The sequence below is a fragment of the Bufo bufo genome, chromosome 1 (assembly GCF_905171765.1).
Source record: "Bufo bufo chromosome 1, aBufBuf1.1, whole genome shotgun sequence".
In the NCBI taxonomy this organism is placed as follows: Eukaryota; Metazoa; Chordata; class Amphibia; order Anura; family Bufonidae; genus Bufo; species Bufo bufo.
In genome coordinates, this window is record NC_053389.1 from 187,857,643 (window position 1) to 188,001,821 (window position 144,179).

General features: G+C 44.4%; 1 protein-coding gene across 1 annotated transcript; it reads left to right on the forward strand.

Annotated features, from left to right (window-relative positions):
* The first annotated feature begins 16,279 nt into the window (after positions 1 to 16,279).
* On the forward strand, positions 16,280 to 102,634 carry LOC121002200 (potassium voltage-gated channel subfamily A member 7-like). The gene is made up of 2 exons (XM_040433546.1): positions 16,280 to 17,298; positions 100,039 to 102,634. Exons 1-2 carry the CDS (start codon positions 16,711 to 16,713, stop codon positions 100,900 to 100,902), a joined length of 1,452 nt encoding a protein of 483 aa, XP_040289480.1. The 5' UTR covers positions 16,280 to 16,710; the 3' UTR covers positions 100,903 to 102,634.
* Positions 102,635 to 144,179: the final 41,545 nt, after the last annotated feature.

A 144,179-nucleotide genomic window follows, 5' to 3' on the forward strand; every position in this document is an offset into this window, starting at 1 on the left:
GGCATTTCATAGGGCTCATCCTGAGAAGGTGGGTCCTGGGTGTCCGGAGTCCACCCGTAGAGGGGGGGTACTGTCACTACCAGAGCTTGGAGGAGTTCTCACTGCTCTGTTTCTCCGCCCCTGTGATGAAGTCTTTACTTTCTGTTTCCTTCCTCCCAGCTGTTCCTCCTGCGTTTGATTTCCCTGCCTTTAAATCACCCCTCCTCCTATTGTAGGGCGTGGATTATATTTCTCATTTCAGTTGTAGCTCTTGCTTGAGTATCTTCACTTGTAGCTATCAGTTCACTGGACCTGTGTTCCGCTGCAGCAAGCACTCCGGATATTGCCAGCTGTCCTTGGATCCGTCTTCTCTGCGGCTGCAGCTCCTTCAGCTAAGTGTGCAGACATTGTTGTGTACCTGGTTATTTTCTGACTGGATCTGAGGTGGCCACGGTTCCCTCCATATACTGAGCAGGGCACCGGTGGCCGTGCCCCTTCCACTATTGTAGGGGTTACAGTGGTCATCAGTCTTAGGTACGCGGGCATGCCTCGTTCCGCCTTTTGGATCCGGGCATGTGCTTTAGCAGCATAGGGAGAGCTTTGAGGGTCTGACAGGGGTCACCCTTTATCCTCCCTAGTTTGGGTCCGGTCAATAGCTCTTTTTACTGTGTATACTCTTGTTGCTCACATACAGCCGTGACAGTATACTCTTGTTGCTCACATACAGCCGTGACATGGATCCGCTTTCTGGCCTGGTTGACCGCATGCAGGGTCTTTCTTTGGAAGTAGCGGATCTCCGTCAATCTATGACTCAGCTTCAAGCATTGGGCTCTGCTCCGGCTCATGGAGTCTGTTGCGAGCCAAAGGTCTCACTTCTGGAAACGTTCTCTGGGGGCAGTGAGAATTTTGTTCGCTTCAGAGAGGCATGCAAACTCCATTTTTGCTTGTGTCCCCACTCCTCTGGTAAGGAGGAGCAGAGGGTGAGGATTGTCATCTCCCTGCTCAGGGGTAATGCTCAGACTTGGGCTTTTTCGCTGCCATCAGGGGATCCCTCCCTTCGATCCGTGGAAAGATTTTTTGTGGCCCTGGGGCAGATATATGATGACCCGGATCGTGTTGCTCTGGCCGAATCTAACTTACGTGTTTTATGCCAGAACAAACTGTCTGCGGAGCTTTATTGTTCTGAATTTCGGAGATGGGCAGCTGATTCAGGTTGGAATGATGCTGCACTCCAGAGTCAGTTCTGTCATGGTCTCTCAGAGAGATTGAAAGATGCGTTTGCTTTCCATGAGAGACCAACGTCCTTAGAGTCTGCCATGTCATTGGCGGTACGCCTTGACAGGCGTCTAAGAGAAAGAAACAAGACCTCTCTGTCCAGCCATTGTCAGTCTAGGGGCAATGGTGCGGACTCATTCAGTGTGCAGGGGCCTCATCCTGTCTCGCTCCCCTCTGAGGAGGAGCCTATGCAGCTAGGTCGACTTGCCCCTGATAAAAGAGGATTTAGTCCTCAGAGTATGGTGTGTTTTTGTTGTGAGGGCATAGGTCATTTGGCAAATGTTTGTCCGTCTAGGAGATTCTTGAACTGTACTAAGAGCGATAATAAGAGAAAAACCTCAAAAGGTAAATCATCAAATTCTGATTCATCTGCTACTTTGGGCAAAGTTGATGTAGGAATTGATGCTTTTCCTCTGACCTGCAGTTCCCGTTTTCTCCTGTCTGCCAGGGTGGCGCTAGAGAGCAAAGTCATTTCTTGTGAGATTTTTGTCGATAGTGGAGCGGCCGTCAATCTTATTGACACTCAATTTGTAGCCATGCATGGTTTTCAGGTTTGCACATTAGAAAAGGATATACCTGTTTTTGCTATTGACTCTGCTCCACTCTCACAGAGATCTCTGAAGGGCATTGTTCACAATATCCGGCTAGCTGTGGGTGACACTCATGTGGAGGATATATCTTGTTTTGTCCTTAACGGATTGCCTTCTCCTCTAGTTTTGGGGTTACCCTGGCTCACTAGACATAACCCCACTATTGATTGGCAAGGAAGGCAAATAAATGAGTGGAGTGACTTTTGTAGAGAGAATTGTCTCACAGCGACTTATGCAGAGGTGTCTACTAAAACTGTGCCATCATTTCTCTCTGATTTCTCGGACGTGTTTTCCGAGAGCGGTGTTCAGGAGCTACCTCCTCACCGGGAGTTTGACTGTCCCATTAACCTCATTCCCGGCGCCAAGCTGCCAAAAGCACGCCTCTACAATCTCTCACAACCGGAAAGAATCGCAATGCGAACTTATATCTCCGAGAGTCTCGATAAGGGGCATATTCGTCCCTCAAAGTCACCTGTGGCCGCGGGTTTTTTTTTTGTTAAAAAAAAAGATGGCTCTCTGAGACCTTGCCTAGATTTTAGGGAGCTGAACCGTATCACGATTCGCGATCCCTATCCCCTTCCTCTGATCCCGGACCTCTTCAACCAAATTGTTGGGGCCAAGGTGTTTTCCAAATTGGATTTGAGAGGCGCGTACAACCTGGTCAGGGTCAGAGAGGGGGATAAATGGAAAACGGCCTTTAATACCCCTAACGGGCATTTCGAGAATCTCGTTATGCCTTTCGGCCTGATGAATGCTCCGGCTGTCTTTCAGCATTTTGTTAATAGTATTTTCTACCATTTAATGGGGAAATTTGTATTGGTGTATCTTGATGATATTTAGATTTTTTCCCCTGATGTTCAGACCCATCAGGATCATCTTTTTCAGGTTCTGCAGATTCTGCGGGAAAATAAATTGTACGCCAAGCTGGAGAAATATCTTTTTATGGTATCGGAGATTCAATTTCTGGGTTTTCTCCTCTCTGCTTCTGGTTTTCGCATGGATCCGGAGAAGGTCCGTGCTGTACTTGAGTGGGAGCTTCCTGAGAATCAGAAGGCATTGATGCGCTTTCTGGGTTTTGCGAACTATTACAGAAAGTTCATTTTGAATTATTCCTCTGTTGTCAAACCCCTTACTGACATGACAAAAAAGGGGGCGGATTTTTCCTCTTGGTCGGAGGAGGCGCTTGCAGCCTTTTCTAAGATTAAAGAGAGTTTTGCGTCTGCTCCCGTCTTGGTGCATCCCGATGTTTCCTTACCTTTTATTGTTGAGGTGGATGCTTCCGAGGTGGGTGTGGGTGCAGTTTTGTCCCAGGGCCCTTCTCCTGCCAAATGGCGACCCTGTGCCTTTTTCTCTAAAAAACTCTCCCCGGCAGAGAGAAACTTTGAAGTGCTATAAGAAATATAGTGCATTCTCTATTTGATTTTAGAGCATTTTTATAGTATTTTATTCTATTTTATATAATATGTTATACACGTGTGAATTATATAACTGTTTGATTTAATAAAATTTTATATTGTATAAGTCCAAATGAAGTGTGCTCACCCATTATTCTAGTACTTATTGTTTATACCTGACCAGAGGGTGGGTGTCCCTCTAATCTGGGTTAGCAGCACCTGTTCCTCTAATTAGTTCGGAGTGAGCCACCATCTTGAAATTCATAGATAAAGACAATGTCACGTGCCGGAGGCCCAAGGCAGACCTCTGAGATGTCATGCAAACAGGACACAGGCAAAACAGACCAAGGACCCACAGAGAACTTTATTACAAGTGTAATAAAAGCACATGAGAGTACAGCAGGTAGGCAATAGTGGTAGCACTACCACAGAACCAAGTGCCACGGCAGACCAGAGGCAAAACCTAGACAGCGGATAGCCAGTGAGGAAGGGGCTACATTCAGTAAGACACTGGACAGAAGATAGACTGACCCAGAGCCCCACAGCTCACAGGTAGATATAGCTGCCAGGCTATGAGCTGAGCGCTGCGATTGGCCAGCTCTACAGCATAGGAGAAGGAGACCGCAGCAGTATCCCCTGGGTGGAGCCTAACTATGAAGATACCGGAGGCTATAACCGGAGAAAGGAGCGGCGCCCGGGGATAACAGTAAGTGCAGGGGGATCCCTGGGCGCCGCTCTACACGTCTGTATAGTCAGTTTAGAGGCTTTATTCTGGTGAAAGGTCCTCTTTAAGTTGCATTACTGAAATAAATGAACTTTGCACGATATTCTAATTTTTCGAGTTTCACCTGTACATCATGGGAGATTTCTGGGGACCTCCGAAGAAGAGAAGTTGATGCTCATCAGGCTGAAAAAAAAAATTACAAAAACTTCTCTAAGGAGTTTGGACTCCACCAATCCACAGTGAAGCAAATTGTGTACAAATTGATACAATTATAGACCATTGACCCTTCTCAGGAGTGGACAACCAGCAAACATCGAGTTTTAGGTCAATTTTATGCAGAAATATAGAAAATTCTAAAATGTTTACAGACTTTCAAGCACCACTTTATGTGTGTGCAAGAGGTGTGTGCAAGACTATAATGGAGGAGATATATCGCAAGGGGCATTTCTGAAATCAGTTTTGCTTCAGTCTGCATTGCCATAATTTTAAGTTTCTCAAGTATTGCATGTGTGATACATCTGGTGTATCTTTAAATACATGTATGTGCCTAGAGTAGAGATGAGTGAATGGAGTTTTACAAATTGTTTTGTTCATTACCTATGAAGGGCTGCCCCTCTGTAGACAAAGCTCCGATCTGCCACTTGATTGACAGGGCCAGGCATGTCACCAAGCAGTAACACTCTCGTATGCGCTGCTGCTCTGAGTAGCACAGAGGCTCTGCTTCCACTTCCAGGTAGCGGCAAATGAACAGTCACTGCTCCGGAAGTGTAGCAGCACATGAGCAGTAGCTGCTTAAGAAGCAGAGGATCTGCACTCGCACCGCTATTCGGAGCAGTGGTGCAGGCAAGAGGTTGTCGGGGTCAATCAAGCGGCAAGGGTTTGTTTCATCAGGTGAGCGGACAGCCCCTCACACATGCAGAACTTTTTGAGATTAAATAAACTGATTTGTAAGAATTATTTTGTTCAATTCTCTCATCTGTAGTCTAGAGATGTTGCTCCAGTTTTTACAGCACCCATGTAATCAAGTGAAATTGCAAACATTTTTTTTATGTAGAATAAAAAAATAAAATAAAAAAAAATATAAACATCATGGGCATCACCGTGTCCGAAAATGACCGTACTATTAAAATATAAAAATATTTTTCCAATACGGCGAATTGCATAATGGAAAAAAAAGTATCTAAATGGCCTATTTGCCATTTTTTCATCACTTCTCTTAAAATTTAATAAATGTGATCAAAAAGACACACACTCCCAGGGCTTTTTTTCTGGCGGAACGCCCCGGAACGGCATTAGAAAGCACAACTTGTCCCACAAAAAAAACAAGCCCTCATGTGGATATGTGAATGGAAAAATAAAAAAGCTATGGCTCCAGGAAAACAGGTAAGAAAAATTAAAAAGCAAAAACGGAAAAAAAACTCTAGTATCCTAACGGTTAAACCTTAGAATAAAGAAGATAAGCATGCATGAATAAATGCACCCCAAATATTAGTTAAACAAATACAAGACTATATTACAATCATCATGAATATGTAAATTATCACAGGCATGGACTAAAAGCAATTAAAAATGTACACAGAGAGTGTGTGAGATAAAACCAACTGACCCCTAGTATGGCCCAGAGAACCACTTGGTACTAAAGTCAAATCATCTCCACCCCACGGACTAATCAAGCCTCCGGGCTTGTTCCATCCCTCCACATAGGCTGCGGCCTGCATGCCGGCATTGCCTATCTTTCTGTGCCCTTAGTTTTCATGCCCTTCCCAGCTCCTTAATGGGATTCAAACTCTAAGTAACGGTAAACCCTATAATGAACAGTGGTGGACTGCTCAATGTTTCATGGGCAAGATCTGCATACATAGTAACATTTGTCCATCCAGTTCGGCCTGTCATTCTGCAAGTTGATCCAGAGGAAGGCAAAAAAAAAAAAACCTGTGAGGTAGAAGCCAATTTTCCCCACTTTAGGGGAATAAAAAATTCCTTCCCGACTCCAATCAGGCAATCAGAATAACTCCCTGGATCAACAACTACTCTCTAGTAGCTATAGCCTGTAATATTATTACACTCCAGAAATACGTCCAGGCCCCTCTTGAATTCCTTTATTGTACTCACCATCACCACCTCCTCAGGCAGAGAGTTCCATAGTCTCACTGCTCTTACCGTAAAGAATCCTTTTCTATGTTTGTGTACAAACCTTCTTTCCTCCAGACGCAGAGGATGTCCCCTCGTCACAGTCACAGTCCTGGGGATAAATAGATGATGGGAGAGATCTCTGTACTGACCCCTGATATATTTATACATAGTAATTAGATTTCCCCTCAGTCGTTTTTTTTTCTAAAGTGAATAACCCTAATTTTGATAATCTTTCAGGGTACTGTAGTTGCCCCATTCCAGTTATTACTTTAGTTACTTTAGTTGCCCTCCTCTGGACCCTCTCCAGCTCTGCTATGTATGCCTTGTTTACAGGAGCCCAGAACTGTACTCTATGTGTGGTCTGACTAGCGATTTGTAAAGTGGTAGGACTATGTTCTTATCACGGGCATCTATGCCTTTTCTGATGCAACCCATTATCTTATTGGCCTTGGCAGCAGCTGCCTGACACTGGTTTTTGCAGCTTAGTTTGCTGTTTATTAAAATTCCTAGATCCTTTTCCATGTCAGTGTTACCGAGTGTTTTACCATTTAGTATGTACGGGTGACTTGCATTATTCCTTCCCATGTGCATAACTTTACATTTGTCAGTGTTAAACCTCATCTGCCACTTATCTGCCCAAGCCTCCAATCTATCCAGATCCCTCTGTAGTAGTATACTGTCCTCTTCAGTGTTAATTACTTTACACAGTTTAGTGTCATCTGCAAAAATTGATACTTTACTATGCAAGCCTTCTACAAGATCATTAATAAATATATTGAAGAGAATAGGGCCCAATACTGACCCCTGAGGTACCCCACTAGTGACAGTGTCCCAATACAATTAAAGGGAGTCTGTCACCTGTTTTTCACCAATATAACTAAGAGCACTGCCCCATAGAAGATTGCATACACATCCCAAGCATACCTGTGTGCACTTTGTGCCTTTATTCCATGTCTAGGAAAAGCACTTTTAGGCCTCATGCACACGACCGTTGTGTGCATCCGTGGCCGTTGTACCGTTTTCCTGTTTTTTTTTCGCGGACCCATTGACTTTCAATGGGTCCGTGGAAAAATCGGAAAATGCACCGTTTTGCAGCCGCATCCGTGATCCGTGTTTCCTGTCCGTCAAAAAAATAGGACCTGTCCTATTTTTTTGACGGACAACGGTTCACGGACCCATTCAAGTCAATGGGTCCGTGAAAGAACACGGATGCACACAAGATTGGCATCTGCGTCCGTGATCCGTGGCCGTAGGTTACTTTCATACAGACGGATCGCAGATCCGTCTGCATAAAAGCTTTTTCAGAGATGAGTTTTCACTTAGTGAAAACTCATATCCGACAGTATATTCTAACACAGAGGCGTTCCCATAGTGATGGGGACGCTTCTAGTTATAATATACTACGAACTGTGTACATGACTGCCCCCTGCTGCCTGGCAGCACCCGATCTATTACAGGGGGCTGTCATCCGCACAATTAACCCCTCAGGTGCTGCACCTGAGGGGTTAATTGTGCATATCATAGCCCCCTATAAGAGATCAGGGGCTGCCAGGCAGCAGGGGGCAGACCCCCCTCCCTCCCCAGTTTGAATATCATTGGTGGCCAGTGTGCGGCCCCCCCCTATTGTAATATCATTGGTGGCCAGTGTGCGGCCTCCCCCGCCCCCCCCCCTATTGTAATATCATTGGTGGCCAGTGTGCGGCCTCCCCGGGCCACCCCCCCTCTATTGTAATATCATTGGTGGCCAGTGTGCGGCCCTCCCCCGGCCCCCCCCTCTATTGTATTAATATCATTAGTGGCCAGTGTGCGGCCCCCCTTCCCCCCCCCCCCCCCGATCATTGGTGGCAGCGGAAATTCCGATCGGAGTCCCAGTTTAATCGCTCTCGGGCTCCGATCGGTAACCATGGCAACCAGGACACTACTGCAGGCCTGGTTGCCATGGTTACTTAGCAATATTACAATATTAGAAGCATCATACTTACCTGCTGGCTGCTGCGCTGTCTGTGTCCGGCCGGGAGATCCTCCTACTGGTAAGTGACAGGTCTGTGCGGCGCATTGCTTAATGATCTGTCACTTACCAGTAGGAGGAGCTCCCGGCCGGACACAGACAGCGCAGCAGCCAGCAGGTAAGTATGATGCTTCTAATATTGTAATATTGCTAAGTAACCATGGCAACCAGGCCTGCAGTAGCGTCCTGGTTGCCATGGTTACCGATCGGAGCCCCAGAGCGATTAAACTGGGACTCTGATCGGAATCTCTGCTGCCACCAATGATCGGGCAGGGGAAGGGGGGGGAGGGGAGGCCGCAAACTGGCCACCAATGAAATTACAATAGAGGGGGGGAGGGGGGCCGACGGAGGCCGCACACTGGCCACCAATGATATTACAATAGAGGGGGGGCCGGGGGGACCGCACACTGGCCACCAATGATATTACAATAGAGGGAGGGGGGGCCGCACACTGGCCACCAATGATATTACAATAGAGGGGGGGCCGGGGGGGGGGGGGCGCACACTGGCCACCAATGATATTACAATAGAGGGAGGGATGGGGGGGCGCACACTGGCCACCAATGATATTACAATAGAGGGGGGGCCGGGGGGGGCGCACACTGGCCACCAATGATATTCAAACTGGGGAGGGAGGGGGGTCTGCCCCCTGCTGCCTGGCAGCCCCTGATCTCTTACAGGGGGCTATGATACGCACAATTAACCCCTTCAGGTGCGGCACCTGAAGGGTTAATTGTGCTGATCACAGCCCCCTGTAAAAGATCGGGTGCTGCCAGGCAGCAGGGGGCAGTCATGTACACAGTTCGTAGTATATTCTAACTAGAAGCGTCCCCATCACTATGGGAACGCCTCTGTGTTAGAATATACTGTCGGATCTGAGTTTCACGATGTAACTCAAATCCGATGGTATATTCTAACATAGAGGTGTTCCCATGGTGATGGGGACGCTTCAAGTTAAAATATACCATCGGATTGGAGAAAACTCCGATCCTATGGTATATTAACTCCTGACTTTACATTGAAAGTCAATGGGGGACGGATCCGTTTGAAATTGCACCATATTGTGTCAACGTCAAACGGATCCGTCCCCATTGACTTGCATTGTAATTCATGTCCGTGGATCCTCCAAAAATCAAGGAAGACGAAAAAACGGTCACGGATCACGTAAAAAACGGTTAGGTCATGTGATATTTTTATAGAGCTGTTTGTTACGGACGTGGCGATACCTAATATGTATACTTTTTTTTATTTTTTTCCCTTTAGCACAATGATAGCAGTTTGGAAGCAAAAAATAATCATATTTTAGTGTCTCATAATCTGAGAGCCATAGCTTTTTTATGTTTTCACCGATTCTCTCAGTTAGGGTCTCATTTTTTGCGGAATGAGGTGACGGTCTGATTGGTACTATTTTGGGGGGCATACGCCTTTTTTCACTTTAGCACAATAATAGCAGTTTTGACACACAAAAAAATGATGTTTTAGTGTATCCATGTTCTGAGAGCTATAGTTTTTTTTATTTTTTGGGCGACTGTCTTAGGAAGGGGCTCATTTTTTGCGGGATGAGGTGACGGTTTTATTGATACCATTTTGGGGGGCATATGCCTTTTTGATCACTTGGTGTTACACTTTTGTGGAACACTTTATTATTTTTATTAATTTATTAATTTATTAAAAACACTTTTTTTTTTACTTTTTTTTACTTTACTTTATTTATGACATTCACTTTTGGGGGTCTGATCCCCTCTGCAATGCATTACAATACATCTGTATTGTAATGCATTGCCTGTTAGTGTATGACACTGAGTCATACACTAACAGGTTGCCTAGGAGACCCAGCCTGAGGCTGGATCTACTCGGCACCCGTAGAAGGCAGTTCCCGATGCCGTGCAAGGCATTGGGCATCCTCTGCACGGCATCGGGCTGCCTTGTGTCGCATCGGGTCCCTGCCACAGCAGCACGGGGATTTGATGCTCTCCCTCACCCGACACAAACCTCTTCTATGTCGCATAGAAGGGGTTAATCCACCGGCATCCACGGACTGCCGGGCCCCTGCAGTGATCGCGCGCGCACCGCTCCAGTGCCCGCGCGATCACTATGACGTACTTTTACGTCAAATTGCGGGAACTCAGTGGTTCCCATGACGTATCAGTATGTCAAAGGTCGGGAAGGGGTTAAGGGCTCATGCACACGACCGTATGGCTTTTTCAGTGTTTTGCGGTCCGTTTTTTACGGATCCGTTGTTCCATTTTTTGTTTCAGTTGTGTTTCCGTTTCCTTTCCGTTTTTCCGTATGCCATATACAGTATACAGTAATTACATAGAAAAAATTGGGCTGGGTATAAAATTTTCAATAGATGGTTCAACAAAAACGGAACGGAAACGGAAGACATACGGATGCATTTCCGTATGTGTTCATTTTTTTTTTGCGGACCCATTGACTTGAATAGGGCCAAGCACTGTGATTTGCGGACAAGAATAGGACATGTTCTATCTTTTCACGGTACAGAAATACGCAAATACTGAAATGGAATGCACACGGAGACACTTCAGTTTTTTTTGCTGAACCATTGAAATGAATGGTTCAGTATATGTACCGCATACTGAACTAAAAAAACGGCCAGTATACTGAACGCAAAATACTGTCGTGTGCATGAGCCCTAAGTATTTCCACAGAAGGTCCATAAAATGTGTTTTTTTAACCAAGCTAAGGGTGCATCAGGATATGATTTGAACTATGATAGATAGATAGATAGATAGATAGATAGATACAGTACTGTGCAAACTTTTTAGGCAGGTGAGGAAAAAATGCTGTAAAGTAATAATGCTTTTAAAATAGAAGTGTTAGTGGTGTGTTTATTTTTTTCAATTAGGCTACTTTCACACTTGCGGCAGGACGGATCCGACAGGCTGTTCACCATGTCGGATCCGTCCTTCCGCTATTTTGCCGTGCCGCTGGACCCCCGCTCCGTCCCTATTGACTATAATGTCCGACTTTTTAGTCCGGCGGCTTTCGCTGTGCACCGCCGTGCTGCGCCGGAGCTCCGCCCCCGTCCCTATTATAGTCAATGGGGACGGAGCGGCGGTCCGGCGGCACGGCGAAATATCGGAAGGACGGATCCGACATGGTGAACAGCCTGTCGGATCCGTCCTGCCGCAAGTGTGAGAGTACCCTTAACAAAATACAAAGTTAATGAAGGTAAAAGAAACCTAAATCAAATCACTGTTTTGCGTGACCACCTTTACCTTCAAACAGCATCAATTCTTCTATGTATACTTGCACAAAGTCAGGGATTTTATAGGATTAGATCAGGTGTATAATTAACCTCTTTAGGACACAGGGTGTACAGGTACGCCCTTATGTCCTGGTACTTAAGAACACAGGGCGTTCCTGTACGCCCTGTGTATTTCTGATCACCGCCGCGCGGCGGGCGGTGATCGGAAGCCGGTGCCTGCTCAAATCATTGAGCAGGCACCTTGGCTAAATGCCCGGGGGGGTCCCGTGACCACCCATGTCGGCGATCGCCGCAAACCGCAGGTCAATTCAGACCTGCGGTTTGCGGCTTTTACCTGGTGCGGCGGCGGGCGGTGCCATCGGGTCCCCATGCGGCTGTAGGGGGGACCTGATGGCATGGAAGGCAGCGCAATGCTTTCCTTAGGCATCTGCACTGCCTTCCGGTGACGAGCCTGTGAGATCCAGCCCCCTGGATCTCACAGGCCGAAGGTGTATGAGTAATACACACAGTATTACTCATACAGCCAATGCATTCCAATACAGAAGTATTGGAATGCATTGTAAAGGATTAGACCCCCCAAAAGTTCAAGTCCCAAAGTGGGACACAAAAATTAAGTGAAAAAAAAGTTTAAAAAATAAAGTTTTCCCCCTAAAAAATTAAAAGTTTCAAGTAAAAATAAACAAAAACTTCATTTTCCCCAAATAAAGTTAAAAAAAATTGGTAAAAAATAGGGGAGAAAAAAAAGTATACATATTAGGTATCTCCGCGTCCGTATCGACCGGCTCTATAAACATATCACATGACCTAACCCATCAGATGAACACTGTAAAAAATAAAAACTGTGCTAAATAAACCATGGATGCCTTTGTTGAATATAAAAATATTGCAGACTATGGGTATAAGATTTCTGGAGATGGGATAACGATCCAGGGATTTATTGTGATTACCATATTTGGAGTAAGGAAGGATTGTTTCTTCCTTAATAAGTGACAATTGGTATCCAGCTCATAGAGGTTTTTTTTTGCCTTTCTCTGGATCAGCACTGTAGGATAATAGCTTGGTCTTGATGGACCTGTATCTTTTTCCATCCTTACCAACTATGTAACTAGCAAACAACCGCCTTTCACCACGAGCAATGACACCAACCCCATATTGGCCCTCTGATGTTACTGCAGTGTAGTACTGCGGATATGTGTCAGAAGCATTATCTTTTGTTCTGCCAGACGGCATTATGTACTTTTAGATCTGGTGGATTTATACATTGAAAAAGAAATTGAGTATACTAGACGCTTAGATTGATCAGCCCCATTATAATGTATCTGTGAAGGAATTCTCTGTTAATACCTTGCATTGCTCAGTTTAATCACTGCACAATTGCTCAAGTGAGCTGCATTAGACTAGGATTTGTGGAGGGAACATGATGTAACAGCTCATTACTGGGCATTGTACTCAGTAGTAGACGAACAGACATTGAACATAGGTATATCTGCAGAACTATGAGCCAGCACATTCCCCACAGTAACAAAATAAGCAGGAGCATCAGCTACTCATTTGGTTTAAAGGCGCTAATCAATTCACATGACCATGGCCCCACGTCTGAGTTCTTCCCACTAGTCATGTGACTCCACTTGTGCTGTTGTGCTCCTTCAGTGTTGACATCACCTTGACATGTCAGCTTAGTGACTAGAAAGTACCAGGGATGATATGGGCAAATGATTTCTATTTTTTTTAAAAAAAAATCTGCTTTAAAGCATAATGTAGCTTCTAATATATAAAAAAACACAGAGAGCAAAATTTAAGAGTAACTTTACAAAATAAAAAATAATCCGTGGTTGTAGCCCAGAAATGATCTCTGTCACTTAAACAGCACCTGTCAGACAGATAATCATATTAAAACAAGCATGCTGTCTGGTAGGGTTGATCATTCTGATTAAAATGATACCGGTCTTGTGAAAATCGGTTGCAGCATTCTAGAGAAACTCCAGAGAACTTCATGCAAATGAGGACTTTAGTGCACCAAGGGGCGTGGCCAGCAGTGGAAATCTAAGGACCTGTGGTGCACTAGGCCCTGTCCCTCAGTGCATTAGAGCCATTATTTGCATAAAGAATAAAAGTCTAGATTTTCACAAGACAGGTATTATTATTAATCAGTGGGATCAACCCTATACCTAGAAGTTTGCTTGGTTTAATGGGGTTGATCCTTTTTAGTTTTTGAAAAAGCTGGGTGACAACCAGTAGCACATGAAACTCCGACAAGGACTATCAGTCACACTGCTTTCTCATGGTCTTCAATGGCAAATAAAATTACTTATGCAGAGATATAGGATAATAAGCTATACTGCATAACTAGGCAGATTTGTAATTAAGAGATCTGGGAAAGCTGGGTGATAACAGACCCCCAACAGCAAAATACAAACAAAGATTTAAGTATTTAAGTATTAAAATTGAAGTAGGATTTGCGTGTACGTATTTGCTTATTATTTTTTATTACACTAATAAAATGTAATTTCAGTTTGGGTGAACCTACAGTATATGTACAGTATATTCTGGACCATTAGAAAGGAATCTGAAAGAGGGATTGGTTTTAAAGAATTTTAGCCTCCATTTTATTATATGCAGTAAATAAAGTTTTAAATAGAAAATCTGCTTTTTTATTTATTCATAATGGCTACAAACAGAAGCAAACAGTTAGTAATCTTGCGGGACTGCAAATTATTGAATTTCCTTCCAATTCCCATCATGTTTGTCAGCAGAATACAGACCTATATAAAATATACTTTATATATTACAAAAATACATGTACAATATACTGTACAATAGGCCTGCACGATATATCGCCAAAGCAATCGTATCGCGATAATCGACGATTGCGATATGGCGATTTGGCATTCCCAAAAATGCTGCGATTACCTATACACAGAAGGAGGAGGGGCTGGGGGCCGGCATCTGTATTAGGAATGACAGCGGGGACCGGTGAAGTCCCTGTATTCTAATGCACCGGCCCCGCTCACTGTTGTATAATATTATCTAACATGTAGGCATTGTTAAAATATAATAATCCTGCATAATCCAGCTGTATTACTTACAGCTAAATTCCTTAGAAGAGAGGAGAGAGGAGGCAGACCGGGAGGGAGGGCGGGCGGCGCGTCACTCACTACGTCATGCACCGGCACCCCCCACTTTATGAATGAAGCAGGCGGCGTGGGTGTGTGACGTAGTGACGTAGTGAGTGACGCGTCGCCCGCCCGTCCTCCCGGCCTGCCTCCTCCCTCCCTCCTCTCTTCTACGAAATTAGCTGTAAGTAATACAGCTGGATTATACAGGATTATTATATTTAAACAATGCCCCTTCACACTGCAGGGACACTATTATGGGGGGGGATCTGTGGATGGCACATAGCATAAAATGCTATATATGTGTCATCCACAGATCCCCCCGATACCAGTGTCATCCACAGATGCCCCCATCACAGTGCCATCCACAGAGCCCCCATAACAGTGCCATCCAGAGACCCCCCATAACAGTGTCATCCACAGATCCCCTATAACAGTGTGTCATCCATAGATCCTCCATAATAGTGTCATCCACAGATCCCCCATAACAGTGCCATCCAGAGATCCCCATAACAGTGCCATCCAGAGATCCCCATAACAGTGCCATCCAGAGATCCCCCATAACAGTGCCATCCAGAGATCCCCCATAACAGTGTGTCATCCACAGATCCCCACATCCCCCATAACAGTGTCATCCAGAGATCCCCATAACAGTGCCATCCACAGATCCCCTCCATAACAGTGCCATCCACAGATCCCCTCCATAACAGTGCCATCCACAGATCCCCTCCATAACAATGTCATCCACAGATCCCCCATAACAGTGTCATCCACAGATCCCCTCCATAACAGTGTCGTCCACAGATCCCCTCCATAACAGTGTCATCCACAGATCCCCCATAACAGTTTCATCCACAGATCCCCCATAACAGTGTCATCCACAGATCCTCCATAACAGTGCAAATAGACCTCTAGCACAATTCCCTTAAAATATCGCATCACATATCGTTATCGCAATTTTTAGGGCCCTAATCGCCACCGCACAAAATTCCCATATCGTGCAGCCCTATTGTACAACCTGTGTTCTCTCTACAGAGCTTATATCTACTGATAAAGAAATCATAGGGAATCAAGCCTGTATTTACTGCTTTATTAAAAAAAAATTCACATTGGCTAAAAGTTTATTGAAAGTGATCAATATCATGCAAGTATGCATTATGGTATATTGGAAACTGGTCTGGAAAAGTAGGTGGTCCTCTCAAAGAGGTGGAATTTGGAGAGATTTCACAAACCAAAGATGGAGCAGCACTCAAGGAGTCTCACAACAGTATGTTTTGATGATAAATCAAAATGCTTGGGTATCCTAATAGGGTGCACATCTCTATGATAGTTGCTTGAACCCCTCATATAGACAAAAAATAAGGATAAATAGACAGTGCTGTTCCTAATCATGTATTCTGTAATGTTAGTCAAGATAAGATGAGTATACACATTTGTTTTCCAAAAACATTAAAAGAACATTGCCCATTTAGGTCAGGTAGTTGCAATACAAGATGTGCATTTACTTTACAGTAGATCTTTGCTTGCAGACTCAGACTGATCTAGATTCATAAACCTGAAGTATGTTAAGTTAATACCAAAGTGCTCAACTTTTTGCCTTAGAATATGACTATTAAAAAACTGTGGGTTGTTCTAAGGTGATTAGCTAGCAAGGTCTTATTTTTAGAGGCTGAATGGTGGTGGACTTTTGGCTAGGCTGACCTACAACTTTCAGTGGGTTCCTGGACATTAGCAGGGGAAGGGGAGCTGGGAGGGAGGAGCTGCAGATGTGTATTTTTATTTTGCATGGAACTGTTCACATATGCAGTAGAGAGAACCCGATACCTTCAGCTCTGTGAATCTGTTTACAGCACAGAGTGAAGTGCAGCTATTGGTATGAAGCTCTGGAAAGAAGTATACAGACAGCAAGAGCAAATGTGACATAATGTTAATCCCCTGAGCCAGGCAGGCAGGATCACTAAACAGAGAGATCAGGCTTGTGTGGGAAGGCTGGTGCGTCTCCTCGTTTAATGGAAGAAAACTCCATGAAAAAAACTTTGGAATTTCAAGAACAGTCATACGGGCATAATATGTAATCTTATCCCTCCAAGCTCAGAAAAGAGAACATTTTTGAAAATAAAATACACCATGTGAAGAAGGGAAAAGAAAATGTGAAAACTAAAGAAAAGAAGGATAACAAGCAAATCCCCCAAAAAACTAAAAAGGCTATGGATATAATAACTTTACTGGGACTACCTTAAGGACACTGATAAGCTCTCAGTTATGGAGAACGGAGATGAAGTGATTGGGAGCTCAAACCTCATGGTGATCTCCGAAGAGAAGAAGTATGAACGTTGCCGCCAGAAAGACTGTTGTGAACGAGTGGTTATCAATGTGTCCGGGTTGCGGTTTGAGACTCAGATAAGGACACTGAGTCGGTTCCCTGACACTTTGTTGGGAGACCCAAGGAGACGAATGCGATTCTTCGATCCACTGAGGAATGAGTATTTTTTTGACCGGAATAGGCCATGTTTTGACTCGATACTATACTTTTATCAGTCAGGGGGTCGACTACGACGGCCTACTAATGTACCCTTAGATGTCTTCATGGAGGAGTTAGTATTTTACCAGCTTGGAGATGATGTGATCAGGAAATTTAGGGAAGATGAAGGGTTTCCTAAAGATGAAGAGAGACTTCTTCCTGAATGTGAGTTTCTGAAACAAGTTTGGCTCCTCTTTGAACACCCAGATAGTTCATCTGCTGCTCGTATCATTGCCATTATCTCTGTCATGGTCATCCTGATTTCTATAGTCATCTTCTGCTTAGAAACGCTACCTGAATTCCGGGATGAAAGGGATCTGTCCTTACCGGTAAGAGTTTTTTTTAAATATCTTATCTAATGCACAAGAATTCAGTTATGTATGTGAGACTATTGGTGCATCTATCAAAATTTTGACACTGAACACTGGCTATACTCTGCAAAAGTGCCATTGCTTAAAGCTGAGGACACCTTGAACTATTTGGAGTCCTCCCAAATGTCATGGCAGTCATGTTAACTTTAAAGTGTTCTTTTTCACATCAACTATCCATCTTAGGTGTATGTCTAACTATTGCTTGGGGCTGCCAGTATTAATAAAATGCAGAAAGTATAATGAAAATTACCTACAATATATTCATTAGCTTCAAGTCCTTTACATTTGCTCACACTGTTGTTGTCATGGTCTCCTAGGAGAAGAGATTATCAAAGCTTCCAGCGTAATCTTGATCATAGTAGTTCCAGTGGTTTGTCACTTTATTAGACAGAACATAATGTAAAGGGTTCAAATCAAAGGAAAGATCTTAACTGTCAGTGTCAAAAGGCTATGGAAATGTATTTGCTATAATCTAATGGGGTCTTCTGGACTGGATCCAGTTCCATGAATGTGATTTTGTTCATAAATGGCCACTTGAATATTTCATATTTTTGTTAACAATCCTGTATAAAAGTGCTGCTGCAGGTCATTGACATCATGGTCTCAGTACCTTCTTGTCTCTACCTACAGAGATGCTAGTTGTGAAGAGGCATAGGAATACATGATATTTTTTAACAATCAAATAATTTTGCTATGTGAACAGTCTGTTACAATTATTGCTAATGATCATCCTTAGTTTCACACAGCTTTTTTGTAAAAACACCAGTTTTTGTGTGAGTTTTTTATGCCTGCTGGGTCCACTTCTGTTTCCTGATGGATCCACTTCTGGTTTTGGCCGTAAAAATGGCAACAAAAACTGCAGTGACTTTTTTAAAAAAAAAATTCTATATGTGTGTGTTTTCCATTAGTCACAAATGCAGTTTCTGATACAATTTTAGTGCATTTTTTGATGTGTTGTTTAGCCAACATCACAAGTGAATAAACAAAAGAGGACAAATAGCTTAAAAAATCAATCAAAACTGCATGTTTGTAAATCCAGCCTTACATCTAGTGGCAGCGTAACACTGTGCAGCATGCCTGGCAAACTTGACTTAGTCATAGACACACTCAAAATGCTCTTCAGTATATAAAGCTGACCATAGATGAAAGATCAGTTATGTGCAGTTCTCCCATTAACATGTCTGCTGGACCTTCGGGTTCGGGTGTGGAGTCAGGAAAGATGAGTGGCTTTCTGGTATAGTTCTGGTGTCCAACACTTTGTCTACCTATATCAGACATTATGGGAAAGTCTGACAACCTCCATAGTCTATAGATTGTCTGCAGATCCCAATGATTTTTTTTTTTATGGGTAGCTGATGCCTGAATTCAGAAATATTAACAATAATTGATTTGTGCGCCAGTAATAAACATTTGTGAACATTAATGGATTGAACATATGCCAATCTGAATGGTCCAATTGTTGTACGGTCATATGACCATGCTTTCTCGCCTTGGTAATTTGCTAGTTACAATTTAGCAAAGATTATGTGAATGGTCCAAATGTTGTACGGTCATATGACCATCCTTGCTCGCCTTGGTAATTTGCTAGTTACAATTTAGGAAAGATTACTATACATGCATTGATGGGGAAATGTGTCCCCATTGTGAGTGGCATTCCATTAGAGGACCAATAATCAGGGTACTTGCTATTGAGATGAAAATCAGCAATTAAAATGTTTGCCTACATAGATAATCATTCCTACGGTTGCAGTTATTATTCAGTTATATAGCTGTTCATGTACTTTCCCACCGGATAGCTGTAACTACTGAGAAATATTGAAAGCAGATGCTCATTGGTCAAAACCATATAGAAGTAACAGACATATTGTAATGTAGTAACCATTGTAATGTCTATGGTGCAGACAATGAGGGTTTTATCAACTTGAGGAGGTATGTAAGATGAAGCCACATAAACCTTATATTTCAGGCCAAGGCAAGTAAAATTTCAGTTGATGCTCGAGTCTAGGGTGTTGGAGGTGAGGTTGCTGCAGACTCACCAGTTGCCTTGTGTCGCCAATACCTGTACATGTAGCAGTTTGTGACAAGCGTTTTACAGTGAAATGCTGCAGCTTTACAATGCATGCTTTTGCCATGTCTAGGATCCTGGACTCCTGGCGTTGGCTTACAAATACTAATGCAAACTACTAACCAAATCTGCAGTGTATGAATAAGACCTAAAGACTTATAACATTTCAAAGGAAGATTCATTAAAAAGATTGATATCGGTGTCCTCCATTCCCCACACATCTCACACTGGTAGTTGGTGTTGCCACTCAATGACTTTGGTTGACTCCTTGAATAATCTGAATGGGAATCTCCATTTCTCTGATCAGTTTAGGTAAGGTCTTCATGACCAGACACACTTTTCCGTTTTTTAGTACATGTTATTTTAATGGATAGACCCTTTTCATTTGCTAAGCTGTCAATGTGATTTTGTGCCATTTTTTTTTGTAAGCTTTGCAGGTTTCTTATTATCTTTTATCATGTTATACACATAATTGCCCACTTTTTTAAGGCTTACAGTATTAAATAAAATAAAAAACTAAAATTAAAAACATAGTTATTTTTTTGTAATTACATACTTTTAGGGTACTTTCACACTAGCGTTTTTCTTTTCCGGTATCGAGTTCCATCACAGGGGCTCAATACCAGAAAAAAACTGATCAGTTTTATCCTAATCCATTCTGAATTGAGAGCAATCCGTTCAGGATGCATCAGTTCAGTCCCTATTACGTTTTTTGGCTGGAGAAAATACCGCAGCATGCTGCAGTTTTCTCTCCGGCCACAAATCCTGAACACTTGCCGGAATGCCGGCATTAATTTCTATTGAAATGTATTAGTGCCGGATCCAGCATTAAGTGTTCCGGCAAAACGGATCCGGATTTCCGGTCTGCGCATGTGCAGAGCTTTAAAAATGCAAAAAATCTATAATTACCGGATCCCTTTTTCCGGATAACACCGGAGAGACGGATCCGGTATTTAAATGCATTTGTCAAATGGATCCACATCCAGATCCGTCTGACAAATGCCATCCATTTGCTTCAGGATTGCCAGATCCGGTAGGCACTTCCAGCGACGGAACTGCCTGCTGGAATCCTCTGCCGCAAGTGTGAAAGTACCCTTACCCTAAAATAGACTTTTTAAGTTCTTCACTCTTTTATTTTTCTGGTCTAATCCTCAAAGGTCAGAGACAGTATAATAAAGAGAGAAATGGTCCTAAATTCCTCCTCAACATTGTACAATTCTTATTTGTAGTTACAGGAAACATTTGGTGGAGGTTATTGCTGGGGATAGAAAAGTTATTAAGGGTTCACTACATTTTTCTCCTTGCAGGGTGGATTTGTAGTCAATGTGGTATTAGGCTATTTAGGGCTCAAGCATGCGAACCTGTGCCGGCCGGCCGTGTCCGAGGTGCGCAATGCACGGGCACCGACCGTGCGCCTACCATCTGCAGATGCAGTCCCATTCAACTTGAATGGGTACGCTATCCGTCTGCATGGCAAAAAATAGAGCATGTTCTATTTTTTTGCAGTGCGGAGGAATGGACCGAATTGCCAAAGAAGCACTCCATAGTGTTTCCGTGCCCTCTGCACTGTATCTTTCGGATTGCGGACACATTCAAGTGGATGGATCCACATCCGTAAAAAGGTGCGCACGCGGCCGATGCCCGTATATTGCTGACCCGCTGTTTGCGGGCCCCAAAATCAGAACGGTCAGCACACGCTCGTGTTCATGAGCCCTCAGATTGTGTTTGTTTAGAACTGTAGAGTTAGGGTGAGTTCACATCACCGTTATGGATTCCGTTATTATAACGGAAAATAATGGAATCCATAAGACGGAAGTCAAAACGGAAGCCTTTAAGAGGCATTTCATTTTGATCCTTCATAATATAAGTCTCTGGGCAATCATAATGAATCCGTCTGGTTTCCACTATGTTGGAGTCTAGTCCTGGATAACGAAAACCAGGACGGATCCGCTATGCTGCCCATAGACTTGTATTATGACGGAATGCAAAACGGAAGCCTTTAAAAAGCATTCCGTTTTACTTTCCGTCATAGTAGAAGTCTATTGGCAATCATAACGGATCTGTCTGGTTTATGTTATGCAGAACAGAAAAAAGTCCAGGACTTTGTTTACCGTCTTGCATAACGGAAACCAGACGGATCCATTATGATTCTACTATGATGGATCAAAACAGAATGCCTCTTAAAGGCTTCCGTTTTGACTTCCGTCTTATAGATTCCGTTATTTTCCGTTATAACCATGTTATAACAGAAAACAATAACGGAATCCATAATGCATAGTGGAAACCAGACGGATCCCTAAATTAGATAACAATAAAACTACATTTTAATAGTAATCAAAGCAGAAATCCAGCTCGTTCCAAAGGGTTTACAACTGTACTTAGACCCCTCAGCAGCTTCTGACTACCGGCAGCCTGTTTTACGTGACCACTGCTGCTGCCTCTGTTCCATACATAGTGCTCATTGAATGCTGTGTGTGAGAACGGAGAAGACAGAAGCAATTAAATTCATAGGAAAACATTTTTTGGCAGCATGCCCTCGAGACAGCCTTTTGACATACGTCTGGTCCACAGGCGGAACATTTTTCAAGAGCATTTTACACTGACTGTAAACTGTGTACATGGTGTGAACAATGCCTTCATTTTTTTATGAAATACTATTTTATAAAAATGCTTGAATTAACCTTATTGATAATGGTCCAAAAAGAATTGTTCTTTTTTTGCATTTTATACAAATGTCGCATTGAATTTGAGAAATGCGCTGCTACACATACATGCTCATTGATGTGTTCTGATCACTGTATAGTCATTGGAAGACAATTAAATGTATACAGACAATGTCTTGAATGACTGGTAGTGAGGCCTATGCTCCAAAAGTTTCTACCTGCTTTCACACCGTCAGTATTTGATCAGTGATTTCCATCAGTGATTGGGAGCCAAAACCACGAGTTGAGGTCACACAGAGATAAGGTATAATGGAATATTTTGCACATGTGTTTTTGACCTGCACCTGGTTTTAGCTCACAATCACAAGGGAAATCACTGATCAAACACTGACCAAATACTGACTGTGAAAGCGGCCTAATTAATAAATTCTATCTATATAGACTGAACTAGCAGAAGGACCCGGCTTCGCATGGGTATATTTCATTTAATGTTTGTGTGTGTCGTTAAAAGATATCGACAGTATCCACTATAACAGTGACATCTACAGTCCCCCGCCCCTTTAACAGTGACCTCCACAGCAGCCTGCCCCCTTAACAGTAACATCCACAGTGCCTTCCCCTTTAACAGTGACCTCCACAGCGGCCACCCCCTTTATTAGTGACCTCCCCGCCTTAACAGTGACCTCCACAGAGCTCCGTTCACTTAAAATGTGACATCCACAACAGCCAGCCCCCTTAACAGTGACCTCTACAGCACCCCGCCCCTTAACACTGACCTCCATAGCGAACCGTCCCCTTAACTGTGACCTCCACAGCAGCCTGCCCCTAGCGTGGCCAGAGGTCCAGTTTTAGGCCGGACAGTCCAGCTTTCAGACTCCCTGTCCTCTGTCGGGCACAGGGCCTGGATGGACATAGGGATGTTCTTTTGAACAGCTCAGTCTCAAACAGCTGCACTGTGCTGTCTGAGCGTGATCTGCAGGGAGAAAGTCAATCTCCCTCCCACCCCTGCAGCTGACAGACGTAGATTTTTACCTTCAATATTTCAATCCCCGTCGGCTGCAGTGGGAGGGTGTGTGGCCTAACCGGATTGAGAGGGGCGTGGCTTAGTGGGACCTGGGGGCGTGGTCCCTTAACAGTGTCATCCACATCACCCTGTCCCTTTAAAGCTGACCTACAGCAGTGAAGAAAAATGGCTGGGTTGTTATGGAAACCTGGTGTAAAACTGTGTGTATGTGGAGACTAAGGTCCTGCGAGCTTCTATTGGCTGATAAGGATCATGTGACCATGTGTATGGCAGTTGGGATATGAGGAGAAAGACCTGCAGGCTTATATTGGCTGATAACAGTCATGTGACCAGGCTTCTATTGGCTAATGAATTTTTTATGAATATCTCAGGAACGGTACGTGCTAGAGAGCTGAGACCCGGTCTAAAACCTTTCCAGACACCTGATGTACCTGTGTGCCAAAGTTTGTGATTGTTAATGCGATGGTGCGGATTATTTTAGCGGACATACACACATACACTCAGCTTTTTATATTAGATTTCATTCTTTGTTTGCTCTTAGGTGGATAATGGATACATGAACTTATTTATGTGTATGTGTTATATTTGTATACATGCATATACTTTAGATTTATTTAAAGAACAATTTATTTAATTGTTTATTATGCCCTTATTAGTTTTCTCCTTTGATTGTTTCCATAATACACTGTACTACTTACTGTATGCATTACAGTGTATTATGCTGTCAGTTAAAATCGACAGGCAACCTATTAGACCGTGTCTCTGGCACAAAGTAATAGGCATACGCAAAGAGCAGGCCAGAGGGCCTTCACTGGACCCCTGGGTGCCCTGTGAAGACATCAGCACCCCACAGTGTCAGTCACAGTGGTGCTGATGGCTGACAGAGGGAGCCCCTCCACTTAGATGCCACAGTCGCTTATGACAAATTTGTTGCAGAGATTTCCGTGACTGTTCTCTTCTTCTGAATGGCATCATCCACATGCTGCAGAAACAACACAATTCAGATGTATGGATTTTTAGTTGCAGAGATTAATGTAATCAATCTGCTGCTTGTGAACAAGCCCCTAGGGCTCTACTCCTCTATCTCTCGCACCTGATCTCTATTCCAGAAGGCAGTACCATATTGCTTATTGCCCGGACATTGAGTATGCTATCATATGGTATCTGTTATCCAACTATCAGCATAGGAAGTGTTCAGTTACCTAAGTCTGTTGTAAGTGATCACAGATTTACTGGTTTGGAGCCAGGAGATGCTATATTTACCCACTTTATGATATCACAAGACAGATTTTTTACAGTACAAGACAAGTGTGATGACAGCAATTACATGTAAGGATTTATAGAAATTCTGCCCAATACGCATCATACTTTTATGTTATTAGGTACTTGAAGGGAAACATCGGGACATAGGACATTATCGTATCCTGGGGCTGTGGTGCTGGACAGAACAAAGATCAAAGGGTTAAATGTTACCCTAATTACCACATCAGGAATTCCATTGGATACATGTAACATGATAATAAAGAGTTTCTCCAGGAATATACAAATATAGCTCCAATAACAGAGCAGTAGATGTACTCACAATTCCTAATATATACTCTGCTAGAATCCAGTCCCAGAGTACTGATCTTGCGGGGGTTACAGCAGCAAAGGACAGGTCTTGCTTAGAACAACGATTCCAGCATCCATTCATATAAAAGCAAAATGTTATTCACCAAGTTAAAATTCATGTCCATACTACTAATGTGTTTCAACCCACAAACAATGGATCTTAGTCATAGCATGTCCTAGCAGTCATAATGCTATAACTAAGACCTGTTTGTGGGTCAAAACGCGCTAAGTAGTAACATAATGTATGCACATGGATCTTACCTTGGCTGAATAAAAATTAGGTCAGCAGTCCATGCCTGCCGCTGCCCTACCACGGCACTCACTATGCTGCCTGGCATCATCTGCAAGTTGCTGTCTCCAATGCTCCAATCTATGTTCCCTTAGGCGGTGCGCACACTCACCTTTGTCCTCTTAAAGGGCCAGTGTGCGCATCTGTAACTCTTTCCCTAGCTAGAGGCTAAGGGTTCCTGTGCATATAAGGCACTCTCTTCAGGCTGAGGGTGCCAAAGTATAAGGTTGCCTGTGACCAGCAAAGGTGTTTGGAAGACTTAGGCTACTTTCACAGTAGCGGCACGGACCTTCGGCAGGCTGTTCGGTCGGGTGAACAGCCTGTCGGATCCGTCCTGCCGCTAATGAACGTGTGCCCCTGGACTGCCGCTCCGTCCCCATTGACTATTATTGGGGCGGGGTGGAGTTCCGGCGGAGGCACGGCAGCGCACGGTGGGAGGCTGCCGGAATAAATGTCGGACATGTCGTAGTTTTATTCCGGCAGCCTCTCGCCGTGCGCTACCATGCCTCCGCCGGAACTTCACTCCCGCCCCCATTATAGTCAATGGGTATGGGGCGGCAGTCCAGGGGCACATGTTCACTAGCGGCAGGACGTATCCGACAGGCTGTTCACCCGACGGAACAGCCTGCCTGAGGTTCGTGCCGCTAGTTTGAAAGTAGCCTTAGTGCTTCTATTGCGATATCCAGTGTGTGTTCATGTCTGTGTTCCAGCTGTGTAGCCATCCTACCTGTGTACTCCTGGCCTCACAATTCAGCCTCCAGTTCTAGTACATGTTTTAGTTTCCCTAGTCTGTCTACCCTGTCAGTGCTACAGTCTTGGTTCCTGCCTGCCTTGCTCCTGGATTTACCACTACCCCACCTGCAAGCTCTCTGAGTGTCTCCAGTTTGATGTTGCCATTATCTCAGTTCCTGTATTAAAGACTGCTTCTGTGATTATGTTGAGGTTTCCCTGGGTCGCAACCAGCCAGCAGATTTTCCTAAAGTCAGGTTTTGCCAAAAATTACATAATTAGTGTAAGTGACTCTTCAGTCTGTACCTGCGGTTTTGGTGCTTGCATCAGAGTCCCTGACCCCAGTGAGTCAGCTGCCAACTATACTGGGACTATCCGAAGAGGTGTCAGTCTGCTTGTTCCCCTGCAGCAAAGTCCAGATCCCTGTACAGGGGTAAAAGGGTGAATACCAAGGGAGCACTGGAATAACGCTCTTAGGGTTTAGCCCAAAGCCAAATCAATTGTACTACCCTCTGACCCCTTGCCAGAACTTAGGTTTCTAGTTCTCTAGTTAACCAGTGAAGGTATGCTATTCTGTCTGTCTACTGAGCTTCTGCCTGTTTACCAACTCTGCTGCCTACCCTGACCTCATATAAGTTTCTCGCATATGCAAAAACTCAGCCTGCACTGACCTTGGATTAGTTTCGCAGATATGCATGAACTCTGCCTGCCCTGACCTAGGACTGTTTCCTGAATTTGAGTGATGCCTAATCCTTGGTGCTTTGCATCGGTCTTTGACCACTGTGGGTCAGCTGACAACTACACTAGGACTACTCCAGGAGGTAGAGGCCTGGTGAGTTCCATATCTGTTTACAGGAGTTAAAGGGTGAATACCATGGGACCGCCAGGACCATGCCCTTAGGTTTAGCTAAAAGCCAAACCAGTTAGTTGGCACAGTGGGTCCACGTCCACTGTCTGCAACAGCGTGCTAGCAGAGGTAACGATTGTTTATCGTTATGGACTATGGACTTTGCTGCTTGTGGAGAGTTTATATTGCTTCACCGCCTACCATATCTATATAAAGGATTGGCTGTCCGTTTGAAGATCTGTGCTACTGATTGTAAGAGTTTTGCATGTGTGTGGTCAATTTGGGAAGATTGCAAAGTGTTTAGAGAGAGACTTTGGGAGTACTACTACCATCACTGTTGCTGTCTATACACAGCTATAAGTAAAAGCAAGCTCTGTGTTATACCTCAAAATACCTGTGTTATACCTCTGCTATCTGTACTACAACTCCCATCATCATCAGCAAAGGGACTGTTCTTCATTACCACTAAGTTGTTTCTGGTCATTGTCTCAATCTGCTGTCCCCTACATTTATCCTTATGCCTTGCACCCTGCCAATCGTTCATCATCATGTTTTCCAAACTTAACACCAAGGGCCAGAAAGTGTTCATCTTCAATTCACTGCATCACCCAAGAAGTTCCAAAGTAAGGGCAGCCACCATGAACTATATTACCACCATCATATCCACTACCACTCCTCCTATCCTCGTCTCCCCTCAGGGTTGCTGCACCCTGACTGAGTGGTGCAAAATAATGCAGGTTAGTATATACCTCCCTACAACACCAATAGCATCTACAATGTGTGGCCTAATATGGTACCCTTAATTGTCATTGCACTGTATAGGTTATGCTGTTGTTTTCCACATTAACATTGCTATGAGTTTGGTGGCGCTGTTGTCTTGTACCACGGGGATACTGGGTTGAAGTCAGACCATGGCAGCATCTGTATGAAGACTTTGTCCCACAGTCTAAAAACCTACTGAAAGGTTGATTGTCTTCTTAAGAAATTGGAAATAGTTTGTATCTGAGATGGAGAAATTAGATTGTGAGTCCCAATAGGGTCATTGACTGATGTGAGAGAAGATAATCTGTACATCATTGAGAAAATCTTTACACGGGACAGCAGAGCAGCAGATTGCCCGCTCGTCAGCGATCTCCTCCATAGTATGGGGAGGAGCGTTTGTGTTAAAGGGGCTATTAATTATTGGTATTTATGTAAATCTCCCTAATTAATATTCATAAATAGGCGTGAGTCGTCTTATGATAGCTCCGCCTATTTATGCCTTACTTAACAACAAATCGCTACTGATTGCCCTACGCTACTCACTACTAGCTGCATGCGCCTTACTAACTCGCTACCGCTAACAAGTACACCCTACACAAAGGGTATAAATAACACCGTATTTATTAATTCTTACAGAACACAATACATGTAATACACTTATAATACAGTACAACAATACACTACAACTATTGCTGAGGCCACTTACATATACAAAGGAATATAAATGTCTATAACTATATATTTCTATATCAAGGGTATAGACTTATATAGTTACAGCGGCCCACAGCAATATGAATACACACACTATTACAACACACTAATACGGTTCTGTCTATACTAACGCAGCCCCAAGTCCTCCCCAAAATCTAACTACAATTGCACTAATACACATACATACACTTTACCAGCAACCCACCCAATCCTGACAATATACTATCCCTACGGGGAATGACAAGAGGTTATTACGGGCAAGGAGGGATGTCCTAGGGGAACACAGGGGATAGAAAAGGGGGGACTCAGGGCAGGAGAAGGTAAGGGTAACCAAGGGATCAGGGGGTGAAGGTAACCAAAGGGATAAGGGGTGTATCAAGGGTCCGGGGGGGGGGGGGGTATGTTGCAAGGGTAAACAGGAAGGGTTCGTTGGTGGTAGAGGGAATATTGTATGGGGGGAAATAGGGTATAGTATGGGAGGAAATAGGGTAGAATAGTATGGGGGGATATATAGATAGAGCAGGAGGATATAGCAGGGGGATATAGCAGGGGGGTATATCAGGGGGGTATATAGATATACCAAGAGCAGGGGAAGTATATAGATGGAGCAAGGGGGGTATATACCAAGAGCAGGGGGGTATATACCAAGAGCAGGGGGGATATATATAGATAGACTTAGGGTAGCAAGGGGGTATATACCAAGAGCAGGGGGGTATATACCAAGAGCAGGGGGGATATATATATATATATATATATATATGATACTTAGGGTACAATGCTCGTTGTCCAGGGGGGCTCGTTTGTCCAGGGATGATCCTCTCCGGCTGGGGCTCCGTTCCAGAAGTGCCTCAGCGTAGCGCCGCCTGACTATTTAAGTTTGGCGGCGCTCGCTCCCGAGGCAGCACGTCCGGACGTGATATGACGTCACCGTGCCGGCCCGCGCATCCCTTTGATCCTCCGCCTGTAGTGCATCTGCATACCATGCGGCGCGATAATTATCGCGCCGGAGGTGTGCAGATAACAGAGGGAGGGACGTTTGTTTCCCTCTCTCTGTTATGTTAACTATCCCCAACGGCTGGGGATAGTTAAATACCAAAAGGCATCGGATCTCTATTGATCCCATGCCTTTTGAGGTCACCAGATGCTGGACATAATTGTCCAGCCATCTGGAGACCTTCTCATCCCCTGCAGGGATGCATGAGGAGGGGGGGGGGGGCAAGTCTTGTTCCTATACTATATGTGTATGGATGCTTGGGGCACATCCATACACATATATATATATATATATATATATATATATATATATACACATAGTTATATTTATAAGTATATGCACATTCATGGATGTTTGGGGCACATCCATAAATATGCATACACACATACACAAGGGACAATAAGCCCATCCATATATACATATATATATATACATAGAGATGTATGCCTGTCAAGGAGGCCTACATACATCTCCATGTATATCCACTGGTCCCACCTGGACGGGCCCACAGCCAAGGTCCAATATACATGTATATATAGCTAAAATCAAAGTTAGGGCGAGCACTCAGCACTTGGACCAAATTGATAACAAATAAAATATGTTATAAAATTTTATTAAATCACAATATATCACACGTGTTTAATAAAACCATACAGACTAAAATCTGAAAATAAAATGCATAATAAATACCACATAAAGGGATGGTTAAGTAACAGTCTCTTGTATAGCAAAATCACTGGTATAAGTCTAACCAACCAAAGAGTTGTTAGTAATGGTGCGCTTCACTTTCCTGTGCGCACATTGAAATAGTTCATGCGTTTGCTAGCTCGTATATGCTGTTCCAATGTTCATAAGACAATTAGGCAAATGAGTCAGACACTTCCTGATCCTATACGGACACGTACCTCGGTGTCCCAAAGTGCCAGTTGTACAGTCAAATTGCCGTGCACATTTAGATAGTATGCCTCATCGCATACAATTTACAGGCATAGTGTTCCTACCTTCCACTAAGAATCTTATGGGCGCCTCTATGGACGTATGTGGTGGATAGGCAGCGTGGAGCAGTTCCAGCGTCTGGCTTGTAGCTGCTGAAATTCGCTGTTCCCAGATCTCGCGGGATTTCGGAAGTAGTGTGTATCCTGGATACTACAGCGCGCTGCTTGGCAGATTCTGTACTCGGCGTCCTGGTAATTTAGATTCTTCCGGTTATGATGATGTTTGCATGGCCATGCATAAGGTGCGGAGATATTTCTATTACAGGTGTGCGGATACTTATATTTATAAGTATATGCACATTCATGGATGTTTGGGGCACATCCATAAATATGCATACACACATACACAAGGGAAAATAAGCCCATCCATATATACATATATATATATATATATATATATATATATATATATATACATAGAGATGTATGCCTGTCAAGGAGGCCTACATACATCTCCATGTATATCCACTGGTCCCACCTGGACGGGCCCACAGCCAAGGTCCAATATACATGTATATATGTCAGGGCATATATACATATATATTTAAATATAACACTTCCTTCAACAGTTTGCTAATGCCATCACTCGTCCTCATACTGACTGGTTGTTTGCTGGAAGCGGATTTTGTTTACACAGCATGATCTGCTGCCGGCAAACAACGATTTTTGTGTGTGCACAAACGACCGGATGACCTGATGAACAAGCATTTAGCTCGACCATCATGTAATCGGCGGTACATTTACACCACCAGATAACCACTAAGGAGCAGTCCTATGAACGATTATCTTTGGGATTCTTGGCCCGAGTAAAGAGCCTTCAATGGGGCTTTGCTGCGTTTAGGCCATGTGATTGATGAACGTGACATCACACAGCCTAGGCAAAGCTGCGAGAAGGCTGCGGTGCTACTATGAGCGTCGGTGCCTTCTCAAATAGCTGATTGGTGGGGGTTCCGGGTGTCTGACCCCCACCAATCAGATACTGATGACCTATCCAGAGGATAGGTCATCAGTTAAAAACTCACAGAAAGCCTCTTTAAGAATTACATGATACATGCATTAAAAGTCGCCCATTTACTGCTCAGCTGGTGAACTGCAGGAGATCTCAGGGATGTATTACTACAAATAATATGCAAGACATCCTCCCTATTTTACTTACCACTCTACATGTATTTTACGCTCTTCATAGGACCTTTCTCTACTAATCTGCTCCTACCACAAAACCAAAATCATAGTTTTTCCATTAGCCCACATTGGGCTAATATTAAAAATCAGTTGTAAATATATACATGCAACTTATTAACATACCATTTATTGAAGCTGTGCTGTTTTCAATATTGGTTAAGCCATTGTCACGCCCTGCCCTGTGGCTGTGGGTGTTCTGAGGAGATCTGTCAGAATTGCTGCACGTGACTCGATCTGACAGTTTGTTTTGTTGTGGGTTTGAGCAGAATCCCACCTTCTCCCAGGTGTGGTTCTTTAGGTAATTGGTGAGGCTATTTATTCCTCCCTCTCTCTATAGCCTTTGTTGGTTATAGTTCTGCCTTGTGCGAGCTGTGGAAGTTTGGTGGATCGTCTGATCAAGCACTTCTCTAGATAAGTCCTTTTCCCTTTTTCCTTCTGTGTCTGTTTTGACTGGGCCTCTAGGGAGACGCTGGCTCCTTTAGTTTTAGAAGGAGCTGGGTGTCTCTTTCCCTCTTCCCTACAGCTAAGGGTTTGGTTCAGTGTGTTATAGTCTTAGGTACGTGGGCATGTGCATATCTACCATCGAGATATGCACATGGGCATAGCAGCTTAGGGATTGCTAGGAGGTGACCTCTTTGTTCTCTAGCATTTGGGGCCTAGTCAGTTGTTTTGTTTGCTTTGCCGTGTTCTGTTTCCTTCTATTATCTTAGCTACTGTGACATTATAACCCGCCTAACCATCATTTTTCCCTTGCTGTTTGCAAAATAGAAGCTATTGATGCTGTGGTTGATTGCATGCAGGGATTGTCTTTGGAGGTAGCTGACCTCTGCAATTCGGTTGCTCGATGTCAGAGTACTTTGGCATCTGGTGCCGCCGGAGGAAACCAGGTCTGCTTGGAACCTAAGGTCGCTCTCCCTGAGTGATAACTTTGTTTGATTCAGGGAGTCCTGTAAATAGTATTTTCGTCTGCGTCCGATTTAATCTGGAGACGAAAGCCAAAGAGTAGGGATTATTATTTCTCTGCTAAAAGGTGACGCTCAGTCTTGGGCTTTATCTCTGCCAACCGGTTCACAGTCCCTCCGGTCGGTGGATGAATTTTTCAGACCCCATGGCCTGATTTATGATGACCAAGACCGGGTCTCTATGGCTGAATCTAAGTTGCGCAACTTTTGCCAGGGAGAACGTACTGCTGAGTTGTATTGTGCTGAATTTAAAAGATGGGCGACTGATTCGGAGTGGAATGATCCTGTACTCCGTAGTCAGTTCTGTCAGGGGCAATCTGAGAGATTAAAAGATGCCCTTGCAGTTCATGAAAATCCTGATTCTTTGGAGGCGGCTATGTCTTACGCCGTACGGATTGATAGACATCTTAGGGAGAGATGCAAGGTTCCCCTCGGGCAGGTGCTGTCTGGTGGAGAATCAGTTCCTCCTGTCCCTCGGGGTACTATGACACTTGAATCAGGGACTGGAGAGGAACCTATGCAATTGGGTCAGGTTACTTTTTGCTCTTGTAATAGGAATTTTAGGAAGCTGAATAGACTGTGTTACTTCTGTGGTAAAGAAGGTCATTTCGTTAATGTGTGCCCTTTTATTAAACCTCGAAGTGGTTATGAAAAACAAATAGGGGATTCCTTCAAAGGAAAAAAAGCTCACTTACTCTTGGTAGTGTCAATGGGGAGTCAAAGCAGGCATATTCGTATTCTACCTGCAGTACCCGATTCCTCCTGCCTGCCATGGTGGCGCTAGACTCTGGAAATTTTGAGTTTAAGGTATTTGTTGACAGTGGCGCAGGGGTTAATCCTATTGATTTTCAATTTCTTCAGAGTCATGGTTTTAAAACTAGCGCATTAAGCAAAGAGATACCAGTGTTTGCTATAGATTCCGCCCCCTCTCGCCAAGATGTCTAACTCATATTGTTCAGGATATTCATTTGAGGGTGGGTGATTCTCATGCTGAGCTCATTTATTGTTTTGTTATGAAAGGTTTGCCTGCTCCGATGGTTCTGGGTTTACCATGGTTGATAAAACATAACCCTACCATTGACTGGCAAACAAGACAAATTAGTAATTGGAGTGAATTTTGCATGAACAGCTGTCTTAGTGCCTCTATTTCGGGGATGTCGACTAAGGTGTTGCCTCAGTTTCTTTCCGATTTTTCAGACGTATTCTCGGAGGGTGGAGCTCAGGAGTTGCCCACTCACCGAGAGTATGATTGTCCGGGCAATCTTATCCCTGGAGCAAAATTGCCAAAATCTCAGTTATATAATCTTTCTCAACCCGAAAGAGTAGCTATGTGGGAGTATATTGCCGAGAGTTTGGCAAAAGGACATATTAGACCATTTAAGTCTCCTATGGCCGCTGGCTTCTTTTTCGTAAAGAAGAAGGACGGATCCCTTAGACCGTGCCTAGATTTCCGGGAACTGAATCTCATTACTGTCCGTGATTCTTATCCCCTTCCCTTGATTCCGGATCTATTTGATCAGATTGTCGGTGCCAGGGTGAATTTAATTGAATTTAAGAGGAGCTTATAATCTGATCAGAATCAGGGAAGGAGATGAATGGAAAACAGCCTTCAATAACCCAGAGGGTCACTTCGAGAACCTAGTCATGCCCTTTGGTTTAACTAATGCTCCAGCAGTCTTTCAGCGCTTTATCAGTGACATTTTTCATCATTTGGTGGGGAGGTTCGTTGTTATTTACCTCGATGACATACTAATTTACTCACCTGATATGAAGACTCATCAGGATCATTTGAGACAAGTGTTATTGATCCTTCGGGAGAATAATGTGTGTTTGCTGTTCAGGAGCTGCCATTTTTGGGGTACTTGCTTTCTGCCTCCGGTTTTCGTATGGATCCCGAAAAGGTCCGTGCGGTACTGGAATGGGACCAGCCGTAGAATCAGAAAGCCATGATGCGGTTTTTAGGATTTACTAATTACTACAGAAAATTCACCCTAAATTATTCCACCATTGTCGAACCGCTGACAGATATGAGTAGGAAGGGTGCTGACTTCTCTGTCTGGTCGGATGAGGCATTGCAGGCTTTTTCTGCTATTAAGAAATGTTTTGCTTCTGCTCCCATTCTGATGCAACCTGATGTGTCTCAAACCTTCATTGTGGAGGTTGACGTGTCAGAAGTGGGAGCATCCTACTCCGATTTTGGCTGATGGGGTGGTGGATTCCGCTCTTTACCCCGAGCTGGAGATGGAAGTGTTGGGGGCTCAAGAGGAGGCACCTGATTCTTGTCCTCCAGGCAAGTTTTGTTCCTTCAGAACTGCGATACAAGGTGTTCAAGGAACATCATGATACTGTCCTTGCGGGAGATCCTGGAAGTAGATCCACTGTAGATCTTATTTCCCGGAGATTCTGGTGGCCAGGGTTGCGTAAAAGTGTTAAAGGTTATGTAGCAGCTTGTGAGACCTGTGCACGCGCAGAATCTCTTCTTCCTTTGTCCATCCCATCTCGTCCTTGGACGCATTTTTCAATGGACTTCATTACTGATTTGGCGAGTTCCTCTGGGAAAACTGTGATTTTGGTGGTAGTGGACAACTTCAGCAAGATGGCTCACTTCGTACCTTTATCAGGTTTGCCCAATGCAAAAACTCCTGCTCAGGTTTTTATTGATAATATTGTGAAACTACATGGCATTTCCTCTGATGTGGTGTCTGATAGGGGGACGCAATTTGTTTCCAGGTTTTGGAGGGCGTTTTGTTCTCGTCTGAGTATTCAGTTGTCTTTCTCTTTGTCTTTTCATGCTCAGTCGAATGGTCAAACTGAGCGCATTAACCAAAACCTGGAGATCTATTTGAGGTGTTTTGTCGCTGAGAATCAGGATGAGTGGTCCTCGTTCTTGTCTTTAGCTGAGTTTGCCTTGAATAACCGTAGGCAGGAGTCAACGGATAAGTCACCATTTTTTGGCGCATATGGTTTTCACCCTCAGTTTGGTACTTTTTCTGGGACCGAATCTTCTGGGATACCGGAAGAGGAGATATTCTCTTCTTCTTTGTCATCTATCTGGCGGAAGATTCAAGTTAATTTGAAAAAAATGGGTGAAAGATATAAACGGATGGCTGACAAGAGACGTATGACTGGTCGGGACCTGTGTGTGGGTGATTTGGTGTGGTTGTCCACTAAGAACATTAAGCTGAAGGTACCCTCTTGGAAATTGGGTCCAAGATTTATTGGCCCTTACAAAATCTCGGCCATTGTCAATCCGGTGGCGTTTCGTCTGTAAATTCCGCAGGCCTGGAAGATCCATAATGTGTTTCACAGGTCTTTGTTGAAGAAATATGTGGAACCTGTGGAACCATCTCCTTTGCCTCATCCTCATGTTTTGGTTGATGGTAATCTGGAGTTTCAAATCTCTAGAATTCTCAACTCACGTGTTCTTTGGGGTTCCCTTCAGTACTTGGTGCATTGGAGGGGATACAGTCCCGAGGAAAGAATGTGGGTTCTGGCTGCTGCTGTTAATGGTAGCCGACTTGTGAATGCCTTTCACAGGGCATACCCGGATAAAGTTGGTCCTGGGTGTCCGGAGGTCACCTGTAGAGGGGGGGGGGGGGGGATACTGTCACGCCCTGTGGGTGTTCTGAGGAGATCTGTCAAAATTGCTGCATGTGACTCGATCTGACAGTTTGTTCAGGTGTGGTTCCTTAGGTAATTGGTGAGGCTATTTATTCCTCCCTCTCCCTATATCCTTTGCGGGTTAAAGTTCTGCCTTGTGCGAGCTCTGGAAGTTTGGTGGATCGTCTGATCAAGCACTTCTCTAGATAAGTCCTTTTCCCTTTTTCCTTCTGTGTCTGTTTTGACTGGGCCTCTAGGGAGACGCTGGCTCCTTCAGTTTTAGAAGGAGCTGGGTGTCTCTTTCCCTCTTCCCTACAGCTGAGAGTTTGGTTCAGTGTGTTATAGTCTTAGGTACGTGGGTATGTGCATATCTACCATCGAGATATGCACATGGGCATAGCAGCTTGGGGAAAGTGTTTAGGGATTGCTAGGAAGTGACCCCTTTGTTCCCTAGCATTTGGGGCCTAGTCAGTTATTTTGTTTGATTTGCCGTGTTCTGTTTCCTTCTATTATCTTACCTACTGTGACAGCCATACCCCCCATCAGGTAAGCTGTCGCTTCCATCCGCATGTTCTGTCCATACGATGGTTGTATATGAAGGGGCATGTGACCAGACATGTTATTTAATCTCCTACTTTCAAACACATTGGGGGATATTTCCTAAGCATGTTGCACCAGAATCATGGTGTAAAATGTGCCAAAAAGAATGGCGTTTTGATTCGCGCCAAATACACTCACCTAAAGAATTATTAGGAACACCATACTAATACGGTGTTGGACCCCCTTTTGCCTTCAGTACTGCCTTAGTTCTACGTGGCATTGATTCAACAAGGTGCTGATAGCATTCTTTAGAAATGTTGGCCCATATTGATAGGATAGCATCTTGCAGTTGATGGAGATTTGAGGGATGCACATCCAGGGCACGAAGCTCCCGTTCCACCACATCCCAAAGATGCTCTATTGGGTTGAGATCTGGTGACTGTGGGGGCCATTTTAGTACAGTGAACTCATTGTCATGTTCAAGAAACCAATTTGAAATGATTCGAGCTTTGTGACATGGTGCATTATCCTGCTGGAAGTAGCCATCAGAGGATGGATACATGTTCTCATTCTGTTTATGCCAAATTCGGACTCTACCATTTGAATGTCTCAACAGAAATTGAGACTCATCAGACCAGGCAACATTTTTCCAGTCTTCAACAGTCCAATTTTGGTGAGCTCGTGCAAATTGTAGCCTCTTTTTCCTATTTGTAGTGGAGATGAGTGGTACCCGGTGGGGTCTTCTGCTGTTGTAGCCCATCCGCCTCAAGGTTGTGCGTGTTGTGGCTTCACAAATGCTTTGCTGCATACCTCGGTTGTAACGAGTAGTTATTTCAGTCAACGTTGCTCTTCTATCAGCTTGAATCAGTCGGCTCATTCTCCTCTGACCTCTAGCATCCACAAGGCATTTTTGCCCACAGGACTGCCGCATACTGGATGTTTTTCCCTTTTCACACCATTCTTTGTAAACCCTAGAAATGGTTGTGCGTGAAAATCCCGGTAAGTGAGCAGATTGTGAAATACTCAGACCGGCCCTCCTGACACCAACAACCATGCCATGCTCAAAATTGCTTAAATCACCTTTCTTTCCCATTCTGACATTCAGTTTGGAGTTCAGGAGATTGTCTTGACCAGGACCACCCCCCTAAATGCATTGAAGCAACTGCCATGTGATTGGTTGACTAGATAATTGCATTAATGAGAAATAGAACAGGTGTTCCTAATAATTCTTTAGGTGAGTGTATATCAACTGTTTTCTCCAGTTTTCACCATAAAGAATGCATCACGGCAGAAATGAGTTCTAAATGTCAAAGTGGGCGGGACTATTAAACTGGCGCATATTACACCTCATTTATCATCCTCTTATCTGCAAAAATGGCTCAAATTGTTGCGGTGGTGTTTTGTGTAAAAAGTCACATTTATGGCAGAAAGATGCGACTTTTTGTCAAAAAGTTGCATTTATGAGAAGAAAACTAACTCGTGGGAACAAGTGATAGGTAAGTATTAAAATAGGATGAGAGACATTAGTTAAACAGCAGATTTTGTCAGTAAATTGTCAATCAACAAAAACAAAACAATGGCAAAAATGTCCCGGGTCTGAGACAAAAGTTGCAATTTACCACTGTAAATGTCCAAATATATTTCAAAAGTCGCAAATATGTTTCAAATGTCGCAAGTGTGGTCTTGACAGGGGTGGCTGAAATGGTGCATTTTAGTTTAAAGAAAAAGTCGCATTTTAGTGCCATTGGTCTTAAAATGTCGCAAATAGAGAGAAATAGGCGGATAATCAGATTTATATTTTAAAAAGTCACATTTTAAAAGTGGTGTGCGCCTTTTGATATATGAGGTGAAACAAATCGCCACTTTTGATTTGTAATGTTAGTATTTTTTTGGCGCAAATTACATCATTATTGATATATCTCCCCCATGGTACTTGTGCTAGATTCTGGGCATCCAGGACCTGCGCAGGTGCAGTGGCTTTAGATGGCAGAGGGTAAATGATGTGTATGGTCCCATTTCTCTCTATACTATGAACAGAACTGCCATGCAGACAATGTGACAACAGTTCTGTGGACTATTTCCAATGGCAACCTGCAGAATTATAAATTCAGCTCTGGACTATAATACAGGCTTAGTGAAAGATAAGTAATACAATTTAACATGAGGCAGCGGCAGGCCTTCCCGTCATCAGCTTATTTTAAGGGGTCCTTCTAGTAAATTAGGTCCAATGATTACATCCCTTTTAAATGTTTTGCCAAAATGATGCCTCCTGTGCTCCCCTCATAGCCAGTGCGCCCCTGGGAGTTTTATCAAAATACAGGGGGTCATTTATTAAGACCGGCATTTTAGACTACGGTCTTAATAACTCCTGCACTGGTGGTGGATCTGCCGAAGTTATGTAGAGGTGCCAGCCTCTACATAACTTTGGCGCATCTACCACCAGTCTAAATCTAAGGCCTCATGCACACGACCGTTGTTTTGGTCCGCATCCGAGCCGCCGTTTTTGCGGCTCGGATGCGGACCCATTCACTTCAATGGGGCCGCAAAAGATGCGGACAGCACTTCGTGTGCTGTCCGCATCTGTTGCACCGTTCTGTGGTCCCGCAAAAAAAATATAGCATGTCCTATTCTTGTCCGTTTTGCGGACAAGAATAGGCATGTCTACAATGGGCCGCCCCTTCTGTTCCGCAAATTGCGGAAGGCACACGGGCGGCTTCCGTTTTTTGCGGATCCTCGGTTTGCGGACCGCAAAAAACAGCACGGTCATGTGCATGTAATGTTAAACAGGCATAGAAAATGATAAATAAGACAGGCCAGGCGGCACACCCCCTTTTTGAGTAGGGAAAAGTCACAGATTGCGGCGCAAATATAATTTGAAAACTGGCATATATCTGGTAAATGACACCCTCAATGTCTACGATACCATATGTATGAGCTTACATTTTAGCATGAGTATTACAGTCTTGTTTGATTGCTGTACTTTCATGTTTCAGTCATATAGATGTATAGTAGAAGTACTTGCTTATGCTTTATTCACATTGAGTATATTACATATGGATAAAAGTAAAGTCAAAATGGGTTTGTGTAATGGATTCAATAAATTAATGTGGTGGTGGTTCCCGGAGAGTTGTGACTAGTACTAATGGAACATAAATGCTCAAATTTTCTTCTATGGTTCCCATAGCATCTTTTGTGACTTGTTGGTAATAAAAAAAAACAATACACTTGCTTGTTCATCTTGTCATACTATCGCTGGAGGCAGGCTACTTTTTTGTGGGCCGTCCTGTATAAATGAATAGATAAGACAAACTTACTTATTTCACTGCCTCTACTAAACCTTTCCAAAGATCTTACCCAGTGTGGGGATTTGCTCTGGTAGGCAGGTTAGCGGACGCAGTATAGAGGCGAAGGACCAGGTTGTAAATCACTCTTCAGTGTTTATTCACACTTATAACATAACACAACAGTCACTTTTCAGACTTTGTTCTTGTTCACACACATAAAAACAAAATAAAGTTCTCATGGTATCCTGGGTGTCAGTTCACTCCCGGCTGAATGCTCAGCCTCAGAAAGTCCACTTGCAGGCTTTAAGGCGGCCTGCTCACCTGACACACGGTTTTCAGACCTCAGCACAGAGATCTCCAGAGCTCCACTGTCAGAGGGAGGAAGTCCACACCACCTGACAGTGCTGGCTGTTTTTTATAAGCCTGCCAAGACCCGGCCGGGAACATGGGGAGTAGTCACCTACCCAGCACTTTGACTACTCCCAGTAAGAGCCGTCCCGGATCAGCTATAAAGCTATACTAAATAGCTAGGTGTCAAACAGCAACTGCTGCTGACACATGAAAACTGGCTCTTACTCCACCGAGGCCAAGAACCTTGGTGACACTTACCTTCTGTCAATGACAGACCCTTGCGCCTGTCTACATACCTCCCCCCTATTTTCAACCCTGAGGAGGTGAACACTTGCCAGACAGTGTACCCGGGACAGGGCATCCGCGTATCCCTGCAAGCGGCCTGCCCGGTGTTCCGCTGAGAACCTTCTGGTGACCTGAGCATTCCTCTCTTTGGCCTTGCTCATTTACTTGAGAGGGGAGTGGTCGGTCACCAGACGGAACTTTCTCCCCAACGGATAATAGCAGAGAAATTCGAGTGCCCATTTGATAGCCAGGCACTCTCTCCCCACTATACTGTACCTAGTCTCGGCTGGGGTGAGTTTGCGGCTCAGGAAAACAACGGGATGCTCCTCCCTATTGATTTCCTGAGAGAATACAGCTCCGAGGCCTACTTCAGAGGCATCGGTCTGTACCACAAACTCCCTCTTGAAGTCGGGCGTCACCAAAACTGGTGAGCCGCCGCACAGGTCCGACTTCAACGCAGAAAAAGCCAGCTGACCATCACGGACTTCCTTCCCTTCAAGAGCCCTGTCAACGGAGCCGCTAAAGTGGCAAAATGAGGAACGAACCTCATATAATAGCCCACCATTCCCAGGAACTACTTTACTTGCCTAGTGGTGACAGGTTGGGGCCAATACCGAATCGCCTCTATTTTATTTACTTGGGGTTTGATAACTCCACGTCCAATGACATAACCCAGGTACTTAGTCTCCTCTAACCCTATTGCGCATTTCTTTGGGTTAGCGGTCAGTCCAGCCTACCTAAGGGAGTCCACTACAACCTGCACTTTGGGTAGATGACTTTCCCAGTCGGTACTGTGGATGATGATATCGCCCAGGTAAGCCAACGCGTACCGACGATGTGGACAAAGTACAATGTCCATGATTCGTTGGAACGTGGCGGGGGCACCATACAGACCAAAGGGTAACAGTTTGTACTGATACAGACCCTCAGGGGTGACAAAGGCAGTTTTCTCTTTGGCAGCCTCCGTTAAGGGCACCTGCCAGTAGCCCTTCGTGAGGTCCAAAACAGAAAAATATCAGGCTTGTCTTAACCTCTCGATAAGCTCATAAGCTCATCTACCCGGGGCACGGGATACGCATCGGACTTGGAGATTTCGTTTAGTTTGCAAAAATCATTACAGAGCCGTAACGTCCCATTCGGCTTGGGTATTAAGTCTATCGGACTGGCCCATTCACTTTTGGACTCCTCAATGACATCTAGTTACAGAATTAGCTGCACTTCCTCAGAGATGGCTTGTCGCCGAGCCTCGGGTACCCAGTATGGTTTTACCCAGACTTTTGCCTGAGGCTCAGTGACAATGTCATGCTAGATTATGGAAATGCATCCAGGGAGGTCCGAGAACACATCCATGTTCCAACTAATGAACTCCCTGGCTTCCTGAGCCTGTTTAGAGGAGAGGCTGTCAGCAATTTTTACTGTGGTAACTGCTTCTCTTGCATCAGACGGAGGGACCTGAACCTCTTCTCCTAGAAAACCTGGCCACGGGCTGTCTTCAGTAAAGGACTCCTTATTTTTCCATGGTTTTAGTAAATTCACATGGTACACCTGCTCCGACTTTCGCTGCCCTGGCTTGTGCACCTTGTAATTTACCTCTCCAACTTTCTCGAGTACCTCGTAGGGCCCTTGCCACCTAGCTAGGAACTTACTGTCTATGGTTGGTACCAGAACCAAAACCCGATCACCCGGGTTAAAGTTCTGGACCCGAGCCTGCCGATTATAGACCCTACTCTGGGCTCGCTGCGCTGCCTCCATATGTTCCCTGACCAGAGGCAACACTGTCTCCATCCGTCCTTGCATCTGGGTGACGTACTGAATAATACTTTTGTGCGGTGTGGGTTGTTGTTCCTATGCTTTTTTGGCTATGTTCAACAGATCGCGAGGGTGTCTGCCATATAGCACTTCAAAGGGTGAGAACCCAGTAGAGGCCTGGGACATCTCTCGCACTGCGAACATGAGATAGGCCAGAATAAGGTCCCAGTCCCTCCCATCCTTAGACACCACTCTTTTTAGCATGTTTTTTAATGTTTGATTAAATCTTTCTACCAGGCCATCTGTTTGCGGATGATACACGGACGTCCGTAGCTATTTTATGTGGAGCAACTTACAGAGTTCCCTCATGACCTTGGACATAAAAGGGGTCCCTTGGTCAGTCAGAACCTCTTTAGGTAGTCCCACTCGGGAAAACATCTCCATTAACTTCTTAGCTATGAGTTTGGCTGATGTATGTCGCAGTAGCACCGCCTTCGGGTACCGAGTGGCATAGTCGAAGAAGACCAAGATGTGTTGGTGCCCTCTAGCGGACTTCGGTACTGGGCCCACGAGATCCATAGCGATTTGCTTGAACGGCACCTCGATAATCGGGAGAGGTATCAGGGGACTCCGGAAATGTGGCTGAGGGCTATTTATCTGACAGGTTGGGCAAGATTTACAAAACTCTTCTACCTCTCTGAACACACTGGGCCAATAAAACTGCTGTAGTATCCGGTCCTGCGTTTTCTGCTATCCCAAGTGACCCCTAAGAACAGGTTGGTGGGCAAGCTCCAATATGAGCTTGTGATACGCCTTGGGCACCACCAGCTGTTCAACATGCTCACCCTGTAGTTGGTTTACCCGATACAGCATTTCCTGGTGAACGACAGAACGGGGAAACATTGAGTCGGCTCCAGGTTTTGTGGTTCACCATCAATTATTACAATATTCTTTCGTGCCCGGGGTAAGGTTGGGTCCCGGTGTTATCCGTTTCCGAAATTTTCACCGGAGACATTGAGGTCTGCCAATTCAGGACCCGACGGCAAGTCCTCAACATCTCCTACCAACACACTCAGCGGGGTTGTCTCCCCCTCTTCCACCGAAGTGGCGATCACCCCTACCGCGTGCCCTTCGACCTCGGGTTCCCACATAGCAGTGGGACTCAGCACGTCATGTTGCAGGCATTTTTGCAACAGGTGTAATGGGGTATAATACTGGGGCCTCGCGGGCTCAGCTGGGTTAAACTCCCATTGATGCACCCGCTGGTCCTGGACTAATGCATTCACCCCCAGTCTCACCAGGATCTCACCCTTCACTATCGGGTAATCAGCCACCTGATCATCCGGTAAGTCGGAAAAAAAACACCTGCTGGGATCCGGATGCCAGGAACGGAGTGACGACATCCGCCTATTGATCTCCGGGTAGCTTCTCCCTCATGGCCACCTTTTCGTACACCGTCAGATAGGTCTCGACGTCGTCCGAGGGGGTCATCTTAGGGATCACGGCACGGACCACTTTCCGGGCATCGTGGACGTTCTGGGATGCTCCTGCCGCTTGTAAAGCCATTGCATGCTGCTGCTTATTAGCCTCCCGCTGCTGCAAGTTAGCCTCCACGAGGGCTTTCACGACAGCTTCCATTTTGTCAAGGGACACGGGTTGTAATCTCGCTGGTTTGATGTAAGACATACAACCGTGCCTGGAAAAACAAAAAAATTTCGGCCTTCAGGCCAGCCTCACTGCGCAGGCCCGCATCCTCCACCAATTGTGGGGATTTGCTCAGGTAGGCAGGTTAGCGGACGCAGTATAGAGACAAAGGACCAGGTTGTAAATCATTCTTCAATGTTTATTCACACTTATAACATAACACAACAGTCACTTTTCAGGTTCGGTGCTTGTTCACACACAGAAAAACAAAATAAAGGTAACCTGGTATCCTGGGTGTCAGTTCACACCCGGCTGGATGTTCAGCCTCAGAAAGTCCACTTACAGGCTTTAAGGCGGCCTGCTCGCCTGACACACAGTCTTCAGACCTCAGCACAGAGATCTCCAGAGCTCCTCTGTCAGAGGGAGGTAGTCCACACCACCTGACATTGCTGGCTGTCTTTTATAAGCCTGCCAAGACCCGGCCTGGAACGTGGGGAGTGGTCACCCATCCAGCATTTTGACTACTCCCAGTAAGAGCCGTCCCGGATTAGCTATACAGCTATACTAAATAGCTAGGTGTCAAACAGCAACTGCTGCTGACATATGAAAACTGGCTCTTACTCCACCGAGGCCAGGAACCTCGGTGACACATACCTTTCGTTAACGACGGACCCTTGCGCCTTCCTACACCAGATAAACCACGGGTGGTCGGACAGAGTGTCTTTGGTGCACATTTACAGGGTACATTTATATAGGAGGACTAGCACAGCAGAAAATCTAAATACAGCGCTGATCATATTTCACATAACCCTCGAACTGGCTCTGAAGACAAAATCAGATACTTCATACCGCAAAGGAATTGGATCCAAGCTGCATCAGTGATGAGGACTTTTCCAAGTGAAAATTACTCTACCAGTAATGAAAATGAGGACTAGATATAAAGTACAGACGCAGGGATGAGCTCTCCATAGAATGTAGGAGCTGATGCAGAGCCATCTTCTTGTCATCTAGTATTTAGAGAGAAGAGATGGTTAAGGTGACGGGGGCAATGGCCCACAGGGCTGAACTTCTTATTCCAGATAAAGGTCACCATGGAGCTATTGTTAGAGGCTCCTTAAGCATTGCATGTGATCCGTTCTGGCCAGGAAGGCTCCTAATCATGTCGCGAAGACACCAAAATCTACTATCTGGAGTTATAACTTCAAGCTCCTGGGCTTTAATGCAAAATCTGTGTTCAGCACCCCCTCTTCCTTCCATATGTCAATTATAAAAGTGATGTCTTCTGTGACAGAGGGACCTTGAATGGAAGCTGCATCACATGGAGAGAGCTGTATAATATGACCAGAGATAGCTAAATACAACACTTGGCTATCTCCAGCAGTCCCAAATAGAATTAATGGAGTGGCAGGGCATATGCTTGACTTGCCACTCTAAGGACCTGTGGATAGTGGGTAACTTTAAAACTTGTTACAACCCATTTAATCTCCACTCTAAGGGTTTAGACACAGCAAAGCCATCTGAGTGTACCCTGTATAGCAACACGCGTAATTTGTAGTGATCTGTATTGTGCATGCCATGTGCCAATGGGCAGATGTAACCAGAATGCAGTTATCTCTCAGGTAGATAAAAAATGATTACAGGTGTGTTCTGGTTAGACACTGGGTCTTTCAACAAGAGGACGTAAAACTGCTCCCCCCTCTGCCCTATAAAAATAAGACTCCAAGAGGCTACTTTGGGGTATTGTACCTCTTGGCAAGAGATCGTTATCTACTAGACAAGTCACTATTACACACTCAAAGATATTTTGCCCACTTGACAGACTTTGAAAGGGGGCTGAAAGAAGCAGGATTGCCATTTCCAGGCACTGCCCACCATCTAGCAGTGGTTGTGTGAGGGCACGCCTACACAGTGAACAGGCTCCAGATGGCCCAGACAGATCACCAGTAGAGAGGATTGTTTGATCGCCCACAAGCACAAGAAGCTTCCACAGTTTTGTTGTCCACCATCCAGACACAGGTGGCACCTTCATTACACATCCCTGTCCCTGCCTGGAGCATTTCCAGGTGCTTAGCACAAGGTAATTTGGTATCATAGCACCCATTACGTGTCCTGCCATTGACAGCCATCCACCATCGTCTTTGTTTACAGTGGTGTCGTGAATATGAAACCTGAACTGCTATGGACTGGAAAAGTAAAAGTATAGTCATTAGAGACAAATCCAGGTTATGTTTGGAATGCAACAATAGTCAAGTTCCAGTATGGAGGCCTCGGGGTGAGTGCCTTTGCTGTGGAGCAGCACACTGCCCCAACTGCTGGTGTGATGATCTATGGAGATATCGCATACGACAGTCGGTCACCCCTAGTAGAGATACGAGGACACTAACAGCTGTGTTGCCTCTCATGGCAGGGCTTCTAACTGGCATTTCTAGCAGGATGATGCTCACCCACACACAGCAAGGGTTTCCCAGGAATGTCTCCAGATTGCAACACTTCCTTGGCCAGATTTATCTCCAATTGAGCATTTATGGGAGCAGTTGGGAAACCAAATTCAACAACCTTCAAGTGTGCAGGATCTACAGACCCAGCTGTAACATCTGTGGGTAAATGTACCGCAGGATACCATATGGAACCTGTATGCCTCAATGCCCCACTGTATCTCATCTTGTATACAGGCTAGAGTAGGTCCACAAGGGCCCTAGAGCCTCCCTTCAGTTGTACAGTTTTCTCCAATAAACGTATCCTTTTCCTTTAATACTGTAATCACTTACATATATCATCATTACATTCACGCATATAAAGTTTCACTCGATTCCAACAACTCTTATCTGAAGTCCCATAGTGAACAATGGTAACATCTTTAAGGCTGTATTACACTGGCCGATGGTCGGCCAGATCATCGCTAACAAGCGTTGTAGGAATGCTCGTTAGCGATGGTCTGGCTGGCTATTACCGATGAAAGAGCAAACGGGCAACCGTGATTTTTAAGCATGCTTAAAAATTATTGTTTGCCTGCAGCAGATCGTGCTGTCTAGTCACGATCTGCTGCCAGCAAACAAAGATTTACAGTATGAGGACGAGCGATAGCGTTTGTGATCACTCCTCCCTATACTGTGGAGGAGATCACTGCATGTAATAGCAGTGGTGTCCTCCACTGACGACAACACTTCCTTCCCGACAATCATCTGCAAAATATTATAAATACAGCCCTTAGACTGAGAAGAAAAATGAATGCAAGATGTTTCATAGTTAGAGGGGTGGTATAGGTATTAGTAAAAGAAAGGCTTCTTTCTATCAAAAGCAGAAACAGACCTGTCCATGGATTGTTTCTCATACGGAATGGGACTAAGCTGCAATACCACACACAACCTGTGAACAGGTGTGGCACTGCTTTTGGAAAAAAGCAGTCCTGTTATTCTAACTCCTTTTAACTACAACATTTTAACTTTCACTTTTACTATTTTATTTACTGGCAACAGCCTTATCAAAAGACAATTGAAAGGGAACCTTTCCCTCACTTCTAGTTCAAAAAGTTTCTGGAAACCATGTCAATAATCGGACTAATTTATCAATGCTGCCTAACACAAAAATTGACAAAGTTGTCAATAGCAACCACAGTGCAGCTAACATTTTTACTTGGAAGTATAAATTGGTACTTTGTTTTAGACATACCTTTCTAAATAGGCCAAGTGTCGCCTGCTGGGACCTCCAATGATGCACTGTAATCTGATGGGAAACATGGCAGTATGTGTTCAGTTTCCCTCCTGTACTACCAAAGGGAAAATTTAAGAGAACCTGCTATGTCCATTGACAGGTCTGTTTTAGAAATTGCTTGCATTTTCCATGCATTATTGATTCGGGAGCATGTTTTTAAAAACATAACTTTATGTTGTGCCATTCCTCTAGTATTCTTTCTAGTAGTTTATCAATAAATTGCCAGCAGTCAAGGCCTATCTGGGTTCTAACAATTAGGGGTGTGTCATTGCACAGGCTGACTCTATCCAATCAGCGCTACCAGTCTCAGTCTGTGCAGGTACACACCCCCAACTGGTAATACCCAGCTGCACCTTCACTGCAAACTGTTAGCAGTTCACTCATAACATCTAACAGGAATAATAAAGGAATGGCACAGTATAGAGTCATAAGAATAGATGCTCCGGAATTGTTCTTACATGAGGAATTGCAAGAAGTTACTAAAACAGGCATGTCTGGAGTGGTGACAGGTCCTCTTTAAGCACTACACAGTACAAATCAATGGTTTGTCTGAATAATACAAGTGACACTATTTCAGTGACGTACATAGAGAAGTAAGGGCCCCATAGCAAGGATCAAACCAGGGCCCCCACACAGAACAGAAAGGTTTCTGCCTAAACCCCTTTCAGTGACCCTTGGGCCATTTTTCCACTGCCTCATTTGCTAAAAGTTGTTCTTTTAGAGGGTAGAGTCCTGACCAAGTTTTCACCTCCAGTAGAAGAGGGGATGATTCCAACTAGGACTGGGCCCCTTCTTGCCCTGGGCCCCATAGCAGTCGCATGGTCTGCCGCTATGGTAGTTACGCCCCTGCACTCTTTGTAACTACTGTGTGCTCTGGCCAAAAGATGAGGATCCTGAAGAGAGACGAACAATTTAAAACAATTTAATAAATGCGGTGCTGTGATTGGTCGCTATAGATAATGTCACCAGTTTTGATAAATGAAGCCCAATATGTCTCCCTTGATTGGACAATCATAAATAATATGAGTGGTGCATAGAATAGAAAAGAGAGGGGACAAAAACATAATGACTGAGAAATAAGGACAGTGCCTGGATAACCTGATGGCAAAATATATTACAGCTTATTATTATTACTTCATATTCATTGCAACAGCATAAATGTGAGAAGCGTCGTTGTGTCGATGGTAGCCCGGGGCGCAGGCATTCGTTGTCAATCTTCTTTGATGTACTGTGGAAAAATGTGACGTGTGCATTCTGCGAGTGAGTCATGTGTCCTGATGGAAGAAGCAGTTCAAGGAAGAGATGGAAAACCGTGTCTAAAAACTCTATCTCTTGACCTTTCTGACAGATGGGAATGCAATCTTTCATTATAAAGTCCAGTTAAGCTGTTTTATAGGAAAATAACTCCATTCTTCAAAGGAACGGTCCACGTAACAATGTGTTATTCTGAGTGCAGGGACTGAGGGCTTAGGGCAGTACTCAGAGATTTAAAAGGCATTTGTCAGCAGATTTGTACCTATGAAACTGGCTGTTTCAATATATGTAAATAAGTTGTAATATGTGTAAATGAGCCTTTAAGAGCAACAGGGACGCTCCCAGTGACTCTACACTTTCTGTAACTCGCACACTCTCCCAAAGTGTCGAACCCACTTTGATAGACAGGCCCAGGCAGTGAAATCATTATCATACATGGTTCTGGCAATCAAAGTGCAGAGAGCGGAAGTTGCAGAGACAGCAGAGCCTCTAGGTGTAACAGCAACACCCACTGCTGTATCAGCTTTACCTAAATTGTCCCAGGAATTACAAATTTGGAAAGGTGTAGATTGGTTTCACAATCACAATATAAATGAATGTCAGGTATTCAACAAATACATTTTGATCAAAATCAAAGGTCACCGTTATGTGGTGGATGGGCTAAAAATGATTTTGCTTAATTTATTTAGTGAATATAGCATTAGTTTCTACTGTTTATGTTCTGATCATGTATTTTGTAGATGCAGAGTGCTGTTGCACTGTATTTGATTTAGTATTTTCACCCATGGTGAAAATGCGTGTACCTGCGCATTGGGATAGGCTGACTAGCTTTGTTTTTTGTCTTTTCAGTCTGCATTTGGAGGTGTGGCTGTCTCGTTTAGTCCTGTACTCCTCACTTATTAATTTTTCTCACAGGCTGATTTTAATTAGCGTAGCTTAAGGCCTCATGCATACAACCCTTTTTTTTTTACTTCAATGGGTATGCAGTCCACAAACCACCCAAACCATACCATCCTAATCAACATCATTTCTTTTCCCTTGGCATGTGCACCAAACGTTTGGCCTTTTTTGTTTCGGTAACTGTTGTGATGGAACACCTTTTTGTACTCAGACTCAAGCCCCAGGGATGACTAGCTAGGGTGCAGACTCCTGAGTATTGAGGTGGCAGCCATCCATATGCATCTGCACTACATACTACATGCACATTATGGTGAAAAATATCTACTGACTGTACGGTATAACACTCCAGTTAAGTAAGTTGCCCCCAGTACCTCCCCTTTCCGCATATTATAGGCCATCCAGCCATTAAATCTGTTTATGACACCATTAGTGAAATTAGGGACACAACTTATAAGACAATGAACATAATGGGGGTGAAGAGGAAATCCCAAACTCTACCCAACGATTTAATCCTGATTAAACAACTTTCAAGTGGGACTAGACCACTTTTCCTGACCCACTCATAATATCTACAATATCTTATATGGACCATAAGAGGAAGAATAAGTGTGGGCTATTTGCTAATTCTGCAATCTCCCTCATGACTCTGCAAATATCACATGTTGAAAGAATCAAGTATAATATCAATGTAAATATCTTTGTCCTCACCAATGTTGGAAGCACTCAGTGGTGACCATCAAATCTGGGATGTAGACTTTTCCTTATGTGCCTCTTAACATACACCCAATCACCAAATTTGAGGAACTAGGAACTAGCCTTTGAGTCCGTATCTGGAAGGGAATCACACTCATGTTTATGTACTATAGTCAACTAATTTGGGCTAATAAGGGCTCCTACGTAGGCAAAATACAAATATTAGGGTTGTTGGGGAAAATAAAAACCTGTCCTAGTAGTCTGGCCAAGGGATATTTCAGAAGGTGTCAAAGAGGTGTTCTTCCTAAATGTGATCCTTACAAATAAATTCTATCTTTCCACCACTTTAGGAATGTTGGGGAGTGTCAAAAGACTTGCTCTACACCCAGTAATTACTAAAGCCACTTCTCCAGTGAAATAAGTTCCCCTATTGCCTTCAACAGTTTCTAGGACCAGACCCCAAATCTACTTACTACCTTTTACTACAGGCCAGGCATTTCCTTAAAAAAGATCAACATAGACTGCCCCACCTTTGGAAACTGAATGCCCATCTGCAGTCTCTGAAATGGGTAAGATGGCCTGGGCATAGGCCTTCCTGGAACTCTCACGGTTCTCCCAACATTATTACAGGCACACTCCATGTAGCCTTAGACAAACCTGGTGACGGTGTTGCAGAACCCTGGGGTTCCCACCACATTCATCATCAACAGGCAGAGTGCACTTGAAAAGGCACAATTTTACCTACCCCCCCAGAGCTGGTCTTCACTCATTGCTTTTACTTTGGAGGTCTTTGGGCCCTAGGCTGGCCAAATCACATAAACCTTAAGTTGGCTTCAGGTAATGGCAGGAGGTCTGCAGTTCTAGCAGCTTAATCTATCAACCTGTTGTCTCTTTCCTCTTTCCTCTGGCTAGCATCAGGGCATTGAACAAGTCTCACACACTCAACATTCTTAATGGGTTACTTAAACCATCTCATTTTAAATTAACCACATACCATTTGATAATTTTGTTTGCAGACCTTTATAAATACACAATTGTCTGAATAGCATATCAAAAACATTTTTAAAACAAACCCATTGAAATCAATGTTACCCAATCTTATTGTTCTCACTTGGCAATATGTTACCTAATACTTCCAAATAAACACAATGTAACATCTGGGTACACAACAAACCCACATATATACGCACGTGTTGAAATAAAAAAAAAACAATGTTTCACTTTTTTTTCCAACTCTGGTGGGATATAAAGTTATAAGTGGAATTAGGAAATATAGTTTGTTGTTCACTTAATTTGGTTAGGTAACATTCATAAGGAACTTAAACATGGCAAATAGAAAACTACTCATACACTGAGACATTATGAAATATAGTGTGTGGATGGGGCACCCAGGCGTAATGTTTAGATGTATTTTTCCATACCATTGTGCTTTGGACATATTAAAATTGATGGCGAAAAAGGGGGCGTTGTACAACTAATAAAATTGACTCTACAGGCGTTGCCTGACAGAGAATCCTTGAACCAGTAAAGAGTTTGGCTGTTTGATTCTTAGGTCGACCACATCCCCTGGCACATGGAGAGAACTTATTAACCAATTTGAATCCCACAGACAAGCGAGGTGTAGTCCCCTAGTTTAGGACTTGTACTAAATTGCAGTGACACTAAGAAGTATAGGACATGTTCTATCTTTTGCAGAAAAGAGAAAAAGCAGACAACCCCTTTAAAGGAGAACTCCAGTCAGAAGGCAAAATTGGCTATCGTTGGTCTACCTGTACATTGGAAAGGTTTTGCAGTCTGTGTCATCTCTTTCATAGCATGGTTTTATCAGTATGATATCATTTGGTTGGTATTTCTACAGTACAAATCTTTCAAGACAACAAAATAAGTCAGTTTCCTTTCCCCCACTACATTTTTATAAAATTTATCATGAGAGTAATATTTAAAGACAGTTTTGCTTGAGTCTATATTGGCATAATTTTCACCAAATTTATCAAATGTTGCACGTTGATAAATTTGTCTCATCTAAACCTAACACTTTTATCTAGAAACGCTATTCCAGTTCTCTCACTCCATCCTCCTACTGGAGTGAGATTGGGACTTTTTTTGCAACTTTTTAAAAAAGTCTCAGTGTTAAATCTGGGGTTCAACTCATTAACATATCTAACCATGCCCACTTTCCCACCCATGGTTCACAACTGGAGTGAGTGGTAAAAAATTCAAAATGTCCCATTTTTGTGCAAGTGAACTCAAAAAGTCATGGTCCAACTGAGGTTCAGCCATAGTAGAACTATTTTTCAAACTGCAAATGCAAAGAACTCACACATTTTTACAAAATATTTACGAAAATTGCAACTGATATACCGTTACTAAAAAAATAAGATATATGTCTACATGTCAAACCCCCAGCATAAACTAAATCATACAAGAGGTGGACCCTTCCTCCTAGGGCACATGCAAAACTGTTTCTGTAATGAGACCAACACTTGCCAACATTCTCCCCTAACCATTTACTTCATAAGAATGACTCACTGACTTTTGGGGTCCTCAGGGCCTCCAGTAGGATGATTTGGGAGAACTGAGCAGTGCATATCAACCCGCAGGATAACAGGCTGAACTGGATGGGCAGATGTATTTTTTCAGCCTTATAAACTATGTTACTACGTTTTCCCTTCATCAAGGATTACAGAATTTTATTATACCACTACATTTGTTTTTCAATAGGTACATTAAACAGTATTTTATTTAATAAAAATTCCAGGACATAATTTAATAGATGGAATTGAGCAGAGAAGATGAGGAACATCTTTGTGTGATTGGTCAATAATAAATTACAAGAGTAAAAAGGAGACAACAACATGTCCAGGAAGAAATCTTTAAAACCTGGGATTATCTCTGGAGATTAGGCACTGTTGGTGACTGCAATACATGAACTTTGTAGAACATGTACTTTTCTAATGTGTTCAATCAGAATCTAGGTCATGATTTCAATATCTCACTACTTGAGAGCAATGGTGAAAGGACATTACACACAAGTAAGTCGTCTGCAAATATAATAACCTTTTTATCTTCATCAGTTAGACAAGAATCCATTCTTCCCCCAACATAGAGGTTGTATGGTTTAGAAAACAAATTTTCACATTCAGTATTAGAAAATTCTGTGCTAACAGAATATGCAGTATCCTCATCTGTTAGCTGGTGTGGGGAGCAGCTACAAAACGCATCTCTTGCTCTGGAGGTCCTAGCAATTCCATACATTCCTTGGACAGTCCACTGATTTTAATGGGCAAAGTGCAATGCTTCAATCTTCCTATGATGGTGCTGCAGGTAAACAGAACAGTTTTGCCTGCAGATTATATCTGATCAGCCTATTTTCTGGGAATTCATTAAAACCACAAATACAGATATAAACATATACAAGCAAATAAAAAACATCTTAAAAACATCTAAAAATTATGTTCTATTATATGCAAATGGGGGCATTAACATTACAACTAGAGGCTACGTTATCTTTGTAACTGCTGTGCCCTTTGCACCTTGACATGGCCAGGTGTGATGACATTTTCACTGCCAGGCCCTGTCAAAATAGACAGGGAGCGTCAGTTGTAGAGAGAGTGGAGCCTCTAGGTGTAATAGTAACGTCCCTGTTGCTCCTAGAGGTTCATCTACATATAATAAAACATCATTTTTCTCAGCAATGCGGGTACATATGAACATGGGACCAACACAGATGCTTTCAGCGGCCAAGCGCACATGCAACAGGTCAGCCAGTGTCATAGGTTAAAAACTGCTGACAGATGCCCTTTAACCCCTTAAGGACTTAGGGCGTACCGGTACGCCCTATTTCCCGAGTCCTTAACCCCTTAAGGACCTAGGACGTACCGGTACGCCCTATTTCCCGAGTCCTTAAGGACCCAGGACGTACCGGTACGTCCTGACTTAAAATCTGTATTCCGGCGCCCCAGGGGTTAATTGGAACGGGATTTCGGCTGAAATCATTCAGCCGGCATCCCGTAACAATGCAGGGGGGGGTCATTTGACCCCCCCGTATCGGCGATCGCAGCAAACCGCAGGTCAATTCAGACCTGCGGTTTGCTGCGCTTTTTGCAGTTTCTGATCGCCGCGGTCCCTGACCGCGGGGATCAGAAACTTTAGAGTGGCTAAAATCATTATTTTTCACCCCCCCCTGCACCCCTGCACGATTTTATGCCGGAGGGTGGTGCGGGGGGGGTGTCGCAGGCGGTGGGGGCGTTGCGGGAGGCGGGCGGTGCGGCAGGCGGGATCGCGATCCCCCGCCCGCCTCCCCATGAACGATCGTTGGCTTCTAGTGGGTATACCAGGGTGCCAGCACATTGCTGGCACCCTGGTATAAACGGCTGACATCTGTGAAGATGTCAGCCGTTTAACCCTTTCCATACCGCGGTCCGTACGGACCGCTGTATGGAAAAAGTTAACTGTCATCGGTCAGGGAGCTCCCTCCCTCTCCATCGGGGGGCTGCTGTGGCTTTGCAGCCCCCCGATGGAGAGGGAGAGAGCCCCCAGAGAGCCCCCCTCAGCCCCGTCCTTACCCTTCCCCGTCTGCGAAGTTCTGAGCAGACGGGGAGGGTTCCCATGGCAACAGGACGCCTGCTCAGGCGTCCTGCTGTCCATGGTGCTGAACAGATCTGTGCTAAAAGCACAGATCTGTTCAGTGTAAGTAAAATACAGTACAGAACAATATATATTGTTCTGTACTGTATTATACAGACACCAGACCCACTGGATCTTCAAGAACCAAGTGGGTCTGGGTCACAAAAATGTAAAAAAAAGTGAAAAAAGTTAAGATAAAAAAAAAAACATTTTTCACTGAATAAAAATTAAAAAAATAAAATAAACTACACATATTAGGTATCGCCGCGTCCGTAACGACCTGATCTATAAAATGGTCATGTTACTTTCCCCGCACGGTGAACGCCATAAAAATAAAAAAATAAAAACTATGAGAAAATTGAAATTTTGCCCACCTTACTTCCCAAAAAAGGTAATAAAAGTGATCAAAAAAGTCGCATGTACGCCAAAATAGTACCAATCAAACCGTCATCTCATCCCGCAAAAAATGAGACCCTACTCAAGATAATCGCCCAAAAGCTGAAAAAACTATGGCTCTTAGACTATGGAGACACTAAAACATGATTTTTTTTTTTCAAAAATGAACTCATTCTGTAAAACTTACATAAATAAAAAAAAAGTATACATATTAGGTATCGCCGCGTCCGTATCGACCGGCTCTATAAAAATATCACATGACCTAACCCCTCAGATGACCACCGTAAAAAAATAAAAATAAAAACAGTGTAAAAAAAGCCATTTTTTGCCATCTTACGTCACAAAAAGTGTAATAGCAAGCGATCAAAAAATCATATGCACCCCAAAATAGTGCCAATCAAACCGTCATCTCATCCCGCAAAAAATGAGACCCTACTCAAGATAATCGCCCAAAAACTGAAAAAACTATGGCTCTTAGAATATGGAGACACTAAAACATTTTTTTGGTTTTAAAAATGAAGTTAATGTATAAAACTTACATAAATAAAAAAAAATGTATACATATTAGGTATCGCCGCGTCCGCGACAACCTGCTCTATAAAAATACCACATAATCTAACCTGTCAGATGAATGTTGTAAATAACAAAAAAAAAAAACGTGCCAAAAAAGCTATTTCTTGTTACCTTGCTGCACAAAAAGTGTAATATAGAGCAACCAAAAATCATATGTACCCTAAACTAGTACCAACAAAACTGCCACCCTATCCCGTAGTTTCTAAAATGGGGTCACTTTTTTGGAGTTTCTACTCTAGGGGTGCATCAGGGGGGCTTCAAATGGGACATGGTGTAAAAAAAAACAGTCCAGCAAAACCTTCCTTCCAAAAACCGTATGGAATTCCTTTCCTTCTGCGCCCTGCCGTGTGCCCGTACAGCGGTTTACGACCACATATGGGGTGTTTCTGTAAACTACAGAATTAGGGCCATAAATATTGAGTTTTGTTTGGCTGTTAACCCTTGCTTTGTAACTGGAAAAAAAATATTAAAATGGAAAATCTGCCAAAAATGTGAAATTTTGAAATTGTGTCTCTATTTTCCATTAAATCTTGTGCAACACCTAAAGGGTTAACAAAGTTTGTAAAATCAGTTTTGAATAGCTTGAGGGGTGTAGTTTCTTAGATGGGGTCACTTTTATGGAGTTTCTACTCTAGGGGTGCATCAGGGGGGCTTCAAATGGGACATGGTGTCAAAAAACCAGTCCAGCAAAATCTGGCTTCCAAAAACCAAACCGCGCACCTTTCACTCTACGCCCTACTGTGTGCCCGTACAGTAGTTTACGGCCACATATGGGGTGTTTCTGTAAACGGCAGAGTCAGGGCAATAAAGATACAATCTTGTTTGGCTGTTAACCCTTGCTTTGTTAGTGGAAAAAATGGGTTAAAATTGAAAATTAGGCAAAAAAATGAAATTCTCAAATTTCATCCCCATTTGCCAATAACTCTTGTGCAACACCTAAAGGGTTAACGACGTATGTAAAATCAGTTTTGAATACCTTGAGGGGTGTAGTTTCTTAGATGGGGTCACTTTTAGGGAGTTTCTCCTCTTGGGGTGCATCAGGGGGCTTCAAATGGGACATGGTGTCAAAAAACCAGTCCATAAAAATCAGCCTTCCAAAAACCATATGGTGCACCTTTCACTCTACGCCCCGCTGTGTGGCCGTACAGTAGTTTACGGCCACATATTGGGTGTTTCTGTAAACGGCAGAGTCAGGGCAATAAAGATACAGTCTTGTTTGGCTGTTAACCCTTGGTTTGTTAGTGGAAAAAATGGGTTAAAATGAAAAATTTGACAAAAATATGAAATTCTCAAATTTCCTCCCCATTTGCCAATAACTCTTGTGCAACACCTAAAGGGTTAACAATGTATGCAAAATCAGTTTTGAATACCTTGAGGGGTGTAGTTTCTTAGATGGGGTCATTTTTGGGTGGTTTCTATTATGTAAGCCTCGCAAAGTGACTTCAGACCTGAACTGGTCGCTAAAAATTGAGTTTTTGTAAATTTCTGAAAAATTTCAAGATTTGCTTCTAAACTTCTAAGCCTTATAACATCCCCAAAAAATAAAATATTATTCCCAAAACAATTCAAACATGAAGTAGACATATGGGGAATGTAAAGTCATCACAATTTTTTGGGGTATTACTATGTATTACAGAAGTAGAGAAACTGAAACTTTGAAATTTGCTAATTTTTTTCAAATTTTTGGTAAATTAGGTATTTTTTTGTGCAAAAAAAATAATTTTTTTGACTTCATTTTACCAGTGTCATGAAGTACAATATGTGACGAAAAAACAATCTCAGAATGGCCTGGATAAGTCAAAGCGTTTTAAAGTTATGAGCACTTAAAGTGACACTGGTCAGATTTGCAAAAAATGGCCTGGTCCTTAAGGTGAAAATGAGCCCGGTCCTTAAGGGGTTAAGGACTCAGGGCGTACCGGTACGTCCTAAGTTTAAATCGCGATTGCGGCGCAAATCATTCAGCGGGCATCCTGTCACAACGCCAGGGGGGGGGGTCCCGTGATCCCCCCCGTGTCGGCGTTCGCCGCAAACCGCAGGTCAATTCAGACCTGCGGTTTGCGGCTTTTACCTGGTGCGACGGTTGCTGGCGGCGGTGCCATTGGGTCCCCATGCGGCTGTAGGGGGGACCTGATGGCATGGAAGGCAGCGCGATGTCTAAGGAAGGCATTGCGCTGCCTTCCGGTGACAAGCCTGTGAGATCCAGTATTACTCATACAGCCAATGCATTCCAATACAGAAGTATTGGAATGCATTGTAAAAGGGATTAGACCCCCAAAAGTTGAAGTCCCAAAGTGGGACAAAAAATAAAGTAAAAAAAAAGTTGGAAAAATAAAGTTTTCCCCAAAAAAATTAAAAGTTTCAAGTAAAAATAAACAAAAACGTCATTTTCCCCAAATAAAGTAAAAAAAAAATTGGTGAAAAAAGTTAAAAAAAAAAAAGTATACATATTAGGTATCGCTGCGTCCGTATCGACCGGCTCTATAAACATATCACATGACCCCTCAGATGAACACCGTAAAAAATAAAAAATAAAAACTGTGCTAGATAAACCATTTTTTTTGTCACCTTATATCACAAAAAGTACAACAGCAAGCGTTCAAAAAGGCGTTTGCCCACCAAAATAGTACCAATCTAACCGTCACCTCATCCTGCAAAAAATGAGCCCCTACCTGAGACAATCGCCTAAAAAATAAAAAAAACTATGACAGAATATGGAGACACTAAAACATCATTTTTTTTGTTTCAAAAATTATATTATTGTGTAAAACTTACGTAAATAAAAAAAAAGTATACATATTAGGTATTGCCGGGTCTGTATCGACCGGCGCTATAAAAATATCACATGACCTAACCCCTCAGATGAACACCGTAAAAAATAAAAAATTAAAACTGTGCTAAATAAACAATTTTTTGTCACCTTACATCACAGAAAGTGTAATAGCAAGCGATCAAAAAGTCATACGCACCCCAAAATAGTGCCAATAAAACCGTCATCTCATCCAACAAAAATCATACCCTACCCAAAGTAATCGCCCAAAAACTGAAAAAGTTATGGCTCTCAGACTATGGAAACACTAAAACATGATTTTTTTTTGCTTCAAAAATGAAATCATTGTGTAAAACTTACATAAATAAAAAAAAAAGTATACATATTAGGTATCGCAGCGTCCGTAATAACTTGCTCTATAAAAATATTACATGACCTAACCTTTCAGGTGAATACCGTAAAAAAAAAAAAAAACGATGTAAAAAAAGCTAATTTTTGTCATCTTACATCACAAAAAGTGTAATAGCAAGCGATCCAAAAGTCACATGCACCCCAAAATAGTGCCAATAAAACCTTCATCTCATCCCGCAAAAATCATATTCTACCCAAGGTAATCGCCCAAAAACTGAAAAAAATTATGGCTCTCAGACTATGGAAACACTAAAACATGATTTTTTTTGTTTAAAAAAGAAATCATTGTGTAAAACTTACATAAATAAAAAAAAAGTATACATATTAGGTATCGCCGCATCCGTGCAACCTGGTCTATAAAAATATCACATGATCTAACCTGTCAGATGAATGTTGCAAATAACAAAAAATAAAAACGGTGCCAAAACAGCTATTTCTTGCTACCTTGCCTCACAAAAAGTGTAATATAGAGCAACCAAAAATCATATGTACCCTAAACTAGTACCAACAAAACTGCCACCCTATCCCGTAGTTTCTAAAATGGGGTCACTTTTTTGGAGTTTCTACTCTAGGGGTGCATCAGGGGGGGCTTCAAATGGGACATGGTGTCAAAAAAACCAGTCCAGCAAAATCTGCCTTCCAAAAACCGTATGGCATTCCTTTCCTTCTGCGCCCTGCCGTGTGCCGGTACAGCTGTTTACGACCACATATGGGGTGTTTCTGTAAACTACAGAATCAGGGCCATAAATATTGAGTTTTGTTTGGCTGTTAACCCTTGCTTTGTAACTGGAAAAAAATTATTAAAATGGAAAATCGGCCAAAAAAGTGAAATTTTTAAATTGTATCTCTATTTTCCATTAATTCTTGTGGAATACCTAAAGGGTTAACAAAGTTTGTAAAATCAGTTTTGAATATCTTGAGGGGGGTAGTTTATAGAATGGGGTCATTTTTGGGTGGTTTCTATTATGTAAGCCTCGCAAAGTGACTTCAGACCTGAACTGGTCCTTAAAAATTGGGTTTTTGAACATTTCTGAAAAATTTCAAGATTTGCTTCTAAATTTCTAAGCCTTGTAACATCCCCAAAAAATAAAATATCATTCCCAAAATGATCCAAACATGAAGTAGACATATGGGGAATGTAAAGTAATAACTATTTTTGGAGGTATTACTATGTATTATGGAAGTAGAGAAATTGAAACTTGGAAATTTGCAACTTTTTTACAAATTTTTGGTAAATTTGGTATTTCATTAGAACATGAAGGGCTTTTGCGGTTATAGCTCTTGGGGAATGAAAACATAAATTTTTCCGTTATGCAATCTACATGATCATTGCTGTAGGTATCAGTGTCGGACTGGGGTGCCCAGGGCCCACTAGTAAAATTCATGTTGGGGGCTCACTGTACAGCTACATGCAAATACTACCTGCTGTCACAGTGGCTAGCAAGATGCTCAAGATGAATTGATTATGGAGGTCACTAGTGATGGACGAACATCGGCCGGGACGATTTGCGAACGCGATCAAATGTTCGCGAACAGCGCGTTCACAGCCGGCCCCATTCACTTTAATGGCAGGCGAACCTGAAAAACCTTCAGGTCATATTTACAGCCAGAAAACACTTACTAGAAGTGCACAAATAGTCCCACGACATGGACAGTGATATACCAGAGGGGGATCATTGGCAAAAATTCCCACAAAAAATATGTATTTTAATCAGGGGCCCATTTTTTTGCGTCTTAAAGGGAAACTCTCAAAAATGTGCCCTGCTGGAGCCTAGAAAATTTCCTATCGGTTTGATGTATTAGTCCATTAAAAAAATGCATACATTAACTTAAAAAAAATTTCTACCATGGAACTGTATGGTGAACGGACGCCACTGTACGGCATCAGTTTGAGGCATCTGATAGCGCATACATTTTTGATATGCATTAAATGAATGGCAAAAATAGGATGTGAACCCAGCCCTAGTGTCAGAATAAGCACCAGAGGGGAGGCCACCATGTACTGACAGAGCGCTACCTGGTCCTCAGAGATGAGGACTGTGTTTCCTAAGGATCATTTTCTACTGGGAAATACAGGGCACAGTATAATACACTAGAATCTATATAATATAAAGATATTAGCCCTACCCCCGAATAATAATACAATTAGGTGGTCATTTATTATATAGAAATACGTCTATGTTAGGCAGATTTCTGACACAGATTGTGGTGCAAAGGTCCTTAGCACTGCAGTCTGCATATTTTTCCCGCTCATACCAGGTCTAAAAAAGGTTGGCATGGGCAGGGAAAGGCATACAGTTATTGGATACCACTGCCATACATTGACCGGATAACACCTCTGTACAGTGACCGGATAATGCCGCTAAACCGGGACCAGATAAAAGGGTATAAGACGGCACAGTACAGGGAATAGAAACATAGAAACATAGAATGTGTCGGCAGATAAGAACCATTTGGCCCATCTAGTCTGCCCATTATACTGAATACTATGAATAGCCCCTGGCCCTATCTTATATAAGGGATGGCATTATGCCTATCCCATGCATGCTTAAACTCCTTCACTGTATTTGCAGCTACCACTTCTGCAGGAAGGCTATTCCATGCATCCACTACTCTCTCAGTAAAGTAATACTTCCTGATATTACTTTTAAACCTTTGCCCCTCTAATTTAAAACTATGTCCTCTTGTAGCAGTTTTTCTTCTTTTAAATATTCTCTCCTCTTTTACCTTGTTGATTCCCCTTATGTATTTAAAAGTTTCTATCATATCCCCTCTGTCTCGTCTTTCTTCCAAGCTATACATGTTAAGGTCCTTTAATATTTCCTGGTAAATTTTATCCTGCAATCCATGTACCAGTTTAGTAGCTCTTCTCTGAACTCTCTCCAAAGTATCAATATCCTTCTGGAGATATGGTCTCCAGTACTGAGCACAATACTCCAAATGAGGTCTCACTAGTGCTCTGTAGAGCGGCATGAGCACCTCCCTCTTTCTACTGGTAATGCCTCTCCCTATACACCCAAGCATTCTGCTAGCATTTCCTGCTGCTCTATGACATTGTCTGCCTACCTTTAAGTCTTCTGAAATAATGATCCCTAAATCCCTTTCCTCAGATACTGAGGTTAGGACTGTATCACTGATTTTATATTCTGCTCTTGGGTTTTTACGCCCCAGGTGCATTATCTTGCACTTATCAACATTAAATTTTAGTTGCCAGATTTTTGACCATTCCTCTAGTTTTCCTAAATCCTTTACCATTTGGTGTATCCCTCCAGGAACATCAACCCTGTTACAAATCTTGGTGTCATTAGCAAAAATACACACCTTACCATCGAGGCCTTCTGCAATTTCACTGATAAAGATATTAAACAATATGGGTTCCAGAACAGATCCCTGAGGTACCCCATTGGTAACAAGACATTGGTCTGAATATACTCCATTGACTACAACCCTCTGTTGCCTGTCCCTCAGCCACTGCCTAATCCATTCAACAATATGGGAGTCCAAGCCCAAAGACTGCAATTTATTGATAAACCTTCTATGTGGGACAGTATCAAAAGCCTTAATAAAGTCTAGATAAGCGATGTCTACTGCACCTCCTCCATCTATTATTTTAGTCACCCAATCAAAAAAAATCAATAAGATTAGTTTGACATGATCTCCCTGAAGTAAACCCATGCTGTTTTTCATCTTTCAATCCATGGGATTTTAGATGTTCCACAATCCTCTCCTTAAGTATGGTTTCCATTAATTTCCCCACTATTGATATCAGGATTACTGGCCTATAGTTGCCCGATTCATCCCTACTACCTTTCTTGTGAATGGGCACAACATTTGCTAATTTCCAATCTTCTGGGACGACTCCTGTTGCCAGTGATTGGCTAAATAAATCTGTTAATGGTTTTGCTAGTTCACCGCTGAGCTCTTTTAATAGCTTTGGGTGTATCCCATCAGGCCCCTGTGACTTATTTGTATTAATTTTAGACAGCTGACTTAGAACCTCTTCCTCTGTAAAGACACATGCATCAAAAGATTCATTAGTCTTCTTTCCTAACTGAGGTCCCTTTCCTTCATTTTCCTTTGTAAAAACTGAACAGAAGTATTCATTGAGGCAGTCAGCTAGTTCTTTATCTTCTTCCATATACCTTCCTTCTTTTGTTTTTAATTTGGTAATTCCTTGTTTTAGTTTCCTTTTTTCATTTATGTATCTGAAGAATGTCTTATCGCCTTTTTCCCCTGACTGAGCTAATTTCTCTTCTGCCTGTGCTTTAGAAGCTCTTATAACTTGTTTGGCCTCTCTCTGCCTAATCTTATAAATTTGCCTGTCATCCTCGTTTTGTTTTTTTTATAATTCCTAAATGCTATCTTTTTGTTTTTAATGATTTTGGCCACTTCTGCTGAGTACCACAGTGGTCTCTTCCTTTTTTTGCTTTTACTGACAAGCCTAATGAAATTTTATGTTGCCTTCAATAGTGCCACTTTTACGTAGTCCCATTTCTCCTGGACTCCAATGAAACTGTTCCAATCTGATAGGGACTCGTATACCACTAATCTAATTTTTAGAAAAGTCAGTTTTTCTAAAATCTAAAACTTTTGTTTTTGTGTGGTGTGACTCTACAGTAAGTCTTTCCCCTACAGTAATATCATATACCAAATTCCCCATTGTGAATACTAAATCTAAAATGGCCTCCTTCCGGGTTGGCTCCTCAACTACTTGCTGTAGAGATAATCCCAGTAGGGAATTTAGAATATCTGTACTCCTGGCAGAACTAGCTATTTTGGTTTTCCCATTTTTATCTGGAAGATTGAAGTCTCCCATAATGATAACTTCCCCCTTCAATGTCATTTTAGCTATTTCCTCAACTAGTAGATCATCTAATTCTTTGACTTGGCTAGGTGGTCTATATATCACACCTACACGAGTTATCTTATGATTATCAAGCTGCAAGGTAACCCAAACTGACTCTAAATTGTTCTCGCTAACTTGTATCAAATTCGATTTTATGCTATCTTTCACATACAGGGCCACCCTTCCCCCCTTGTCACGGCTGAGGATGGGGGAAACCCTCAGCCGTGTGCCGGAGGATGATGGTCGCTGCTTGACCAGGACGAACAGGATTAGGGAGCAGGTCACCTCCTAACAGCGTCCCTAACCTGACCCTAACTCCTACCTGCATGGGCCGACCTTGAAGGTAGGAGGACCCATGCGCAGGAACCTCGGATCCCTACTCGCCCTCCGCCGGTCCCTAGGCTAGGAGTCAGAGTAAGACATCCTGTTCCTTCTGGATACGGAGGAACAGGAGTCTAACTGGCCAAGCTGCAAGGAAGGGAGAACAAGTGCAACCTGTGGCAGTGGCAGGTACTTGCCACAAACATCACACTGACCTGCCACAGACAACCAAGCCTGGAACCCATGTGGGTGTACTGCCCACAGACAGCAGGACTCAGCACACAAACATACAACACACGGGAACCCAGGACCACAGGTGCAATAAAACAACATAAAGCAAACACATCTTCAGACACCAAAGGACATATATAAGCTTATGACCAGAAGGTTGGCCCCCACTGGCAGTTGGTAAGTAACCAGGAGGATGTCTACAGCCAGAGGAGTGAGACAAGGGTGTGATTATGTGGCTAGAGATAAAAACAGGCCCCAAAAATTAGGCAATAGGCATTCACCTGACAGCAAAGAAGTTTGGATTCTGTGGCTGGAGGTACATTAGGCGGTCACAGGATAAATAGGTAACTGTCGGCCAGTACAGGCCCCATAAATTAGCCAACAGGCATTCACCTGACAGCAAAGAAGTTTGGATTCTGTGGCTGGAGGTACATTAGGCGGTCACAGGATAAAAATGTAACTTTCGGCCAGTACAGGCCCCAAAAATTAGGCAATAGGCATTTACCTGACAGCACAGACATTTGGATTCTGTGGCTGGAGGTACATTAGGCGGTCACAGGATAAAAATTTAACTGTCGGCCAGTACAGGCCCCAAAAATTAGCCAATAGGCATTCACCTGACAGCACAGAACTTTGGATTCTGTGGCTGGAGGTACATTAGGCGGTCACAGGATAAAAATGTAACTGTCGGTCAGTACAGGCCCCAAAAATTAGGCAATGGGCATTCACCTGACAGCAAAGAACTTTGGATTCTGTGGCTGGAGGTACATTAGGCGGTCACAGGATCAAAATGTAACTGTCGGCCAGTACAGGCCCCAAAAATTAGGCATTCTCCTGACATAAAAGACCTTCTATTCCGCTGTATATACATAAGGCAAGGACCATTCTTTGTTCTGTGTGGTGGCGGATATGTGTGGGATGGCATGAGGAAATTCAATTACACGTGGTCATCACAGGTGTTGAATTCCTCCGAGATCCATGCCTCATTCATTTAAAAAAATATGAGGTAGTCCACATTGTCATGAGCTAGGCGAGTGCGCTTATCTGTCACGATCCCCCCTGCTGCGCTGAACGTCCACATCGCCCGTTAACCCGATGTAGTCGGACACCTGTCGGTCTAGGCGTTCCCTGAGGCTGGATCCGGAGGGCGGCTGTCGATGGGTCGGCTTCAAGAATGATCTCATATCCGAAGTGACCAACACATCTTCAAAAACCCGCACCTGTTTCGCTGTGGGTGGAAATTCCTCCCACAGTGCCCTCAACAGCATTATGCAGCATCTCTCGCAGCAAGGCATGGAAATTCTGCATTCTGACAGCCCTCTGTGATGCTGGTAACAAGTCCGCAATTTTGTGTTTGTACCGGGTGTCTAAGTACGTTGCCACCCAGTACAGGTCCTTGACCTTTATGCTTTTTATACGGGGGTCCCTCTTCAAACACTGGAGCATGAAGGCCTCCATTTGCACTAAATTGGAAGCGGTGGAGTGCCCTGGCTCCTGCTCATCGCCCAGGAGAATGTCGTCCTCGGTCTCCTCGAGGAGCAGGAAGCAGAAGCAGGAGCCGTCGAGGAGCAGGAAGATGAGGAAGTCGCAATGCTGAATGAATTCACAGGAGGGGCTACTCCATCTGAGACAAGTCAGCAGGAGTCTGAATAGGAGTCAGAGGAGGATGGTGGCTGGGGAGAGGAGGAGGAGCAGGAGCAAGAAGAGTAGGCTTTAAACTTTTTGGGGATCCCTGGTGTTGTCCGTGGATGGGGGATCCACGGACAACACCAGGGATCCCCAAAAAGTTTAAAGCCTACTCTTCTTGCTCCTGCTCCTCCTCCTCTTCCTGCTCCTCGACGGCTTGATCAATGACACAACGCAATGCACGCTCCAGAAAGAAGGCGTAAGGTACGATGTCACTGATGGCGTCCTGGCTGCGACTGACCAGTTTGGTGATCTCATCAAATGGCCGCAGAAGTCTGTATGCGTTGCGCATGAGCAGTTACTGGCGCGGTGAAAAGAAACCAAGCTCCCCAGAACTTGTCCTGCCGCAGAGTTCGTACAGGTAGTAGTTAATGGCACGCTTCTGCTGGTGCAGCCTATAAAGCATATAAAAGGTGGAGTTCCAGCGCGTCGGGCAGTCACAAATCAGACGTCTGACGATCAAGATCTTCTAAAATGGCCAGAGATTTTCCTGGCCTGCCGCAAGACATCCTTTACCCCGGGGAATTTGGCAACGAATCGCTGCACGACTAAGTTCAGGACGTGTGACATGCACGGCACGTGTGTCATTTTGCCCTGTTTCAGCGCGCTCAGCAGATTGGCACCGTTGTCTCACACTACTTTACCAACTGTCAAATTGAGCGGGGTTAGGCTACTTTCACACTTGCGGCAGAGAGATCCGGCAGGCAGTTCCGTCGCCGGAACTGCCTGCCGGATCAGGCAAAATGTATGCTAACTGATGGCATTAGTAAGACTGATCAGGATCCTGATCAGTCTTAAAAATGCCTGATCAGTCGAAAAAATGCATTGAAATGCCGGATCCGTCTTTCCGGTGTCATCCGGCAAAAACGGATCCGGCATTTATTTTTTCACCTTTTTTTCAGTCTGCGCATGCGCATACCGGAACGACGGATCCGGCATTCCGGTATTCTGAATGCCGGATCCGGCATTAATACATTCCTATGGGAAAAAATGCCTGATCCGGCGTTCAGGCAAGTCTTCAGTTTTTTTAGCCGGAGATAAAACCGTAGCATGCTACGGTTTTCTCTTTTGCCTGATCAGTCAAAACGACTGAACTGAAGACATCCTGATGCAAACTGAACGGATTACTCTCCATTCAGAATGCATGGGGACATACCTGATCAGTTCTTTTCCGGTATAGAGCCCCTGTGACGGAACTCTATGCCGGAAAAGAACAACGCAAGTGTGAAAGTAGCCTTAGCCACTGATCGGCCTGTAACCGCAGAGCTGAAAGCAGTGCAGGACCGGTGTGGCTCTTGGCTTCCAGGCAGAACAGCTGCAGCACAGCATGGCAACGTCTCACCTGGCACGTCAAATAGGTTCTGGGGAGCTTGGGGGGTGCAGCGGAAGAGGCGGTAGTAGTTGAAAAGGAGGAGTCAGGCAAGGAGGAGACAGAGGATGGAGTAGGAGGAGGAGAAGAGGCCGGCCTGCATGAATCCGTGGTGGTAACAGGCAGGCCTTAATCAGTTGTTAGTTGAAGCAGGTATATCACCCTCAAGAAGTATTTTTGTGGACGCAGGTATATGGAAAACCTCTATCACTATTTTGTGGAAGCTGATATATGGCAGGCCTCAATCAGTTGTTAGTTGAAGCTGGTATATCACCCTCAATATACCAACAAAGGCTGAAACCAGCCACTATATGTACCGCACGGCCACAAAACATGAAACTCCTACAAATGCAAAACACACCAGCGGTAATGATCATACAAATCTTTATTAAACACATATGCATACAAACAAGATGAATAAATGATTAAATAATTAAAACCCAGTAGGGAAATGCAGAAAAGTGTGGATGAAACCCCCCCAGAGCCAGTACGTATATCAATACATTGTTGTTGTATAAAGTTGCCGCTGCCTGTGTGGTGCACCGGAAACTGTGTCAAAGAAGGATGGAACAATCAATGTGCTCAGGTATCAGTCTCCTCAATGAATGCACAAACACACCACAGGTCTGAAAGTACCAACCCTGGGTGGCTTGAAAAGACCAATAAGCATAATTCTGTGCAGAAGACAGCTTGCCCACGGTAACAACCCACAAGCAGCGACACTAGCATACTAAGTACATAACAGATAACCAACCTGGCTGTTCAAATTATGCCCCGATCGGGTCCCCCAGCAATATGGCCCCCAGATGTGTTAAATAAAGTTATTAGGGCGCCCCCCCCCACATCTAATTTTAAAAAAAGTTTAAAAAAAATTGTAAGTGCAGCCAAAATAAAGTAAAGATGTGGAAATATATTTCTGATAAAAATATTGAATAGTATTTATGTATGTATGTGAAATATTACAGTTGAAAATAGGAAAATGTGGCAATTTTTTCAAATTTTCATAAATTTTCACTTTTTTTTAATAAAGATACACATATTTTATCGGTAGAATTTTACCACCTAAGTAAAGTACAATATGTGACGAGAAAACAATGTCAGAAATACTTTGATGTGCAAAACCATTACAAAGTTATTCTAAGCTAAAATGACACATGTCAGATTTCCAAAATTTGGCATGGTCATTAAGGCCCAAACAGGCTTGGTCACTAAGGGGTTAAAGGGCTTCTGTCACCCCCCCAAACAGCAATTTTCAGTATTGGACTTAATATAATTGCTAATGTACGCAGAGTCCATATACAGTCATGTCCATAAATATTGGGACATCAACACAATTCTAACATTTTTGGCTCTATACACCACCACAATGGATTTGAAATGAAACAAACAAGATGTGCTCTAACTGCAGACTGTCAGCTTTAATTTGAGGGTATTTACATCCAAATCAGGTGAACGGTGTAGGAATTACAACAGTTTGCATATGTGCCTCCTACTTGTTAAGGAACCAAAAGTAATGGGACAGAATAATAATCAGAAATCAAACTTTCTTTTTAATACCTGGTTGCAAATCCTTTTCAGTCAATTACAGCCTGTAGTCTGGAACGCATAGACATCACCAGACGCTGGGTTTCATCCCTGGTGATGCTCTGCCAGGCCTCTACTGCAACTGTCTTCAGTTCCTGCTTGTTCTTGGCGCATTTTCCCTTCAGTTTTGTCTTCAGCAAGTGAAATTCATGCTCAATCGGATTCAGGTCAGGCGATTGACTTGGCCATTGCATAGCATTCCACTTCTTTCCGTTAAAAAACTCTTTGGTTGCTTTTGCAGTATGCTATGGGTCATTGTCCATCTGCACTGTGAAGCTACGTCCAATGAGTTCTGAAGCATTTGGCTGAATATGAGCAGATAATATTGCCTGAAACACTTCAGAATTCATCCTGCTGCTTTAGTCAGCAGTCACATCATCAATAAATACAAGAGAACCAGTTCCATTGGCAGCCATACATGGCCACGCCATCACACTACCACCACCATGCTTCACTGATGAGGTGGTATGCTTAGGATCATGGGCAGTTCCTTTCCTTCTCCCTACTCTTCTCTTCCCATCACTCTGGTACAAGTTGATCTTGGTCTCATCTGTCCATAGGATGTTGTTCCAGAACTGTGAAGGCTTTTTTAGATGTCGTTTAGCAAACTCTAATCTTGCCTTCCTGTTTTTGAGGCTCACCAATGGTTTACATCTTGTGGTGAACCCTCTGTATTCACTCTGGTGAAGTCTTCTCTTGATTGTTGACTTTCACGCACATACACCTACCTCCTGGAGAGTGTTCTTGATCTAGCCAACTGTTGTGAGGGGGTTTTCTTCACCAGGGAAAGAATTATTCGGTCATCCACCACAGTTGTTTTCCGTGGTCTTCCGGGTCTTTTGGTGTTGCTGAGCTCACTGATGCATTCCTTTTTTTTAAAGAATGTTCCAAACAGTTGTTTTGGCCACACCTAATGTTTTTGCTATCTCTCTGATGTTTTTTTTTCAGCCTAATGACAGCTCTTTGGATCTCATCTTGAGAGTTGATAGCAACAGATTCCAAATGCAAATAACACACTTGAAATGAACTCTGGACCTTTTATCTGCTCATTGTAATTGGGATAATGACGGAATAACACACACCTGGCCATGGAACAGCTGAGAAGCCTATTGTCCCATTACTTTTGGTTCCTTAACAAGTGGGATGCACATATACAAACTGTTGTAATTCCTACACCGTTCACCTGATTTAGATGTAAATACCCTCAAATTAAAGCTGACAATCTGCAGTTAAAGCACATCTTGTTCGTTTCATTTCAAATCCATTGTGGTGGTGTATAGAGCAAAAAATGTTAGAATTGTGTTGGTGTCCCAATATTTATGGACCTAACTGTATACCCCTGTTACCTCTGGCTGTGCTTTAAATTCTTTAAAAATAGTACTTTTGTGATATGCAAATTTCTTCACTACCAGCAAGTTGGGCGGACTTGCTGGTAGCCGCCGCATCCTCGGTCTAAAAAAAGCCCCCTCCACTTGATTGACAGGGCCAGCGAGCGCTCTCCTCCTTCCGCTGGCCCTGTTTGCAGCTGAAATCCTGCGCCTGCGCCGTACTGGACCTCATTCGGCACAGGCGCTCTGAGAGAAGGACGCTCGCTTGGCTGCTCCTTCCTCAGTGCGCCTGCGCCGATGACATCAGCCCTACACCCGGAAGAGAAGACGCCAGCATCGCTGGTAAGGAGGCGGAGAGTGCGGTGACGTTGCTGGATGCTTGATTCAGGTAAGTATTTGCCTAATAAGCATGCAGCCACTACAACCACCAACGAAATGGGGTGCCATTATTTAACAAAAAGTATATTTAGACACACTATACCACCAATGCTTATAAATAATATACCCTTAATTAATAAATATATATATATATGTATGATATATACACTATATATATATATATATATATATATATGTGTGTATATATATCTCACACAAATATATATACACTCACCTAAAGAATTATTAGGAACACCATACTAATACGGTGTTGGATCCCCTTTTGCCTTCAGAACTGCCTTAATTCTACGTGGCATTGATTCAACAAGGTGCTGATAGCATTCTTTAGAAATGTTGGCCCATATTGATAGGATATCATCTTGCAGTTGATGGAGATTTGAGGGATGCACATCCAGGGCACGAAGCTCCCGTTCCACCACATCCCAAAGATGCTCTATTGGGTTGAGATCTGGTGACTGTGGGGGCCATTTTAGTACAGTGAACTCATTGTCATGTTCAAGAAACAAATTTGAAATGATTCGAGCTTTGTGACATGGTGCATTATCCTGCTGGAAGCAGCCATCAGAGGATGGATACATGTTCTCATTCTGTTTACGCCAAATTCGGACTCTACCATTTGAATGTCTCAACAGAAATCGAGACTCATCAGACCAGGCAACATTTTTCCAGTCTTCAACAGTCCAATTTTGGTGAGCTCGTGCAAATTGTAGCCTCTTTTTCCCATTTGTAGTGGAGATGAGTGGTACCCGGTGGGATCTTCTGCTGTTGTAGCCCATCCGCCTCAAGGTTGTGCGTGTTGTGGCTTCACAAATGCTTTGCTGCATACCTCGGTTGTAACTAGTGGTTATTTCAGTCAACGTTGCTCTTCTATCAGCTTGAATCAGTCGGCCCATTCTCCTCTGACCTCTAGCATCCACAAGGCATTTTTGCCCACAGGACTGCCGCATACTGGATGTTTTTCCCTTTTCACACCATTCTTTGTAAACCCTAGAAATGGTTGTGCGTGAAAATCCCAGTAACTGAGCAGATTGTGAAATACTCAGACCGGCCCGTCTGGCACCAACAACCATGGCACTCTCAAAATTGCTTAAATCACCTTTCTTTCCCATTCTGACATTCAGTTTGGAGTTCAGGAGATTGTCTTGACCAGGACCACACCCCTAAATGCATTGAAGCAACTGCCATGTGATTGGTTGACTAGATAATTGCATTAATGAGAAATAGAACAGCTGTTCCTAATAATTCTTTAGGTGAGTGTATATATGTGTATATATATATATATATATATATATATATATCACACATATATATATATATATATATATATCACATATATTTATTAATTATATATACAGTACAGACCAAAGTTTGGACACACCTTCTCATTCAAAGAGTTTTCTTTATTTTCATGACTATGAAGGCATCAAAACTATGAATTAACACGTGGAATTATATACATAACAAACAAGTGTGAAACAACTGAAAATATGTCATATTCTAGGTTCTTCAAAGTAGCCACCTTTTGCTTTGATTACTGCTTTGCACACTCTTGCCATTCTCTTGATGAGCTTCAAGAGGTAATCCCCTGAAATGGTCTTCAACAGTCTTGAAGGAGTTCCCAGAGATGCTTAGCACTTGTTGGCCCTTTTGCCTTCACTCTGCGGTCCAGCTCACCCCAAACCATCTCGATTGGGTTCAGGTCCGGTGACTGTGGAGGCCAGGTCATCTGGCGCAGCACCCCATCACGCTCCTTCATGGTCAAATAGCCCTTACTTTCAAAGTTTTCTCAATTTTTTCGGCTGACTGACTGACCTTCATTTCTTAAAGTAATGATGACCACTTGTTTTTCTTTACTTAGCTGCTTTTTTCTTGCCATAATACAAATTCTAACAGTCTATTCAGTAGGACTATCAGCTGTGTATCCACCTGACTTCTCCTCAATGCCACTGATGGTCCCAACCCCATTTATAAGGCAAGAAATCCCACTTATTAAACCTGACAGGGAACACCTGTGAAGTGAAAACCATTTCAGGGGACTACCTCTTGAAGCTCATCAAGAGAATGCCAAGAGTGTGCAAAGCAGTAATCAAAGCAAAAGGTGGCTACTTTGAAGAACCTAAAATATGACATATTTTCAGTTGTTTCACACTTTGTTATGTATATAATTCCACATGTGTTAATTCATAGTTTTGATGCCTTTATAGTCATGAAAATAAAGAAAACTCTTTGAATGAGAAGGTGTGTCCAAACTTTTGGTCTGTACTGTATATATTTATTAATTATGGGTATATTATTTATAAGCATTGGTGGTATAGTGTGTCTAAATATACTTTTTGTTAAATAATGGCACCCCATTTCGTTGGTGGTTGTAGTGGCTGCATGCTTATTAGTCAAATACTTACCTGAATCAAGCATCCAGCGACGTCACCGCACTCTCCGCCTCCTAACCAGCGATGCCGACGTCTTCTCTTCCGGGTGTAGGGCTGACGTCATCGGCGCAGGCGCACTGAGGAAGGAGCAGCCAAGCGAGCGTCCTTCTCTCAGAGCGCCTGTGCCGAATGAGGACCGGTCCGACGCAGACGCGGGATTTCAGCTGCAAACAGGGCCAGCGAAGGAGGAGAGCGCTCGCTGGCCCTGTCAATCAAGTGGAGGAGGGGGCGTTTTTTTAAACCGAGGATGCAGCGGCTACCAGCAAGTCCGCCCAACGTGCTGGTAGTGAAGAAATTTGCATATCACAAAAGTACTATTTTTAAAGAATTTAAAGCACAGCCAGAGGTAAGAGGGGTATAGATGGACTCTGCGTACATTAGCAATTATATTAAGTCAAATACTGAAAAATGCTGTTTGGGGGGTGACAGAAGCCCTTTAAAAGGACTTTTGTGTTCCTATTAGCTAGCGTTTAAAGTCCCTAATTTCTTAACTGCCTGTCCCTGCTCCAAAATGCAACCTCTCCCTACACTGGCAAAACACATAATGTAAAATGGCTGCCAGATCGGGTTCTATTATAGGGTTGGGGGTGTGTCCATGTGCTGAAATGTCTCAATTGGCTGTCCTGTTCCACCTGATGGATGTGTCATGGGTGAAAGTTTGACGCAATGCAAAAGAATATGGCGCGTGCGGACATCGCCAAATGTTTGCATGTTTGGCAGATCGCAAACGCGCAAAGTTCGCCACGAACTGACCTCAGCTCAGACCCCAATGTTAATCAGATCTCAGCTCAGGGCCCCAATCAGACCCCCAATGTTAATCAGACCTCAGTTCAGACCCCCAATCAGACCTAAGCTCAGACCCTCAATGTTCATAAGACCCCCAATCAGACCTCAATGTGAAAGAGACCCCCATTCAGACCTCAAATCAGGGCCCCAATATGAATAAGTCCCCTCAATTCAGAACCCCAATGTGAATGGCCCCAATCAGACCACCACTGTGAATGACCCCCAAGCAGACCTCAGATCAGAGCCCCAATGTGAATAACCCCCCAAGCAAACCTCAGATCAGAGCCCAAATGTGAATGACCCTTCAAGCAAACCTCAGATCAGCATCCCAATGTGAATGACCCCCCAAGCAGACCTCAGATCAGACCCCAATGTGAAAAAGCCCCCCATTCAGACCTAAAATCAAAGCCCCAATGTGAATAAGACCCCTCAATTAAGACCCCCAATGTGAATGACACCCAAAGCAGACCTCAGATCAGAGCCCCAATGTAAATGACCCCCCAGCAAACCTCGGATCAGAGCACAAATGTGAATGACCCCTCAAGCAAACCTCAGATCAGAGTCCCAATGTTAATGACCCCCCAAGCAGACCTCAGATCAGAGCCCTAATGTGAATGACCCCCCAAGCAGACCTCAGATCAGAGCCCCAATGTGAATGACCCCCTCCAAGCAAACCTCAGATCAGAGCCCCAATGTGAATGACACCCAAGCAGATCTCAGATCAGAGCCTTAATATGAGTGATCTCCCCAAGCAGACTTCAGATCAGACCCCCATGCTCAGGGCAGACAAAAAAATCTACTTACCTCTCCTGATATCCACGCTCTTCTTGTTCTTCTTTCCATGCGCTGTGTTGTGGCCCAATGCCGCACAGCGTGAGGTCTCAGAGGGTGCCAACATCCTCATGCTGTGCGCAGTCACAGCACAGCGAATGGCCAAGGAAGACCAAGAAGCCATGAGTACAGAGCCAGGGGAGCACTGCATTCACTGCTTCCCGGTCGTCCTGTACTAGTGAGTGCTTCCATAATGGAAGAGCTTATTATTTTTTGCCCCATATAACTCACTGACATTTACCATCCTCCCTTTGGGGGAAAAAAGTGCATGTTATAGGGCAAAAAATATGGTATTTATGCGTTCTAGCAAAGGTATAGTGGATCTTATGTGTATATTTTGCTTTCATAAAAATGTTTAAAATATAGGTATTCTTTTTATCTATATTTAGTATAGGGTGGGGGGTGTGCATAAAATATACTATTTACATATACCGGTATTCCTTTTTTTTTTTTTTTTTATAAAAAAAAAGTAAGAAAAAAATGCCAAAATCTAAATATTTCCAAATTTCCCCAAGATAAATAGCTTAGGGGGTCAACATACAAAGTCACTTTGAAGGAGTTTCTAATGTTCTGAAACTGTACAACATACAGTCAGGTCCATAAATATTGGGACATTGACACAATTCTAACATTTTTGGCTCTATACACCACCGCAATGGATTTGAAATGAAACAAACAAGATGTGCTTTAACTGCAGACTGTCAGCTTTAATTTGAGGGTATTTACATCCAAATCAGGTGAACGGTGTAGGAATTACAACAGTTTGCATATGTGCCTCCCACTTGTTAAGGGACCAAAAGTAATGGGACAATTGGCTTCTCAGCTGTTCCATGGCCAGATGTGTGTTATTCCCTCATTATCTCAATTTCAATGAACAGAATAAAGGTCCAGAGTTCATTTCAAGTGTGCTATTTGCATTTGGAATCTGTTGCTGTCATCTCTTAAGATGAGATCCAAAGAGATGTCACTATCAGTGAAGCAAGCCATCATTAGGCTGAAAAAACATAACAAACCCATCAGAGAGATAGCAAAAACATTAGGCATGGCCAAAACAACTGCTTGGAACATTCTTGAAAAGAAGGAACGCATCGGTAAGCTCAGCAACACCAAAAGACCCGGAAGACCACGGAAAACAACTGTGGTGGATGACCGAAGAATTCTTTCCCTGTTGAAGAAAACACCTTTTACAACAGTTGGCCAGATCAAGAACACTCTCCAGGAGGTAGGTGTATGTGTGTCAAAGTCAACAAACAAGAGAAAACTTCACCAGAGTGAATACAGAGGGTTCACCACAAGATGTAAACCATTGGTGAGCCTCAAAAACAGGAAGGCCAGATTAGAGTTTGCCAAACGACATCTAAAAAAGCCTTCACAGTTCTGGAACAACATCCTATGGACAGATGAGACCAAGATCAACTTGTACCAGAGTGATGGGAAGAGAAGAGTATGGAGAAGGAAAGGAACTGCTCATGATCCTAAGCATACAACCTCATCAGTGAAGCATGGTGGTGGTAGTGTCATGGTGTGGGCATGTATGGCTGCCAATGGAACTGGTTCTCTTGTATTTATTGATGATGTGACTGCTGACAAAAGCAGCAGGATGAACTCTGAAGTGTTTCGGGTTTCGGGCAATATTATCTGCTCATATTCAGCCAAATGCTTCAGAACTCATTGGACGGCGCTTCATAGTGCAGATGGACAATGACCCAAAGCATACTGCAAAAGCAACCAAAGAGTTTTCTAAGGGAAAGAAGTGGAATATTATGCAATGGCCAAGTCAATCACCTGACCTGAATCCGATTGAGCATGCATTTCACTTGCTGAAGTCAAAACTGAAGGGAAAATGCCCCAAGAACAAGCAGGAACTGAAGACAGTTGCAGTAGAGGCCTGGCAGAGCATCACCAGGGATGAAGCCCAGCGTCTGGTGATGTCTATGCGTTCCAGACTTCAGGCTGTAATTGACTGCAAAGGATTTGTAACCAAGTATTAAAAAAGAAAGTTTGATTTCTGATTATTATTCTGTCCCATTACTTTTGGTTCCTTAACAATTATTTATGGACCTGACTGTATGTACTGCAGTATGGTGCCATAGAACCAGTAATAGAAAAATAGGCCGCCAAAATCCAGAATGTGCTCCAGTCCTTTGAAGTCTTGTAGTCGGCCCAACCAGTAGACAAATTGCACAAATCGCGTCCATTTTCACAGTAAAAACATACGGTAATGGTTTTAGAGATGTTTTGTCTTGAAACCCTTTGTAACCGTTAGAAAAAAAATTATACGAAAGGAAAAATATTCATTTTTTCCATAATTTTCAGTTTTAATTTTTTTAAATATATCTGTCATCTAATGGTACAAAATAAAGGTCTAAGGCAGGGATCAGCAACCTTCGGCAGTCCAGGTGTTGTGAAACTACATCTCCCATCATGCACACTTGCTTGGCTGTTCTCTGAACTCCCATAGAAGTGAAAGCAGCATGCTGGGAGTTGTAGTTTGACAACAGCTGGAGTGCCGAAGGTTGCTGATCCCTAGTCTAAGGTATCCCATAAAAAATATGGTCAAATGCACGTAGATTGGAAATTAATTAGTTATTTGCAGTTAGATAGGCCCACTGCTAAAACTGAAAAATTGGCCTTGTAAGGAAAGGGGGTAAACACTCCAGTAATGAATTGGTTAAATATTCCATCCTGTTTTTAATATGAACACAGACTGGATAAGATGTAGAATGCTGCCTACATGTATGTGTTGCAATCTACTGTGTCATGTGCCACTTGTGTAGGGGGTGGGGGACTAGGGGCCTACCTTGCTCAGGGGTCCACCAGCGGAATCATCTGTTCTCCTGTGGGCTAGTCAGAGCCTGCTAGGTACGACTGCACTGCTCTCCCCATCACCTCTTTAGTGATAGGGAGAGCAGTTCAGTTGTCGGCAGTTTTGAGGGCTCAACACAAAGCTGCTAAAACACGGCCATCTCTCTATTCACTTCTGTGGGACTGACGGAAATAGCCGTGCCAGGGCTCAGCTGTTTTTCTGCGGTCCCAAAGAAATGAATGAAGGGCGGCCACACATGCGTTGTCCGCTCTCCTTCACTTTGCTGGCTCCGTTCTAGAGGTAGCTGCATATGTCACCTCCTGTCATGCATTCAGCACACTCATCTCCTGCTGCTGAGTAAGTTTTGATCATCATCTTTTGTTTTTCAAACATCTGCAACACTCTCCTCTGGAAAACTAAGAATAGACTGGCATCTGTCCAACCTATCTTTAAACTCCACTGACTCATTCACCTGTTGTTTTTTTCCTCCAATGCTACCCCTCTGTTGTATCCTAATGTCCTTATGATACATTCATGCAACATACATGGTAGACTGTTAAGGTTATTAAAATGTCCATTTTTTGAAGGCCTGTAAATAACATTCAATAGCATTCAAAAAATAGGACCTGTCCTATTTTGTCAGTTTTCAAGGACCGATAGCTCCCTATACAATTGAAGGGGACCATTTTTAATAGCCATTTTTCAGAAAGGCAATAGTGAAAAAAATAAATAAATGCTGTGCCATTTTTTTCATTTGTCATGTGACTGTACCCTCACCCGTACCTAGAAAGCTCTGGCCAACTTAACTCCTCCTACAATTCATTATTAAAGGGGTTCTCTAGGAATTAAGAAAATAAAACTACCGAAAAGACTCAAATATTACTTTATTATAAATATATTCCCAAATAACTTTCATTAGTTATAATGGCTCATTTTGTCTATGTAGCAATCACGTGAAATAAGATGGCCACCGTCCTATCAGTACACACAAAACCTGTCCTAATCACACAGCAGGACAAGTCACTTCAGAGCACTGAGGTAAAGAGCAGCCTCAGCCTCCTCTCTGTTATACTTGTCAGGGATTATGATCCTGAATACAGTTTAATATGATCTTCAGCTGAATTTCTATAGGAATGGAGTTCATGAGGAGACATGAAGTACAGAAAGGATGTGGCTAACGAGCAGCAGCACTTGTATGCAGTCTCCATTACCACAGCCCCACATTACCACGGTCTGTCCTGTCCGTCCTCTCTGTACTTCATGTCTCTTCATGAACTCCATTCCTACAGATATTCAGCTGAAGATCTTATCATCTGTATTCAGGATGATAATCCCTGACAAGCAGAGCAGAGATGAGGATGAGGCAGCTCTTTACCTCAGTGTTGTGAAGTAACTTATCCTCCTGTGTGATTAGGACAGGTTTTGTGTGTACTAATAGGACGACAGACATTTTGTTTCTCCTAATGATTGCTCCCTAGATAAAATGAGCCATTATAACTAATGAAGTATACTTGGGAATATATTTATAGTAAATTAATATTTAAAGGGGTTGTGTCACTTTAGCAAACAACATTTATTATAAAGATAAAGTTAATAGGAACCACTTACTAATGTATTGTCATTATCCATACTGCGACCTTTGCCGACTTGATTCATTTTTCCATCACATTATACACTGCTCGTTTCCATGGTTACGACCACCCTGCAATCCAGCAGTGGTGGCTGTGCTTACACACTATAGGAAAAAGCACCAGCCTATGTGCCCGGGGTCTCGGCCACCAGAGACGCTGGCACTTTTTCCTATAGTGTGCAGCAAGCACAGTCACCACTGCTGGATTGCAGGGCGGTCATAACGAAAAGAGCAATGTATAATGTGACGGAAAAATGAATGAAGCCAGCAAAGGAAGCAATATGGACAATCACAATACATTAGTAAGTGGCTTTTATTAATTGTGTCTACATTATAAATGCCACTTGCTGACACAACCCCTTTAAATATTGTGACACAGTGAGAAGTTTCGTCTGGGAAAACAGGTATTTTCCTCCCAGCATGTGCTGCTGGGCTGATATTCAGCCAGGTGAGGTCAAATATGACTGCTTGTTTTGTCAATTGCCTAAAGTGTGAATAAAACACTGAACTGTTTGATCCAAAGAACCTGTTGTTGCCTCTATACTGCGTCCGCTAATCCTGTCTACCAGAGCGAGTCCCCACAGTATGTTTATTTTCTTAATTCCCAGAGAACCGATCTTAAAAATAACACACTATATATAATCTCCACTCTACCCATGACTTCTGCTATTCTAATGACCTCACCACACTCTCCTATCAAGTGCGCCTTTCTTTCCCCTAGTCTTCTTTGAAGGTATCTTCCTCTCAGTCTCACCACTAGCATGCCAAACCTTCTTATGCAGCCTAAAAACAAATCTCTTCCAGAAAGTTTTCGGACTTTTTTCCAAAAGTCAATACTTTTATGCCTGTTTTCTATGGCTCTTTGATGGCCAGAAAAAGCACAATATCCTCCTCTATTAGCAATATGATGGAATGAAAAAATTTCTGCCAGTTAAAAACTTTTCTGCCATTAACAAGTATCCTTTTTTTCTACTCTGTTTTTATTTTCTGATTGCAGATTTCTTTATTCTATTTCCTGAAGATGATTATGGGGGCTGACATCTTGCCTGAGCTGCTCTTAACAGCATTTAGAAAGCATTTAAACAATTGCTTTATAGCAGTCATGTGAGCCATAGACAGAATGGGCAGGAGACTTCATTGACTTCTATAGGAGAGTTTTGTAGGCATGCTCTACGGCATGTGCAGAGGTCAGGTAAGAATAGACAAGCTTTGGCAATCCACTACTGTGAATGGTAGATCCTGTCTTATCTATTTAAAGAGGTGATATTTGCCATTCTAATTCTGCATGTAATGATAAGCAGATAACTGCAGTAAAGGGATCTGTACAGACAAATAAGTGGTATCTATTATAAGGCTTAGTGGCCAGTGCGAAAATTGCAGGATTTTATGGATTTTGTTTAAAAATAGATAGTGGCATAGAAAAGTAAATATAACATCACCAAAAATTCAGTTTAACATAACATTGATGAAATAATAAATCATTTTCTGACGACACATTCCATTTAAGTCCTTGGAATCCATCAGATTCATATCTTTTATAGCGCTGATCAGAACAGATCCACCAAACCTCCTGTAATTTGGAAGTCATGGCGGCAGTGTAAACAGAGCCTTACTTGTTCCGTAGTATAGCTGTATTTTATTAGGAGGATCTCTCTATGTAAATGCATCTGTTTATGTACTACTGTACAATAATTCATTGTAATATTTCCAAATTTTAGGAAGTCATTAATGATGAGCTATTGTGTTTATATTTGTGATCGGTTCCTCTTAAACACAGTCATGCTTGTGGAACTTACATCAAATCCTTGGCTTGAGAGGTCCTTCTAACTCTGGGCATATGACACTTACCTAAATGCCAGTTGGGAGTGTTTGAGTTGTGCTGGAAGACAAACTATTTTTATCTATATCTCGATCAAGCAGTGATTTTCTTCTTATACCCCTAACTTCATACCAAAAGGGTCAACATGACTATCACGACACCACTTATATTTCACCGACAACAGTCATATCTACAATTTTCCTTGGGGTAGTTGATATAGAATTTACCTACCTTTATGTAGTCCTATAGGTAGGTATTAGATTAAAATACTAGTGCAAAAACAACAAAAACTAGTAAAACTGAATTTACATATTAAATATATTGGAGCTTTTTGAGGGTTCCCTTGCCAAAAATGTGTCCCTCTCTTTTTACTATGTGTGTTGGGATCGGGTGACAGATCATCATAGTTACACATCTATTCTTGACAGGATTAACAACATTCTGAGGTGTACCGACATCTTGGTGTCACTTAATCCAGGGCATGATGGGACAGTGTGTTGTTGGACTGTGCTCTCAGTTTCATGATTTAAATTTTTGAAACCTTAGATTATCTTGTAAAAAATCATAAAATAGGTATTTCCTGTTGTAAAGCTGCAGGTCTTTTGATGTTCGATAGCATTCTCTAATGACCTTATCTACACTCACATAAAGAATTATTAGGAACACCATACTAATACGGTGTCGGACCCCCTTTTGCCTTCAGAACTGCCTTAATTCTACGTGGCATTGATTCAACAAGGTGCTGATAGCATTCTTTAGAAATGTTGGCCCATATTGATAGGATAGCATCTTGCAGTTGATGGAGATTTGAGGGATGCACATCCAGGGCACGAAGCTCCCGTTCCACCACATCCCAAAGATGCTCTATTGGGTTGAGATCTGGTGACTGTGGGGGCCATTTTAGTACAGTGAACTCATTGTCATGTTCAAGAAACCAATTTGAAATGATTCGAGCTTTGTGACATGGTGCATTATCCTGCTGGAAGTAGCCATCAGAGGATGGATACATGTTCTCATTCTGTTTACGCCAAATTCGGACTCTACCATTTGAATGTCTCAACAGAAATCGAGACTCATCAGACCAGGCAACATTTTTCCAGTCTTCAACAGTCCAATTTTGGTGAGCTTGTGCAAACTGTAGCCTCTTTTTCCTATTTGTAGTGGAGATGAGTGGTACCCGGTGGGGTCTTCTGCTGTTGTAGCCCATCCGCCTCAAGGTTGTGCGTGTTGTGGCTTCACAAATGCTTTGCTTCATACCTCGGTTGTAACGAGTGGTTATTTCAGTCAACGTTGCTCTTCTATCAGCTTGAATCAGTCGGCCCATTCTCCTCTGATTTCTAGCATCCACAAGGCATTTTTGCCCACAGGACTGCCGCATACTGGATGTTTTTCCCTTTTCACACCATTCTTTGTAAAGCCTAGAAATGGTTGTGCGCGAAAATCCCAGTAACTGAGCAGATTGTGAAATACTCAGACTGGCCCGTCTGGCACCAACAACCATGCCACGCTCAAAATTGCTTAAATCACCTTTCTTTCCCATTCTGACATTCAGTTTGGAGTTCAGGAGATTGTCTTGACCAGGGCCACCCCCCTAAATGCATTGAAGCAACTGCCATGTGATTGGTTGACTAGATAATTGCATTAATGAGAAATAGAACAGGTGTTCCTAATAATTCTTTAGGTGAGTGTATATTACTCTTTTATGTTGGCATTTTTGGTACTATGTACTGGTAGTAGTACAAGAGATGAAAAATTAAAATATTTTAAAAAAAGCATGATGAACATCGAAAGCAATGGGGAATTCGGCAATTACTGAATGATAAATGGGGCGACCATAGCTCTTAAAAGGAACATGTCACATGCTATGTAGCTGGGGTTTCGATTTTTTATCAGTGCCCCTATGGAACCAGATTGTTACAAGATTGCCTAAAAAAATAAGTTAGAGTTTACAGGAGATGAGTTTGGGACTCATCTACAGTGGCATCTTGTGCATACAGCACATGTGTTCTATCCACGGCTTTACCTCCAGGATTATCAGCTACAAGAGCATTGCATATATAGAGCCAAAGACTGTATACTGTACTTCGCTTTAATGTCATGCGCAGTGAAGTGAGGTATACTATCCTCGGCTTCATATGTGCAATGCTCTTGTGCCCAATGCCACTAAAGATGAGCCCCCAACTCCGGTTAATTCTAACTTCCTGGGTAATCCTGTAATAGCACAATTTCTAAGAGGCATCATTAGAAAGCTAACCCAATGCTGCATAACAACATCCTGATAGTTTAGCAGCTCCAAAGCACGTGACAGGTTCGCTTTAAAGGCTAAGTACACCTTCGGGGGCATTATTTTATGATTGAATTTTACCCATTAATTGGTCTTTATTAAAAATGTTCAGCTGTTTCTGAGATACAAGGGTTAAAAAATATCAGTCTATTTGTAAGCTGTCACAGTCTGTTTTCCTCATCTGACGGCTCATGTGTAGCTCTTATTTCTGATCTCCTAAACTTGTAAACTCTTATTTAAAGTGTAACTGCCATTGTTTTCTTTTGTTAAATGTACAGGCCAAGTGATAATGAACATTTTTCCAATCCTGAAGTTTTCCTAATCCGTCTTCACAGCTCAGTGAAGACTTTCCTCACTCATTGCACTGCCCTCACTGCCTCCCTTATATATGGCTAAAGCTGGCCATGAATACCATATATATTTATATATTGCCCTGTCTGACATCAGCGCACTGTCAGCAGTAGTGTGCTCGCTAACTAGCCGCCAGGAGATGCAGAAGATCACTACTGGCTCTCCTTCATCTCTCTGCGGCTAATTAATTAGCGAGGGTGCTGGGCATACAGATTCCACAGACACTGTCAGCGCTCACTGCTGATACTGTACTGATGTCAGGGCAGTATATAACTACAGTATATATAATATTTATGGCCAGCTATAACCACATATGAGGGAGACAGCGAGGGCAGCTCAGTCAGTGAGGAATGTCTTCATTGTTCACTACTATTCTGAACAGTGAAGACATTCAGTCTTCAACAATGAAGATGCGCAACTTACTGCCAAAAGTAAAAAAAAATGTCAAGTCAAAAATGCAAAATCAATAAATAAAGTATATAGGGAAAATGTTCATTATGACTTGCCCTACACATTTAACAAAAAAAGAATTGAGCTGAAGTGATTATGAGGTCAGGAGATCAGAGATATGAGCTACACATGAGCCATCAGATGATGGGATTCATAGAAAACAGACTGAGACAGCTTGCAAACAGGCAGGAGTGCACCTAGCCTTTTTGCTGCCTGAGGTCAAAACTGAAACAGTGCCCCCCCATGCCAATTTCTTAACCTAACCCCTATTGCCAAAATGAAAGTGCTCATCGCCCATGGCCCTTCCGCTGCCCCGCTCTTGCCCCTACCTGGTGCTGCCTGAGGCGATCGCCTCACCTGGCCTCATTGGTGGTGCACCCCTGCAAACAGGCAGATTTTTTTAACCCTTGTATCTCAGAAATGGCTAAATATATAAAGACCCTTTGAAAAAATTATTTTTTGCCCAAAATTTGTAAAATGCAAAAATAACAAAATTGCCCCAAAGGGCATAGCCCCATAGCCTTTGAATAAACAACAAAGTGTTGGTAATGTCTCTGTGCAAAAAATCTGTCTAAAAAAGGACACCAATTAGTGCAATTTGGCGCATCTAGGTTTCTACACTTATTTCTGACATGTTCGACAAGGGGGTGGGTCTTAGGGGAAAGGGACGCACCATTTTGCACCACAATTCTAGCCCAAAAATCTGCCTCAAATGTAAGCCAACCAGTAGTTGTTACAGAGAAAAGTGCTTAGGGCTCATGTACACGACCGTATGGCTTTTTCAGTGTTTTACAGTCCGTTTTTTTACGGATCCGTTGTTCCATTTTTTGTTTCCGTTTCCTCTCCGTTTTTCTGTTCCGTTTTTCCGTATGGCATATTCATTATACAGTAATTACATAGCAAAAATTGGGCTGGGCATAACATTTTCAATAGATGGTTCCGCAAAAACGGAACAGATACGAAAGACATACGGATGCATTTCCGTATGTGTTCCGTTTTTTTTTTTGCGGACCCATTGACTTAAGTGGAGCCAAGCACCGTGATTTGCGGACAAGAATAGGACATGTTCTATCATCTTTTAACGGTACGGAAATACTGAAACGGAATGCACACGGAGACACTTCAGTTTTTTTTGGCTGAACCATTGAACTCAATGGTTCAGTATATGTACTGCATACTGAACTCAAAAAACGGCTAGTATACTGAACGCAAAATACTGTCGTGTGCATGAGCCCTTAGACCTGGAATTAAACTGGTGGCACAATGGTTTGGAATGGATGAAGTTTGCACTCAAGTTACATTTCTGCAAAAGTTGTGGTATATTATAATGAATAATGTACTCCTACAATAAAATATGTATAGGATGATGTACAATAAGGATCAAATTGGCCAGATGGCCAGTGATCATAAATGTATCATATGGCCAACAGAATTGGCAAACTCCTTAAAGAGCATCTGTCTGCGGATTTGTACCTATGAAACTGGCTGACCTGTTACATGTGCACTTGGCAGCTGAAGACATCTGTGTTGGTCCCATGTCCATATGTGCCCGCATTGCTGAGAAAACGTGTTTTAATATATGCAAATGAGCCTCTAGGAGCAACAGGGGAGTTGCTGTTACACCTGGAGGCTCTGCTCTCTTTGCAATTGCTGAACACTCTCCACCTTCATTGACAGGACCAGGCGTGATGATGTTTTCACTGCCTGGCCCTGTCTATCAAAGTGGAGAGGGCGTGCCATTTGCAGAGAGAGCAGAGCCTCTAGGTGTAATGGCAACGTCCCGTTGCTCCTACAGGCTAATTTGCATATATTAAAACTTCACTTTTCTCACCAGTGTGGGCACAAATGAACATGGGACCAACACAGATGCCTTTAGCTGCCAAGCGCATGTACAACAAGTCAGCCAGTTTCAAAGGTACAAATCACAGCTAACCAAGCACAGTGCATTACATTGTATAGTGGCGGGTATTGCAGCTCAGACCCATTCACTTAAACGGGAAAGAGCTGCAAATAGGCCATGTGACCGATGAACGTGATGTCACTAGTGTAGAAAGAGGCTGCAATGCCTACTGGGGCCTCACGGTCACTTCAAACAGATGATTGATGGGGGTCCAGGGAGTCAAACATACACCGATCAGATTGATTGCAACCGCCGCACCCTCTGCACTTTTTTTGAAAAGGCCAGGCAGTAAAAAAAATCATAATGCCTGGCCCTGTCGATCAAACTAGAGAGGGCGCAGCAGTTGTAGAGAAAGTGGAGCCTCTAGGAGTAATAGCAATGCCCTAGTTGGCGTATTTGCATATATTAAAACATATTATTTTTCTTAGCAATGCGGGCACTTATAAACATGGGACAGATGCTTTCAGCTGCCATGCAACAGGTCAGCCAGTTTCATAGGGGTAAATATATTTTATGACAAGTCAACTAGCAGTCTGCACCATTTGCTGCACAACATCTTTTAAAACAAAAAGAGAAATGTTTTATGTCAGTCATTGTTGATTGTCATGAAGCATCTTATGAGGAGGCAGACCTTCAACGAGGCTGAAGAGGAGCATGGAGAACCAGGGATGAGAAGCAGCCAAGAAGGAGGAAATAACAACCAGAAATGGTGAGGGATATCCAGATGGTGCAGTAAGGCTGGGTTCACACTTGAGCGTTTTACAGCGCGTTCAAACGCGCTGTAAAACGCTCAACACATGAAAACCAATGCTTCCCTATGGCCCTGGTTCTCACTTGAGCGTTTTACAGCGCTGAAAAACGCGCTGTAAAACGCCCTACGCTCAAACAAGTACTTGAGCTTCTTTGGGGCGTTTTGACGCGCGTTTGTGGCCATAGGACATTGCAGTCAATCACACAAACGCGCGTCAAACGCGCGTTTACTATTGCAAAAAACGCTCGTCAAAAACGCGCGTTAAACGCGCATATCAAAGACGCTCAGGTCTGAACCCAGCCTTAGGGAGTGATATGGCTATATTCTACAAAATCTGCAACAGGGCCCACTATAGTACTTGTCTACTTATATAGGGCAGAGGGACCATTAGTTGCCCTGATGAGCATTTGCTGTAATTGGAACATTGATATATACAGTATACACTCACCTAAAGAATTATTAGGAACACCATACTAATACGGTGTTGGACCCCCTTTTGCCTTCAGAACTGCCTTAATTCTACGTGGCATTGATTCAACAAGGTGCTGATAGCATTCTTTAGAAATGTTGGCCCATATTGATAGGATAGCATCTTGCAGTTGATGGAGATTTGAGGGATGCACATCCAGGGCATGAAGCTCCAGTTCCACCACATCCCAAAGATGCTCTATTGGGTTGAGATCTGGTGACTGTGGGGGCCATTTTAGTACAGTGAACTCATTGTCATGTTCAAGAAACCAATTTGAAATGATTCGAGCTTTGTGACATGGTGCATTATCCTGCTGGAAGTAGCCATCAGAGGATGGATACATGCTCTCATTCTGTTTACGCCAAATTCGGACTCTACCATTTGAATGTCTCAACAGAAATCGAGACTCATCAGACCAGGCAACATTTTTCCAGTCTTCAACAGTCCAATTTTGGTGAGCTTGTGCAAACTGTAGCCTCTTTTTCCTATTTGTAGTGGAGATGAGTGGTACCCGGTGGGGTCTTCTGCTGTTGTAGCCCATCCGCCTCAAGGTTGTGCGTGTTGTGGCTTCACAAATGCTTTGCTGCATACCTCGGTTGTAACGAGTGGTTATTTCAGTCAACGTTGCTCTTCTATCAGCTTGAATCAGTCGGCCCATTCTCCTCTGACCTCTAGCATCCACAAGGCATTTTTGCCCACAGGACTGCCGCATACTGGATGTTTTTCCCTTTTCACACCATTCTTTGTAAACCCTAGAAATGGTTGTGCGTGAAAATCCCAGTAACTGAGCAGATTGTGAAATACTCAGACCGGCCCGTCTGGCACCAACAACCATGCCACGCTCAAAATTGCTTAAATCACCTTTCTTTCCCATTCTGACATTCAGTTTGGAGTTCAGGAGATTGTCTTGACCAGGACCACACCCCTAAATGCATTGAAGCAACTGCCATGTGATTGGTTGACTAGATAATTGCATTAATGAGAAATAGAACAGGTGTTCCTAATAATTCTTTAGGTGAGTGTATATACAATGTGCAAAAAACTGAAGACTTGCCTGAAGGCCGGATCCGGCATTTTTCCCCATAGGAATGTATTAGTGCCGGATCCGGCATTCAAAATCCCGGAATTGCGGATCCGTCCTTCCAGCCTGCGCATGTGCAGACAGGTAAAAATGTGAAAAAAGATACAAGACGGATCCGTCTGTCCGCATGACAAGCGGAGAGACGGATCCGCTCTTGCAATGCATTTGTGAGACGGATCCGCATCCGTGAGTGTATAATTGGCAAAAGAAAAATATATTTGCCATTCAGCAGTGCAGTTATATGTTCTAAAGCCCTTTTTGTATTTTATTAGTGGAAAAAGAAAAATATATTTGCCGTTCAGCGGTGCATTTTTATATTCTAAAGCCTTTTGTGCCGTGTATAAGTGGAAAAAAATAAGAGCCTATTTGCCGTTCAGCCGTGCAGTTATATGTTAAAAAGCCCTTTTTGTTGTGTAATAGTGGCAAAATAAAAATATATTTGCCATTCAACGGTGTAGTTATATGTTCTAAAGCCCTTTTTGTCGTGCATTAGTGCCAAAAGAAAAATATAGTTGCCGTTCAGCAGTGCAGTTACATGTTCTAAAGCCCTTTTTTGTGTGTATTAGTGGGAAAAAGGACTTATTAGCCGTTGTGTGGTGAAGTGAGAAAATTACAGACTTTTTGGGGATGTTTTAATTTCCTTTTTATTTATTTATTTGATTTAATAGTGTCAGGCAGAGAAGTGACATTCCCTGAACAGGGGAGGGGGAGATTCCTAATTGTTTCAGACGCAGGCACAGGTCGCAGCAGGGGTCACTTTGAGAGGCTTGACCAGCAACCCAGCGGTTCTTGAATGGTTGACTCGATCTTCGCAAGTGACATCAGACACCCCCAGCCAAGTCGGTGGGTTCGTCAGACACAACCCTTAGTTGGAATGGGCCAAGAGCAGGCCCTGTGCCCTCACCTGTCTTCAACCTGTGTCTGTCCTTTTCTGTTCCCTCACCCAGAGAAGTATTATATGCTGTGGGCTCAGCTCCACTTTTCAGCAAGGACAAGCTACTAGAGGACAGTCAGCAGCTACTGCCCAGCCAAGATTTGGAGGAGACATCCGCTGCTTCCTCTGCTAGGCGGGCAAGTAGTGATGAGGAGAGTGGCGTCGGAGGTGGTGTTGAGAGCGGTCAGGCTCCTGACCCAGAGACCGTTGAGGAGGACATCAGTGATGTGCAGACAGTACTTGATGATGATGAAGCTGATCGCACTTGGGAGTCAGGTGCAGAAGGGCCTTTATCATCATCAGGAGAAGAGGGTGGCAGCTTGCCCATGAGGCAGCGGCGGAGCCAGCAAGTCTCTAGCATGGTCGGGAGTCAGCAGGGTGGCAGCAGTGGGAGATGGGTAGCCAAACGTGCCCGGGGTAGACCACCCGCTTCTCAGGAGCCTACCCGCCCGGAAAGTAGTGGTGCACGGGTTCACGGAAGCAGCGGCTGTAGCAGTCAGTCAGTGCATAGTGTTGGGGGTAAAATCACCTACTTTTGTGGTGATGTGGCAGTTTTTTGTTAAGCCGCCGGAGGAGGTGAACATGGTGAATCTGTGGGCCGAAGGTGAAGCGTGGCCAGGATGCCAATGTTGGCACCACGGCCCTGCGTCAACATATGCAGCGTCACCATAAAGTGGCCTGGGAGAACCATGGCTCCAATGTGCTGGTCCAGCAATTGCTGCATCACCCAGTGGCACGCAGCCGATTTCAGGCAGTCAAGGCTCCACCACCTCAGCCGAAGGGAGCTGTCTGTTCTTCACATCATTTGCTGGTCCTGATGCTCCTGCTCCTCCTCGTCAGTCATTCCGTCAGCAATCGATCACCGAAGCGATTGCCAAGAGACGACAGTATGCGCGCACACATCGAACGGCGCAGAAGCTGAACGTGCTCTTGGCCAAGTTGCTGGTGCTGCAGTCCCTCCCTTTCCAAGTGGTGGACTCTGCACTTTTCAGAGAACTGATGGCTTGTGCCGAGCCGAGGTGGAGAGTCCCAAGCCATCATTTCTTTGCCAAAAAGGCAGTACCAGCCCTGCACACACATGTAGAACAGAGGGTGGGCCAGTCATTGAGCCTGTCGGTGTCCGCCAAAGTGCAAGGCAGCACCGACGTGTGGAGCTGTAACTACGGTCAGGGACTATACATGTCCTTTACGGCCCACTGGGTGAATGTGGTGACTGCACAGCCACACCAGCAACTTGGCCAGGTGACGCCGCTTTTGCCTCCACGTTCTCACGCCATTGGTCTTGTGACAATGTCCGCCTCTGCCTCCTCATCTTCCACCGTGTCCACAGCCTCCACTGCAGGGACAATTCACAGTGCCCCCCCAGCATACTACATATGCAGGACACAACGGTGTCACGCTGTTCTGCACCTCGTTTGCCTGGGCGAACTGACTCACACAGGGGAGGAACTGCTCCGTGTCTTTCATAACGAAATTGAATCCTGGCTTTCTCCATGACAACTGAATATTGGTGACAGACAATGGGAAGAACATGGTGTCGGCGCTGTGTCAAGGAGGGCTGAGCCATGCGTCCTACATGGCACTTGTGTTCAATCTGGTTGTCAAGAGGTTCCTGAAGTCTTCCACCTATCTGCAAGACATCCTAAAAATGGCCAGGAAACTTTGCATGCACTACAGCCACTCGTACACCGCAAAGCACACCCTCCTTGAGCGGCAGAGGCAGAACGGCATCCCCCAACATAGGCTGATATGCGACGTTTCCACCCGTTGGAATTCCACCCTCTATATGTTGGACCGACTATACGAACAGAGAAGTAGACAGTAGTACTCCCCTGTGTAACTTCGATGTCAGCCAGTGGCAGCTCATACATGACACCTGCCGTTTGCTCAGGCCCTTTGAGGAGGCCACGTTATTTGTCAGTCGCCAGGACTATGGGATGAACAATCCAGCAAATAATATATTCAGAGAAGCACTCAAATACCATGTAGACTCTAACTGGAATGCATCAGCCCATCCACGACCTCAGATCCACCTTGGTCATCCGATCAGCATACAAACACAAGTTGACGGCAGCATATCCAGAAGTGAACTTTATTCACTGTGGGGCCATGAAAAAATGTTTCATAACTTGCAATAATGTGCACTTTATTGGCGTTATTGCACATTTTTTCATAGACCCACTGTGAATAAAGTTCACTTCTGGATATGCTGCCATCAACTTGTGTTTGTATGCTGTACGGGATGAACAATGTCATTCCAATGTCAATGCCACTGGAGACGTGACGCCTATATCTCACGGCCACAGGAGCCCTGTGGGGGCTGAACTGGAGGAGGAGGACATTGGAGCACAAGCAATGTGTAGCAAAATGGGTGGTTTTTCCACACAAGTGACAGGAGAGGAGGAGCAGGAGCAGCCGGAGAAGCACGAGGGAGATGAGAAAGATGAGGCAGATGACTTAGACACACCGTGGCATTATGCAGTAGAGGTAAAGGTAAAACAAAACAATAAAGGAAGAGGTTAGGAAGACCTTTAGACAAGGAATATCCCACTCAAAAGGCGCCAACGGTGATAGGGCTATTAGTGAATTATTAATGTGTAGATCTCTAAAAAGAAGAGAAGAAAAAAAAACAACAACAATAGGGGAGGCTGCTAAAAAAATAGCGTTGGCAACAGGCTAAATGCTTCAATCGTCAGAAATATAAAAATAAAAATATGCATATAAGATTTGGTCTATAGTGTTAATGACCTTCTTACTCAACAGCTACACAGAAAGCGCATAATCCCCACAGACATCAATGATAAAAATCTATAAAAATGTTTTAATATATCTCTATACAGTACTTTTAAAATCATTAACGTCATGAATGGCAAATTTGTATTATAAAGCTATCCACACTTAAGAAGTTGCTACTCACTTCACTGGGGGGCTGTCAGACAGGTTATACTCAAGACACCTGAGACAGTACCCCCCCCCCCCCCCCCCCCCCCCCCCCCGGCCAAGGTTGCTTAAAGAATCTGAAACGTTGGAGTCAGCACGCAAAATCTTAAAAGGACACACACTTTTGAAAATTGATACTTACTTCACTGGGGGCTGTCAAACAGGTTAAGCTCAAGACGCCCGAAACAGTATTCCCCCCCGGCCAGGTTCGCTTGTAGTGTATCAGAGGTTGAAGTCAGCACACACATCCAGGGCTTCTCTTCACTCTCTCTTTAATAAACAAGATTCTTTAAGTGACCTTGGCGGGGGGGGGGGGGGTGTCTTATATGCATATTTTTATTTTTATTTTTCTGATTATGCAGTGGAGGCAGGCAGTCCTGTGGCAGGCACAGCACTAAGAAGTGCCTTTTGCCCTGTGGCATTAGAAGAATTTTGATATCTCTGACTTTTAGTCTAACCAGACTTTTAGTCTAACCAGTCTAACCAGACTGTAATTCCTCTAGCGCCGTTCTATATCACAAAATGGCGGTATGCATAAGATGGTGGTTCTACTGTTCAATCTTGTCATTCAACATAAAATGGTGGATATATTTCTCTCTTGAGTATCTGTACTCTCACTTTAAGTTATTCAAGCACTTTATGATCTCTCTGAGAGGTATATCTGAGGTCTTGACTAATAGTTACTTGCAGTATGCAGTTAGCAGTGACTATTTGCAGATTGGTGGAGTATGATCTGGTATGGTTGTATGCAATTTGGATTGCAATATGGAATCTCAATGCTTGCAATTGTATGCTTGCAATTGTAGCTTGAAATTTGCAATTTTTATTTATACTTTGCAATGGAATTTGTATGGTTGCAATTGGTGGAACTGTAAGTAAACACATATATATCTAGTTCAGTATACAGTTCTAAGCACAATACTAACAATATGAACATTATATAAATTGTTTTAAATACCTATATTGGCCTCTGGTTCCCATAAAACTCCGCTCAGTGAAGTGAATGTCTCTTCAGCTCCTGATTCTAGCAGCAGGAGCTGGGGGAATTCCCAGACAGGCTGTCTGTGAGGCTGGCTGTGATTGGTGAAAACTCTTGCTGTATGAGAAGCTGGCTGTGATTGGTCTAGACTTCTGCCCAGTAACAACAGATTAACACTATACTTTCTGTTGTTTCTGCTGTGTCACTGAGTTTACCTTACAATACAAAATTAATCTTAAAGGCATATTATCTTTTTCTGCTTCTGTGAACACAAAATATAACAGTAATATGACATCCAAAATATGATGTCACAGTAAATAACTCTGCTTTTGTCTTTAACACATAAACATAGTAACTGTATTAAGGCTATTGGCAGGTTTAGCTGTATACACATATAAGCTATACTAGCAACCTAGGACAGGTCTTAGCTGGCCAGCTACAAGTCCCTCCGAGTCACTTGCACAAATGGCCCGATGCATGCTCACTTGCTTGCATAGTGACAGCTGAATTGTCACCATTCGGCAGAGGGATGACTTCTGGCTCTCCACCTTGTTGAACCCTCGCTACCGGTCCAAAATGGGGGCCTTTTTTAAACCCGCTGAGAGGGAGGACAAACTGAACTACTATAGAGACATCCTATGTAGTCAGTTGGCCACTGCCTATCTGCACCATCGTCCATCCTCTCACAGGTCTGACAGGGGGGCCCTCTGCGCTCACGTTCCACTGCTATGGCTGCTGGGGAGGGGGGTGGGGAGGCAGGAGCAGTACCAGCAACATCAGCAGCAGCCTGAGTCTACAGTCGCTGATGAGCAGCTTTCTTCACCTGCATAGTGAAGAAACTACTCACCAGCAGCTAGACATAGAGCAGAACCTGAACCAGCAGGTGGTGGCATACTTGGAGTACACCCTACCAGCCATCATTGAAGATCCGCTGGACTACTTGGCAGCCAAACTAGATTTGTGGCTGCAACTGGCCGAGTTTGCCCTGGAAAAACTGTCCTGCCTGGCCAGTAGTGTGGCATCAGAGCAGGTGTTTAGTGAGGCTGGGGCCATAGTTACCCCAAGAAGAACTCACCTGTCCACCCAAAATGTGGAGAGACTGACCTTTGTCAAGATGAATCAGGCATGGATCAGCCAGGATTTCCACCCACCAATGCCTGATGCATCAGACTAGATCATCCATGGTGCCACACCAACACTTTGACAAAAGTAGCAGATGTAAGGCCTGTATGGTCTCATCATAATTGGCTTGTGATTTGGTAGCCAAAAGCAGGAGTGGGTACAAAACACAGAAGACATGCAAATATTCCATTCACGTGTCATCTCTATTTTTTTGGCATTAGCAATACTGATGGATTACTGGCCAAATGCTGACCGAGTGAAGGCTGATGCTCAACAGACAGGAAACGTTTTTTGGGGGTTATTGTTTTGACGGATCGGGGGGGGGGGCTGTACTTGTATAAGCGTTTAATAGAACAGGTTCTGTAGACATCTATGTGGACTCAGCTGACGACGGTGTAAAAGGAGTGCGCTTCTTCTTGGCGCTAATATCGACCTGTAAGGCTGAGTTCATACTTGAGTTATTTGGTCAATTTTGGCCCGTGACTGCCCAAATAAGTAAAGTATGCAGTGATTCTAAGAGCGACGCCTGTCATCTGCATGTCATAGTGACTCACAGTATTATTTCACTATCACAGCAGACTCCCTATGCGTGTTACTGCAAGGCACAGTGTTCTACACCACTATAAAGGCTCTCTGCAGCCAGAAAATACCAGTTTTTAAAGCAATTAGCTGCAAACCAAATTTTTTTAAAAAAATTGGCGAACCGGCCGGATTGAATTTTTGAAAAATTCACTTATCTCTAGTGGTAGCCATGCCCTTAACCACCTGACCCATTAAAATTGAGGGGTGACAACGCTGATCAAGGACTTTTAATCCCTCAGATGCAATGAGCAATTTTGACTGCGGCAGATCAGCAGTCATATATTGGGAGTGCTGCATTCCCAGTGTCCTGAACAGCTCCCATGTCTAAACCTGCACCAAATTTATCACAGCAGTCAGAAGGGGTGATAAGTGTGGTGCAGGGTTAGACATAGTTGTCTAGCTCTATACCAACTACTGGTTAGCTTACTCTGAGCCAAGATTTTATGGTAGAATTGTGGTGCAAATTTGGATCTTAGGCCATGCCCTCTTTCTCATAATGCTCCGTCCCTTCCTGTTAAACCACACCCCCTTTCCAATTAAGTCTGATTAAAGTGTAGAAACCCTAGTTGCACAAAATTTCACCAACTTATCCACTTTTTAGACAGATTTTAAACTCAGACACATTTGTAGTTTTGGGCCAGGCTGTTATTTGATATCATTGATTTGCTAATTCTTTGAGTTTTACAGCATAAATTTTCTGTAATTTAAAAAAAATGCAGTCAAAATGATGAAAACCATGATATGTGTACAGATATTATTGAATAAGCTCTTATGGAGAAGCAAATACCCACAAAGCTAGTAAAAATACATCTTCTACACCTATATCAGTGCTGATCGCTTGTGCCATGCAGCCCTATGCAGGAGCCCAGTTTGCCCTGCTTTGTGATTCTGGTTTGTTTTGTAAAACTAATTGAAAATTATAATTTCTGACTGCCAGAAATCTTTTATAAGTATATAAGGGGTAAAGACAGAAGGGGTAAAGACAGGATAGTGACTGTGTAAAATGTAAACTTTATTGATGTTTGTGTGTGAAGGGTGCAAGTATTTGATGTGACTTATTTGATGCTGTAATCTGAATGCTGGTAAATGTTTGAGTTGTGATGTCAATACAAGGCCTAGTTAGGTGCAGAGAAGTGATTACAAGGGTAAGTGCTCATCTTCTCACTTCTTTTCTGTGACAATCAGAGAGGAAGTATGCAAGAAGAGGACTGATAACATGCACAGAGGTCCATGTTATCCTCCCCCTGAGGATGTAAAGTTGCACAGGGAGAGACAAAATATGTCTCCCCTCTGTGCAGCCTTTCAGCACTTCTCCCACTGGCCCCTCCTGTTCTCCTGCATAAGACCAGGATCGTGGTGCTAGTTGTCATAAAATAGAAGATACGGGGGCATTGGGGGGATGTATCCTTTTTCACTGTTTGTATGGAAAATGAAAAATTGTAACACCTATTGACTGAACTTGTACCCAATGTCTGTACTTTTCTATTATGGTGGAACAAATAAAATACATTTTCAAAAAAAATAAAAAATCGAAGATACAGTCTTTGGGTGGGAAGTAAGGGCTGTGTGTTTATGCAACTCTCGCCAGGACCCATTTCTAAGGGTCCATTCACACATCTGTAACGTGTTTTGCGGATCCATGGATCCGCGGATCAGCAAAACACTGACAGGGCAATGTGCGTTCCTCATTTTGCGGACCGCACATCGCCAGCACTAATAGAATATGCCTATTCTTGTCTGCAATTGTGGACAATAATAGGACATGTTCTATTTTTTTCGGAAACAGAAACGCGGACCCGGAAGTGTGGGATGGGTCCGCAAAATGCGCAACGAAATTGCGGACGTGTGAATGGGGCCTTAGAAATATATTTCAAGCTATATGGCAGATAGCACCACAATCCTAGACCTATTTTAAAGCGTAGATTGTGGCTCTAGCTCAATTGTAGCATAAAAAAGAGCCACCAGAAGTGTCCCCCCCTTTGCAGCCACAAGCCCGAACACAATACTGGACTTCTCTGTCTGAACAGCTGTGTTGGGGCTGATCAGCAGAGGGGTTAAAAGGGTTATTCTGCAAAAAGTATTTAGCACCTATCCACAGAATAGTGACATAAATATTGGGGAGATCCTGAGAATGAGGGGTTCCTGAATGGAGCAATAGTGCACAATAGTCCACCATACATGTCAGTCACATACAAGTGAATGGAGCAGTAGACCAATATGTGCCCCACTGGTTCATTACGAGAGTAGACTTAGGCATCCTCTGTTCTCTAGATTGCTAGGGGTCTCATTGGTCAGACCTCCCCAAAGATCCAATATTTATATTTTCTACTTTTCATGGGATAACCACCACCCGAAAGCTGGGTAATAAAACATCAGCTGTAGGACTGCTGTTTATGCCAGAAATGCACTTTGTCAGTTTTATATGAAAATAATTGCTGTATTTGAATAGAAATTCGATAAACATCAATGAACTGGTTGATATTGTTTACAGATGGGTTGATGTAGGGTTTATATCAAGCAAATGTAACTTCAATGGGAGCTAAAAACGCAAAATATACAGCTGAGGCTATCCAATTAACATGTTTCAAAGGTTAAATTTTCTTGATCGTATGATGAAACCAAAAACACATTGCTATGTGTATAGGCTTAGTGACTCATTCATTTGGAAAGAATATCCCCATCTCTAAAGTTTGAAAGGTCATGTCCTGATGTGACCCATATTATTTACATGAGTGGTCAGAGCATATGAGGTCACTGGTAGAAATGAATTATGAAGTCTTTGTGACTGCACAGTTAAGCTTGAAGATGTTTTTGAAGCACTACAGCGAATCAAGTATCCAAAAATAAATCTCATTTTCAAATGTTTATGACCCCTAAAAAAGCCACATTGAGTGTGTGTTTGCCCAGCAGTATTTATTTGAAGCTCATGGCACTTTGCCTTCAAGAGTCACGGACTTGTGTTTCATTTTACACTAGTACTCATCACTCGCACAGGGTCCATTTTCATGGCTGAAGATAGCACGGCAGGTTCTGAACACACAGTTCTAGGATAAGCAACCTGTAATTAACAGTTTGTACAGAACTGGTTATATTGTGTCACGAACCAGCGGGTGTGAACCCACTGTGCCACGTATCCTACCTCCTCTAAGGGCGTTGTCTAAGTGAACCCCTCGATTCTTCACAGTACCCCTGATGGTGGGGATAGACTTTCCTGAGGGGAACACCAGGTCGCTACCTCTTGAGGAGGATAGGCACACGAGGAAGCTGGTCCAGGCGGACCAGGAGATACCTGAGAAAGGTATCAAAAGTACAAGTGATGTCAGCAGGCGGGTTGTTACCAGGAGCAACAGTGCAGGACCGAAGGATGAGGCAGAGGCATAGTCAGACAGGCAAAAGGTCAGGGCAGGTGGCACAGGTACAGGTCAGGCAATCCGGATCAGCAACAGGAGAGTCAAGGCAAGCAGGCAGCGATCAGACAGGTAGCATAATCCAGGAACACAATACGAGTCAGGAACACAGGAACACAAGTGGTTATCAGAAACTTACCAGGACACAAGGACCTTGACACTGAGGCATCTGGGAAGGGGGCTGAGCCACTTATATATGTGCAGGAGGGCTAGGAGGTCACATGATCTAACCCATAAATCCCAGGAAGTGACGTGCGCCGGCCCTAAGGGAAGTGCTGCAAGAAACAAACAGCAAGCATACTGTGGCCAGGGCTGAGAGGAAACTGTGGAGCGGATCCCAGAACAATAGTAGCTACACAGACAGAGCCCAGGACTGCAGCGGTGAATGGGAAGCACCGGCCACAGATCACCGCTGAACTTGGCGCCTGGGAACGCGGCGGTAAGCAGGGGAATAGCGGTGCACAGCAGCCACTGTTACATATTGTAATGGAATGTTGTGCAAACTTGATTTATACAGATTTATTACTATACCTCTTGTTAATCATTAGTCTAATTTTAGTTTCTTGAGATGAAGATGCACTTTTTCTTTTACCTATATCTATTCTTGTATAGCAAAATTACCTTTGAGCAGCGCTCACGTTGTCCACTCCAACTGATGCACACTACGATCAAAAGTTCAGTACAAGGTGATAGCAAACAACAGAAGCAGACGTTGGGTGAAATATTCCTTTAAACCAACATACAACATTTTTGCTAGCGCTATTCTCGATGAAGACATAAGGTTTGCCATAATGTTATATATTGGGTTAATGGAGTTTTTTAACCTAACTTTTGCTTCTGATGTGTGCTATCACCAACCTTGCACTTGACCTTCATCTTGTATGTCACCATATCTTTTCTTATTGCACCTACCATTTTATTTGAAGGTATGCCATGTGTCACTGCACTTTACAAGCCATATTAAACAATGAATTCTGCCATGATTACTCCTTTTTCACCCCTTTTGAATTTGACAACCCTATTGGTAGTCAGTTTGGATAGGGGGCAGGATAATAGTTTTCAGAACAGTATTTTCAAATAAATTCTACCCACCATTTAAAGGGGTTGCCTCACTTCAGCAAATGATATTTATCATGAATTGGAGTTAATACAAGGCACTTACTAATGTATTGTCCATATTGCCTCCTTTGATGGTTGGATTCATTTTTTCCATCATATTATACACTGCTTATTTCCATGGTTGACCAGCCTGTAATCCATCAGCGGTGGCCGTGCTTGCACACTAAAAGGAAAAGACACCCAGGACCGTGGGAATACGCATAGACATGCATACGCAACAGTTACCATCCCAGACAGCTTGTATCTGCGCTGCAGCAGTGGCCATAACCCCTGTATACGAGCAGTGTATAATGCGATGGAAAAATGAATCCAGCCAGAAAAGGAGGCAATATGGAACATCACAATACATTAGTACCTTGTATTAACTCTGTCTACATGATAAACACCATTTCCTGAAGTGAGACAACCCCTTTAACAGCAGCTTTGTTTGTTAAAAACTTGTACACCCCATGAAATAACTATTCACCAGCATCTTTTCTTATAACTGTTCATTATGCAGTTCTTCTTATTCCTCCTGGAAATATATTGATTGGACTGTGCCAGTATAGGGTACTGCCCCGTGGAAAAGTAATGTCCAGCTGTCAATTCATTAAAGTTCTCCTATATACTCTAAATGCCTAAAGATTTTATTTTTATTTTTTTGCAGGTGCAGCCCCTTCATCGGAATAACATCACCCACAACATTAGAGAGAAAAGTCCATTTGAGGATCCATTCTTTATTGTGGAAACAATATGTATCTGTTGGTTCTCTTTTGAACTCTCTGTCCGTTTCATTGCTAGTCCCAGCAAAGCTGCCTTCTTCAAAGATATCATGAACATGATTGACTTTGTAGCTATAATACCATACTTTGTTGCTCTAGGCACAGAACTAGCTCGCCACAGAGGTGTGGGCCAACCAGCTATGTCATTGGCCATTCTCAGGGTAATCCGTTTGGTGAGAGTCTTCCGTATCTTCAAGCTGTCCCGACACTCCAAGGGATTACAGATATTGGGACAGACACTGAAAGCAAGTATGCGAGAACTTGGGCTTCTCATATTTTTTCTGTTTATTGGAGTTATACTCTTCTCCAGTTCAGTATACTTTGCAGAAGCAGATCATGAAGACACCAAGTTTACCAGTATCCCTGAAGCATTCTGGTGGGCTGTAGTAACAATGACAACAGTGGGCTATGGAGATATGTCTCCTGAGACTGTTGGTGGTAAACTGGTGGGCTCACTCTGTGCTATTGCTGGTGTGTTGACCATCTCTCTTCCTGTGCCAGTCATTGTATCCAACTTCAGTTATTTCTATCATCGTGAGACAGAGTGCTCAGATACAGGCCAGTATAGTCATGTTGGTTCATGTCCTAATGGTCCACCCCATACTGCAAAAACCGAAAAGAAGGATAAAAGTCCCAAACTGGATAAGAATTTATATAGCAATTCCAACGCAGAATACCTGGATGGACTTGGTCTTGTGGATGGCAAATGTGCAAACTCTGGACAGTCACATATTATAACTGAAGTGTGACATACGCAACTGTGGCTTGTTCCCATCCAGTAGCATTTCATCATCATCATCATCATTTCATCATACTTTATTTTGGAGTCTTAAATAAAGAATATTGTGGCCAATTGGTTGGAGAAAATATATATAGTATCCTGCTGAATTTTTAAAACACTTGACTTACTTTACATTAGAAAGAACATTGGAAGTATAGTAATGGCTTTTGGCAATCTTTAGAAAAACAAGGTTTCCACAGAAAAAGATATAGAATTGGGGTAGACATAAGATGAAATATGTGAATTTTTTTAAAGAAACGTATAACATGAGCATTGTAGTGAAGAATAATGGATTGCAAATTTAGCACTTACTCTTGGCCAATGGAAGGTTCTACAACAAGTTGAAGAGCGAAGAATCCAGCAATTATGGCATACTGCACTATTAAAGTACATGTGTTGGACACTTCAGGGTAACAGTGAGATCAGGCTCAAATGATGACAAATGACTAAACTGACAAATAGGACAACAAAGGTACTGTAGCTGAGGGCGAAGGTGCGGAATGTGCATCATCTGTCTAGTCTCCAAAGACAGCACAGGAAGCTGATTGTATGGTAGCTTTATACTACACTGCTGAATGTTAGCTATTATAATAATGTGATCATTACAGACTGGAAAATTTAGTGTTCACCTAGAAGGGAACCGGAAAAGTTATGTTTGTGAAACATTTTATTTAATCCATTTTAACAGTCTTTCAGTTTACAAACATATTTGTCATTTTTTATAGACAGTATGAGCTTTGTCTTTGAAGAACACTGCACTACACAAGGGTGATCCCTATATGAATAGGTCTTGAGAAAGAATCTCAAGGCAAAATATACTAGTAGCATAACTAGTTATGCTCATTTCACTGTTATTTCCCTGGTCACTGGCCATATGGGATAATCTTTGTGTAAAGTCACAAAAAGCACAATAGGGGAAATTTATCAAATCTGGTGTAAAGGAAAACTGGATTATTGCCCAAAACAACCAATCACATTCCACCTTTTATTTTTTTAGTGCTCCTTTGGAAAATTAAAGGTGTAATCTGATTGGTTGCTTTGGTCAACTAAGCCAGTTTTTCTTAACACTAGTTTTGATAAATCTTCCCCAATGTTCTTTTGCTATATAAACTTCAGTCAAATCTTTTGTCTTAATTTTTGCTAAAAGTCTTCTTTTAAAAAAAATAATAATGACGTTTAAGTTACTTCACTGGAAATTAAGGCGCAATCCATCCCCTCCATGTTCATGCTAAGTTTTACATTCATGCATTACCTCTTATGATTTCTTAGTCTTAACAGGTGGCCTGTAATAGGTGCATCTCTAGTTAAAAACATGAAAATTCAGATGTGAATGCAGTTGACCATAACATAAGACTCATTCTCATTCCAGGCTTCTAAGATACCGAGGTATGAGGAGTTGTTTGGAGGGGTCTGCAAAGTTGTAACTTGAAGCGCTTAGGACCCAATGTAGGTGTATTTGGGTCTCCCTATGGCCCAGGGCCATTGCTACTTCTGCACCCCCTACTGCGACTCCCTCAGAGTCCTCACACTTTAGACCTGCTTAGCCTATACCTGTACTTGCTGTTAACACTGAGGGAAACCAGTAACACTAGCAATTTTATTTTTCTGATTAACATAAAGGTTAAAAAATATTACATTTTTATCTACTTGTCTCTACAGAACCACTATTTTGTTAGGTACAGAAAAAAATCCAAAGTTCCCATCATGTCACAGTGAGACACAAGACAGATAAAGTATCTTTACATTGTGTGAAGAACCCGGTAAACAACTCTTCCTATGTCAGCTTCTTGGACTGTGATCACAGCTGAATTTCTAGGATATGAGTTTTGTATGGCATCAAAAAGGCTCCTCCTTAATTCTAAATACATACAACAAATGGCGAAAGCTGTCCCATTGGTAACAATAAAAAAATACCTTTGGTATTACAGATGGGTGGTCCAATTATGGTGGCTACAATTCTTTTGACTACAACTACCTTAAAAAACATTTACATGAGATACTAACGTACACTATAGAGAAGGTCTAAACTGTAGAATGAGGTGATGAACAAAAACGGCAACATTTCTTCTACATAGACAAGCCTACAAGACCCTTACACCAGACCAGAGCATTCTGAGACAAATATTGCATATCTTCACTTCCAAGATAAGTTAATCATAGGGGGCTACTATTTCCATCTCTACCTCTTTGAGAAGTTTCCGAAGGCAGTCAGGTCATGGCCATTACAAACTAATGAGAGGACTATAATTGGTTCAATCAACTGGTCTACTGAAAGGTCTGACAGGATAGACAGCATACTTGTCTTTGAATGAGCTTTTCACTCTAGCAAGACAGTGAATGAGGTGAAGTGATCTGTTGAAGATTGGTTCTTGGGAGGTGGAGGGTTTTGTGATCTTAAGCCTTGATGACATGAAGAAAAATAAAACATCTATGCATTCAGAGCATTCGAGGAAGGTGGACAATTAGTTTTGCTTAAGAGTGTGAACTTTTAAAGCTGGCATTGCTTTTGAATTTCTCATAAGTATTACGAACTGCATTCATGGTACTTGTAAACAAGCCACAGTGGTTTGAGTGCTTTTTTTGCATATATATATATATATATATAATTTGCTATAATTTAATTAAAAAACAAATGATACTATGCCAATTGTTTACACAGGACTACGATATAAAAGTGCCAAACATACAACGGCCAGTGCAATAGGCCACTTCTTAATACATTACATGTAAGCAGAACATTATCTTGGAAAATGTATATTTATCTAATAAACCATTTATTTATTGCAAACATTTATTTTCTTGTGATTGTTTACATTGGTGGGATTTTTGTTATCTTTCCTTCATTATTTTATGATTTCACATTATGTCAAGTCTAGAAAGTAGGGGGTGCAGCCAGGACAAGGTATTTTGGTGCCCTAGGCTGAGTAAGTGAATTGCCCCCCCCCCCCCCCCCCCCACAAACACACACAAAAAATCTATTTACTGTGACCTTACTTCCAAATAATGACATTTAAACACATTTTAAAAGAAGCAGTCACAGGTATAACAAATGCAAATCCACTGACTCACAGGTGATGTCTCCAATGATTTGAGTTGTTCACATTCCTTTTCTTCTCCATTTGGTCCAGACCCTCATGACGATTTCTTCTGAAGACTACAAAGTTTACTGTGCACATACAGTCAGGTCCATAAATATTGGGACATGGACACAATCCTAACATTTTTGGCTCTATACACCACCACAATGGATCTGAAATGAAACAAACAAGATGTGCTTTAACTGCAGACTGTCAGCTTTAATTTGAGGGTATTTACATCCAAATCAGGTGAACGGTGTAGGAATTACAACAGTTTGTATATGTGCCTCCCACTTGTTAAGGGACCAAAAGTAAGGGGACAATTGGCTTCTCAGCTGTTCCATGACCAGGTGTGTGTTATTCCCTCATTATCCCAATTACAATGAGCAGATAAAAGGTCCAGAGTTCATTTCAAGTGTGCTATTTGCTTTTGGAATCTGTTGCTGTCAACTCTCAAGATGAGATCCAAAGAGCTGTCACTATCAGTGAAGCAAGCCTTCATTAGGCTGAAAAAACACAACAAACCCATCAGAGAGATAGCAAAAACATTAGGTGTGGCCAAAACAACTGTTTGGAAGATTCTTAAAAAGAAGGAACGCACCGGTGAGCTAAGCAACACCAAAAGACCCAGAAGACCATGGAAAACAACTGTGGTGAATGACCGAAGAATTCTTTCCCTGGTGAAGAAAACACCCTTCACAACAGTTGGCCAGATCAAGAACACTCTCCAGGAGGTAGGTGTATGTGTGTAAAAGTCAACAATCAAGAGAAGACTTCACCAGAGTGAATACAAAGGGTTCACCACAAGATGTAAACCATTGGTGAGCCTCAAAAACAGGAAGGCCAGATTAGAGTTTGCCAAACGACATCTAAAAAAGCCTTCACAGTTCTGGAACAACATCCTATGGACAGATGAGACCAAGATCAACTTGTACCAGAGTGATGTAAAGAGAAGAGTATGGAGAAGGAAAGGAACTGCTCATGATCCTAAGCATACCACCTCATCAGTGAAGCGTGGTGGTGGTAGTGGCACGGCGTATTTGTTGATGATGTGACTGCTGACAAAAGAAGCAGGATGAATTCTGAAGTGTTTCTGCTCATATTCAGCCAAATGCTGCAGAACTCATTGGACAATGACCCAAAGCATACTGCAAAAGCAACCAAAGAGTTTTTTAAGGGAAAGAAGTGGAATGTTATGCAATGGCCAAGTCAATCACCTGACCTGAATCCGATTGAGCATGCATTTCACTTGCTGAAGACAAAACGGAAGGGAAAATGCCCCAAGAACAAGCAGGAACTGAAGACAGTTGCAGTAGAGCCCTGGCAGAGCATCACCAGGGATGAAACCCAGCATCTGGTGATGTCTATGCATTCCAGACTTCAGGCTGTAATTGACTGCAAAGGATGTGCAACCAAGTATTAAAAAGTGAAAGTTTGATTTATGATTATTATTCTGTCCCATTACTTTTGGTCCCTTAACAAGTGGGAGGCACATATGCAAACTGTTGTAATTTCTACACCATTCACCTGATTTGGATGTAAATACCCTCAAATTACAGCTGACAGTCTGCAGTTAAAGCACATCTTGTTTGTTTCATTTCAAATCCATTGTGGTGGTGTATAGAGCCAAAAATGTTAGGATTGTGTCAGTGTCCCAATATTTATGGACCTGGCTGTAAATTTGGCCAGGGGGGTGTCCAGCCCCTCTGCCACATACAAAGACACAAGTATTAATAAATGACACATGGTAGATGGGGGCCTATTATAGATTTTGCATTAGAGCCTTTCACTCATTGCTTCTGCAGTCCATCCCCACCCTCTGTAGCATCCAGCTGCCCATTTAATACTGCCATCCTGTAGCTTCCACCAATATATAGCCTGCTGCAGCCCCATGTGCCCACATTACTGTACCGACAGTGCTGCCCAATGCCCTTAATACTGCAATGCCAAAATAAAAGTGCCCAAGGATGTAGATACAGATATAAAAATAGTGAGACCTTACTGATTCCCCGCCGCTTGCCAATGATTCCTTACTGATCCACCGTCGCTTGCTTCACTGGCTGCAGTCAAGAGGGACTTGGAATTACAAAGGCTAGCAAGGACATGAGGAGTAGGCAGGAATTCAGAAAAGTATCACTACTTCTATTAATTTATGATATTCCCATCCGTTTTCAAAAACAAATTTTACATGTCTGGACACTATCTTAATACAAACCCTATATGAGCCCCTAAAGTTAATACAGACTCTCTGAATAAATACAGTCTCCCAGACCAAACCCCAAAATTAATACAGACCTCTAGACCGGACCCCAAAATAAATACATACCCCAGATAAGCCCATAAATTCACTAAACAAACACTTGAATCTGAATGCTTTTGTAATTGCATGTAATTAAAAATTTTGTATCGCCACTAAGTTATTCAATAAAATGTATCTGTATAGCGCCACCTGCTGTTTGTTCACTTCCTAATTTCTCTGTCCATGTCACTGAGGAAGTTACACATGCTCATTTCCATCCTTCACCTGCCACCAGCTGTATCCTCTGTTCGAAGCTGTAACAGTTACAGGACAAGCCCCCTGAACAAGGACATTCCCCTTGGGTTTCCAGCTTGAAATGAATCTAGCAGAGCGATTGGCGCAATAAATGGGGAGATCTCTGGATCCATGTGAGGTACAGGGCTGGTTCTAGTTTTGTTAGAGACTGTCATGTACTATATGAAGTCTGATTTTCATTTCTTAAAATTAATCATGGGATAACCTCTTTAAAGTGCTAAAGAAGAAACCCATTAGTTAAAATGTGGACAGTAAATTTCAATGATGTTTGTAAGACTTACATGGTATGCATATTGGATATCAACATTCAGGCCAACATTACCTTCTAGACATCCAAAGAAAAGTATAACGGTGTATATGAAGGAGGAGAAACCTTAAGAATTACACACCGGTCTAACTAGCCAATAAGGCAGACCCAGACAGAAACCATGCTACCCATTCCTTGATGCCTTCTCCCTAGTTTTTAAATAGGTCATATTAGGAATATGCATACCTGTTTGTGAGGCAGATACACCTCTGAGCTGTGACATTACACTTACAGATACATATACACATTTGGGCACCAGGATGGGTTGTTTGTGTTGAGAAGGTGGAGGGGAATGAAAAGTAAGAAATTCAACATGTCTGTGTGGCAAACTGTGCAGAGATGTGTCTTGACTGAAAAAAGTTGTCTGGTCTGGTCTAAATGGAGGAAAGATAAGGAAAGAGAGTATATGTCTCACTATAGTCTCCTGATGTAATAGGTATGTAGCACTATATTCAGGGCCGGCGCCACCTGTAAGGTAACCTAGGCAGCCGTGCGGTTTAAAAAAAAAACGTTGGTTAAGTGGCGGCCGGGCCAGTCCTGCCGCAAGTTTTCTTTTTAAGTACGGCGGCGGTCCCTCCCCCCGCACCGGGCGGCTTCCGCACTGCCCGCCCGGGCGCAGCCTGAAGAGAGGGACTGACAGGAGGGAAGCGCCTCTAATGTAGCGTGGCTGAGCTCTGTTCGGTCCGCGGTGCAGGAGCTTTTGTTTCCTGTACCCGGCCGGACTGACAGGAAGTGCTCACTTAGTGTGCACTTCCTTTCAGTCCGGCCGGGTACAGGAAACAAATGCTCCTGTACCGTGGACCGAACAGAGCTCGGCCAAGGTACACTAGAGGTGGGGGGGGAATGAGAGTGACAAGGGAGTGGGGGGGGGGGAGAATGAGAGTGACAAGGGAGGGGGGGGAATGAGAGTGACAAGGGAGGGGAGGGGAAATGAGAGTGACAAGGGGGGGAAATGAGTGACAAGGGGGGGGAATGAGAGTGACAAGGGAGGGGGGGGGGGAATGAGAGTGACAGGGGAGGGGAGGGGAAATGAGAGTGACAGGGGAGGGGAGGGGAAATGAGAGTGACAAGGGAGGGAAGGAAGGGGAGGAAATGAGAGTGACAAGGGGAGGGGGAAATGAGAGTGACAAGGGGGGAAATGAGTAACAAGGGGGGAATGAGAGTGACAAGGGAGTGGGGGGGGAATGAGAGTGACAAGGGAGGGGGGGATGAGAGTGACAAGGGAGGGGGGGAATGAGAGTGACAAGGGGGGGAAGAGAGTGATGAGGAGGGGGGAGAAGAGAGTGACGAGGAGGGGGGGGGAGAAGAGAGTGACGAGGGAGGGGGGAAGAAGAGAGTGACAAGGGAGGGAGGGGGGAGAAGAGAGTGACAAGGGAGGGGGGGAGAAGAGAGTGACAAGGGGGGGAGAATGAGAGTGACAAGGGAGGGGGGAAATGAGAGTGACAAGGGAGGGGAGGGGAAATGAGAGTAGCAAGGGAGGGGGGGAAATGAGAGTGACAAGGGAGGGAAGGGGGGAGAATGAGAGTGACAAGGGGAGGGGGAAATGAGAGTGACAAGGGGGGGAAATGAGTGACAAGGGGGGGGAATGAGAGTGACAAGGGAGTGGGGGGGGAATGAGAGTGACAAGGGAGGGGGGGATGAGAGTGACAAGGGAGAGGGGGAATGAGAGTGACAAGGTGGGGAGAGAGTGATGAGGAGGGGGGGAGAAGAGAGTGACGAGGAGGGGGGGAGAAGAGAGTGACGAGGGAGGGGGAAGAAGAGAGTGACAAGGGAGGGAGGGGGGAAGAAGAGAGTGACAAGGGAGGGAGGGGGGAGAAGAGAGTGACAAGGGAGGGGGGGAGAAGAGAGTGACAAGGGAGGGAGGGGGGGAAGAGAGTGACAAGGGAGGGAGGGGGGGGAAGAGAGTGACAAGGGAGGGAGGGGGGAGAAGAGAGTGACAAGGAAGGGAGGGGGGAGAAGAGAGTGACAAGGGAGGGAGGGGGGAGAAGAGTGTGACAAGGGAGGGGGGGAGAAGAGAGTGACAAGGGAGGGGGGGAAGAAAGTGACAAGGGAGGAGGAGGGAGAAGAGAGTGACAAGGGAGTCCCCAGAGCCAGACCAAGAGCCAGACTGCAGCCAGAGACCAGATCATCTTATTGTCCTGGAGGTAAGTAGACAATGCAATATGTTATTATTTAATTGTTTAGTCATTAATACTACATTGGAAACTAATTTACCTCACATTAAGGGTCCATTCACACGGATCCGCAAAACACGGACAGCGGCAATGTGCGTTCCGCATTTTGCGGACCGCACATTGCCAGCACTAAGAGAATATGCCTATTCTTGTCCGCTATTGCGGACAAGAATAGGACATGTTGTATTTTTTTCAGGATCGGAATTGCGGACCCAGAAGTGCGGGTCCGCAATTCCGGATCGGGGCCGCACATCCTGCGGCCCCATAGAAATGGATAGGTCCGCAATTCCGTTCCGCAAAATGCAGAATGGAATTGCGGATGTGTAAATGGAGCCTAAAAGGACACTATAGTCCCAGAACCACTACAGTTTAATGTAGTGGTACTGGTGTCTATAGCCTGTTCCTGCAGAGAAAAGACACTGTGCAGTACTGGTGGTAAAGGAGCACTATAGTGCCAGGAAAACAAACTCATTTTCCTGGCACTATATAGTTGTTAGGAGTGGGGCACCCTCGTGTCCCCCTCCCACTGGGCTGAAGGGGTTAAAACCCCTTCAGCCACTTGCCTTTCTCCAGCGCCGGCACTGGGAACTCTTCTCCCCGATCCTCCTCTCAGCTGCGAATGCGCATGCATTCAAAACTATGTTCCGCGTCTTCCCACTGTAATTTTCACAGTGAGAATCGCGGAAGCACCTCTAGCGGCTGTCAGGGAGACAGCTACAAGAAGCTTGATTAACCCTAAGGGAAACATAGCAGTTCTTTTAATTTAAATGCTGAGAAAGGGGTGGAACATATGTGATGTCATGATATGGGCAGATCATCTGATAAGGGGGGGGTGAGGTATGTATCCACTGGACTCTGGGGTCGAGTGGAGGGTGGACCATAGGTGCAAAACGCAACCAGAGTTTGTTTCAAACCAATAGTTTTTTTTTATTTTTGTTATCGTGACAACGCGTTTCGGGGTTCTGTGGACCCCTTTTTCAAGTCTAAAAAACACATACATACAATCATACAAATTAAGACCACACTGGGGGGCGTATGGTTACAAGAAAAAAAAATAAAAAATAATATATATATATATAATAAATAATAAATAAATATATATATATCTGTATATATATAAAAAACGATAATAGTAATAATAATAATAGTAGTAATAATAATATGACCGTCAAGGAGGGGGGGGATTAGTTCAAGCTTAGATTTTGATGTAGATATAAATGGATGAATGGATACATAAATACGTGAAAACCATGGAGTCAATAAAAAATAATAATATCACATAGTTCCGCCCACCCCAATCCCATTCCATATCCATGCGCCGGCACCACATCGCAGCCTTCCCCATCGCGGCAATAGGCTCCGCCCATACTTACACCCTCTTCACCATCTACGTGCCAGCAACAAGCTACGCGCAACCAGGGCGTTCGCGTCACCACCAGTAGCAAGCTCCGCCCATTCAGGGCGTTTGCACCACCCAGCCGACTTTGTCACCGCCTACTTCGCCTCCTCTTTGCCAGCCCAGCGCGCGCTCCCAGCACACAGCATCTGGATGCCGCACGTGCCAGAAGCTGGGAGCAGCACACTTTCCATCAGCAGCATTTTCACCGGTACGTACTCCAGCGCCGCTCTTTCTCTTCTCTCTTTTCTTTTCTTTCCCCTCACCATTTCCTCTTGTATACACCATATCATGCCTTTCGCCCTGAGTCCTCATATTACCACCCAATAGCATATCATGCCCTTGTTTTTTAATATATTATGCTAACCATTGACCCTCAGCTAAAACTTACACAAGTGACGCTGTAGCAATAATGCACCTCCGATCCTGCGTCTCTTCTGACTAATCGTATGCACATTTTAACCACTAATTAAATATTTAACTGCATAAACTTGTTTTGCATATCAATATTAAGATTGATTAATTTTACACGCGCCTTACAAATAGCTATTCATCACCAGCTATTTATTATCAGCCACGTAATCAACGGGCGCCTCTCTTATATATATATTTATATATTTGCATATTTTTTTTCATATTTTACAATTGATATTTGTTTTAATTTTTATTATTATTTATTATTCTTATTTTTTATTGACTTCATGGTTTTCACGTATTTATGTATCCATTCATCCATTTATATCTACATCAAAATCTAAGCTTGAACTAATCCCCCCGCCCCTCCTTGACGGTCATATTATTATTACTACTATTATTATTATTATTATTACTATTAACGTTTTTTTTATATATATATACAGATATATATATATATATTTATTTATTATTTATTATATATATATATATATTTTTTTTTTTCTTGTAACCATACGCCCCCCAGTGTGGTCTTAATTTGTATGATTGTATGTATGTGTTTTTTAGACTTGAAAAAGGGGTCCACAGAACCCCGAAACGCGTTGTCAAGATAACAAAAATAAAAAAACTTATTGGTTTGAAACAAACTCTGGTTGCGTTTGGCGCTTATGGTCCACCCTCCACTCGACCCCAGAATCCAGTGGATACATACCTCACACACTGACCCAGACGGCGGCCTGGCCCCCGCCAAAGGTGAACACGGACGTAATCGGCAGCACCAACCAGCAACACCTAAACCACTCCTACTCGCCTCCAGTACAGTTGCACCGAACATTAGGTGCAACAACAACAGGTGAGCAGTACCACTCTTCCTGTATTTGGAGGCTTGTTCTGAACCTACTCACCCTATGAGCGCAATTTTTATCTTGCCTAGGGCGGCAAAAATCCTCCAATTGTCTAATAGGTATGTAGCACTATATTCTCCTGTATGTTTGGTAGTGTTGAAAGACCAGGCAGGATGCTGATAGTAGGGCTAGCTCAGTGCTTTGGCATGCATCTCACCTCCAAAGAACCCTGCTCCATATTTTAATTAGAGACAATTGGAGGAGCAGGCAGGGCCGGTGCAAGGACTTTTGCCCTAGGCAAGATAAAAATTGCCGCCCCCCCTTATTAGATGATCTGCCCATATCATGACATAACATATGTTCCACCCCTTTCTCAACATTTAAATTAAAAGAACTGCTAGGTTTCCCTTAGGGTTAATCAAGCTTCTTGTAGCTGTCTCCCTGACAGCCGCTAGAGGTGCTTCCGCGATTCTCACTGTGAAAATTACAGTGGGAAGACGCGGAACATAGTTTTGAATGCATGCGCATTCGCAGCTGACAGGAGGATAGGGGAGAAGAGTTCCCAGTGACGGCACTGGAGAAAGGTAAGTGGCTAAAGGGGTTTTAACCCCTTCAGCCCAGTGGAAGGGGGACACGAGGGTGCCCCACTCCTAACGACTATATAGTGCCAGGAAAATGAGTTTGTTTTCCTGGCACTATAGTGCTCCTTTAACACCAGTACTGCACAGTGTCTTTTCTCTGCAGGAACAGGAGACGATGTGCTGCCCAGACACGGAATTGCGGTTCCGCACTTCCGTGTCCGCACTTCCATTCCGCAAAAAAATAGAACATGTCCTATTCTTGTCCGCAATTGCGGACAAGAACAGGCATATTCTATTAGTGCCGGCAATGTGCGGTCCGCAAAATGCGGAATGCACATTGCCGCTTTCCGTGTTTTGCGGATTCGCGGGAACGTGCACAATAATTGACGCACCAGCCCGGGCAGTGCGGCAGCCGCCCGATGCGGGGGAGGGCCCGCCGCCGTACTTTAAAAAAAAACTTGCGGCAACACTTTTTTTTAAAACCGCACTGCTTTATGCAAGTCAACAATTCTTAAAGATAACCTTTCACCAGGATTTCACCTAATAAACTATTACCAGTACCTTATAGATTATGCTCATTCTGTTTAAATGCATTCTTGTCCCGCTTTCCTGGGATGTACAGTACAGACCAAAAGTTTGGACACACCTTCTTATTCAAAGAGTTTTCTTTATTTTCATGACTATGAAGGCATCAAAACTATGAATTAACACATGTGGAATTATATACATAACAAACAAGTGTGAAACAACTGAAAATATGTCATATTCTAGGTTCTTCAAAGTAGCCACCTTTTGCTTTGATTACTGCTTTGCACACTCTTGGCATTCTCTTGATGAGCTTCAAGAGGTAGTCCCCTGAAATGGTCTTCCAACAGTCTTGAAGGAGTTCCCAGAGATGCTTAGCACTTGTTGGCCCTTTTGCCTTCACTCTGCGGTCCAGCTCACCCCAAACCATCTCGATTGGGTTCAGGTCCGGTGACTGTGGAGACCAGGTCATCTGGCGCAGCACCCCATCACTCTCCTTCATGGTCAAATAGCCCTTACTTTCAAAGTTTTCCCAATTTTTCGGCTGACTGACTTCTTAAAGTAATGATGGCCACTCGTTTTTCTTTACTTAGCTGCTTTTTTCTTGCCATAATACAAATTCTAACAGTCTATTCAGTAGGACTATCAGCTGTGTATCCACCTGACTTCTCCTCAACGCCACTGATGGTCCCAACCCCATTTATAAGGCAAGAAATCCCACTTATTAAACCTGACAGGGCACACCTGTGAAGTGAAAACCATTTAAGGGGACTACCTCTTGAAGCTCATCAAGAGAATGCCAAGAGTGGGCAAAGTAGTAATCAAAGCAAAAGGTGGCTACTTTGAAGAACCTAGAATATGACATATTTTCAGTTGTTTCACACTTGTTTGTTATGTATATAATTCCACATGTGTTAATTCATAGTTTTGATGCCTTCAGTGTGAATCTACAATTTTCATAGTCATCAAAATAAAGAAAACTCTTTGAATGAGAAGGTGTGTCCAAACTTTTGGTCTGTACTGTATATTGATGAAAAAAACGACTTATAAAGTTCTTGTCTCCAGCTCCTGCAGTCACGGTGGAAGTCAAGGGGGTAGCCCTTCCCTCACTCCGGGCTGTAACTCCCCTGCCCTAACCCCTCCTCTAACTAGTGTAACTGACACCCGGCTCAGTCGCCGGGACCTCGCTTGTACTGGCGGCGCATGCGCCGTTGGTCTCCGTAGCAGCGCGATCCCGTCTATCGCGCGGACTGAAGCGCGATCCTGTAAGTGAATTGCGCATGCGCCGTCCGTCCCCGATGCCTCCCTGTCTTCTGTTCTTCAGGCGCGCGCCTGAATAGAAGACAGGGAGGCATCGGGGACGGACGGCGCATGCGCAATTCACTTACAGGATCGCGCTTCAGTCCGCGCAATAGACGGGATCGCGTTGCTACGGAGACCAACGGCGCATGCGCCGCCAGTACAAGCGTGGTCCCGGCGACTGAGCCGGGTGTCAGTTACACTAGTTAGAGGAGGGGTTAGGGCAGGGGAGTTACAGCCCGGAGTGAGGGAAGGGCTACCCCCTTGACTTCCACCGTGACTGCAGGAGCTGGAGACAAGGACTTTATAATTCGTTTTTTTCATCAATATACATCCCAGGAAAGCGGGACAAGAATGCATTTAAACAGAATGAGCATAATCTATAAGGTACTGGTGATAGTTTATTAGGTGAAATCCTGGTGAAAGGTTCGCTTTAATCGTAGGTCTTCTGAGAGCTCTTTTGTGCGAGGCATCATTCACATCAGGCAATGCTTCTTGTGAAAAGCAAACCCAGAACTGGTGTGTATTTTATAGGGCAGGGCAGCTGTAACCAACACCTCCAATCTCATTTCATTGATTGGACTCCAGTTAGCTGACACCTCACTCCAATTAACTCTTGGAGATGTCATTAGTCTAGGGGTTCACATACTTTTTCCACCTGCACTGGGAATGTTTACATGGTGTGTTCAATAAAAACATGGTAACATTTAATTCTTTGTGTGTTATTAGTTTAAGCAGACTGTGATTGTCTATTGTTGTGACTTAGATGAAGATCAGATCACATTTTATGAGCAATTTGTGCAGAAATCCATATCATTCCAAAGGGTTCACATACTTTTTCTTGCAACTGTATGTCTTTCTATTGTACTAAGTTTGGGTCTACAATAAGGCTGTCCCCAAGGAAGTTCTTAAAAATAAAAAATAATCTACATTAAACAAAGAAATGTCTCTTTTATAGACTTGCAGCTAATTAAAATGATACTAAAAAGCAAAAACATGAGACATTCCCTTTAAGTAGGTATGATTTTGGAGGGTATATAGCAGCCATTTGACATGTTTGCATAAGTAGATATTAAAACTGTGAGTATTTAGGACCTATTTACTTGTAGACTGAATACAGAATTGCTCGGAAACTATGTATAGTTTTTACAGTCTTATAAAGGAGTTTTTTATGACAACTGATAGCATTTTCTGATTAAAATTCTCCTTAGGGATGACTTGTCAGAATTTGTGCCAAAAACTGCAGTAACTTTAAAAAAAATAAACAAATGAAAATGTTTCCATTCAGAATATTTACTTAACAAATAATTTACTATTTTTGCTTGGGGAACTCGCAGTTGGCATGATTTACTATATACAGTGTTATGGAATATTGAGACAAAATGGATACTTGCTTGTTGAGAACTATACTTTAGCTAAAATGGCGTCCAGGCACCCAGCCAACGCCTAGAAGAAGAATATTACTTTTATGCTTCATTATGTGCCTCAAGACAGTTTCTGTTCATCTCAAGCAAGCAGCTTCCCCCATCTGGAAGGGGGGAGCGGGGAACTTCCTCTTTTACATAGATGTGACAGAAAATACAGAGTTTTTAGCAAATAGCAAAGATATACGCCACACTACCTCCCCCTGCTTCTTCCTGTTCTATATTTGCAGCCCTATATAATGTCATCTGTTCTGCAATAAACTAGAGATCTTGCTTTGATCCCCAGCTGTGTGTGTCTCAGTTTGATCTTTCCGTGCACGTATTCATGTAACATTGATTTGGAGCAGTACATCAACCGAACTGGCAGCTTGACCAGATCCAAAACAGTTGGCAGCCCAACGTGGGGCTCCGGGATAGGATTCCCTGATCCGGCACCCCCGATGACCAGACGAGGAGGACCTCACTAACGGACACCGGGACTGCAGGCCCGTGATAAGAGGTAAGAAAACTGTCTTATCTTACCTCCATGTGTCCTTTGGTGTAGTCCATCCGTGCCTGTCTGAGGGAGGGGTGCCGTGTCAGCTTGGGGCGTCCTCGAGGGCATGAAAGTAAGAACCTCATGTTTTTTAAAGTCTTGATGTACTGTGTTTAAAAACTGTGAAGACTCTGTTGACAAGTATCACTTAATGAGAGACAGAGAGTTCTCCTATTTGCCTGTATCGGAGTTCAGCCCGGTTGTCTGACTCGATCACAGAAGGGGGGAGAGCGGTCCTCAGAAGCCCAGAGTGTGCTTGTCTGGGACACAAAGCTTCATCACGTCCAGTGATTACTCTATACAGAGGTCTCTAGACGGCTCCAGTAGGTGCGAGAGACGATGGGACATAACGCAAGGGTTCTTCCTTGATGTATTGTGGTTTATTGTTTTTAATGTGCGACCCTTTGTAACAGAAACACAGACTGATAGAAACCCAAAGGAAGGTCTTCTAAAGTGCCTGTGTCAATCAGTCACCCTGGTGTTGTGACCGAGAGACGACAGAAGGGAGGAGACCGACCAGTGTCTACCCAGAGTGTGTGGGATATTAGGCTCAACGTGTTATATCAGGTTTCTGTGTTGTCCAGAACAAGGTGAAGGATCCTGTCACGAGGGTGTCAAGAGCCACGCCTGACTCCGTTATACCCGGGGTCAGGAAGTCGCAGCGGGTGGCTGCGCGCTCTATGTCTAAAGACAGTGCTGTTTATTAATGGCAGCTTTCTGGGTTTGCCTTGCAATCCTTTTTGGCTCACTCAGGGATCCGTAGCTTCTCCTCCTCAGCTGTTTCTTGTCCAGCAATCCCAACCTCCTTATATTCCCATCTCTCACTTCTCTGGTTGCCAGATATAGAGCTTCCTGCCTGGACTTCTATACTGACCCACTGGAGCTGTGTAGCTGTGTTCCCTGGTTGTTGTTCCAGAACGTTACCCTCCGGATCCCTGTTGGGCCTTGGTAGTCTGCTGTTGTCGCCCACCTGGGATTATATGTTTGTCTGTATTGTCTGTCCTCTCCTTGGTGTTTTCCTCTTAGTGTCCGTGGTGCGGACTAGTGATCCCACCGCCCCGTTCACTACATAGGGCTCATCTTAGGGAAAGCCAGGGTTTAGGCACGTGATCGGCGTACGGGTGAGGAACCCGTCTAGGGACGTCAGGGCAGTCAGGTGCCAGCCGCAAGGTGAGTCAGGGGTCACCATCTTTCCCTCTCCCTTGGACAGGGCCTTCCCATTTCCCTCCCTTTGCGTGACGCCGGTCATTACAGATCCAGAAGAAGGGGAAATGAGGAAAGTGTCCCGAAGGGCTACTGTTCACCCGAACAGTATGTGGTGGATCGGAGTGGCAAACGCCATGTTAAATGTTTAAGCAAGTTACAATTTTTTTTATAACATACCAAAAGGTGGCACACTGTGCCCTGCTACGTGGCAGACGTTGTTGAATGAGAAAAGAGGGAAGTTGGAGGACAAAAAGTTAATAGATACCATCCGTGTGTGTTTGGACTGTAGCAAAGAATTTGAAAAGACAGGGGGGAGAACTAAATTATGATGAAAGCAGCCAGAGACACTACTGTAAACCCGGTATACTAACTGGGCGCGAGCAGCCACCACCCTATAATGGCGCCATTAGACAAGAAAAAGGCTGGACTTGTAAAGTGTGTGGTGAACAGAATCCCGCCTCCAGTAATATGTGCCTAGCCTGTGGTGCACCATACACACATAACCACACCTCCATAGTTCCCCAGCACGTCTCATCAGTCCCCACTACGGCGCCATCTTTTCCACAGCCAACACCCATGGCTGGACCTTTAATCTCTATTGGCCTGGATCTCCCCGTCACCCCTAGTGTCCCGATGGTCTCTACGCTGTACCCAATGATAAACCCAGATGGCACTTTTATGACTCCCTGTCAGAGCACGACCCCCACACCCATAATGGTGGGAGGTCAGGCAGAAGAGACCGATCAAACGCAGTCTGACGAGGCAGCAGAATCTGTGTCAGGCACAAGGACTCCCACCCCTCCCCAATTGGCACCATGGAACGAGGGTAGCCCTGCTGCACAGAAACCAAACACCGCCCTCCAGTCTCAGATTACTGCATTGCAAAGAAACATGCAAGATCTAGATTGGGGCAATTACGAAACCATTAGCCCAAATATGTGTCCTTCACCCCACAGCAGTTGTTCACCATAGTGAATCTTTTGCCAGATCCCGATACTCACCCAATGCCATTTTACAGGAAATTGTCTCAAGGGCACCAAACATATGGATGTATGTGGTCTGATTTGCAAAGTATAGTGGAGAATAAGACCAGTGAATACTCGCCACTGATATTGGATCACATCCATACACCCGTTTTGATGGGTGCAAATTTTGACCCTAGGGACCCAGACTCTGGGTTACCTTTCATAGAACAGTTGCAGAAGTGGGCAAAGGACAGACTGGCTGATCAATCCACCACTCTGCAAGACATGATGCAGGAGAAAACAGAGACCGTTGAAAAATTTGTACAAAGAATAAAACAAAACTATAAAGACATGGGATTCAGCCCAAATGAACCCGTGCATCTAAGACTCCTAGCGTGGTCTCTTGTGGATGGCCTTAAACCAGACCTTAACAAAATCCTAATAACCTGCCGTCCTGAATGGAAGTCTCTGCAACTGGATGTGTTAGAACAAATTGCAATGGGGTTGGAAAGTAACACAAAGAAAACTCGTGCTGCTGTGATAGCCGTAATGTCAGGAGAAGATGGTGGAGAACGCCTGCCACCTCGTGTCTGTTATGGGTGCGGCAATTCCGGACACATCAAACGGAACTGCCGTAGCACACATCTGTGGCCAACCATGAACAGCGACAGGGGGGCACTCCGCTTCCCTCATCGCAATAGGACGCTGGCAAACTAGTGCAGGGAGGGGACACTCCATGTATGACAGTCTCTTCCCCTCCCACCGGTCCCGCCCCTCGAGTGACTCTCGAGGTAGCGGGGAAGGAACTTTCAATCCTTGTAGACACTGGTGCAGCCCGCAGTGTTTTATGCGAGACTGCCGTACCCGCTTCCTGGCTCACTGACATTCAATTACCCTGTTCAGGACTAGAAGGGATCGTGGAACACAATCCCGTTACCAAGTCACTCTCGGTCACTTCCCCTGGCTTCTCCTGGACTAACATCCCTTGGCTCCACCTTCCAGCTGGAGTCATGTCGCAATTTTTAGTCAGCCAAACTTGCCCCTTCAATCTGTTAGGTTCTGATTTTCTTCAGAAAATCCAAGCTAACATACAGTTCAGAGAGGATGGGACGGTCACCCTCGGTACAGCCCTATACCCGGAATAAACTTGCCTCATGGCATTAACAGCTCTTCAGGTCACTGATCCATATGAGTTAGGGGATTTGCTGCAAACCATTTTGCACCTCATCCCCAATACCCTCTGGGCCAAAGGACCCCAGGATATCGGCCGCTTCAATGTCCCACCAGTCACTGTGACCCTGAAGGACCCCAGGGTCCTGCCATACAAAGAGCAATATCCGCTTTCTGTCTCACAACAGGATACTATTACACTCCAAGTGCAGGCCCTCCTGCAGAATGGTGCAATCAAAATCACTCCCTGTAACACGCCCCTTTACCCAGCTGGCTGTTGAGTCTCACAAGCCACATTGCAGCCTTGCTGTCACGTTGGGTAGGATACAAGATACAAAAACACACAGAAAACCACAAAACAAGCGTCTAGGTGTCACGGAACCATGAACCAGACGTACAACAAGAGATAAGTGAAAAATAAGAAGGCTTTATTGAAAATAAAGCTGTAAAGCAAAAGTCCAAACGGATGGTGAAACCGAGCAGAGTCTTTGCGAAGCCAGAGGTCAGGAACCAGAAGGGTAGTCAGACGAAGCCAGGATCAGGAACCAGCAGGGTAGTCAGACGAAGCCAGGATCAGGAACCAGCAGGGTAGTCAGACGAAGCCAGGATCTGGAACCAGCAGGGTAGTCAGACGAGGCCAGGATCAGGAACCAGAAGCAGCAGCAGTCTTAGAGGCATGTGAACACAAGAGGACCAAGCAAGGAACTGAAGCCACAGACCTCCTATATATATGAGCTAGGCATCCAGCTCCTCCCAGGGGAAGGAGGAGCCGCAGGGTGGAAGGCTGCAAGAAACCCAGGACCCAAGATGGCCGCCAGCACATGTCAAACGAAGGAGAGCAGCAAGCAGGTAAGACCATGACAGTACCTCCCCCTCAAGGGCCCCTCCTCCGCGGAGCACAAAACGGTTTCTGAGGGAAGCGTGCGTGGAAGGCTCGGAGCAAGGCAGGAGCATGGACATCTGCGGAGGGAACCCAGGAACGCTCCTCTGGACCATAACCACGCCAATGGACCAAAAACTGCAACCGACCGCGGACCAGGCGTGAGTCCAGGATATTGCTCACCTCATATTCCTCACGATTGCCCACTTGGACCGGACGAGGCCGAGGAACCGAGGAAGTGAAACGATTACACACCAGTGGCTTCAACAGGGAGACATGAAACACGTTGGAGATCCGCATGCCAGGAGGAAGCGCAAGGGCATAGGCTACCGGGTTTACCCTGCGAAGCACTCGGAAGGGACCAACAAAGCGAGGCGCCAGCTTGGGAGTGGGCACTCGAAGGTTGAGGTTGCGGGTGGACAACCATACACGGTCTCCGACCTGGTAGGAAGGAGCAGGCGCTCGTCTGCGATCAGCCTGGAATCTCTGGCGCTGCGCAGAGACCTCAAGGGACTTCTGGATCTGTACCCAAGAAGCACGTAGGACGGAAAGGTGATCCTCCACAGCCGGAATATCCTGGGGAGAGAATACCTCCGGTAACACGGCAGGTTGGAACCCATAATTGGCCATGAAGGGAGACGTCCCAGAGGAAGAGTTCACCGCCGTGTTCCTGGCAAACTCAGCCCAAGGCAGGAGGTCAACCCAATTGTCTTGGTGATCGGAGACATAGCAACGAAGGAATTGCTCCAAGGCCTGATTGGATCGTTCTGCGGCCCCATTGGACTGAGGGTGGTAGGCCGAGGAGAAGGAGAGATGAATCCCCAACTGGGAGCAAAAGGCGCGCCAGAACCTGGACACAAACTGACTCCCCCGATCCGACACAATCTCCTTAGGCAAACCGTGCAACCGGAAGACCTCCCTGGCAAAAATCGTGGCCAACTCTTGTGCAGAGGGTAACTTCTTGAGAGGAACACAGTGGCACATTTTGGAAAACCGATCCACAATCATGAGAATGACCGTATGGCCTCGGGATGCAGGGAGGTCCACAATGAAATCCATCCCCAGGTGTGACCATGGGCGCTCCCCGGTGGCTATGGGTTGCAGAAGGCCCAACGGAAGGTGCCGAGGGGACTTACTCTGGGCACAAACGGAGCATGCCGCTACATATGCGGCGATGTCGGAACGTAGGGAAGGCCACCAGAACAGACGTGAAACAGCCCAGGACAGCTGATTCTTTCCAGGATGCCCCGCGGTCTTGGAGTTATGGTAGGTTCGCAACAACCGAGTGCGCAACTCCTCAGGCACAAAACATCTGCCGTTGGGTCTCCCAGAGGGAGCACCAGATTGAGCCGCCAAAATCTGCTCACCCAGGGGAGAGGTCAGGCTGGTGCGAATGGCGGCCAGGATCTGATTCGGAGGTATGACCGAAGTCGGAATCGACTCCTCCCTGGACAGCTCGGAGTACTGCCGTGATAAGGCATCCGCCCTGATGTTCTTGGAACCGGGTAGGTAGGAGACCACGTAATTAAAACGTGACAAGAACAGAGCCCATCTGGCCTGACGTGGTGTCAATCTCTTGGCCTCAGAAAGGTAGGTCAGATTCTTGTGGTCCGTCAGGATGAGAACCGGAACCACCGAACCCTCGAGCAAGTGCCTCCATTCTTTAAGGGCCTGCACGATGGCCAATAACTCCCTGTCACCAATCTGATAGTTGCACTCCGCGGAAGACAGTTTCCGGGAGTAAAACCCACAAGGAAGCAGAGGACCCTCTGGTGTTCTACGCTGAGACAGAAGGGCGCCTACTCCCGTCTCAGACGCGTCCACCTCGAGGACAAAGGGCAACCCAGGGTTGGGATGCGACAGAATCGGAGCCGACACAAAGGCGGACTTTAGGGCCTCAAAAGCTCGGATGGCCTCGAGCGGCCAGACCTGGGAATTACTGCCCTTCCTGGTCAGATCCGTGAGAGGCTTGGCCAGCATGGAAAAGTCCCTGATGAACTTCCGATAATAATTGGCGAAGCCCAAAAAGCGCTGCAGGGAACGAAGACCACTGGGCTGGGGCCACTGTAAGACAGCCGAAACCTTCTCAGGATCCATGGAGAACCCCTCAGCGGAAATGATGTAACCTAAGAAGGTTACCTGGGATCGGTGAAATTCGCATTTCTCAAGCTTACCGAACAGCTTGTTCTCTCGTAACCGTTGCAACACTCGTCTGACATCCAGAATGTGGGCCTCCATGGATTCAGAATATACCAAGATGTCATCCAAATAGACTACCACACACTGCTGCAACAGGTCACGGAAAACATCGTTGATGAATTCCTGAAAGACTGCGGGCGCATTGCACAACCCAAAGGGCATAACCAAGGATTCGTAATGACCGGTCCTGGTGTTAAACGCGGTCTTCCACTCATCGCCCGCCTTGATCCTTACCAGGTTATATGCCGCCCTCAGGTCGAGTTTGGTAAAGACCGTGGCCCCTTTAAGGCGATCGAACAGCTCGGAAATCAAGGGTATCGGGTAAGCGTTCTTGATCGTGATGCGATTGAGACCCCTGTAATCGATGCAAGGCCTCAACTCACCGCCCTTCTTTTTCACAAAGAAAAATCCAGCCCCTGCCGGGGACGAAGATTTGCGAATGTGTCCGCGTGAAAGCGCCTCCCTCACGTACTCCTCCATGGCCTCATTCTCCGCTACCGACAGTGGATAGACTTTGCCACGAGGAGGAACGGCACCAGATTGTAACTCTATGGCACAATCGTATGGGCGGTGCGGAGGTAGGGCAACCGCGCGCACCTTATCGAATACATCCCGGTACTCCTCGTATTCAGGAGGCAACAGAGAGTCCGAGGAAGTACACAGCAACTTGACAGACCCATGGATGCAACTAGCCCCACACTGCGGTGACCACGAGAGGATCTCGACCGATCTCCAATCGAAAGTCGGATTATGCTTCTGGAGCCAGGGGTACCCCAAGACCACCGAGTAGTGTGGAGACGAAATAACCTGGAGGCAGACCGACTCTCTGTGAACGGCACCAATGGCTATTCCCACTGGAAGGGTCTCATGAGTCACGTGTGGCGGCAGAAGGGGTCTGCCGTCTATCGCCTCAAGAGCCAGTGGGGAACCTCGAGCCTGCAGAGGAATGGAATTGGCGGCAGCGAACACACTATCAATGAACAAACCACCAGCACCAGAGTCCACCAACGCCTGGGTCGTCACCGAGCCCCCGACCCAGGAGAGGACAACAGTGATCAGTGGTTTGTCAACACGGGAAACCGGGGACGAGGAGACTCCACCCAAGATCTGCCCCCGACAGGATCTCAGGGTACGAGCGTTTCCCGGACGGTTCGGACATGCCAACCGAAAATGCCCACCGAGACCACAGTACATGCATCGGCCCTCGCGTCTCCGGAGTGCCCTCTCCCCTTCGGACAGGCGAGCAAACCCCAGCTGCATGGGTTCACCCCCAGACAAGTCATCCCCAGGAGGCGTGGGAGGAGAGGGAGGCACGGGTGGGACAGCAAACGTAGGCACCAATCTGTTAGAAGACCTCCGCAGGTTCTCCTTAAAGGAAGGTCTCTCCCTGAGTCTGGTGTCAATCAAAATCAGGAAAGAAATAAGAGACTCGAGCTCAACTGGTAGGTCCTTAGCTGCAACCTCATCCTTCAAGGCATCCGAGAGACCATGAGAGAAAGCAGCGACCAGAGCCTCATTATTCCAGCCCACCTCTGCTGCCAGGGTACGAAACTCAATGGCGTATTCAGCTACGGATCGTGAACCTTGTCTGATGGACATAAGGAGCTTCGCAGCAGAGGCAGCACGAGCCGGCACATCGAATACCTTCCGAAGAGAAGCAACAAAACCGGAAAACTCGGCAACCACCGGATTGTTGTTCTCCCATAAAGGGCTGGCCCAGGCCAAGGCCTTGTCCGAGAGCAGCGAGATCAAGAAGCCCACCTTTGATCTCTCAGTAGGAAAGGCATGTGGCAGCAACTCGAAATAAATGCCCACCTGGTTAAGGAAACCTCGGCACTGAGTTGGCTCTCCCCCAAAGCGCTGTGGAAGAGGGGCAGAACCGGTCATACTCCGAAACACCGCAGGCGCAACAACAGGTGTCGGGGTAGACTCTGGCGCAACAACCGGAGCGGCAGTAGGAGCGAGCCCAGGAGCGACAACCGACCCATCGGCAACGGGAGCGAAATGAGCCGTGCGTTCAAGCAGGGTTTGCAACGCCACAGCGAACCGACCCAACAGGTGATCCTGCTGATCAAGTCTGGCAACCAGCGTGGGTAGCGAGGATGGCCCTGTACCGTCAGAATTCATGGCTTGGTCCTAATGTCACGGAACCATGAACCAGACGTACAACAAGAGATAAGTGAAAAATAAGAAGGCTTTATTGAAAATAAAGCTGTAAAGCAAAAGTCCAAACGGATGGTGAAACCGAGCAGAGTCTTTGCGAAGCCAGAGGTCAGGAACCAGAAGGGTAGTCAGACGAAGCCAGGATCAGGAACCAGCAGGGTAGTCAGACGAAGCCAGGATCAGGAACCAGCAGGGTAGTCAGACGAAGCCAGGATCTGGAACCAGCAGGGTAGTCAGACGAGGCCAGGATCAGGAACCAGAAGCAGCAGCAGTCTTAGAGGCATGTGAACACAAGAGGACCAAGCAAGGAACTGAAGCCACAGACCTCCTATATATATGAGCTAGGCATCCAGCTCCTCCCAGGGGAAGGAGGAGCCGCAGGGTGGAAGGCTGCAAGAAACCCAGGACCCAAGATGGCCGCCAGCACATGTCAAACGAAGGAGAGCAGCAAGCAGGTAAGACCATGACACTAGGCCAGAAGCTGGGAATAAAGGTCACCTCCTGACAATTCCCTAGCAGCTCTCCCTGGACTTCTGTGCCCACGTTCAGACCCTAAAGGTAGGAATCAACGTGCCCCCGTGCCTAAGGCTGTAGATTCCCTAAAGTACGTAAGATGGTGGAAAGGGGGAAAGAGGCAGCCTGCTTCCTCAGGACCTGGAGGAGGCAGGTGTCTCTCTAACAGCCTAGACAGAACACACAAAAAGGAAAACAAAAACCAACTTATCTTATTCTTGTAGCTGGGCAGAAACAGCAAATCCACCTTTCCTCAGAGCAAGATAGAAGCTATAACCCGCACAGGACACTGGGAAGGGGCGTATTTTAAACTCACACAAACGACCCCACCCAGTGCACCTGAAGGGAGGCGGATACAGCTCAACTCCAAACCCAAAACAAACAAAAAACTACACACGTGCTGCTAACCTGGCATAACCTGAGCAAGGCATGACAGTACCCCCCCCCCCCCCTTCTACGCGTGACTTTATCCGGGTCGGCTGGCACTAACATCCCCAGCCGGAACCCACATCCTCTACTCGGGGTCGTATCCCCTCCAGTGTACCAGATACTGAAGGGAACCCCGAAGAACACGTGAGTCGAGAACCCTAGAGATCTCGAACTCTAAATTGCCATCAACCAGAACAGGAGGAGGAGGCAATGGCGATGGTTCCACCGGTTTCACATATTTCTTCAGTAAAGACCTGTGGAACACATCATGGATCCTCCAGGTCTGCGGAAGATCCAGACAAAACGCCACTGGATTGGCAGATATTTTGTAAGGTCCAATAAATTTTGGACCCAGTTTCCAAGATGGTACTCTCAGTTTAATATTTTTAATAGATAACCACACCAGATCACCCACACACAGGTCCGGACCAGTCATACATCTCCTGTCATCCATTCACTTATACCTCTCACCCATCTTCTCCAAATTCACTTGGATCCTCCGCCAAATAGAACACAAGGCAGAAGAAAATCTCTCCTCCTCTGGCATCCCAGAGGAACCAGTCCCAGAAAAGGTACCAAACTGAAGATGAAAACGGTATGCGCAAAAAAATGGCGACCTACCCGTGGACTCCTGCCTACGGTTATTCAAAGCAAACTCTGCTAGGCATAAGATTGAGGACCAGTCCTCCTGGTTCTCAGCCACAAAACACCTCAAGTAGGTCTCCAGGTTTTGGTTAGTACGCTCTGTCTGCCCATTCGACTGCGGATGAAAAGCCGAAGAGAACGAAAGTTGAATACCAAGACGAGAGCAGAACGCCCTCCAAAACCTCAGAAACCACATCCGAGAGAATGCCATGTAATTTCACGATGTTATCAACAAAAACCTGAGCAAGAGTCTTAGCATTGGGCAGACTAGCTAACGATACAAAGTGAGCCATTTTACTAAAATGGTCCACAACCACCAAAATCACAGATTTCCCGGAGGAACTCGGCAGATCAGTAACAAAGTCCATAGACAAGTGCGTCCAAGGACGAGATGGAATAGACAAAGGAAGAAGTGAACCAGAAGGTCGAGTGTGAGCAACCTTTGACCGTGCACAGGTCTCACAAGCTGCTACGTAATCCTCAACACTTTTACGTAACCCGGGCTACCAGAACCTCCGGGAAATAAGATCAAAGGTGGACTTGCCACCAGGATGTCCAGCAAGGACAGTATTGTGATGTTCCTTGAATACCTTGTATCGCAGTCCAGCAGGAACAAACAACCTCCCTGGGGGACAAGAATCAGGAGCCCCCTCCTGGGCTCCCAACACCACCATCTCCAACTTGGGGTTCAGAGCGGAGACCACCACCCCATCAGCCAAAATCGGAGCAGGATCCTTTGAATCACTTCCCCCAGGAAAACTACGAGACAATGCATCAGCCTTGACGTTTTTAACCCCCGGGCGAAAAGTAACCACAAAATTGAACCTAGTAAAGAACAGTGACCATCTAGCCTGTCTAGGATTCAGACGCTTGGCAGATTGCAGGTAAGCCAAATTCTTATGATCAGTATATACCGTTACGGGAGGAGATGCCCCCTCCAACCAGTGACGCCATTCCTCAAAGGCCAATTTGATGGCCAGCAATTCCCTATCTCCTACATCATAATTCCTCTCGGCGACTGAGAGCTTCTTGGAAAAAAAAGCACACGGACGCCATTTGCCAGGAGATGAACCCTGCAACAATACTGCACCAACCCCCACCTCTGATGCATCCACCTCCACCACGAATGGCTGAGACACATCGGGCTGCATCAGAATGGGAGCAGACACAAAACATTCCTTAATAGCCGAAAAGGCCTGCAATGCCTCATCCGACCAGACAGAGAAGTTTACAAAGGTTTTTTGGTAGAGTAGTTCAAGATAAATTTTCTATAATAAATGGTAAACCCCAAAAACTGCATCAAAGCTTTCTGATTCTCCGGTCGGTCCCATTCCAGAACCGCCTGGACCTTTTCGGGGTCCAAACGAAAACCAGAGTCAGAAAGCAGATATCCCAGGAACGGAAGCTCCTGAACAGAAAACACACATTTCTCCAATTTAGCATATAATTTATTCTCCCGAAGGATCGACACGTGATCCTGATGGGTCTTCAGATCAGGAGAGTAAATTAGTATGTCATCCAAGTAAATTACAATGAACCTTCCCACAAGATGATGGAAAATGTCATTGACAAATCGCTGAAACACCGCTGGCACGTTAGTTAACCTAAAAGGCATAACCAGATTCTCGAAATGACCCTCGTGCGTGTTGAAGGCCGTTTTCCACTCATCCCCTTCCTTGATTCTGATCAGATTGTAGGCCCCTCTTAAATCTATAGGAGCAGGCAAGTCCTTCATGACAAAACAAGAAATGATCTCAACATGTGAATCACCCAACCTTAACTGAATACCATGACCTATATGAGTGAGACTCCTTTGAGAAAGAGGGGAAGAATCAATTGCGAACACCGGAATCTCTCTTTCTAAAGTGCAAGTACTTAAACCCAGATTTTGAAGAAAAATAAGAAAAAGAAAATCAATAAGGTTTGCCCCAGCACTACTGTCACGACCACCCCCGTTTAAATCAGACTTCTGACCGCCAGGACGCCCCAGCGTGGAGAAAAGCCCAACCGAGGGTGGACCGCGACAGGGGGGAGATTCAGAATTACCCAGTCAATCCTGTACCCCCCTTATTTTCTGCTGCCACCACGTTCGTGAGTGAACGACTCTATAATTGTAGGGATAGGGGTTCGAACCACTCACAGATCAGCCCCACTATCATGCTACAAGCTAACCCAATCGAGTCATAAAACAGTTATGTCTCTAGTATCAGTCTACTATAAAACAGGTAGGTCTCTTCAGGGCGTACGAGTACTTTGTTGCAGTGGGGCTTAGAGCAATAAGAGAGAGACAATTTAAAAGATATGAAAATATCTTTTACTATAAGTAACACAGAAGTGAAACAAACAATGCATACAAAAATTTACAGAAAAATATTACAATAGCAAGCTGGGAAGCATGTGGAAAATAAACAGGGATAAAAAGAGAAATACTATCTTGGATTTTGCCTATGCAAAATCCAGGCACAAACTTACGTTCCAACGGACAGCCTATCGGCGATGTGACCACAGGGCAAAAAGCTCTCCTCTCCCATTGCGCACTGACCTTTATGCCCCATTCTGTGGGAGGGTAAGGGGGGTTGGCCCAGCCAATCGCTGGCCAAGGGCTGCACGGTGGGTGTTCCTGAAGGAGGGTTTTGGGAGGGCTTGTTCGACCCTCCCTGCTGCTGGCCAGGCCACTTTTTCCTAATTTTACAAAAGAGGCCCATAACTTTGCCGGCGTAATAAATATGAAAAACCGGGCACTTGTGCGGGGTCCCCCATGAATTTATGGATGATTCTATGGGTAACACCCCACCTCTCTCCCCTCCAGGTGACTAGTAACCCATTTCCAAGTCTGGGAAGACCCCAGAGCTGCCAAGTTTGGACTCTCCTGGTTCCTCTGGGTGAGAGGTGCACTTTGAGGGTACCTAGATTTTTGGGTCATAATTCCATATAGCCCCAATATGCTTTTTGGGGTTCTCAGAGCACGGTTCACATGTCTCTCCTATGCGCTCCCCCCTCCCAGCTATCTCTGCTTCTGATGTGTAAATTGAGCAGGCTGCAAGGAAGGGCCAACTAGCATGTGTTTAGCTTTCATGGTTTCAAGGTGGGCAGGAGACGCATGGGCTGGGGTCTGTCCTTAGAAGCTTTCCAAGGTGTGAGGTGATTTTAGCAGGGGGTGATTAGAGTCTGTGGTCTCCAAAGGGCTACAGGAACGACCATATATGGACGTCCTGTTCCCAGATTAGACGTGGTTAATTTTTCTAAACTAACAGTCATTTTTTAATAAGATCCGGACAGGGACGTGACATCACGTCACAACTACAGTCAATGAATACTTCAAAATTAAATTTTCCTAGCGCCACCATAGCTGAAAGGAGAAAACGAGTTTTGCAGGGAGATTGCATACCTGCTTGCTCCAACACCCCATTCACACTACCAAGAGTCAGGGATGTTTTTTTTTTTTCTTTATGTAAACCTCTTTGTGGTTCTTTATCATCAACATGCGGTTTAACAAAAGGACAAGCATAAACAAAATGACCACTTTCTCCACAGTAATAACATAGCTTATGCAACCTCCTAAAGTTCTTATTACCAGAACGGAAAGACACCTGACCCAGCTGCATGGGTTCCTCCCCTACCCCAGAATTACATGTCATATTACCCTGGGGAACCGGTGAGATGAAACAACGTACAGAAGGGATTCCTCGCGCGGAAGGAACCTTTCACCTCTCTCTAATGCGTCTATCTAACCGTACTGCTAAAGACATAGCATTCTCCAACGTATCAGGATACTCATGAAAAGCGAGGGCATCTTTCAATCTCTCAGACAACCCCGGACAAAACTGACTACGTAGCGCGGGGTCATTCCACTCAGACTCCGTAGCCCATCTCCTAAACTCAACGCAGTACTCCTCTGCAGTATGTTCTCCTTGTAATAAATTACGCAACTTAGATTCCACCATTGAGACCCGATCTAGGTCATCATAAATTAATCCCAAGGCTTTAAAAAATTCATCCACCGACCCGAGAACCAGAGAACCGGTCGGCAGAGAAAAGGCCCAGGACTGCGCGTCCCCTTTAAGCAGGGATATGATTATCCCTACTCTTTGATTCTCATCACCAGATGAAGATGGTGGTAGCCAAAAATAAAGCTTGCATGACTCTCTAAAGCGGATAAAGTCATCCACACCCCCTGAAAATCTATCAGGGAGAGCGACTTTAGGCTCCCCATAAATCTAACTTCCTCCTTTCGCACCTGATGCCAGAGCATTCTGACACCGTGCAACAGAATTACGCAAATCAGCAACCTCTAGGGATAATCCCTGGATGTGATCAACTAACGCATCAATCAACTCCATCTCAAAGCAGCTGAGAAATGGCAGTCTAGGTATGGGCGGGTTATAATGTCACGCTGGGTAGGATACAAGATACAAAAACACACAGAAAACCACAAAACAAGCGTCTAGGCCAGAAGCTGGGAATAAAGGTCACCTCCTGACAATTCCCTAGCAGCTCTCCCTGGACTTCTGTGCCCACGTTCAGACCCTAAAGGTAGGAATCAACGTGCCCCCGTGCCTAAGGCTCCATTCACACGTCCGCAAAATGGGTCCACATCCTTTCCGCAATTTTGCGGAATGGGTGCGGACCCATTCATTCTCTATGGGGACGGAATGGATGCGGACAGTACACAGTGTGCTGTCTGCAGCCGCAATTGCGGAGCGCGGCCCCGATTTTGGGTCCGCAGCTCCGCAAAAAGATAGAGCATGTCCTATTCTTGTCCGCAGCTTGCGGACAAGAATAGGCATTTCAATGTGGGTGCCGGGCTGGTGTGTTGCGGACCCGCAATTTGCGGGTCCGCAATACACCACAGACGTGTGAATGTAGCCTAAGGCTGTAGATTCCCTAAAGTCCCTAAGATAATGGAAAGGGGGAAAGAGGCAGCCTGCTTCCTCAGGACCTGGAGGAGGCAGGTGTCTCTCTAACAGCCTAGACAGAACACACAAAAAGGAAAACAAAAACCAACTTATCTTGTAGCTGGGCAGAAACAGCAAATCCACCTTTCCTCAGAGCAAGATAGAAGCTATAACCCGCACAGGACACTAGGAAGGGGCGTAATTTAAACTCACACAAACGACCCCACCCAGTGCACCTGAAGGGAGGCGGATACAGCTCAACTTCAAACCCAAAACAAACAAAAAACTACACACGTGCTGCTAACCTGGCAGACCACCGCACATAACCTGAGCAGGGCATGACACTTGTCTCCTCAAAGTTGTCTTCCTAGGTCATTGTATCTCTCAAGGTAGCAAGCACCTCACTGGTGCCAGGAAAAAGGCCATCTCTGACATCCAAATCCCGGACACCCCTCATCAGCTGCGAACCTTTCTGGGCCTCATCTCCTACTGAAGACCTTGGATCCCTGATGCTTCAGTCCTAATGCAGCACCTATACGACTGCATACTGCACAATTCTACTACTCCTTTCCAGATGACAATGGAGGCTGGAGAAGCCTTTCAGTCATTGAAGGCCGCCATTGCATCTGCCACTGCTCTTGGCATCCCCAACTACAACCTTCCTTTCTGACTGTATATCATGGAACGTCAGAGCCACGTGACTGGAGTCCTTACTCAAACTCATGGTGGTCGCAATAGACCCCTGGATTACTATTCTAAGCGCCTTGACCCCGTAGCCAGAGCCGCCACTTCCTGTGTCAGTGCTGTCCATGCTGCAAGCTCTCTTCCGGACATCACATCTGATGTTGTGCTTGGTGACCCGCTCACAATTCTGGCTCCCCATGACATTTCTGCCATTCTCCAGCAGACTCAACCTAAACACCTCACTACACAGCGCCACCTCCGCTGTCACCATTCAGAGATGCCACATCCTCAACTCTGCTGCACTCCTTCCGCTTCCAAGTGGGGAGTATACTGGAGAAGGAGATTCTGAAGATTTTATTGATCTACATGCTGAATAGGATCTTCAGGAAGAAGAACTATGGACCTCAACCGATTCTCTTTACAAGGAACAAGATAATGATTGCATCACAATGATGGAAGCTGAAGTATGGACTCCACCATCAGTTCAACACACTCCTCTGATAAACCCATATTGGACTCTCTTTGTGGACGGCTCAAGGTATGCCGATGACAAAAGGAAGTTCCATACAGGCATGGCGGTCAATAGTGAGCATGAGGAGCTGTGTGCAAGACAATTGCGCTCAAACCAGTCAGCACAGGAGGCTGATCTCATTGCCCTCACTGAAGCCTGCCTCATGGCAAAATTAAATAAATATGTACTCTGCACACCTTGGATCCAGTGTGGGTGCCTGTGAGAGTGGTTTGAACAGTATAAAGTTTATCCACGGCACTCCAAAAGATTTTTGTGCAAAATACATTTTCACATTTTATTCTTTTTTGCAGATTATCATTTGTATACATCCAGAGTAGATCATTTATACATCATAAGTATATAGCCACATGAGACATAATTCGTGGACGTTTCGGTCAACTATGACCTTCTTCAGCGGGGTCTGGTGGCAGGGTAGAGAGGCAGACGCTGGATGTGGCAACATGGAGTGCTGTGGATTAACTTTATACTGCCTCATGGCAAAAGACTCTACCGCCAATATCTACACAGACTCTAGATATGCCTTTGGAGTGGTTCATGACTTTAGAGTAATGTGGAAAGCCCGGGATTGCATCGCAGCCGCACGAACCCCAATCAAGTATGCTTCAGCAGTAGCAGCTCTAATGGCAGCAGTACGCCTGCCCACTGAAGTTGCAGTGATCAAGGTAAAGGCCCATGCTCGAGCTGACACCTCTGAGGCAGCAGGAAACGTCTTAGCTGACCAAGCAGCCAGAAAAGCAGCAGTGGAAGAGGAAAGAGTCCAATCAGACCAGATTATGGTAGCACAGGAAGACCTGGAACAAAAAGAAGTCACATGGGACCTACTGAAACAAATGCAGAAACAGGCGACTCCCATGGAAAAGGAAACCTGGTTGAAAGAGTCAGCCCTCAATGAAGAATCTGGACTCTGGACACAAGGAAAGAGAGTGTGCCTACCCAGAGCCCTCTATCCCCTAATATCCTCAGTAGCTCATGGGACCACCCACCAATCCAAAACCATCATGAAATAACTAATTGACAAAATATGGGTGGCCCCAGGAATCACCCCTGTCCTGGTAAGACATACCCAGTCTTGCCTCATTTGTGCCGAGTGCAACCCAGGCAGGACTAAACCCACGCCCACCAACTGCCTTTCCAGAGCTCTGTACCCATTCCAAAGGATCCAAATCAACCACATCCAGATGCCAATGTGCCAAGGGTTTCAATATGTGCTAGTAGTGATAGACTTGTTCTCTCGGTGGCCAGAAGCCTACCCCGTCCGTAACCAGATAGCAACCACCACTGCTAAGAAACTGTTGTAGAAATATTAATATTAGAAATCTGCTCTCCAATGTCTTTGTATAAGGAAAGGTAAAAATCTCAACCGCAGTCAGCCAAAGGTGTTTTCGTGTTGAGTACTGCTGAGCAACTGCCCCTCCTCCACAGTCTGCTCACCTTTTATTTAGTCACAGTAACAATAGGTACTTGTCAAAGGACAGGGGAGGGCATCAATGTGGCCGGGCAGACAATGCACACGCCCCATCCCTGTATAAGGAAGGATGAGTCATGTCCATTGTCTGATAAGCCAGGTGGCCGCCCATCCCCCATCACTGTCAGCATGGACCTCATTCAATACTGCTCAAAGTGACCAGTATCTAGTGAAGATCATTCTACTGGTTCTTATAGGTTTGAGATTTTCTGCGAGACATTGTTACGGCTATTGTCAGTATACGGTACGAGTATACCGACAAGGCAGATATGCATGTCTTAAAAGCAGATATGTATCCAGAAAGGGATAGTGAAGCCGCAGCAGAGGTATAATATGTATCTCTCGTTATGCAGACTTCACTTCTCTAATGTGCATAGACATTTGAAGGGAAGAAGCCCAGTGCATTGCACTTAGTGCTCACAAACTGGCAAACGCCCCCCTACACACTGATAACACGTCTCCAAACCCATGAGAAGGTTTTCATACTGACGGTTTTACCACTGGTCCCGATTCAACCCAAGTACCCTCTGCTAGAGCATTCTTCGGTTAAATCCGACACAGAGAGACAGATGACAATCTATAAAACACACACAAATCCTAAGATAAAATGTCCGCATAATAAAATTTCCACAACAAAACTAATGCAGGAATCTGTTTGTAGGTTTGGGGTACATGAGGTCATTGAGAGTGATCAGGGCCCAGCATTCACTGCTAGTCTAACCCAAGAGGTCTGGAAGATGGTGGGGTCACACCTAGCGTTTCACACCCCTTACCAACCCCATACAAGATCCTATTTGGGACAGGGCCAAGAATGGGACAGTATTTTCCGCAGCAGCTACAAATGCATTATGAATCTGTTGCAAAATATGTGATAGCATTGAGCAAACAATTGTCTAACATATATGCACAAGTTCTCTCTTCCATTCCAGATCCTGACACCCTAGAAGGAAGCCACACTCTGAAACCTGGAGAGAGGGTGGTAGTCAAGAAACACGTCAGAAGCACCCACGAGCCACGATACGAGGGACCCTACCAAGTGCTGTTGACTACCCCAACTTCCGTGAAACTCGACCCTGGAACAATAAGCCATGAGGATCCACCTACTTATCATGACCTTGACCCATATACCAAGTTAAATCCAGTAAAGATAAGGACAGGGAAGTGTCCTTGCCTGTCGCAGGGTGGGCAGATGCCCCATGGCTCATGATAAACATATCAGGACCCTCGATAGATCATAGCTCTACCTTCTGGAAAGAGGGATACTGGGCCAATGTCACATGTTTTCCTAGGTGGATACACTGTTATTGTCTCCAAGTACAAACCAAAGGCATGACATTTAGTCTGCACATACACTCAGGTTGCAATGACTCAAAACAGACAGCCATGTGTAGTGTATTGGTGTAGATGCCGTGAACGGAAAAGACCTACCCTGTAACCGGCGTACTGTACAGGATCTCCTGACATATTAGCTAACAACACCGAAGGTCAGTTAAAAGAATATGAGCTGGCAAAATGGAAAAAATAAGTCAAATTAATTACCCAATTATTCAATAGCACAGCAGTGGCAGTTCCAGAGGACATATACTTAGTTTGTGGACACAAAGCATACAAATGGTTATCCGAGAATGTCACAGGACTCTGCACCATTGCCAGGCTTACTGCCACCTTTATAGTACCACACTCTGAAATTGACATAAATGCTATTCCTAAACACACCTTGTACCGTAGGGCCAAAGATAACATGTTGCAGAAATTATGTAAAGTTCTAAGTACCCTTTTCATACATCCCATGATAGTATAGATGTGGGATCATTTGGTCGTAGCAACTGATTATCTAGATGATCAAATATGGGAAGTGATGAGACTTATGAATATCTCGAAGATCGTGCAGAATCAGTTGATCGTTGTCACCAACCAGCACACATTAGTTTATTTATTTATTTTATGCATTTATATAGCGCTACTATATTCCGCAGCGCTTTACAGCTCACAAGTCCCTATCAGTATGTCTTTGGAGTGTGGGAGGAAACCCACGCAAACACAGGGAGAACATACAAACTCCATGCAGATGTTGCCCTTGGTCAGATTCAAACCTAAGACCCCACGCTGCTAGGCACCAGTGCTAACCACTTAGCCACCATGCTGCCCATTCTAGACTATGTTACAGCCAAAGATGGAGCTATGTGACAGGTTGTGGGACACGCTTGTTGCCATTACATAGACCCGCAGGGTAATTTGCAAGTTAAGGTGGGTCTAGAGAAAATGGCGGATCTAAGGGATAAATGGCTGGACGCACATAAAGCTGATAAAGATACATGGTGGTCTGATACCTTCTCCTTCCTTAACCCTGCCAACTGGTTTAAAGGTATTGGGGGTTGGTTCATAGGAATTGTCCAAGGAATATTACAGGTAGCCCTAATACTATTGGTGATATATATAGAAATTAAGCTTGTTCTTACTTGGGCGACTGGCCTTTCAAAAAGAATGAAGAAAACTGATGAGCAACCTATCATGCTTCTTTACAATGAGAAAGAACAAAAGCAAACGCCATTCAACACGGTTTCCCCTCCCAGCTATGATGCCGTGCAGAGATAGGGTAAGATGAATCCCGGGGTACTACCATAAGTCCGAGCAGCCGGGAGCCTACCTAGAAGGGGTAGGTTGTCGCCACTGTGGGTGAAGAGGATATGAAGGGTATTGCCCAGGGGATTCGCTAGGCAAGGGAAAGTCTACAATCAAGTCTCCAAAAGGGGGACTGTTATGGAATATTGAGACAAAATGGATACTTGCTTGTTGAGAACTATACTTTAGCTAAAATGGCGGCCAGGCACCCAGCCAACGCCTAGAACAAGAATATTACTTTCATGCTTCGTTATGTGCCTCAAGACAGTTTCTGTTCATCTCAAGCAAGCAGCTTCCCTCATCTGGAAGGGGGGAGGGGGGAACTTCCTCTTTTACATAGATGTGACAGAAAATACTGAGGTTTTAGCAAATAGCAAAGATATACGCCACCCTAACTTCCCTGCTTCTTCCTGTTCTATATTTGCTGCCCTTTATAATGTCATCTGTTCCGCAATATACTAGAGATCTTGCTTTGACCCCCAGCTGTGTGTGTCTCAGTTCAGATCTTTCCGTGCACGTATTCATTTCACATTGATTTGGAGCAGTACATCCCCCGAACTGACAGCTTGACCAGATCCAAAACAGTATTTATAGAGGATCTCTACTTAATATAGAACATGCTATAATATTGGGCTCCAGGGTTGTTTTCTTGATTAGCTGCCCTTGGAAGCCACTGGTGACAACTTGAACAGGCTGTAAAGATGCACCAACCCCCACCTATGTACAGATGCAGATAAGAAAACCATATACAGTTGCAAGAAAAAGGATGTGAACCCTCTGGAATTATATGGATTTCTGCACAAATTGGTCATAAAATGTGATCTGATCTTCATCTAAGTCACAACAATAGACAATCACAGTCTGCTTAAACTAATAGCACACAAAGAATTAAATGTTACCATGTTTTTATTGAACACACCATGTAAACATTCACAGTGCAGGTGAAAAAAGTATGTGAACCCCTAGACTAATGACATCTCCAAGAGCTAATTGGAGCGAGGTGTCAGCCAACTGGAGTCCAATCAATGAGATGAGATTGGAGATGTTGGTTACAGCTGCCTTGCCCTATAAAAAACACACCAGTTCTGGGTTTGCTTTTAACAAGAAGCATTGCCTGATGTGAATGATGCCTCGCACAAAAGAGCTCTCAGAAGACCTACAATTAGGAATTGTTGACTTGCATAAAGCTGGAAAAGGTTATAAAAGTATCTCCAAAAGCCTTGCTGTTCATAAGTCCATGGTAAGACAAATTGTCTATAAATGGAGAAAGTTCAGAACTGCTGCTATTCTCCCTAGGAGTGGCCGTCCTGTAAAGATGACTGCAAGAGCACAGCGCAGACTGCTCAATGAGGTGAAGAAGAATCCTAGAGTGTCAGCTAAAGACTTACAAAAGTCTCTGGCATAAGCTAACATCCCTGTTAGTGAATCTACGATACGTAAAACACTAAACAAGAATGGATTTCATGGGAGGATACCACAGAGGAAGCCACTGCTGTCCAAAAAAAACATTGCTGCACGTTTACAGTTTGCACAAGAGCACCTGGGTGTTCCACAGCAGCACTGGCAAAATATTCTGTGGACAGATGAAACCAAAGTTGAGTTGTTTGGAAGAAACACACAACACTATGTGTGGAGAAAAAGAGGCACAGCACACCAACATCAAAACCTCATCCCAACTGTGAAGTATGGTGGTGGGGGCATCATGGATTGGGGCTGCTTTGCTGCGTCAGGGCCTGGACAGATTGCTATCATTGAAGGAAAAATAAATTCCCAAGTTTATCAAGACATTTTGCAGGAGAACTTAAGGCCATCTGTCCACCAGCTGAAGCTCAACAGAAGATGGGTGTTGCAACAGGACAACGACCCAAAGCATACAAGTAAATCATCAATAGAATGGCTTAAACAGAATAAAATACTCCTTCTGGAGTGGCCCAGTCAGAGTCTTGACCTCAACCCGATTGAGATGCTGTGGCATGACCTCAATAAAGCGATTCACACCAGACATCCCAAGAATATTGCTGAACTGAAACAGTTCTTTAAAGAGGAATGGTCAAAAATTACTCCTGACCGTTGTGCACGTCTGATCTGCAACTATAGGAAACGTTTGGTTGAAGTTATTGCTGCCAAAGGAGGTTCAACCAGTTATTAAATCCAAGGGTTCACATACTTTTTCCACCTGCACTGTGAATGTTTACACGGTGTGTTCAATAAAAACATGGTAACATTTAATTCTTTGTGTGTTATTAGTTTAAGCAGACTGTGATTGTCTATTGTTGTGACTTAGATGAAGATCAGATCACATTTTATGACCAATTTGTGCAGAAATCCATATCATTCCAAAGGGTTCACATACTTTTTCTTGCAACTGTATTTGGAAATCATGATGGGAGATGTGAATACCTTCTGGAATCATTTTAGGGGTTCTCCCACGAAAAATATTCAGAATTTTTCAAACCAGCACCTGGGTCTGAATACTTTTGTAATTGTATGTAATTAAAAATTTTGCATATAAATGTATAAAAGGCCACCTGCTCTGTGTACTTTGTCTTATTTTTTTGTCCAGCTCACCGAGTAGGCCACACATGCTCAGTTTCACTTTTATATTTTATCGATACCATTAAAGTATTTTGTTCCTGCAACTACCCCTTCATTTGGCGTCTATCTTGGCAAAATGGAGGGGGACCACGGGAGGGGGACCCTGAGGGTGGGGGTACCCTCAGGGCACTATAGTGTCAGGAAAACCGCTTTGTTTTCCTGACACTATAGTGATTGTTTAACATGACTATGAAGATTACTGTTTTCTAGCTGCTGTGGACTGTGGACAACAGCAGCTAGAAACAGTAATTTTCATAGAGCTATGTTATGATTTATGGACACAGCACTGTGGACTAGCAGCTAGAAACAGTAATTTCTTTATGTGTTATGTTATTTAGACTGAGCTCTCAGTCTCAGCATGCTTAGACAGTCAGTAATTTTCATAGTGCTGTTATGATTTATGGACACAGCTCTCAGCATGCTTAGCCAGCCTTCTATCTGGCTGTGCTTCTTGAGAGTCACAGTCCACAGGCTCAGAAACAGTAATTGTCCATAAATCATAACAGCACTATGATTGCCCAACTGGATGAGGTTTATCTGAAACCTGCAGCCTCCAGAAGCTGCTGCTGTCTCGCCGGCTGGTGTTGTAACTTGTACACAGCGCAGCGTGCAGGAGGGATAACCGCGGGCGCACAGTCTGAGGTCATATCCGGCGGGCCGGCCGCATTACAGGAACCGCACCAGCTGCTCTGACGTCCTGCCGCTGGATATCCTGTGACGTACATCCGGCGGCAGGACGCCAGAGCAGCTGGTGCTGTTCCTGTAATGCCGCGGCCCGCCGGATATGACCTCTGTGCGCCCGTACAAGTTACAATAGAGGACCTTTAGCGCGGGCCGCTCCCGACGGCCTTTTGGCTGGCGGATGGGCCTATTTTATGGTAGGGGCCTGGAGTTGCAGCTCCATCAGCCCCTACGTTAATCCGGCCCTGCCTCACGGGCAGGGCCCTCTCTCCTTCTGTACCAGTTTGTAACCCGTCTTGTTTATGATTAGTGCAATTGTCTGTATTTTTTTTTTTTTTAAACTTCTGTTTATTAAAGTGGAAAAGTGCAGACAATACATACCATACAGACGTTAATGTCAAAAGAAGTAAGATACATTGCACAAGCAAAAAACATTGATCGTCTTACAACATTTTTCCATTCCACTCATTTTAACTTTTCTCCCCTCCCCTCCCCAAGCTTAGCTGCGATTCTCTCCACTGTTCATTATATGTGGCCCGCCTTACCAACTCAAGCCCCACTCTCATTTTTTTCGCAATATTCTGATCCAGCAATTCCCTCTCCCAAAGCTTGTACGCCCCTTTCACAAGCCCTATCGTTTGAATGTTGTGAAGCCTACTGTGCAGTTCCGACAGGGACATGTGGGAACCACTATTGCCCAACAGAGCCGCAAACCAGGCCAGGTTCTCCACTTCTCCCAAAGAACTCGCCTGAGTTTTACAATAACTCCTGATCTGCTGGTAAGGAAGATACTGTGCGTCTGGCATGTCATACTTTCTTTTGAGCTGGTCCCACGACAACCATTGGACCGTGTTTTCCAACAATAAATCACTAAGTTTCACAATGTTTTTGTTCCTCCATACTTGAAACAGAGCATTCTCCCTGCCCTGGGGGAAGGCCGGGAGTGACCACAGCGGCATTCTAGGAGAAATGTAGCATGGAAGCCCGTAAATCTTTCTAATGGCCTTCCACGCCACTATGGTATCCCTTAACAAGACGGCTTGCTTAATCGGCGCCGGGATGTCCCTGAGCCTGGAATGCAGTAGGGCTTCTAAATTTTCCCTGCCAGCAAGTTCTTTCTCGAGCCAAGTCGCCGAGTAGAAAGCAGTATCCCATACCCAATCTCGCGCGTGCCTAAACAGCGCCGCCAGATTATAGTGGCGGATATCAGGAAGTTGTAACCCCCCTTCATCCCGTAACATAGTCAGCTTGGCATAAGCGATACGCGGTCGTTTGGTCTTCCACAGGAAGCGGTTAAACGCCCGCCGCATCCTCACCACATCCACATGTTTCAGTAGCAGAGGTATCATTTGAAGTGGGTAAAGTAGTTTCGGGAAGCTCATCATCTTGATTAAGTGGGCTCTACCACAGAGAGACAAGGGCAGATCCCGCCACCTTTCTAACTCAGATTCTATTTTCAAGAAAAGAGGGGGATAATTCAGGGTATACAGCGAGCTCGGGGTGCGACCGATCTTGATGCCCAGATAGGTTATATAATCTTTCCGAATCTCCACCCCACTCATCGTGCAGGCCCCCAATTGCGGTGTTCGCCCCAAAAACAATAGTTGACTTTTGTCCACATTGACCCTAAAACCCGTTACTTTCCCATAAGCGCTTAATGCCTCCAACACCTTCCCCAACTGGGCCTCTGGAGCCCCCATATACAGCAGGATGTCGTCCGCAAAACAGCTAACTTTCAGCACCTTGCCCCCTATTCTGATTCCGTCAAATAAATCTGAGTGAGTCAGCCACCTCGCCAAAGGTTCCATCGCCAAATTAAAGAGCAACGGAGACAGGGGGCAACCTTGACGGGTTCCCTTGCCCAATACTATAGACCTGGATAGGAAGCCGGGTATGTTTACTCTCGCCTGAGGATCTTCATACAGCGCCCCTAGGTAATTCCTAAAATGACCCGTGACGTTGAACTTGTCCAGCACCATGTCCAGCCATTGCCAGTTGACATTGTCAAAAGCCTTTTCGGCATCAATCGCAAGCAACGCCGGACATTGTGCTGTTTTCACCTCCCCACTCGCATGTAGACTGGCTAATACTTTGCGAATATTCGTAACTGCCGACCTCCCCTTCATGAACCCCACTTGATGAGGGCCAATCAGTTCAGGTACACACTGTGCCAACCTGGTGGCTAAGAGTTTGGACAGGATCTTGACATCCTGATTTATCAAAGAAATAGGCCTATACGCACTCGGCAGGTTCAGGTCCCTCCCCGGTTTCGGGAGGACCTTAATATATGCCATCTTGCCCGAATCAGGTAGACTCCCCCCCAGCATAACGCTATTAAACAATTTGGTCAGGATCGGGACCAATTCTTGGTTCATTGACTTATAAAATTCCGCAGGATACCCGTCTGGACCCGGCGCCTTACAGTTCGAGAGGGATTTTATGGTCGCCCCAACTTCCTCTTCCGTAATTTCCCCATTTAAGGCCTCTAACCTTTCCTCCGGTAATCGTGGCAAGTCAATTTTATCCAGAATACTCCTAGCTTCCGCAGAGTCAAACGGGTCCCTAGAATAGAGGGCCTGATAAAATTCTCCCAGGATATCTACCATCTCTTTCGGCTGGGTGAATAACCTTCCTGTTCTATCTTTCAGAGGATGCAGCATAGATTAGGTGGTGAAGGGGCGTGTTAAATTGGCTAACAAACGACCCGCCTTATTACCGAAACGAAAAAATTTCGCCTTTTGATAGTCCCCCGTCCATTTTTCCCTCGTTTCCTGGCAATAATCAAAGTTGTGTTTAGCCGTCACCCAGGCCAGTTTGTTAGGGTTTGTGGGATTCTGCAAGAATCTGGTATAGGCTTCCCGCACCTCCATCGTGGCTTGGTCATACCGCTCTCTCGCCTCGCGCTTCTTCCCTACTGTATGTGACATAATCCGACCCCTCAATACCGCCTTAGCCGCGTCCCAGAATAAGCGCTGATTGGCCGCATGCTCCGCATTATCTTGTGCATATTCCCACCACCATCCTTTTACTTTGTCAGTGAACTCCTTATCTCTTAACAGATGCTGCGGCATCCGCCAGATAAAATCCTGTCCCCTAGGGACTGCGTCCCTGAGCTCCATAACCACTGGGGCATGGTCCGAGATTAACAGATCGGCAATTTCCACCTTTTTCACTTTAGACAACAAGACTGTTGACGCTAATAGGTAGTCAATCCTGGACCATGACCCCTGGGCATGAGAGAAATGGGTATACTCGCGGTCTTCCGGATGGTAGTACCGCCATGTGTCATGCAGCCCCGTATTTTGCATTAACGGAAGCAGCGTCTGACTTCTCTGCCGCTTATTTGCGTTTGCAAGTGTCCCCCGCTTTCTGTCCTCCTGCTCACTATGTACCCTGTTAAAGTCGCCCGCTACCATTAGCAGCTGTGAGTGTTCTGAGATAATGTCCCTTTCTAGGGTCTCGTAAAACGCTGCCTGGGAGCCATTAGGGGCGTAAACATTGTGGACCACTAACTGACCCACTGGCGAGTTTAACTCCAAACGAAACCATCTCCCCAGTGTGTCAGCCGTCGCGGACAATACATCAAAACGCAAACGTTTATGAAAAAGCACTAAAGTACCCGCCTTCCTTCCTACTGAGGGTGACACCACTACTCGGCCCACCCATAATTTTCGCATCCTGTCAAAATCTGCTTCCTCCAAGTGGGTCTCCTGCAGAAACGCAATGTCAACGCCCAGTTTTTTAAGATAACGGAGCACTGCCATACGTTTGGTGGGGGAGCGAAGGCCCTTAACATTCCATGTTGCAACTTTCATGTCGGTGACTCACTGAAAAGGACACTGCAGGAGGACCCCCGTAGAACAAACGATCTCGTAATACATATAATAGGCACCGGCATCAGCATTACACTGTGTCTCAAATCAGTAATAACTCCCTCCCCCCCCCCCCCCCCCCCCCCAACCCCCCCCAACCCGCCCAACCAGCCCCACAACAATAACATACATTTTCTAGACTTCGCTTTTTTCACGCATTCTACCGCGTAGCTGTTGTCGCCACTAAAATCCAACCGCATCCCAATCTTTCTCCCACCATGTCCCACCCTCCAGCCCTATGTCTCGAGTTTAACAGACAACTACTACCAAAATTCAAAATAACAGCAGGTCCATTGATCTCTCACGTGTCCCGCCAGGGATCCTTCCTCAGGTAAAGTCTCTGCTTAGAGGCGCTCACAGTCACTCATTTTCAGCTTCCCGCAGATCAGCTCCCGCTGCACGTGCCATAGATCTGCCCGGGCTCTGTCTTGCTCCTCTTCCCCTGGATGATGTCGTGGATCTTTGGGACAAGGGCATGAACATGTCCGAATATAGAGGGTCCATCTCCAACGCTTCCCTTGCCTCCCTTGGCGAGTGGTAAGTATCAATCGACCCCTCCGGACGGAAAATCCTCAGGGTGGCAGGGTATAGTAGAGCG

Excerpts from the sequence above, each read along its gene's own strand:
- LOC121002200 (XM_040433546.1), top strand. The coding sequence starts at position 16,711 with ATGGAGAACGGAGATGAAGTGATTGGGAGCTCAAACCTCATGGTGATC. Across the intron at positions 17,299-100,038 it reads AAAGGGATCTGTCCTTACCG|GTGCAGCCCCTTCATCGGAA; the intron begins GTAAGAGTTTTT and ends ATTTTTTTGCAG.